This window comes from Arvicola amphibius, chromosome 3, assembly GCF_903992535.2.
Source record: "Arvicola amphibius chromosome 3, mArvAmp1.2, whole genome shotgun sequence".
Classification (NCBI taxonomy): Eukaryota; Metazoa; Chordata; class Mammalia; order Rodentia; family Cricetidae; genus Arvicola; species Arvicola amphibius.
The window spans coordinates 75,153,683-75,297,861 of record NC_052049.1 but is presented as its reverse complement, the minus strand read 5'-3'; the positions used below and the strand labels follow the sequence as shown (position 1 = coordinate 75,297,861).

At 39.2% G+C, this 144,179-nt stretch overlaps 1 protein-coding gene and 2 pseudogenes across 1 annotated transcript; 1 reads left to right on the top strand and 2 right to left on the bottom strand.

The window, feature by feature from the left end:
• The first annotated feature begins 48,296 nt into the window (after nucleotides 1-48,296).
• On the top strand, nucleotides 48,297-49,114 carry LOC119810584 (annotated as a pseudogene).
• An 11,005-nt stretch (nucleotides 49,115-60,119) lies between these two features.
• LOC119809251 lies at nucleotides 60,120-75,509 on the bottom strand (annotated as a pseudogene).
• Nucleotides 75,510-95,779: 20,270 nt separating this feature from the next.
• On the bottom strand, nucleotides 95,780-104,713 carry LOC119809530 (caspase-1-like). The gene is made up of 10 exons (XM_038322390.1): nucleotides 104,576-104,713; nucleotides 103,708-103,974; nucleotides 103,377-103,439; nucleotides 101,777-101,889; nucleotides 100,957-101,130; nucleotides 100,319-100,553; nucleotides 99,665-99,805; nucleotides 97,346-97,455; nucleotides 96,796-96,899; nucleotides 95,780-95,878 (listed from the first exon to the last, which is right to left on the bottom strand). Exons 1-9 carry the CDS (start codon nucleotides 104,580-104,582, stop codon nucleotides 96,801-96,803), a joined length of 1,209 nt encoding a protein of 402 aa, XP_038178318.1. The 5' UTR covers nucleotides 104,583-104,713; the 3' UTR covers nucleotides 95,780-95,878; nucleotides 96,796-96,800.
• Between the last annotated feature and the right edge of the window lie 39,466 nt (nucleotides 104,714-144,179).

The following is a 144,179-nucleotide window of genomic DNA, read 5'->3' as shown; positions in this document are numbered from 1 at the left end:
TTGCCTGGTAACCCACACCTTGTGGTGCTACACGGATTACTAAATATGGGTTAAAGGAAGATGTGAGAATTAACCAATAAGAGGCTACAGATAATGGGCCAGGCAGTGTTTAAAAGAATACAGTTTCCGTGTAATTATTTTGGGTAAAGCTAGCCAGGTGGCGGGACACAGCCCTCCATTCCTTCTACAGATTGGCGCTCCAACGTGGTGACTAAATCCACTTAAAAATCTGAGAGGGCTTTAAATAAAGGAGAGAAAGAGGTAAACACAACTTTTTGCTGTTTGCCTGGACGTGCCGTAGAGAGATTTCCTGTTTCGGCAATAACGGCAGAGAAAAAGCTGAGTCATTTTAAAACACGGCTTCCTGCTCTGTGCCGCCAGCGCGAACTCTGGCCTTAAAGCATTTCAGTGGCTTTTATGGGCCTGGATATTTGTGTTCCCGCTTGGGATAGGAAGGAGAGTGCACTGAGACCGGGCCAATGGCTCAGAGCTCTCCACCTGCACCTGGGCAGATGGTGGAATCAGGCTTAGGCAGGCAGAAGAACATGGCGGATTCCTGCCGCCATACAGAGAGATATTTTCAGACTGTGCAGTGCTCTGCGTGTCAGATTTGGCTATAACTTGGATGAAAAGAGTTTCTGTGCTGCACACTCAGTCTCAGAATTAAAGTGCTAAGTGTGGCTCCAATGTGGACTGCTGTGTGCCTGGAACTCTGTGCGGCTCAGGGGCACCAAATGATTGAGGCAGGAGCGGCTCTGGCTCTGCTCCGCCATGCTGAATTGTGCTAATCTCAGGCAGGATCTATTGTAATTACCATGATAACAGTGCAGTAAGGTTTAGACTTGGCTGGAAACAGGCGGTACCGTATTACCTCTACGTGGCACAACTTAAGTTTTTAAGAAGTGCTTAACCTTTTAAGAAGTGCTCCTGGATAGCAAAAAAATTACAGATTCACAGTAGGAAAGATTCAGGCATAGAAGGCCTTTAAATGGCTCACAATGTTGGATAAATATACGTAGGCTTGAGAGAGAAAAAAAATAAATATATAGAGAATAAAGTTAATGCCTTAAAAAGGGGGTAAAGTCTTTAAAGAGACAGAATAAAGTAAGTGATAGAGTAAAAATAAGCCACGTAAAAATGGAAAATTCACAAAGAGTCTGGATGATGTATTTTATTGTGTTTTCTTTGAAATTTTTGACTGTAAAGGAGCTAAGTACAGAGAGACATTTCATTATATGGGCTGCCAGGCTAGACCAGAATGGACATCTTAGTGGTATGACTTCAGAATTTGGATCTAAGAACATGAAGCTTTGGAAAAGAGTTTCTTCTTTTGTTTTCACAGAGGACGAGACTCTGTGGATTGCTTCTATCCCAATATGGTATGATAGACCACGCCCTCCTGAAAGGTTGCTGTGGACACCCTCAAAAAATTACTCCACTCAACTGCCGACTGAGATGAACCTAGCAGACAGGTTATACCATGAAAGACCTAAATAACAACGCCCCCATTCAGCAGGAAGCAGTTTGGAGAGAAATAACTGCGCACATTTTCCCAAATATTATTTATAAATGTTCTTTTACATTTAAAGGGGGATATGATATAGATATGAATAATTTGCATTGGTATGGATTTTAAGTTCAATTTGTTATATGTATATATATTTCTGATCTTCATTAAGCTATTATGATTGTGTAGTTCATTTTAAAATGTAATGTATAATTAGGAAATATAGGTTGTTAATGGATAATCATTGATAATAGTTAAGCTTGTAGTCATGTTATTAGATTTTCTAGATATGTAGAGATATATTTCAGTTAGATAGACATTCTTCATATCTTTCAAAGACTGCAGAATATGGCATTTAATGTTTTAATAACTTAGGGTTTTCATGACAATGAGACATGTCTGCTCCTGGCAGCACCAATCTACTTCAAGATGAAGATGGGCATCAAAGAGGCTCCTTATGGAGTTTGTTAGCCATTTGGGCAAGAAACTGCTCTTGGCTGGACTGTTGCATAAACTGGACACAAAGAACCCGCAGAGAGAGGACTGCTGAACTTGCCTAAAGGTGAGATGGTCTTTCGGGGTTCCTGACTCATGAAAGAGTCTGCGAGACATTCTGCAAGACACAGCAGAAAGTGACTGGACTGTCTTTGGAATTTCCTGCTTCATGGAAATGTCTACTGGACACTATGGGCCTGAAGGCCGAAGATTGATGCCCCAACAGTACAAACGAACTTTGGGTGACTGTCCAGGCAGCGAATTGTCTCTGTCATTTCTAGAGTTTGAAAGTTGCATATTTCTTGTTTACTTAGGTAATATTATATCCTTCTGGAGTCTTTGATGGAGTTGGAGAATAAATAGATAGTTATAGCTTTCCTTAGTTATGATAAAAGATAAAATAGATTTAAATATTGTAACTGTAATACTTGCTTGATAACTCTTTTGTTACATGTAACTTTACTATGTTAAAGTTAAATCCTTTCTTTTTTGTTTAAACAGAAAAGGGGGAAATGATGGAAGAGTGTCTATGTGTTATTTTCATTATTAATAAAGATACTGCCTTGGCCCTTTAAGAGACAGAAAATTAGGTAGGCGGAGTAGACAGAACAGAATTGTGGGAACAAGGAAGTAGAATTGGGGAGACGCTTCAGGCAGTCACCATGATTCTCCTTTCTGAGATGGACGCAGGTTAAGATCTTGCCTGGTAACCCACACCTCGTGGTGCTACACGGATTACTAAATATGGGTTAAAGGAAGATGTGAGAATTAACCAATAAGAGGCTACAGATAATGGGCCAGGCAGTGTTTAAAAGAATACAGTTTCCGTGTAATTATTTTGGGTAAAGCTAGCCAGGTGGCGGGACACAGCCCTCCATTCCTTCTACAATGTGTCTATTTATTGCAAAAATATTTAAAATCTATGTATTAGAATGCAACACAATAACACCATTAAATGCCTTGTCTTTATTTTGCTAAGGCTTCCTCCTATGCCCAAGGCAGAAAAGTAGGTGTTGCCACTCTGTGACGTCATTACAATTTCCTGTTTAAACATATTCTATGCAGCAACTTTCTGAAGCCTCAGATTGTTCTTTAATGACACATTTTGTGGATCCTTGCTATATTTACTGTTCTATAATTCACTTTTCTAATATTCACTGATCTGTAGTATAACCTTATGCATCATAATAGTAACAATGAAGGTGACACAGAATAGACTTTAAGTTGTAATAAAAATAGACAAAACATCGTGACAGTTACACATGAAAATGATTTCCATGGTTATTCCTCACAGTGTAAGTTTCACAAATAATTGACCTCTGAGGTGTAAATACATGAAATGAAGTGTTCAAGATAGCTGGATGTTCTTGCTTTGGGTTTCTTAAAATAGTGACTCAGGCCTATATAGTTTCCATAATCATAACTCCCTGAAATCTATTCAAATGGCTACATGTATTTTCTAACAAGAAAGAATTGTCAGATTACAGAGACAAAAAGATTTCAAGAATTATATTCTCAAGTAGTTATAACATATTTGTAAACAATGATTAGCATGAACATTACCTAAGATGATTTAATTTAACTCCATACTAGGAAAATAAGGAAAAGTGGGGAGCCTTTATTTGATTAAAAGAAAACATTCCCACTAAATTACTTTGTTTATTCCAGGAAACTCTTATCTTCAGAAGACAATAAGAAAATCTTTTTTTTTTCATTTAAGTCCATTTTCTCTAATTTTTCTTCATGGATGTTGGGATTACTATATTTATTTTATTCTACAGTTTCATATATAAAATGATGGATGTAGTCATTTCTGTCATTTATGTTTCCTTTTCTCCTATCTCTTCCTCTGCTATTATACTCAACTTTTTTTTGGTGATAGTGTTTGTGGGTTTCCCATTTTTTTTTTTTTTTTTTTTTTTTTTTAGGAGCAGTCATGTCCTTTATTTTTTTCATTCAAGGGGCACAGCATCTTATATATGACATAATTCTTGTATTGTGAGATAGGTATCAAATGTGATTTAATTATAAATTATTCCAACATTTAGAGACTCTCAAGGTGTTCTCTGAACACCATAGGTGTGTGGTTTTTTGTTGTTGTTGTTGTTTCCAGTTTATTTATTTTTTATTAAAAATTGCCATCTCCTCCCCTCCTCCTCCCCCTTCCCTCCCCTCCCCTCCACCCATACCCCCACTCCCTCCCTCTCCAGGCCAAAGAGCCATCAGGGTTATCTACACTATGTTGAGTCCAAGGTCCTCCCAGCTCCCTCAGGTCCAGGAAGGTGAGCAACCAAACTGACAAGGCTCACACAGAGCCCGTCCATGTCGTAGAGACCAAGCCCATCGCCATTGTCCTTGGCTCCTCGGTCAGCCTCCACCATCAGCCACTTTCAGAGAGTCCAGTTTGGTCGCATGTTCCATCAGTCCCATTCCAAGTGGACTTGGTGGTCTCCCATTAGTTCTGTCCTGCCGTCTCAGTGGGTGAACGCATCCCTCACGGTTCTGACTTTCTTTCTCATGATCTCTCTCCTTCTGATCCTCATCAGAACTTTGGGAGCTCAGTCCGGTGCGCCAATGTGGGGCTCTGTCTCTATCTCCATCCTTCGCCAGGTGAAGGTTAAGGCTCACAGTGAGTCCGTCCATGCTGTAGAGTTCATTTTCATTGCCTTTGTCCTTGGTTTCTCAGTCCTCCTTCACCGTCAGCCACATTCAGAGAATCCAGTTTGGTCCCCTGTTCCATCAGTTCCATTCCAATTGGACTTGGTGGTCTCCCGTTAGATCTGTCCCACCTTCTCAATGGGTGTAAGCACTCCTCACGGTCCTGACTTCCTTGCTCATGATCTATCTCCTTTTGCTCCTCATCAGGACCTTGGGAGCTCAGTCTGGTGCTCCTATGTGGGGCTCTGTCATTTTCTCCATCCAATGCCAGGTGAAGGTTCTATGATGATATGCAAGATATTCATTAGTATGGCAATAGGATCTGGACATTTCTGGCACCCTCTCCTCAGCTGCCCAAGGACCTAGCTGGGGGCGTCTTCCTGGACACCTGGGAACAACTCTAGAGTCAATCTCAGCCAACCCTAGAATGGCTCCCTTAATTAAGATATATAATTCCTTGTTCCCATATCCACCATTCCTATATCCCAACCATCCTATTCCCCCAAGCTCTTCCCATCCTCCACTTCACACTTTTCTCGCCCCATACCCCCTCCCCCATCCCACCCCACCCCTATGTTCCCATTTTTTGTCCGGCAATCTTGTCTACTTCCAGTATCCAGGAGGATAACTATATGTTTTTCTTTGGGTTCACCTTCTTATATAGCTTCTCTAGGATTTTTACGAATTATAGGCTCGATGTCCTTTATTTATGGCTAGAACCCAATTATGAGTGAGTACATCCCATGTTCATGTTTTTGGGTCTGGGTTACCTCACTCAGGATGGTGTTTTCTATTTCCCTCCATTTGCATGCAAAATTCAAGATGTCATTGTTTTTTACCGCCGAGTAGTACTCTAATATGTATATATTCCACACTTTCTTCATCCATTCTTCCACTGAAGGGCATCTAGGTTGTTTCCAGGTTCTGGCTATTACAAATAATGCGGCTATAAACATAGTTGAACAAATGCTTTTGTAATAGGATTGGGCATCTCTTGGGTAAATTCCCAATAGTGGGATTGCTGGGTCCTGGGGTAGGTGGATCCCACATTTCCTGAGAAACCTCCACACTGCTTTCCAAAGCGGTTGCACAAGTTTGCATTCCCACCAGCAATGGATGAGTGTACCCCTTACTCCACATCCTCTCCAGCAAAGGCTATCATTGGTGTTTTTGATTTTAGCCATTCTGACAGGTGTAAGAAGGTATCTTAATGTTGTTTTGATTTGCATTTCCCTGATTGCTAAGGAGGTTGAGCATGCCCTTAAGTGTCTTTTAGCCATTCGAACTTCTTCTGTTGAGAATTCTCTGTTCAGTTCAGTGCCCCATTTTTTAATTGGGTTAATTAGCATTTTAAAGTCTAGTCTCTTGAGTTCCTTATATATTTTGGAGATCAGACCTTTGTCTGTTGTGGGGTTGGTGAAGATCTTTTCCCAGTCAGTAGGCTGCCTTTTTATCTTAGTGACAGTGTCCTTTCCTTTACAGAAGCTGCTCAGCATCAGGAGGTCCCATTTATTCAATGTTGATCTTAATGTCTGTGCTGCTGGGGCTATACGTAGGAAACGGTCTCCTGTGCCCAAATGTTGTAGAGTACTTCCCACTTTCTCCTCTAACAGGTTCAGTGTGTTCAGATTGATATTGAGGTCTTTAATCCATTTGGACTTGAGTTTTCTGCATGGTGATAGACACGGATCTACTTTCATTCTTCTACAGGTTGACATCCAGTTATGCCAGCACCATTTGTTGAAGATGCTTTCTTTCTTCCATTGTGTGCTTTTAGCTCCTTTATCAAAAATCAGGTGTTCATAGGTTTGTGGATTAAGATCTGAGTCTTCTATTCGATTCCATTGGTCAACTTCTCTATTTTTATGCCAATACCAAGCTGCTTTCAATACTGTAGCTCTGTAATAGAGTTTGAAGTCAGGGATGGTAATGCCTCCAGAAGTTCCTTTATTGTATAAGATTGTTTTGGCTATCCTCGGTTTCTTGTTCTTCCATATAAAGTTGATTATTGTCCTCTCAAGATCTGTGAAGAATTTTGATGGGATCTTTAAGGGGATTGCATTAAATCTATAGATTGCCTTTGGTAGTGTTGCTATTTTTACTATGTTGATTCTCCCAATCCAACAGCAAGGGAGATCCTTTCATTTTCTGGTATCCTCTTCAATTTCTTTCTTCAAAGACTTAAAGTTCTTGTCAAATAGGTCTTTCACTTCCTTGGTTAGAGTTACCCCAAGATATTTTATGCTATTTGTGGCTATCGTGAAAGGTGAAGCTTCTCTGGTTTCTTTCTCTGCTTCCTTATCCTTTGTATATAGGAGGGCGACTGATTATTTGGAGTTGATCTTGTATCCTGCCACGATACTAAAGGAGTTTATCAGCTGTAGGAGTTCTTTGGTGGAGTTTTTTGGGTCGCTTATGTACACTATCATATCATCTGCAAATAATGAAAGTTTAACTTCTTGCTTTCCAATTCGAATCCCCTTGATCCCCTTGTTTTGTCTTATTGCTATTGCTAGAACTTCAAGTACTATATTGAAGAGATAAGGAGAGAGTGGACAGCCTTGTAAATTCCTGAATTTAGTGGGATGGCCTTGAGTTTCTCTCCATTTAATTTGATGTTAGCTGTCGGCTTGCTGTAAATAGCCTTTATTATATTTAGGAATGACCCCTGTATCCCTAATCTCTCCAAGACCTTTCTCATAAAGTGTTGCTGAATTTTGTCAAATGCTTTTTCTGCATCTAATGAGATGATCATATGGTTTTTATCCTTCAGTTTATTTATATGATGGATTACATTGATAGATTTTCGTATGTTGAACCAGCCCTGCATCTCTGGGATGAAGCCTACTTGATCATAGTGGATAATTTTTCTTATGTGTTCTTGGATTCTTTTTGCCAGTATTTTATTGAGAATTTTTGCATCGATGTTCATGAGTGAGATTGGCCTGTAATTCTCTTTCTTGGTTAAGTCTTTGTGTGGTTTAGTTATCAGGGTAATTGTAGCTTCATAAAAGGAATTTGGCAATGACTGTTCTGTTTCTATATTATGAAATACCTTAAGGAGTATAGGTATTAGGTCTTCTTGGAAGTTCTGGTAGAATTCTGCATTGAACCCATCAGGTCCTGGGCTCTTTTTGGTAGGAAGGTTTCTGATAACAGTTTCCAATCCTCGCGACTAACAGGACTATTTAGAGCATTTACTTGGTCCTGGTTTAACTTTGGTACATGGTACTTATCTAAAAAAGTGTCCATTTCTTTTACATTTTCCAATTTTGTGGCATACAGGCTTTTGTAGTAAGATCTAATGATTCTTTGAATTTTCTCTGTGTCTATGGTTATGTCCCCTTTTTCATTTCTGATCTTATTAATTTGTGTGTTCTCTCTCTGCCGTTTGATTAGTTTGGCTATGGGTTTGTCAATCTTGTTGATTTTCTCCAAGAACCAGCTTCTTGTTTCATTGATTCTTTGGATTGTTTTCTGTGTTTCTATTTTGTTGATTTCTGCCCTCAGTTTGATAATTTCCAGTCTTTTACTCCTCCTAGGTGAGTCTGCTTCTTTCTTTTCTAAAGCTTTCAGGTGTACTGTTAAGTCTCCAATGTGTGCTTTCTCCGTTTTTTTTAAGTTGGCACTTAGTGCTATGAATTTTCCTCTTAGCACTGCTTTCATAGTGTCCCATAAGTTTGATTATGTTGTGTCTTTATTTTCATTAAGTTCAAGAAAGACTTTAATTTCTTTCTTTATTTCTTCCTTGACCCAGCTGTGGTTCAGTAGTTGACTGTTCAGTTTCCATGAGTTTGTAGGCTTTCTGGGGTAGCATTGTTGTTGAATTCTAATTTTAATCCATGGTGATCCGATAAGATGCAGGTGGTTACTAATATGTTTTTGTAACTGTGGAAGTTTGCTTTGTTACTGAGTATGTGGTCAATTTTCGAAAAGGTTCCATGAGCCGCAGAGAAGAAGGTATATTCTTTCCTGTTTGGGTGGAATGTTCTATAGATGTCTGTTAAGTCCATTTGGTTCATTACCTCTATTAAGTTTCTTAATTCTCTGTTAGGTTTCTGTCGAATTGACCTGTCCATTGTTGAAAGAGGAGTGTTGAAGTCTCCCACTATCAGTGTGTTTGGTTTGATGGCTGTCTTGAGTTCTAGTAATATTTCTTTTATATAAGTGGGTGCTTTTGTATTAGGGGCATAGATATTCAGGATTGAGACTTGATTCTGATAGATTTTTTCTGTAATGAGTATAAAGTGTCCCTTTCCATCTCTTCTGATTGATTTTAGTTTGAAGTCAACTTTGTTAGAAATTAGTATGGCCACACCAGCTTGTTTCTTAGGTCCATTTGCTTGATAAACCTTTTCCCAACCCTTTACTCTGAGTAGATTTCTGTCTTTGTGGTTGAGGTATGTTTCTTGTAAACAGCAGATGTTGGATCCTGTTTTCATATCTAATCTCTTAGCCTGTGCCTTTTTATAGGTGAATTGAGTCTATTGATAGTAAGTGATATTAATGACCAGTAGATGTTAACTCTGGTTGTCATTTTTATTTGGTTGTGTTTCCTTTCTTTGCTATGTTCTGGTGAAGGGTCGCTAGATGTCTGAGATATTTTGGGCAATGCTGGACTCCTTTTTTTTGTCAATTTCCTTCTATTACTTGCTGTAAGGCTGGATTTGTGGCTATGTATTTTTTAAATTTGTTTTTATCCTGGAATATTTTGCTTTCTCCATTTATAGTGAATTAAAGCTTGGCTGGGTATAGTAATCTGGGCTTGCATCCATGGTCTCTTAGTTTCTGCAAAACATCTATCCAGGACCTTCTGGCTTTCATGGTTTCCATAGAGAAGTCAGGTGTTAGTCTGATAGGTTTTCCTTTATATGTTACTTGACCTTTTTCCTTTGCAGCTCTTAATATTCTTTCTTTATTCTGTATGTTTTGTGTTTTGATTATAATATGGCGAGGGGATGTTTTTTTTTGATCCAGTCTATTTGGTGTTCTGTAAGCTTCTTGAACCTTAATAGGAATATCTTCTTTTTTTAGGTTTGGGAAGTTTTCTTCTATAATTTTATTAAATATATTTTCTGAACCATTGAGCTGTATTTCTTCTCCTTCTTCTATGCCTATTATTCTTAGGTGTGGTCTTTTTATTGTGTCCCAGATTTCCTGAATGTTTTGTGATGAGGATTTGTTGGATTTGCTGTTTTCTTTGATCAGTGCATTTATTTTCTCTATGGTATCTTCAGAATCTGAGATTCTTTCTTCTATCTCTTGTATTCTGTTGGTTATGCTTGTTTCTGTAGTCTCTGTTCGTTTACATAGATTTTCCAAATCCAGCTGGCCCTCGGGTTGTGTTTTCTTCCTTGCCTCCATTTCAGTTTTCATGTCTTGCACTGTTTCCATTATCTGTTTGATTGTTTTTTCTTGGTTTCCTAGGATATCATTTACGGATTTACTCAATTCTTCAAACTTTTTGTTATTCTTCTCGTCCATTTCCTTAAGGGAGTTTTTCACCTCCTGTTTAAGGGACTCTATTACTTTCATAAAGTCAAGTTTTTCTACTTCTTCTTGATTAGTGTGTTCAAGTCCTCCTGTTATAAGTTCGCTGGGTTCTGGTGCTTTCATGTTGTTTTTCAAATTGTTGGAGGAATTCTTGCATTGGCGCCTGCCCATTTGTTCCTCTGAATAATCCCCTTTGGGTCTTCTTTTAGAAGTTCAATTCACCCCAATGAATTCAATTCACTCACCCCAATGAATGATGGATCCTCTGGCAGATTGTCAGGTCTCCTTGCAGGCCAAACAGCTCACTGACAAAGGGCCTACCTTGCCGCAGGCAGTCTAATGAAGGAGGGGACCTCCCAAAGGCCTGGGTGCACTCAATTCCAGGTCCCCAGCGCCCAAACAGGCTGAGCTGTGGGATTTTGTGGCCCCAAAGATGGGAGGATGAGGGGGGGATTCTGGGTGCAAGCTGGGAGGGGACAGGAAGAGAGAGGCAGTATCGGGGAGAATAACCCCTGCAGGAAGAGCAGGAAGTGTGCGGGTTGGGGGGAGAGTTGGGGAATGTCGGTGGTCCCTCTCCGGGGAGCTGCCGTGGTTCGGGCACTCACTCCTCACTCACCCCAAAGAATGATGGATCCTCTGGCAGACTGTCAGGTCCCCTTGCAGACCAAGCAGCTCTCTGACAAAGGCCTACCTTGCCGCAGGCAGACTAATGTAGGAGGGGACCTCCCACTGGCCTGGGTGCACTCAATTCCAGGTTCCCAGTGCCCAAACAGGCTGAGCTGTGGGATTTTGTGGCCCCAAAGATGGGAGGATGAGGCGGGGGGATGGGGAGAGGATTCTGTGTGCAAGCTGGGAAGGGACAGGAAGAGAGAGGCAGTATCCGGGGAGAATAACCCCCGCAGGAAGAGCGGGTTTCCCATTTTGAGTTGTGCTAGTGGAGGTTTGTCAGATGTCTGTGTTACTATGGGTGTTGATGGGTGTTATTATGGCTTCCTTGGGTTGTGGTTTTCCTTCTAATACTTTCTGTAAGGCTGGGTTTGTGGCTAAGTATTGTTTAAACCTGTTTTTGTCCTGGAATATTTTGTTTTCTCCATCGATGGTGAATGCAAGCTTTGCTGCCTATGTTTACTCTCTCTGTTTCCTACCTGTTCACATTAACATGAATTATGAGTTATAATAATTATTTTAGTAGACTCAAGTTTTGCTATTAAACCAAAAGATTTAATTCAGGTGTTGGAAAAAAACACCTGAATTAAAAAAATGGCAAAAAAAAGCCCAGAAAAGGACAATGCAGATTAGAGGTAGAAACAATCAAACAACTCTCAAGGTGGGAAACCAAGTTTCGGTCATTAACAACTGCACTTCTGGCAAGTTGCCAGGCTTGGTCTACCTTACCACCCACCTACCATTAAAACTGGATGTGCTTTGCTATGCAGAATGCTTGAATTATACTGAGGGTGGGAGCAACAATGTTGGAAGGATGTCTGCAATACAAAGGGGTCTAAATCAAGGACAGTAAAATTCTTACTCTTGAATTTGTGTGTTGTCTTTTACTGTCAGTAATAAAGGCAAAGCTGTACATTTAACAAAAAAATAAGGAAAAGCCTCTTCTGTGTGGGTTAGAAACTTTTAGTGTTTCTGGAGGAATGCCTTTAGGCAAGTGTGTCTTCTGTTTTATGCCACAAGTAGGGGCAATGTGAAAATTGGCACATTCTCTAAATTAGGCTGCATGGTTGGCTCACCCAATCCCAGGTGTTAGAAGGATGTCAGATCTTTTGGAAGATGAAAGTCAATATTCAAGCAATAGATCATCAGGAACTACCTTCATCTACTGTGCAATCATAGACAAGTAACCTGGAGCAGAATATATAAATCATAAACAGTAACACTATCTATGTTAGTAGCTAATTAGAAAATTAAATTAATTCAGTGTTGTTAATCATTAGTCTAGCATTGTCTTATATCAATACTAGTTAAGTAATAGCAGATAGAACAGATTAAATTAACTTGCTTCTCATCGCTAGGAAAGTTACTTTCTTGTCATGTGGGTATTAAATATCAATAAGTTGTGATAGTAGGTAGATTTGTAATTTCATTTAAATATCATAGAGCCTGGCAGTGGTGGCGTACACCTTTAATCGCAGCACTCAGGAGGCAGAGGCAGGCGGATCTCTGAGTTCGAGGCCAGCCTGGTCTACAAGAGCTAGTTCCAGGACAGGCTCTAGAAACTACAGGGAAACCCTGTCTCGAAAAACCAAAAATAAATAAATAAATAAATAAATAAATGAATGAATGAATGAATGAATAAATAAATAAATATCATAGGTACTTCTTAGGTAATTATGTTTCAGAGCATAAGTTTAGAAACAAATACATTCTTATCTCTTATCTTGATTATTAGATAAGTTGAGAAACCATGTCAGATGAGGTGGTAGAGTTTTCAATGTCTTCCACATCTTTTTTCTTTTTCTAGAAGAAATATACTAGGCAATTTGTCTAGCATCATTGAAGAAGCAAACTAAAAAGAATGGAAGACTATTAACTAACTGTAATCTATTAACTTAATTTTTGTTAACTCAGAATTATCATTTGGAGGAACTCACAAAGTTGAATGGGCCATTATGGTTATCAACTCCAACATCTGTGTTTGCCTTTGAAGAGCTTTGTGAAACCTTACTTAATCCTCCTTTCCTTTTCACTTTGCAAATGAGAGTCTCAAATGGATACTCAAGTCCACTAAATCTCAAGCTTCCAGATGCTGTGACCCTTTAATATAGTTCTTTATGTTCTGGTGTGTAGGCCCATATTTCTGTATAGTGTGGCAGCCAGGTGCCTGAAGACATAGGCCCCATCCGAGAGGGTCACGTAGCTCTGCAGACAAACTGCCTCTGCCTCACAATGGTCAGGATGTTTGGTGCTCCTTTCCTTTGTAATTTGGAGGATATCTTATAGAGATGGTAATTCAGGCTTACGTGACAGCTAGCATATAGGTAGATGCAGACTTGACAAAAAGGCCATTCACCTGGTTGCCTAGGAGACAACCTAATGTATTTTCCCGCTCAGTTTATGTGTTGGTATAAAAGTTGGTTGAAAAATAAATGCGGGAGATCATCAGGAGAAAAGACCCTGAGATGCCCTTCAATGATGACCGTGTAAATTGTGTCTGGTTATTCCTTGTGTCTCCATACCAGTCCAGTTAGGGAAGATGATTTTCTGTGTTGGAGCAACATGGTTTTCAACACTGGTGAAATTACTTTTGTTGCTACTTTATAACTATAATTTGCTACCATTATGAATCAAAATGTAAATATCTTTCTTTTCTGATGGTCCTAGGCAACCCCTGTGAAAGGGTCATTTGATCTGCAAAGGGTTATGACACAGGTTGAAAACTGCCTGCACTTGCCCCCATTTACTTGCCTTAAGAGTATCAATGCAAGCCGGGCGGTGGTGGCGCACGCCTTTAATCCCAGCACTCGGGAGGCAGAGGCAGGCGGATCTCTGTGAGTTCGAGACCAGCCTGGTCTACAAGAGCTAGTACCAGGCCAGGCTCCAAAGCCACAGAGAAACCCTGTCTCAAAAAAACAAAAAAACAAAACAACAACAACAACAAAAAAAGAGTATCAATGCAAAGAGCCCTGTGGATAAGCTCTACATGGTGCATGGTCCTCTTGCTTAGTTCAGTCCAGGCATTCCATGATAATCAAGATAAGAGGTATCTTGAAATCATTTCAAAGTGAAGTTTCTTCAACTTAAAATAACTATGCATTTAAAGTAGACACGACTCATCTTGACCTCTGATTTCCATTGTTTATTAATCAGGTAGTCATAAACTTTGCTCAATCCTATAATGATCTTAGCAATGCTGTATCTCTTTATAGTCAATGTGTATTCTGAAAAACTGCACTATATTGAAGTTTTGGTTCACATTTGATGTGGAATGGTGGCAGAGAAAAAATAGTAGCTAGACATATAATACATTTTATCTCCAAATAAATGACAAAAATTTAGTTCAGTGTAGTTAGAATAACAGAACACACCAGACGTCTACATAAGACAGGATGTAGCCAGAGGAAATGTGGTGTCCCAGATAGTGCAAATGGCATCTTTGTCCTGAGGTAAACAGGCAACATGCTGTTACATTTCAGAATACAAGATCACAGTCTGGCCTGCTTTTCAGCACTTCCCTACATTGTATTTTTGCTGTTCTATGATGCCATGACATGACTTCTCAAAGGAAGAGTGCTCATTCTGACAGCTGCTACCATACAAAGAGTGAGAGATTATGGGTATGCATGGACAAGAAGTGGTAAATTAAAACTGGTAGTTTTAATCATTGAGTGTGATATATTTTTACACAGTCTAAAATTAAAATGTGCGTGTGCAACAAAATTCCTAATAGTGACAATACACAGGTCTTGTCTCTAATGGGTATATAAACATTCCTGGAAGTGGCCTCTAGTCTGCTATAAAATGTGACAATTGCATGCCTAATAATTTACTGACAGTTGAAATGATGAAACAGAGCACACATATGCCCATAAATGTTATCCACAGGATCCCAAATGAATTGGCCTTTAATTTCCTCCACATATGTAAAAGGGTTCAGTTTATGGTATTCATTTTTCTTGTTTACATGCAGTTTAAACAGATCAATTTGTGGTGTTAAGTGCTACCACTTGAGACAACTTTATTAATAGCAATTAAGAAATGGATGAAACGAAAGAATTAAACATGAACATGCTGATATTTGCATAACCTTGGAGTACTTTGTGAAACACAGATTCAGACAGCTAAATTGCATTGCTATAGTGTTTTTGGAATAACATTTAAATTTTATCATCTACATCACCAAGGGACATTTATTTGTTTGCTTTAATTGACAGATAAAAATCACATGCATTCATCATCTTTCTATCATACAGTACATTGGTTTGAAACAAATATACACAGAGAGGATCAACTGAGCTTAAGCATGGCCTCACATTGTTTTTTATGAGCACTACCAATATTTTTTGTTTTGGTCAGGTTCACAAACAAACTAATGCTAAGAATAAACATCAGTGCTATCATATATTGGTCTCCTGGATTTATTCCTTCTGTCTGACTGAAGAGTTTTATCCTTTGATGGAGACCTCCCTAATACCTTCCTGTTCTTGGATGATTATTCTTCTACTCATGAGTTCAGTATCTTTACATTCTGTCTTAAGGAAGTTTATGACATATTTGATTTACAGAACTGACTCATATCAATTATTTGTGTTTTCTAATTATAAAGCTGTTTTCTCTATCTGTAAAAATGATCAATAAATACTGACAAAGGATGACATGAAACTGTGAAACAGAAATACAAGCCATACATGTGACTACAATGATAGTTGTTGAACATATTTCTACATATTCATTAACTGTAAATGAACTCAAGTGAAAACAATGGAACCTCAGATTAACCACAGATCATCATTAAGTATAGAATTTATCTTGAGGCAAGTTGAGGATTAAGCCAAGGATTTAAGCAAATTAAGGGGACATCTACCACTTTGAGACTCTATTACTCCGATTTTTTTAATTTTGTCTTATTACTTAATAGTTGATTTTCCCCAGTTAAAACTTTAATGGTTTTCAATAACTTAATTTTTTTACAAAAAGTCATTTTGATAAAATCACATATCACAACACAGTAATTTTGAATTCATTGGTATATCTCTTTAACTTGTATGCCATTGACATTTGTGTAATATTTTGTCATCCATAATGTTCCCATATACCTTATTTACTTCTTCCTTCAAGTCTGTGCAGTCCTCTGTGGAAGAATTCTGTCTAAGTTTACACTTAGGAAACTGAAACTTAATGTTTCAATACAGCTCAACATTAGTTTTATTCAAGTCATCTCGTTAGACAATGTGTGAAGTATCATGAAAACTAAAGGCGAATAAGAAATGGCATTCTCTCTTCTGTTTTTGTCATAGTTTTGTGGCAGAGAAAGGCATATAAGAAAGTGCATAGGGTTATCCCTGAATGGTCCTCAAGTTTTAAACAAGTTAGGAGAGAAGCTACTTTCCTTTGATTGATAGCAGAATATACAGAGTAGATAAAAATGGGATAATAATGTTATTACCTGGGAGAAAAAAGTAAGACAGCATTTTAAAAAGATTTAGTGGAAATTGTGTAATACCCTCCTTAGAGACCTTTCTTTGAGATGTGTGCTTATATAAAAAGAAATTAACTTGATTCCAAGATATTACAGAATTTTAGTGAATAAACAAAGTGATTGCATGAAGTTATGGACATCCTTCAAGGTAAACACTTCACATAAATACAATGAAGATGAGGCACAGGGTTTCTGCAAAATAATAGAGTATTCATCCCATCTTTTATTTCAAAGATTGGGGCTGTCTTGCTTTTTGCAGTAAAACTTAAGAATAAAAAATAGCATAGATATTTGAAATTCTTTTTGATGTTTTGTATATGTGTGAAATGCAGCATAATCATAGTCACCACACATTCTTCAAACATTTTCTTATACTTAACTGACCCATTGCACTTTCCAGTAGTCTACATGCTTGCATAATTTTTCTCTGTGCAGATCATGCAGAGGTAGACATAGCTCGTGTATGTTCATGATTGCAAGAACCAAACCATAGTCAGAAAGCAGCTTGTCACTGATCTCCTGTTTTTCATCTTGACATTAAATTTTATGTGTTTTCATGTGCATATCTACCATTAAACTCCAAGTAAGTTTTTTACAAATGTCTAGTATACCTCTGTGAATAGATGGAAGTAATATTACAGCAGTCTGATTATTATCACATGCATATTTGCAAAAAGGCTAAGCACGAAATGTTAAAGCTTTACAATCTAAAATACTAAAATGGTATAAAATTTGAGATAGGAAAATTATCTGGCTGAGTTTTATGCAAGTAGGAATGACTAATTCAGGATAATAAGAATAAAATTCAGAAATTTACATTGGAAGTCACAGTATTTTTACAGTTCTAAGTTCCATTTAAATAATTCCACAAAGTCTTCATATCACTAGAAGATTTTAATGGTGCAAGTGGGTTGATTTGACCTCCCTTCCTACTTCTGGTCACTGTGATGAATCCAGAGGAAGAAGAAATTTGATTGACAGGCACTTCCAGTCACAGCCCATTGAAAAAAAGTCAAAACAGAAACTTAGGGCAGGAACCTGAAGCAGAAACCATGGAGGAATATTTGTTCTAGTCCACTTTCAGGCTTGATCTTATCTCACCCAGGACTACCCTCCCATATTAGGAATTGCTTAAAGTGGACTCCCGTAGATCCAGTAACAGTCCAGCCAGTCCCCGCACACAAGTGCTGTCTGACCTTGGCCACTTCAGGATAGAGTTTCTCTTCTCAGTTGGTTCTAGGCTATGGTGACAGTTAAGGCTGACTAGGACAGGGCCTTTACCATTGGTTTTGTGTTGTTAAAAAAATAAATAAGTAGATACTCATGAGTATCAAGATTTCTTATTTTTTTTCCAAAAAGTTATGCACAAGTTAACAGGAATCATTACCCATATCCGTTTATCATTAGACAACAGTGTAACTAAAATTAGGCTTATAAAGCAAAACACAAAATCTTGTGCAAAGTGCTTATCTAATTTCCTTATAAATCATGTTCTGGATTTAGTTTTCAAATGTGTATTTTAATTGAAAGTTAATAAAAACTACTCTATTTTTGCTTGTTTCTTCGCTTCTAAGTTTCTAAAGAATAAAACTGAATACTATAGATAACCTTCAGGTGACTCTTAAGAGAACAAAGTTGAGTACTGTAGATGACTTTCATGTGGTTCCAGCTAACTAGATGGTGAGAATCACTGAGATGGAAAATCCCTCATGTTGGCTTTCCAGCAGCTGTGCAGCCTTAGGGATTAGCAGTTTTAATTCAATCAGATACCATTGTTTCATTGCATAAATTTGAGGAACAAAAGAGAAATGGATACAAAATAGTGAGGCCTTGAAAAGATGAGGCAAGTTTAAAATTCTGCAATTAGTATCAGAATCAGCATTTACTCCATACTTGATAAAAATGCCCTGTTCAAAAAACTGTGGTGTGCAGTTCATATACAAATATAGAAAATAACACTGTCTGAAAACGAAATAAAAAATATCCAAACAGTCTGGGAAGTTAATTGCTGTATTCAAAGGGTATCTTCTACTTTACCTTTAAAGCACATCCTGCCCTAGTTTTCTATTGCTGTCCCGAAGATGAGCAAATGTGTGTAGTGAAGCACAGGTCAAGACCCAAGTCACCAACTTGAGGGCAGGTGCAGATCCTTCACATCACATCACAGTGAGGGAAGTGTGAGATGGACATTACAGAACTACGACTATTTAAACACTGAGATATACCTTTATAAGAAAAGAAAATAATTTATAATTTCTCATTTTTAAGGATTCAGGAACAAGTAAGTTATAATATCTGCTTTCTTATGTCTTATAATTCCCTTTTCAGTATCTCACCTAGCATATTAGTGCTTTATACCTGTATTTAGTAAAATTCTTTTTGAATACTACATCCATTTAACCCTAGATTAGCCATTTAATATCATTATCAAAGAGCAGTGTATGACTTGAGGGTTAATAATTAAATAAGATAAAAATAAGGGAACTTTGTTTGATAACTTTGACTTCCTGGTTAAGTAAGGATTGTTCGCTGATCTAAAGCAATGACAATGACAGTTGGTGAATTTATTGTTATGTAATACTGTAGAAAGACATGAATATGTCTATTTATATTTCTGACATAGCTCACTCATAACATCAAGGACTAGGGGAAGGAGAAACTATCTTATATAATTTCTCGATAGACAAAGGATTCACTTTTAGTGTGATACAAATATCCTGATTTACTGAAGTAGGAAGTGATGGTGGTTGTTCAAATTGTGACTTGATTAAAAACAATTGAATTTTAAATATAACAAAGAGATCTTGACATTATATTTAATGTAACATACCCGAGAACACTCATCAATGTGGTTCTAGGTCATGGGTGGAAGGCAGAGCTTTTACACCCCATGGACAGTAGTGACAAGGTAGAACTTCTAGCAGTAGTGTGTTGTGTGAGAGGGCCCGCTTTTCATCCCAGCCACCCAGCTAGCTTACACCCGAAATAATCACACAAAAACTGTATTCATTTAAACACTGCCTGGCCCATTATTTCTAGCCTCTTATTGGCTAACTCTCACATCTTGATTTAATGCATTTCTAATAATCTGTATGTCAACACATTTTGGAAGTTTCTCAATTGCACTTCCTGTTTACCCAATTAATATTGTTTCCCTTCTCAGATCTTTGATGGGTTGAAGATTAGATAGTTGTAGTTAACTTCCTCATGATTTAGCCAAGCTTAATTTCAATGTAAGATTTAGACTCCTTGAAATACAATGTTTGGTAAAACCTTTGTTATGCATTCCTTGCTTAATATTGTTTATTATTTGTAGTTTTATATTTGGAATCTGTTCCTATTGTATATAGTTGTATTGGGTTTGGATAAATCTTCTTTAGACAAAAGGGGGAGATGATGGCGAAGCTCTGTTAATGAATCACACTTAGCTAAGGCGTGGCTACCTGGAACTGAGGAAGAAAAACTGAGAGGGACCAGTTGCATGCTCTCTGTGGGTGATTCCCACTGGACACAGAGGAAGTTGGCCTCCCCATTCTTGTGTCTTGAGTTTCCCATTATAACCATTAAAAATATAATTGTTATTCTTAAGATGGCCTGGTTATTTCCCATATCGAGCTCATTTGCAACAGTAGTGACTGCTAGTACTTCTAAGTTCTTATCAATTTGTAGTACTCCTTTCTCATAGCTGGTCCTTAATATTACCATTACTTAATTCCCCAGTCAAGTATGTGTGGACTTTGGGAGTCTTTGCTCAAATAGTGTTTGAATCAATTTATTTATGTTGGAATGTGTTTCTGGGTAGAAAATTAGAAACTTCAAAATTTAAGGAACCATTGCTGCATGGGCTCTATTTCTTGGCTTCTTCCTTATTTTTTGACATGAGAATGAGCTATATCAGCTTACTTTTGTTTTAGTACAGTTTAATAATCATTGTATAGTGTTACTTGTGTATTTTGTCTATAATAGTTTCATTTTTTAAAAATAACCTTTACCTCTCTGACAAGATACAACAGCAGCAACAATAACAACAAAACAGCCTGGGGATGTCAAAATTCTGATTATAACCACTAAATAAATTAGTATCTTGGGTTAAGAAAAATAATTATTATAACTGAGTGATTGCTTCCACAAAAGAGTAAACTATCATGTATATGCCTGTGTGCTTGTGGCTGTATATGTACACTTGTGTGCAGGTGGTCTTGGAGGCCAAAAGAGAACATCAAATTTCCTAGAGTTGAAGACACAAGTCGTTGTGAGTCACCTGATGTGGGTGCTAGAATTAAACTCAGGTCCTCTACAGAATCAGCACACTCTTACTCTTGAACTATCTTTACAACCTGTCAATTTGCTTTTCTTAGTGTCTACGATTATCATTGAAACTCATCCTATTTTTAATTTCTTCTTATATTTAAAATAAACGTGTCTATATTATATTGTGACTTATTTATATTTGTCTTTAATAGTATAATGTTTTCAAGCATTTAAATACCACAAATCATTTCAGTTTATTCTATGTATAGGATTCAATACAACTTTTTCTTCATCATAAAATTTATAATCCTTAATTTTCAAATTTTATCATTTCCACGTTTACTTTTTATGGACAGCAGAGTATGAGGTGTCGATTTAGGGGAAGTGAAATATATTCATCTCCATGTTTATTTAAGCCTGTAATTAGAGTTGTTTAATTGTAAGCTAAGGTGTCAGAGATGTCTGGGCAAAGGAACAGACAGCTTTGACTAAAACTATGGCTCTGTTGTCCTTGCAGGGCAACCAGAAAGAAGTACAGCAACAGGGGCCTCCTGCCCTTTTCCTGTCCTCATGCTCATTGCGTGAGGAGCAAAGAAATCTGTCTAATTTGGGAGCTTGCAACATATTGCATTTAATTAGTTTGACCTTTTTCTCACCTCTTTTCAAAGTGGCATAGTCTTAAGCATGTATTCATTGTCTCCTTCCTAGTGAAATATTTTTTTCTGCAGTAGGATTATTGATTACAGCTGAAAGGGCATGCCATTCTGGACAGAAACGTTATTTTCAGGAAAAGGTATTTAGAAATATTATTTAGAAACTGATTTTATAAGCCATAAAACATGTTTTCACTTCTGTTTTCTTCTAAATAGAGTGTGACATTATAATTGGCTAAGAGGCCAATAATAACTGTGGCAAGGAGACCATAGTTATTAGCCATACACTGTAAGAGCAGTGACTGTATGTGATGTAAACTCATCAGGTAGATAGAGTACGTGGCAGTAGATAAACAGCAGCTAAAGGTCTCTAATTGGACTAATTTGTTTTGAGATTTCTCTCTCTCTCTCTCTCTCTCTCTCTCTCTCTCTCTCTCTCTCGGTCTCTTTCTGTGTGTGTGTGTGTGTGTGTGTGTGTGTGTGTGTGTGTGTGCGCACGCACGCGTGCGTGAAGTATGCCACGTGTGTGGTGGTGTTCAGGGAGATCAGAAGAAAGCACCGGATTCCATAGTGCTGGAAATAGTTCTCGTTCCCCTGGGAGAGAAGAATGTGCTTTGACTCCCCAGCCCCTACTTTAGCACCACAGAACTAGATTTGAGTTTTGAATTTGATCAGAAGTAAATTCAAGCTAAAGGACACAAAATCTTTCTGCTTTCTTTTCTCCCTTCCCTCCACCCTTCCTTTCTTCTTTTCCACTCACCCTCTACCTGTCTTTCTTTCTACTGTTTTGTCTCAGTGGTGGTTGTCTGAGATCATGAGTGTTTTGTTAATTTCTGATTCAGGTTAAAAAGTAAAATTGAGATAATGATTAAGGCTCCATTATGTTCTAAAAGAAATGAGAAATTAAAGTACTTCTGAATCTTTGATGAGGTTTTGTACTTCTCATGTCCATAATAATGTGTCTTAAATTCTTTCAAAGGCCGTGACTCCAATCATGTCATTTTTTAAATAGCCTGGGTAAAAGCACCAACCTGCCACCAGCTCCCTCACAGTGCAGTGCTGGCTCACAGGCTAGCTAGTGATTCAAACCCAAATGATATTCGAAGTTCTGCATTTTGCTTTTGAAAATTAATTCTGGTGATATAGTGTCAAGAAAATCTGGTGTTCAAGTATATTTGAAGAGAAGTAGGTAGATCTCTCAGGTCAGTGCTCTTAAATTCTTCCAGAAGTCGTGATCAATATTGAACACCTTAAAAACATTCAGGAATCCATGTGTCTCTAATGACCTCTTTCTAGTATTTTCATGTTAGGTTGAGCTCCAGTCATAAAAAGGCACTCAAATTCTTACCTGTAAATTTGTATATAGATAGCCTAATCTTCAGTATATTTAGTGATGTAGATCCATCTATATCTGTCTGTCTGTCTCTTATCTATCATATGCCTTTCTATCTACCATCTCTCTATCATCTATCTATGTATATCTGTTTTTTACAGGATATATATTTATATATCCATATTTACACACACACTAATATATATATATATATATATTATATATTATATATATATATATATTACAGAACAAATCCATCAGCTGGTGGTAATTTTTTCCATTTCATAACTATTTTATGCATACCACTTCTGTTTTGTGTGCTTTTAAAGGTGCTGTGCCTATGGCAGAAAGCATCAGAATCTTTAATTGAACACATTGTGTTAGGGGAGAGCAGACAGTAAATCAGGTATTTAAATATGAGTTTATAAATTATGACATGTGTAGTGGCATTTCAAATATATTTTAATCAATAAAGTCTTCCTGAAGATCTAAGAGTAAATCAGTCCCATTGGTCAGCCTTACAGACCAGGTTATGGTAACACACACCTTTAATCCCAGCATCCATAATGACATGCACCTTTAATCCCAATAGATACACTAGTTGCCATAGAAACTGGATGGTACATGCTTTTAATCCCAGTGGTGCATGCTTTTAATCTCAGCCTTATAGAGGAATATAAGACAGTCTCATTCTGAGATTCCTAGAAGCAGAATAGCCATTTCAGACTGAGCTTAAGGTAAGAGCCAGTGGCAGGTTGCTTTGCTTTCAGGTCTTTAGGTTGAACTGCAATTTCTCTTTTTGAGTTTTTTAATTAATCATGCTTCAGACATGTGTTTTGAAAAAGAAAAAAAAATAAACCTATTGTCTCCCTGCTAGATAATGCCAGGTCATACAGTTCATACTGGTACTAAGAAGGAAGCAGCTGAGTTAATCTAGAGAGCCTCAACACAGAACACAGCATGTGAGAAGGCTCTTGGTTTAGAAATCACCTGACTAAGCATGAATACAATGTATAAAGTGAATTAGAAAAATTAGAAGGTGCTATTATGGCCTCCCAGCCTGTTATTGGATAAACAAATTGAGGTAAGTGTGAACACAGGTGTGTAAGAAGGGATTAAGCTATTTAGTCATCTTAGTTAGTGTGCTAACCTTCTCCATTTCTTGCTATTCTAAGATGATATCACCTGACACTCAGTGAAGAAAGGTCCAGAAATTTGATATCCTGGATTTGTAGTTTCAGCACACACCTTATATTTTGTTCAAATAGGGAGGAGAGTCAGGAAGTAACATAAGTGTTTTTTTTAATCTGCTCAAATTCCCTGGTGCCAAGCACCTAAAGCCTTAAATGTTCCCTGTTGATAGAGTTACTAGCAACTTTTCCCATCTCTATGTGCCCTTTGCCCTGTTTTCTGAGCTAGAACACCTAACACCCCACAGCTACAGGGAGAAAGTCAGTCTTTTGTTCTAATATTTGGTTTTCAACCCTGCTTTGTGGCCTAGAGTTTCTAAACCCTTGGAGATTTCCTGATTCATTGAAGAACTGTTTGTTCTGGTGAGGTTTCTGTTAATGAAACAACCATAAACATGCAAACGTCAGTCCTCATTCTGTAAGGAAGGAAAATAGAACTGGCTGTGGAAATTATTACAGTTGATTCCTATGTTATCGTTCATGTAGTCCTAATACAATCTCTTAACTACAGGTCTGGAGGAGCTGATGGGGTTAGTCATGATTTGCAAGTGCTGGGTAGTATAAGTCCATTCTTAGGGCAGAATTGCTGGTGCTCAGGACACTTCCAAACATGGTCTGCTCCAGCTTTCCCTTTGAATATTCGCCCACATCCTTTATTCTTATTCTGGTGTTTTTCAGTATTTCCTTTAGTTCTGTGATGGCTCTAGCACATTAACTGAACATAAGGAGGTAGAAGGAAAGGATAAGACTGAAGAAACTCGGGAGGCATAGGAAGGGGAAAGGGATGTGGATGAACCCTCTTACCAGCTGAAAACCAAGGATAGCAGCACAGTTAGCATGTACTATCAGAGTTGCAAACGTTTCCCTTAAGAATTGTGGGAGCCTTCTCAGCTTGGTTCATCACCTTCCTGGACCTGGGGGGAGTTGGGAGGACCTTGGTCTTAACATAGAGTAGGGAACCCTGATGGCTCCTTGGCCTGGAGAGGGAGGGAGAGGGGTATGGGTGGAGGGGAGGAGAGGGAAATCTTTAAATATCAAAAAATAAACCATGAAAAAAGAAAAAAAAAGAATGTAGGAACAGCATAAAGGTGGCTTCATGTCTGAATGTCTTTCATCTTACAGAAGTACTCACTGCTCTCCCTGATGTTTTCTGGTAATCTCACAGAGATCCTTAACTTTGTCCATAGTGGGGACACTTAAACTTCCTGCACCTAGTATGTCTGAGATCCAGAGTCCACTTTATCAATTGTAATCCTGCCCCATGTGCCTCAGGTTCCACCTGTGGTGTCATAGAACTCCCTCAACTCTTTGAAGTTAATAATTTCAAAACTCCCCAAACTCTCTGTGTAACAATAGTAAAGGAAATGAACTGCAGTTTTTTGAGAAGCCCATACCCATTGTCTTTCTGAATACCACTGTTTCTCTTAACCTCCTGCCAAAAATCTGTATTAAAATGTCTTGTAATACATCTCAACTCTGTTTCTTAGTGGATCATACTATGATTCTCTCAGTGAAGACAAGAGTCTGCCTTGACTTGAGCTGAGGTCATTCAAAGGTTAAGCATGCTGCAAGGCAGCAGTGTAGAACTATGCTTCTCATACCAATGCTGCCACAGTGCACTAAAATTTATGATTGTTTTCTGGAGAAAGTGTCAGTGTTATAGGAATTAACCCTTAATCTGTGAGTGCTGACATAGAATTTAATTCAATTCAGAAACCCAGCTGGTGTCTCTCAAATTACCTGTGTGTGGGAAAGTAGACAACTATTGCGATCAGCAAATGCTGAGCAGGAAATGAGTAGAAAGTACATTGGCCTGTTCTATGTCTCAGAATGTCAGAACTCTCATTTAGATTGTTTGATAATTTTATACATGTGTATAACAGTTTTGGTCAAATTCACCACTTTCCCCCCAAATCCTCCAATTTCCCTCTCATTATTTTTTCATCCGAACTTCATTTACTCTGCGTTTGAAACACATAAAATAGGTTCTATGTTATCAGTATACACATTGGCATAAGGTCGTCACATGAGCATGGGCAACCTATCAGGGCTGGATATGTGAAAAAAAAACTTATACATCCATTCCTCTAGCAGTCATCAATTGTTCATAGCACCTCTGCTTGAGGGAAGGGATTCAGAATGTCTTCCTAATCCATGCTGGGATTTTGGCTGCCTCAATTGTGTGTGGTCTTGTGTATGCATTCACACATATGTAAGCTCTTATGTGCCATGGCTTTTCCATGTCTTAAAACACAAATTTTCACAAGATCATCACCATCTCTGGCCCTAGCACCCATTCTTCCTCCTCTTCTGTGGCGATCACCATTTAGAAGTGAGCACCTAAAGTCTCTGTTTTGTTACATGTTGACCACTTGTGAATATCTATAAATTTCCAGCTACTGAAAAAAAATACTTTGTTGATGAGGATTGGGCAGCAATTTCTATGGGTATGAAAATAAGTAGTTAAGGAACGGTTTAATTCTATGTCCATTTGCTGGTATAAAACTAGTAGGTTCTCCTCTTGGGACTATGACCTACCTAGCCATGAATAACTCTGATTTTTAGGGTACAAATAATTAAAAATTGGAATTTTGTTTTCTTAGATCTGTCACGTTGGTCTAAAGACTGTAATTTAAGTTCAATATTGAACAGTCCTGAGAGTAGCGAGCTATAAAATTACGAACAAGGCAGACAGAGAAAAGAGAGGTGTGGAAATGTGTTCTGTGACTTTCCAGTAACGTAGCCAGTCTTCCTTTATCCTCAGAACTCTGAAACCCATCCTTTGCCAACAGCGTTTTTCCTATTTTCATTCAGAAACTTGTGTTCCCACAACTTTCCCCATTTCTTTTTTTTTCTCCAAATCTTGCAATCCAGGACATGCTGCATTGACTTGATACTTGTGAAAGCTACCCTTTGCCCAAGGCTTGGATAACTCTGTTAAAAGCTTCTTCAGTTGGAAACTTCTTTTCATCATCCAGAGATTAAATTTGAATTTCTTTCCAAATTATTTAAATACAAACTCACCAGTTGCAAGTATATTGCACTTTATTAAAAGAATACATGGGGAGGAGGAGGGGAGGGAGGGGGGAGGAGGAGGGAAGGAGATGGAAATTTTTAAATATAAAAAAAATAAACCATGAAAAAAAAAAAGAATACATAGTTGAATCTCATTAAGGAATATACATTTGTACTTTTACTTTGTCTTGAAATACAAAGTAATGGCCTTGGCATTATCATATTGAGAATATTGTGGCTTCTTTTCAAGTCTCCCTTTAAGACTAAATGCTACTACAGTTAACTGAGAAGTTGTGGGGGTGTTGCCTCTGAGCTGTGCAAACACTAATTGGAAAGCTAGCTCAGAAACCAAGGATCAGAAATATGTCCACAGTATACCAAAATGTCCAAATCCCATAGCTCATTAAATTGAATAAAATGCTGAGAAAAAAAGATTTAAGGGAGGTGAGTCAATGTTTTTGAGAGGGAGTGTTTAGGAAAGAAACCCCAATTCTAGAATTTATCACACTAACAAATGCTTCTTCATTTTTGACTTATCAGCCTTCACATACAGAATGATCACAGTTAAGTGCTGAAAAGAAGAGACCTGGAACCATCCACGTTCTAGCACAAATGACAGTTTTATTAGGTGGAGCAGAGCAGTGTGTACAGAGAGGCACTGTACTCTGCAAAATGGTTAATTCATTTGTCCAGAAGCTTTGGACATTATTTGCATTTCTTGGGTAGAGCATATGCTTTACCAATGTTGTAGCATGTCAGTTTAGGTAATGCATTTTTCAGTCATCCATTCTTCTTCTCTTTTCCACTCCTCCCTTTACCTGGGATTCCTGATCCCTTCTCTAGTAGATAGAGCTAAGCCTATGTAGTGTTACATGTGTTTATGGTGGACCATTTGGAATTGGGTAATTTATCAAATGGCTCATCCCTGAAGAAAGTTCATTCTTCATCTCTCAGTAACCATGACTTAATTGTTCTTTTGTGCTAATACAATATACTCATGTATGAAATTCTAAAAAATTAAATAGAGAAGTGGTGTCATCACAATGTGGATCTATTCATTGCTTTTGTCATTAAGGAGTATATTTTGTCCTATAATACTTTGTTTATGTACTTTCAGCTTCTAACTAGTTTCTAATTTATAACCAATCTTAATTCTTTAATAAATTATGTGAATGCAGTTGATGTCATACACATTAATTATTAGTTCATCATATATAGACAAACTATAGTATAAATTATTTAAATATAATTATTTCTTAAAAAACTGTTCTGATTCTTTTGTAACAGAACAATATATTTTCAACAGTATAGCAAATGTCCATTTCAAAATGCTATTAGTTAGCCTATTTAATTTTATTAGTGTCATAATCAATAGATTTATGTTTCCTAGTCCCAAAATTACCCTGACCAAAAGTAAGGTTTAGAGGCACTTTTCAACTATCCATATTAGTCAACAGTGTGCTGTTTATGCTGGCATATGGGCTGTAGAGGATTGAATAAAGCTTAAGAAGTTGTTAAAATTATTAGTTAAATTAGTTAATTTAAAGATCTAAGAAGAAGAAGCATTACTTTTTCATCTCTCCTTCCATATATTTGTCTCTATGATAGCAATAAGAATGAAACAGGAGTAACTTGGAAAATAGAAGCATTTATAAAAAACTAAAGTTATATTTTTTAGTACTAGTGATATCCCATTGAAAATTAGTTAAATATTGTGGTTAGTTTTAGAAGACATATTCATTCGTAATAGAGAATTCATAATAAATCACCACACAAATTATTTTAAAGATCAGGAAATTGATTTATTTGATACAAGAAGATACTGCAGAAAAATGAGAGGAATTGATAAACCTGTATTATAAGCATATATATGTGTATATAAAATATATGCATTATTTTAGATTTTTATCAACTCAACATAACTAAACTATAGAAAATAGTCTCAGCATTCATGACTTTATAAAGCCATGGATTAGTTTTAGTCATACATGGCATTTTTCATGAAATTTGGAAGACAAAAATGGAACAATGTCTATGCTGTTCTTAAAGAAAGTTGGTAAAGGGCTTGATCCACTTTACAGAGTAAGTTGCTACCATTCACCTGGTTGATTTGGGGGATCATGAGTATCACAGCTTTTTCATGCACAACAGATTCTCTTTTCTGGATTTTCTATTTCTGTGTAAAATTCATAATTAGGTTCTAGGTGAGTTTAGTGTTAACATCTCTCTCTGTATCTCCTGATAACCAAAGTTGGAAGCTGCAAAAGTCTGAAAAAAATATTACTGTTTAGTGCTACCTCCCAACTGGTTTTTGCAGGTTGCAATTTATTTAAGCTTTCTTCGTATCAAGCCTACTTTCATTCACATCTTTCTCACTCTGAAATCTTTGAGGTCTAGATGGACACAGAATTATTAGCCTTCCACACAGTATTTGGCTAAGGCCCACGTGAGTCTCCCTCTCTGATCAATTTCAGAATAAGACAGATTATGAGCACCTTGACTTTTGATTTGGTTTGTCCTGCTCATCTGGCAAGACCAGACTTGGCTGAGGTGGGATTTGTTTGTTTTGGGATGCCAAGCATTCAATTTCCACAACCCTGTTGGGGCTGAAAGCTATTTTAGCAGACATGCTGTAATAGACTTAGGCAACTTGGTTGGGCATAGACTTTAAAATAGGCACTTGTATTTCAAAGCCAGATCTGCTGTCTCCCCTGGGGTGCCTCTTACAAAAATCTTTTTAAATTGAACCTGTCCTATACATCGAATTTCTGTATGCACTAAGATTTGGCCTCAAACGTCCTCCAGAACCTTAAAATTTTTTGCCACCATAAAGACAAATGGACAGAGCTTACATTTTTTTGGGCTCTGTGCTCTGGCCCCTCCCTCAGTAGCCAGTATCTCACAATGCCCTGCAGCCAGAGGCACTGGCCCCTCCCCCACTCCCTCCAGCCCACACTACCCAACCCTCTCCTGTGGAGCAACATTCTTCACATTCTTCTCCTTCTCTGTCTACACCCACCCTTGGTTCAAGGTCAACTTTCACCTCATCCACCTTCCCCCTCCCATCCCCCTTCTACTTCCTCTCCCTACCCTCAGACCCCCTCTGCCCACTGGGATAGCCCCTCCCAATCCTCCCCATATTCCCTTTTCTCTCAGATAGAAAAGTGGCTAGGTTCCTTTTCTACTAATCCTTCTGCTTACCCATTTTATTTCTCATTCAGCAGCAGATATTAAGAAAGATTTAAGAAAGGTTGAAGAGGGTCCCCAAAGCCCTATATGGGAATTGGTGAAAATGGCCTTTAAAGTTTTAATGCCCTAGAAGCTGAATCTTCTTTACAGACAAAGCTATAACAATCTACAGGCCCAGGCCTTAGCAGCTGCCCTAAGGCCGCAGGAAGGGGGACAAGGGAAGCCAACCCCAAGGCTCTACCCAGGTAGAGCCCAACCTAAGTCAACCTCACAGGCAAACTGTTTCAAGTGTGGCTTAAATGGTCACGTGGCGTGCTATTGCACTATGCCTCCTCCAAGGTTATACCCTATCTGCCAGCAACCTAGACACTGGAAATCACAATGCCCCTGTGCAGACTTGTCTTCGATGCCACACCACAGAGGTCCAGCCTCACCAACATCAGCAAGTGAAACTGCCAGCCTTCGAACTTCTCAGCCTTGCAGAGAATTGACACTGCCCAGACTTGGTTTATCCCATAACCTTGTCCAAGCCTAAGGTAAAGCTGAAAGTAATGGGTAAGTCCATTATTTTGATTCTCACTCAGGCCTTATGTTCCCCTCACCAATTTCAGTTATGCGGGTAGACCGTACCCATTCCTCCCCACTTAAAACTTTGCCACTGCCCTGCATTCTTGTAGGACATTTTTTTCTCTCATTCTTTCTTAGCAATACCTGTTTGCCCAGCACCTTTACTGGGTGGAGCTATCTTTAGCCACTTCCCCAAAGTTTTATTCTACTTCTTAGAGCTCCTTTGGACCCCACCCATCTCCAAGACTCTATTTTACAGTTTCACTCCTCCTGCCAGACGTGTGCCCAGGCCAACCCACAAGCTATACCAGCTTCACAGACACCAACCGGGAGTTCATATGCCTATTCATAAAAAAACAAAAACAAAAACTTTGTTATCTCTTAACAATTGTGGACACTTTTACAGGATGGATACAAGTGCTTTGAGTCTCCAGGGAAACAGCAGATGTGGTGGCTCAGGTACTCCTGAACCACATCATTTTTCGGATTGGTGTCCCACAAACCATTCAGACAGACAATGGGCCAGCCTTCACTTCCAGGGTCATGGAGCTCGTACCAGAAGCTCTCAACATCTGAAAATTCCACACTCCCTATCATACACAATACTCGGGAAAGGTGGAGAGGGCCAATGGACTCATCAAACAACAACTAACCAAGCTTTCCAGTGAACTCAAGTTATCTTGGCCCTCTCTTCTCCCCATTGCCCTTACTCACCCCAGGGTCACCCCATGTTCCCCTATGGCCCTGAGCCTTTTTGAGTTGCTTTACGGCAGGCCCTTTCTCCTTACTCATCACCTCCCAGTTCAAACTCCTTCACTGGCAGTACCTACCCTGCCTCTCTCTCTCTCTCTCTCTTTTTTTTTTTTCCATTTGGGCATTTATTTTTTATTTTTTTTTCTCATGGTTTATTTTTTTTTTATATTTAAAAATTTCCATCTCCTTCCCTCCTCCTACCCCCTCCCTCCCCTCCTCCTCCCCCTTCCCTCCCCTCCTTCTCCCCCTTCCCTTCCCTCCCTCCACCCATATCTCCCCACCCTCCCTCTCAAGGCCAAGGAGCCATCAGGGTTCCCCACTCTATGCTAAGTCCAAGGTCCTCCCAACTCGCCCCAGGTCCAGGAAGGTGATCGACCTGATGGATCATGCTACCAAATCCGTCTCTCTGAATGTGGCCAACAGCGGGGGCTGACTGAGAAGCAAAGGACATTGGCGCTGGGCTCTGATTCTTCTGCATGGACGGGCTTTGTGAGAGCCTTCTCAGCTTGGTCGATCACCTTCCTGCCTCTCTCTTTTAAGGTCCCTTCTCCATTCAAATGCTGACAGTTGTCATTCTGCCACCACACAAGTGGACCCTAATGTCCCTAATCCTGCCCCACTCTCCCCAAAAGATAGAGTACTCCTCAAACAGTTAACTCCTAGGTCTCTTGAACCTCAATGGACAGGACCCCACCTGGTAATCCTCATCACACCCTTGGCTGCCAAGCTCTTGGGACACCTATGCTAGTACCATCTCTCCATACTCAAGCGGGCACCTACTCAGGACACTTGGTCTGTCCAGCAGACAGGACCTTCCACCCTCTGGTTTTCCAGGATGCCACAATAAAGGGCCTACCTTTTCCTCATTCTGGCACACTCATCTTTGGTAATAACAGTATTTTCTTGCTAGACACCTGCCTTCTCACCTCCCCCAAGGAACAGATGCCTGACATCTCTGGGATGACAGTACATGGGATGCCTTTCCAGCCACACCTCTCATTGAGCTTGGACCCACCAATACCTAACTCTCCCCTTCCCCATGTCACCCTATACCCACAGGAAGTAGCATTGAGTCAATGCCCCTTTTCCCTAGAGAGCCTATCATTTCAATTTTCTGTCATCCCTATATCCAAAGATTCTGGAATGTTAAGTTGGGAGTGTAAACCTCAGCCCCTCGCATTTATCCTTGTCCCCAGGCTTAAGAGTTGTTTTGGTCTGGACTCCAAACACCAGCATGCCAGGTCATGATCCCTCCCTGGGGGAGTCAGGACTATACTCATAGGGTACTTAAGTGAACTCCCAAAAGAGAAACATGTGGTTTCTTTTTCTTCCTCCTGGTAGTCAAGTTCCCAGCCTTCTGGTTCCCCCTCAGGGCCACTCAATCATTCAGGAATCCCATTAAATCTGGATATTTCCTAATTTGGCTTGTTTTGATTTGGCTTGGTTGGGATTTTGTGTCAACAGAGAGCTCTCATTAGGAAAAATTCCTAACAGTAGCATGTACTATACATGCATAAGTATAGGATTTACTGCCCCTTGGCTACTAGATTCAGTTTCAGTTCCCCACTCATGCAGAGGACTGCAGATCTGTGAATCTCCATTCTGAGCTAGTCTGGGACTATTTTATTATAAGTTGCAACACAGTAGCATCCACATAGAACCTAAGTCCACACCCACCAGGACTGATACAGAAGGTCTACTGCCTTCTCCCACCTCCATGCATGTGGCTTGATCCTACCCACCTACTAAGCAGGGGTTTTTTGCTTTGTTTGCTTTTTTTTTTTTTTTTTTCAGAAAACCCTCTGCAGATGATCTAACCATTTGGTGCTACGCCCACGGCTGTCACGCCTGTGTAGCAGAAAAATGCCGCTATGGTGAAACGACGCTGAAGGGTTGGGGTCTACGCTCCCAGGAGCTGAGCCCCAGGCGGTTCCCTGGCAATCAGCCACAGTCATGATTCCGGATCAGCAAACTCGCCTTCGCTAGCCCTGGTGCTGTATTGAGCTTTCTGTTCCTTCTTTGTTTCTGTGTAGTTCTTTTATCTTGCCAGCAGATCAAGAAGTTCCAGGACATTACAAATAATAATAATCAAACTACTGAGGCGTATTGGACTCTGGCTCGCTCTCTCGGAAAATTTATGGATACCCTAAAACAAAAGGAGCTCATGATAGGAGAGGCTAGCCAGAATGAGAAACCCCGGGTGCATTTTAGATAAGAGAGAAAGGCAGGATTCTTGACATTAAGAAACCAATTATTCACTATCGGAGCAAGCCTTGGGAGTAAAACCCTAAAGAATGGTGTTTTGGGTTACCATGAGAACAGATATGATTTAGAGCTATGAGAAAGCAGTTGGTTAATGGTGTGAGATGGATTTCAAAGAAGAGCTCTGCCCACTTGGCCCTAACCACAAGACATACTGGAAACAATCAATTGTCTGTAATCAATTTTTCTCATGTAAAGCTTTTGATTATTGCCTGTAATCATTCTTCTCATGTTAAGCTTTTTGTTTGCCAACTTCCTTCTGTAATCCTATAAGACTGATGCTTGAACTTCAGTAAATTTGCAGCAGCATATTCAACTTTATTTAGTGTGTCTGTCTGTCATTTCCTCGCCGATTCCTGATTTCTCCTAGCCTTCACCCCTGTTCTCCCGCTGTCGGTGGTCTCCACGAGGGGCGGTCCATGGCAATTTGGCATGCAACTGCATACCATTTGGTTTGCCCACCACATGGCAACTTGATAATTTCCTGATTGCTCACTGCTTAGTTTGTTCCACCTACTACTCTGGGAGCACAGTCTTTTCTACTTTTTGTTCCCAGCTTGCAACAAGCTCTGGGTTCTTTGAAATTCTAACCAACTAAAACCTTCTCCAAATATGGAATTGACTGAATTACTATTGATTTGTTAGCATATTTGTTAGTATTTAAGCTACTGCTACTGGGGAACCACATCAGTACTGTGTGCAGCAGCCAGTCTTGTCTTCCTGACATAGGCCTGCAACTATGACACCTGCTGGCCAATATAGATTATTATGCCTGAAACAAGCTCTACCAGGAGCAGAAGCCAGAAGCAAATCTAGTCCAGGAAGCCAACCCAGTTCCGGGACACTGGCGAACCAGAATTGAACGAGGGATCTGACTCAGAGTCAAAGATCTCCACCGGAACTGGAGTGGGACTGAACCAGCTACCTAGAACAGAGAGCAAACAAGCTCCATGGGGAGCAAAAGCCAGGAGCAAATCCAACCCCAAAAGCCCACCCAGTCCTGGGACACTGGAGGATCAGGATTGAGTCAATGACCAGATCCAGAATCAGCTATCTCCACCAGAACAGGTACAGGGGAGTAACTGATGAGTGAGTGATCCAGAGCCAGAGACCACTGAGGGTCTGGATGTGAATCTGTGACCTTCAAGGGAGTAGACCTAAGCCAGGACCCTGGTGGGTCTGGCCTCCCAAAATCTAGGACTCAGCAAGGGCCTCTGCCAGTCTGGGTGTGAGTAAACCTGGGACCTCCAAAGGAATAGGGTGGAACCAGAGATCTCAGAGGGGCCAGACATGAGTCTGGGTCCTCAGAGAGAGTAGGCCTGAGCCAGGACCTCTGTGGGTACAGGAATTGGTCTGGGTCATCAAAGGGAATAGGCAGGAACCTGGAACCTCTGCAGGTCTGAGCGTGAGTCTTGGACCTCTGAGAAAGTAAGCAGCTTCTCTTACTTCCTGAATGCACCCAAGCCTGGAACCTCTGAGGCAGTAGACTGGAGCCAGAAATTATGAGAAGACAATCATGAACCACAGAACAGCAGAATACAAGAGATGGAACAGAGAATCTCAAGCTCTGAAGATAAAATAGAGGAAAAGACTTATCAGTTAAAGAAAATATTTAGTCTAACAAGAACTTAACCAAAAATATCCAGGAAATATGGAACAACATAAAAAGTCCAAATCTAAGAATAAGGTATAGAAGAAGGAGAAGTTCAACTCAAAAGTACAGAAAATATATTTAACACAATCACAGAAGAAAAATTTTCCAAAATAAGAAAAGATATGCCTATGAGGATACAAGAAGCTTACAGAACACCAAATAGACTGGATCCAAATAAAAAGTCCTCTTACCATATAATAATCAAAACACTAAACATACAGAGTAAAGAAAGAATATTAAGAGCTTCAAAGGAAAAAAAGCCAAGTAACATATAAAGGTAGACCTATCAGAATTACACCTGACTTCTCATTGGAGACAGTGAAAGCCATAAGATTGAGCTCAAGCGTTATGCAGACATTAAGAGACCATGGATGCCAGCCCAGACTACTATACCCAGCAAAACTATCAATCACCACAGAAGGACAAAACGAGATATTCAATGACAAATCTAGATTTCACCAATACCTAGCCACAAACCCAGCCCTACTCAAAATGCTAGAATGAAAACTGCAACCCAAGAAAGGTGGCTACACCAACAAAAACACAGATAATTGATGGTCTCATAGCAGCAAATCCCAAAGAAGGGAAAATACACAAATTAACATTGCCAACAATGAAAACTAAATTAACAGGTGATAGCAATCACTGATCATTAATATCCCTTAATGTAAATGGACTCAACTCACCTATAAAAAGGTGCAGGATAAGACTATATATGAAAACAGAATCCATTCTTCTTCTGCATACAAGAAACACATCTCAACCTCAGAGACAAACATTGTCTCAGAGTAAAGGGTTGAGAAAAATCAGTCAAAAGAGACTAAGAAGGCCATTTCATATTAGTAACAGGAAAAAAATCCATCAAGAGGAAATTTCAATACTGAACACCTATATGTTAAAAAAAAACTTCTAAAGCATAAATCATACATTAAACACCACACACTAATAGTGGGAAACTCTCCCCTATCACCACTAGACAGGGCAATTAGACAAAAATGAACAGAGAAATAAGAGAACTAACAGATGTTATAACTCAAATGGACTTAACAGACATCTATAGACTATTCCATCCAAATGGAAAAGAATATACCTTCTTCTCAGCACCTCATGGAACCTTCTCAAAAATTGACCACATACTCAGTAACAAAACAAACCTCAACAAATACAAAATAATTGGAATAACCCAATGTACCTTATCAGATCACCATGCTATAAGACTAGAAGTCAACAGCAATACTAATTGTAGAAAGCACATAAACACATGGAAATTAAACAGTGCTTACCTGAATCATCAATTGGTCAAGGAAGAAATAAAAGGAGAAATTAAAGACTTCCTAAAATTCAATGAAAATGACCATGCAACATACCCAAATTTATGGGACACAATGAAAGTAGTGTTAAGAGGAAGGTTCATAGCACTAAACGCATACATAAAGAAGCTGGAAAAATCCCACACTAGTGAATTAACAGAACATTTGATAACTTTAGAACAAAAAAAGCAAACTCACCTAAGAGAACTAGATGGCAGGAAATAATCAAAGTGAGAGCTGAAATCAACAACAAATAGAAACAAAGAAAACAATACAAACAATCAAATGACAAAGAGTTGGTTCTTTGAAAAAGTCAACAAAATAGACAAAACTTTATCCAAACTAACCAAAAGGGAGAGACAGAATATCCAAATTAACAAAATCAGAAATGAAAAAGGGACATAACAACAGACACGGAGGAAATACAGAAAATTATCAGGTCATATTTCTAAATCTTGTACTCCACAAAATTGGAAAACTTAAAGGAAATGGAAAGGTTTCTGGATAAATATCACTTACCAAAAAATATAAGGAAGTTAAACAGTCCTATAACTCCTGAAGAAATAGAAACAGCCATCAAAAGTTTCTCAACCAAAGAAAGCTCAGGACCAGATAGTTCCAGCTCAGAATCCTACAAGACTTTCACAGAAGAACTAATACCTATACTACTCAAATTATTCCACACAAGAGAAACAGAAGGAACATTGCCATACAGTTTTTATGAGGCTACAATTACACTGATACCCAAACCACAGAAAGATAGAAAGAGGATTACAGACCAATCTCACTCATGGACATTGATGCAAAAATAAGAAATAACATACTGACAAATTGAATCCAAGAACACATCAGAACAATCATCCACCATGATCAAGTTGGCTTCATCCCAGAGATGCAGGGATGGTTCAACATATGAAAATCTGTCGACATAATCCACCATATAAACAAGCTGAAAAATAAAAACCATATAATCATATCATTAGATACTGTAAAAGCTTTTGACAAAATACAATATCCCTTCATAATAAAGGTCTTGGAGAGAGCAGGGATACAAGGAACATACCTATACATAATAAAGGCAACATACAGCAAGCCAACAGACAACATCAAACTAAATGGAGATAAACTCCCAGCAATTGCACTAAAATCAAGAACAAGACAGGTTGTCCACTCTCTCCATATCTATTCAATATATTTGTTAAGGTCCTAGCTAGAGCAATAAGACACCAAAAGGAGATCAAGGGGATAGAAATTGGAAAAGAAGACGTCAAACTCTCTATTTGCTGATAATATGATAATTTACATAAGCGATCCCAAAATTTCTACCAAGGAACTTTTACAACTGATAAACAATTTCAGTAATGTAGCAGGATACAAGATTACCTAAAAAAAAAAAAAAATCCTGTACACAGATGATAAAAGGCTGGGGAAGAAATCAGAGAATCAACACCCTTCACAATAGCCACAGATAGCATATAATATCTTGGAGTAACTATAACCAAACAAATGGAAGACTTGTATGACAAGAACTTTAAATCTTTGAAGAAAGAAATTGAAGAAGACACCAGAAAGTGGAAAGATCTCCCATACTCCTGGGTAGGCAGAATGAACATAGTAAAAATGGCAATCTTACCCAAAACAATCTACAAATTTCAGTGCAATGCCCAGCAAAATCCCAGCAAAAATTTTTAAAGACCTCGGAAGAATGGTACTCAACTTCATATGGAAAAGCAAAAAACCCAAGATAGCCAAAACAATCCTGTACAATAAAAGAACTTCTGAAGGCATCACAATCCCTGACTTCAAACTCTACTATAGAGCTACGATACTGAAAACAGCCTGGTATTGGCAAAAGAACAGACAGGAGGACCAATAGAACTGAATAGAAGACCCAGATATCAATTCACACACCTTCAAACACATGATTTTTGACAAAGAATCAAAAAATATCAAATGGAAAAAAGCATATTTAACAAGTGGTGCTGGCACAACTGGATAGCAACATATAAAAAAATGAAAATACATATCTATCACCATGCACAAAACTCAAGTTCAAATGGATCAATCACCTCAACATAAAGCCAGCTGAAGGTGTGTGGTTGATCGGCAGTTATGATTCACCAGACAAGCTTTAATATATATAATTCAGTTTTAATAAAGGAAAGGAAAGGGAATTTACAAATCCAAGGTTCCAGTGAGGAACGCAGGAAAACAAAGAGCAGGTAGGCCGCAGGCCCGCAAGATTTTATAAGTCAATATTAGCCTAAGGGGGGCATGCCTAAGAGGTTCACACCTAAGAGGGACATGCCTTTAGACCAAGGGGGACATGCCTTACAAAACAAGGTTTTTGGCTAGGCTTCCCCTTCATCTCCCCCTTTTGTCTAAATAAGACAGAACCAAACCAAATACAACTATATTCAATAGGAACAAATAATAAATATAAAATTACAAACAATATTAAGAAGAAACATATAACAAAAGTTTTACTAAACATTCTATTTCAAGGAGTCTAAATAATGTAGAGGGTAACTACAATTTCTAATCTTCAACCCCATCAAAGATCTGAGAAGGGAAGTAATATTACTTAAGCAACCAGAAAGTACAAACAAGAAACTTCCAAAATGTGCAACAAATGACAGAGACAACTAACTACCTGGGCAGTCACACAAAGTTTCGTTTTGCAATGTTGAGGCAACCAACTTTGGCTAAGGCCTAACACAACTGACATAACATTTTTCAAAGGCAAGGAACTTTTTGTAGAACTGTCCTACCCTGTCTTGGCAAGATAAGACAATCCTGTTTTTATCCATTTACGGATACTCTGAAACTCTGTCAGTGGTCGAGGTATGGGCTTTTTCTTTGCCTAAAGGCCACTTCTGCCAAGAAGAAGACAAGCTCCCAGTGGAGTGTCTTTGGTGCTCAACATTCTCTCGGGAGTAGAGTGGTGTTGCCAGGAGTGATTGTGTCTCATAAGTACCAAACTCTAGGTTAGATTAAAGGCCATGTTCTACAGCTTTTCAAAGAGGTCGGAGATTATACTATCTATACTAAATATAATTTCTATGTATCTAAAAAACCTGGAAAACAACTGTGCAATAAATGAGGACAATATCCCCAAACGTAAACAATGTCATTATACAAATAATATCAGAGGTAGAAATGTACATTGCAATATGATAAATATCTCAATATAACAATTGTTTTAAACAGAGGTAGAAGCATACTCTCATACAATAGAGGTAGAAGCATACTCGCATACAATGTTCAATATACAAGAATCAACACCAATGCAATTTTCTAATAACAATAATTCACAAATACCAATCATCCCATCAAACCAGGTAATTACCCCCCCCCTTTTTTTTCATAAACACCCCTGAGTCCATATAATACCTCCCCCATCCCCTCAACCCTATACCAACTACTAAATAATGTCCCTAAACCAGAGGGCAAACTCTGTTGGGAGAGGGGGCGTCGTCCTCTAAGATTGCTTCTAGCTGACATGGGGGCGACGTTCTTCTCAGGGGTTTCCATGAAAGCAAATGATGGTAAAATTCCCAGAATAACATTTGGTCGAGGAAATTGTAACTAGCCTCTGAGTGTTTTGAGGAGGTCCGGCCAGAGTGTTGTCAAAATTGTACACCATTTGAAACTGTCTTGTGTAGTTGGTACCAAAAAAAAAAACAAAAAACAAAAAAAGGTCTAATTTTAGCGCTATTAAAAACATGACGTCATAGTAACCAGGTGAAATTGATGTTGTGGGGCCCCATCTTCATCCTGGAAACTTCAAAGATTACTGAAGGAAAATTTGTTGTTTGTTACAGGAAAGGTAAACATTATCTACAAAGACATATACAGACATATATATTCGATGGAAGGTATAATAAAGACAGACAGATATGAGGAAAGGCAAAGAAAGTTTATCAAGTATCATCATCATCATCATCATTATCATTATTATTATTATTATTATTATTACTATTACTATTATTATTCTGTCCCATTTCATGGCTCCTGACCTGAGACAGAAACTCTGAGATATCTCTTATAAACAGGCTTGGAATTGAAGAAGGACTGAGCCATAGTCCAACTCCAAAACCAGCTCTATATACATATAAATAAAAGCACTATATATATGTAAAAAATGTTTTATACTTACTAAACATATTCGGGCTCTGTGTTGATCCATATTAGGTTGTAACTAGTGTCCATGCATCAGTATTTAAATATCCAGGGTCCCTTAAGTTCTTTGAAGATGAATGGTTTCCTGTGGAGATAAGAAAAGAAACCAGCCCCCAACCTATATGCTTTTCTTACCATCAGTATGATCATCATCCTTGTGAATGAATTATTTTTCTTTTCCAAGGGGCTTCTTCTCTTCAAACCGAACCTTTATTAATTTTGACAGTATCCACAATTTTTCCTCTCCTGTGGAGACAAGAGCAAAACCCCTTCCCCAACGCAGCACATCTCCTGGCTTCCATTGCGAGGTCAGCACATCCTTGAAATAAACTGGTTGATTTAATTCAGCAGACTTTTCCATTATCCAATGTCTTTCTGCAGCCTTTGTCCCCTTCTCATTAGCGTTGAGAAAATTCAAATTCAAAGTTAATAAAGCACTATGTAACCTATTTCTAGGGGTATTTTCCACCCCTTTCTGTTTGTTTAACATATCCTTTATAGTTCTATTTGATCTTTCTATGACTGCTTGACCTGTAGGATTGTATGGTATACCTGTAACATGCTTAATATTGTAATATGCAAAAAACTGTTTCATTTTCCTAGAGACATAAGCTGGACCATTATCTGTCTTTATTTGTGTAGGTATACCCATGATGGCCATAACTTCTAATAAGTGAGTGATTACTGAATCAGCTTTTTCTGAGCTTAAAGCAGTTGCCCATTGAAAACCTGAATAAGTGTCAATGGTGTGGTGTACATATTTCAATTTGCCAAATTCTGCAAAGTGAAGCACATCCATCTGCCAGATTTCATTCCTTTGAGTGCCCTTTGGATTAGCCCCTGCAGGCAGTGGTGTTTGCTTATAAAAAGAGCAAGTAGGGCATTTCTTTACAATTTCCTTAGCTTGTTGCCATGTAATAGAAAACTCTTTCTTCAAGCCTTTGCTATTGACATGATGTTTTTTTATGAAATTCAGAGGCCTGCAGCACACTACCAATCAACAATTGATCAATTTCTGCATTACCTTTTGCTAGAGGACCTGGCAGATCCGTATGGGATCTGATGTGTGTTATATACATAGGGCAAAGCCTGTTCCTGATCATGTCTTGTACCTGGATAAACAATGAGGTTAGTTCTGTATCATCAGGTATAAATTCAGCAGTTTCAATATATAAGATTACTCTTTCTGCAAATTGTGAATCAGTAACTATATTAAGCGGTTCTTTAAAATCCCTTACCACCATAAGAATGACATATAATTCTGCCTTCTGGACAGAATCATAAGGGCTTTGTTCCACCTTACTCAAATCTTCTGATTTGTAACCTGCTTTCCCTGATTTATTAGCATCAGTATAAAATGTATGTGCTCCAGTTATTGGAGCATCACAGATGATTCGAGGGAGAATCCAAGAAGTTCTCTTTATAAAGTTAAGACTCTTGCTTTTCGGATAGTTGTTATTGATTTCTCCCAAAAAATTAGCACAAGCTCTTTGCCATGGTTCGTTATCTTCCCACAACTTTTTTAGTTCATCAGCAGTGAAAGGCACTATAATTTCTGCTGGGTCTATGCCTGCTAGTTGACGAAGTCTCAATTTGCCTTTTATAATTAATTCAGAGACTTTTTCCACATAAGTTTTTATTTTCTTACTTGGTTTATGTGGTAAAAAGATCCATTCTAAGATAATATCATCTCTCTGCATTAAAATTCCTGTAGGAGAAATTTTGGAAGGCAATATGACGAGAATACAACTGAGCTCTGGATTCACCCTGTCCACATGTGTCTCTTGTAATTTCTCCTCAATCATTCTCAGCTCCTTTTCTGCTTCAGCTGTTAATTCTCTGGGACTGTTTAAGTCTTTTTCACCATCCAAGGTTTCATTTAAATGAATTATCATATCAGGTGTTATGCCAACAGCTGGTCGTAAGCTGGAAATGTCTCCTAACAACCTTTGAAAGTCATTGAGAGTCCGTAACCGATCTCTCCTAATTTGTGCTTTTTGTGTCTTAATTTTTTGCAAACCTATTTTATAACCTAGATAATTAACAGAATCTCCTCTCTGAATTTTTTCAGGAGCAATCTGCAATCCCCATTTAGGTAAAAGTATTTTTACTTCTTCAAACAGTCTTTCTAAAGTAGCCATGTTTGAATCAGATAACAGAATATCATCCATGTAATGATAAATTATAGACTTGGGAAATTGCTTGCGTATTATCTGCAATGGTTGATTTACAAAATATTGGCACAGGGTGGGAGAGTTCAACATGCCCTGTGGGAGGACGGTCCACTGGTATCTCCTTGTAGGTTGAGAGTTATTATAAGTAGGCACTGTGAAGGCAAACTTTTCTCTGTCTTTTTCTTGTAAAGGTATAGTGAAGAAACAATCCTTTAAATCAATAACTATGAGAGGCCATCCTTTTGGTAATAAAGATGGCAGAGGAATTCCAGATTGCAGAGAGCCCATAGGTTGAATAACCTTATTGATAGCCCTGAGATCTGTCACCATTCTCCACTTACCAGATTTTTTCTTAACAACAAATACAGGAGAATTCCAAGGGCTGGTAGATTCTTCTATATGTCGAGCATCTAATTGCTCTTGTACCAGCTGTTCTAAAGCCTGCAACTTTTCCTCAGCTAATGGCCATTGCTTTGTCCATATTGGTTTCTCAGTCAACCATTTTAGAGGCAGTGCTGTTCGTATCTCTGAAGGGCCATCAATTGCTTTGCATTCTTGTACAGCCCGAACAGCCGGTTTCCGCCTTCTGTAATATCTTTTAATATTTCCCTCGGTGATATAGGCTCTAGAAGCAGCAGGAATGTTAATTTGGGTATTCCATTGCTGTAATAGGTCACGGCCCCATAAATTCACTGCAATATTGGCTACATATGGCCTTAATTTTCCTATTTGTCCTTCTGGCCCTATGCATTCAACCCATCTCGTGCTCTGCCTTACTTGAGATAGGGTTCCAATTCCCAGGAACTGAACATTTACATCCTGAAGAGGCCAATACGGATGCCAAGATTCTGGAGTAATGATACTTAGACATCCGCACCTGTGTCCAGTAGGCCAGTAATAAAAACGCCATTTACACACACTCTTAACTTTGGTCTTTGTTCATTTATAAAAGTCTGCCAAAATACACGTAACTCATCTTTCAGGCAATTTTTGCTTTTAACAGCAGGCATGGGGCTTTCTAATTTTCTTGACGAGGCATGTTCTCGGCAGTAACGGGAAATGACTGGACCACATTCACCATGGGGGCCTGCGAGAGGCCCCCCATTGAGTTTCCCAGTGGCAACAGGTTGCCTTGTCTATCTCTTGTTGACCTGCACTCATTTGTCCAGTGTCTGCCTTTTCCACATCTCCTACATGTACCTGAAGGCTGAGTCCTCCTACGTCTGTTATTTCTAGAAGAGGCATTATTATTATTATTATTGTTGTTGTTATTATTATTATTATTATTATTATTATTATTATTTCTGAAAATCCATTGTCTGCAATTCCTTTTAATATGTCCCATCTTGCCACAATTCAAACATTTGGTAACTTGATGCCTCCTTTTTGCATTAGAAATTGCTTCTTCTACCCATGCTTCAGTGCCATAGTCAAATGATTCAACATTCATTGTATGCAATACCCATTTGTCCAAGGGCGCTGACCTCATCTTTAAAGGCCCCAGGATCCTTTTACACTCCACATTGGCATTCTCATAAGCCAAAGACTCAATTATTATACGTCTTGCTTCTGGGTCAGATATCCCTATCTGTACAGCTTTAGTTAGCCTTTGTAAAAAATCACTAAAGGGTTCTCTCTGACCCTGTTTAACTCTGATATATGATTCCAGTCTCTGTCCTGGGTCTTGAACCCTGTCCCAAGCCTTTAAGGCTGCTGTAGTACATATGGATAAGGTGTGTTCATCATAATTAGCTTGTTCCAGAGGATCGGAGAAAAGTCCTTCACGTAGAATTTGATCTAGGGAGATCTCAATTCCCTTTGCTCTTTCCTGCTGTTCTAAAAGTTTAGCCTCTTGTCTGAACATGCATTTCCAATTTAATTGTGACCCACTCTCTAGAACAGCTGATACTAATTGTACCCAATCATGGGGCATTGCCTTATTGCTTATAGACCAAGTTTTGAGCATCTCTCTAACAAAGGACGAATGTAGCCCAAAGTTCATAATGGCTTGTTTAATTTCTTTGAGATCATTCATATGGACGGGTTCCCATGTATATTCCTTGATGACCTTAGGGTTTTTGGAACCAGTCACCTTTTCTGACGTTATTATTGGAAAGGCAGGTAGAACTTTATGGAGATTATCCCGAGAGTTTTACTCATTGACGGAGTTAAATTTCGCCTTTCTACCGTTTGCTCCTGTTCATCATAGTCTATAATTTCCTCAATCTTTTCTAATCTGCTTACTATTGCCTTCTGTAAGGCCTGGATCTCCTGTCCAGAATTATGCTCCAAGGCCTTCATGGAGGATTCCAAAACATGAAGTTTGTCCAGTAGAGTTAGTATCTCATCCTTGGATAGAATTTTCATGGCATGAATTGTGCCTTCTTGTATTGACAATCTGTCAGCCAATCTGTCATATCCTTTAGACAAAGTCCGATTTTCACATTCAGCAGTTTTAATTCCCTCTGATAATGTTTCAGACAGGGACTGAAGTTTACGATCCAAATCAGCTGTTCTCTCCTCCGCAGCAATGAATCTCTCCTTAATATCAGACTGTAGTTTTTCTAAATTTTGCTCATTTGATAGAGTCATATCAGACAAAGCCCTTTTCCCTTCCTTGAGACCTTCAAACTCTTTCTTGGTGTCAGTCTGAATTGTTTTTGCAAATACCTCAACCGACTTAAAGTTGTCACTCAAAACAGTTGTGCCCTTTCTTAAGCATTCAACCTCTGTCCTAAGAATCCTGGTTTCATTCTGTAAGGACTTTATTATTTTTCTATTTTCAAACCATGTAAGGGAGAAACCAAATATGAGAAAAATTGCAAGCCCTATAAACATCCAAGTTATGGGGATATCATATGTATCCTGCAATATTTCTACCATAGTATAATTAAATAGACTGCAGAAGCTTTCAACGGTGATATGGTCAGACATTTTTTTTTTTTAATCAAAAGAGATTTTACCTGTAATGACTGTTCCCTGCCAGTAGGTGGCAAGGGCAGTAACTGCTCGGCCAAACCGAGTCTGCAGTACCGGCGGAGCTGGAATGCTGGGACTCCGGCAGTAACTGCTAGTCTCCGGCAGGTCAGGGCCCAGGCCGAATTCAGCCGGGACTGGTGCTGCCTGAGGGGTTAGCGAGCTCGGACTGAGTCACCCGCACATGTCCTTTGCTCAGTACAAGCGGGGCTGGGACAGGCTAGTCTGGGAAACTGCTCTGAAGCAATCAAGAGCCCAAGGCTGAATCCCTGCCACGCAGTGCGGGAACTGGAGCTAAAGGCTCCCAAATGCCCGAGTTGGACGCCAAATGAAGGTGCGTGGTTGATCGGCAGTTATGATTCACCAGACAAGCTTTAATATATATAATTCAGTTTTAATAAAGGAAAGGAAAGGGAACTTACAAATCCAAGGTTCCAGCGAGGAGGGCAGGAAAACAAAGAGCAGCCAGGCTGCAGGCCCGCAAGATTTTATAAGTCAATATTAGCCTAAGGGGGACACGCCTAAGAGGGACACGCCTAAGAGGGACACGCCTTTAGACCAAGGGGGACATGCCTTACAAAACAAGGTTTTTGGCTAGGCTTCCCCTTCAGCCAGCAAAACCAAACCTTATAAAAGAAAAAGTGGGAAAAATACTTGAACACATTAGCACTGGAGACTACTTCCTGAATATAACCCAGTAGCACAGACACTGAGAGAAACAATTAATAAATGGGACCTCCTGAAACTGAAAAGCTTCTGTAAAGCAAAGGAGATGGTCAACAAGACAAGAAGACAGCCTACAGAATGGGAATAGATCTTCACTGACCCCACATCAAATAGAAGTCTGATCTCCAAAATATACAAAGAAATCAAGAAATTGTTCACAAAAGAACACATAATCCAACAAAAGAGTTGAGTACGGACCTAAACAGAGAACTGTGAACAGAGGAATCTAAGATGGCTGGAAGACACTTAAAGAAATGTTCAACATCCTTAGTCATCAAAGAAATGCAAATCAAAACAACTCTGAGATTCCATCTTATACCTGTTAGAATGATCAAAATCAAAAACACTGATGACAACATATGCTGGAAAGGTTGTGGGGAAAGTGGAACACCTCTGCATTGCTGGTGGGAATGCAAGCTGGTACAACCCCTTTGCATCAGTGTGGCAATTTCTCAGAAAATTAGGAAACAACCTTCCTCAAAACACAATAATACCACTTTTGGGTATATATCCAAAGGATGCTTAATCATGCCACATGGATATGTGCTCAATTATGTTCATAGCAGCTTTGTTTGTCATAGCTAGAATCTGTAAACAAGCTAAATGCCCATTGACTAAGAAATGGATAAGGAAAATGTGGTACATTTACACAATAGAGTACTACACAGCAGAAAAAAATAATGACAGCTTGAATTTTTCAGGAAAATGGATGGAGCTAGAAAACATTATTATGAGTGAAGTAATCCAGACACAGAAAGACAATTATCATATGTACTCATTCATAGGTGGTTTTTAAACATAAAGCCAAGAAACCCAGCCTACAAACCACAATCCCAGAGAACTTAGATAACAATGAGGACACTAAGAGTGACTTACATAGATCTAATCTATATGGGAAATAGAATGTAGAAAAATACAAGATCTCCTGAGTTAATTAGGAGCATGGGGACCTTGGGGGGAGGGTTGAAATGGGGAGGGGAGAAGCAGAGAGGGGAGCAGAGAAAAATGTAAAGCTCAATTAAAATCAATAAAAAATTATTATACCTACAACAATTTACTGAAAACTTTTAAGGGAGATAATTTAATTTGATTAAGAAATAAATAAATCAATTTGCAAATTGTATCATGGCAGACAATATCACCACCCAGAGATTTAATAACCTTTTTGTTTTTATTATGAATGGAATATTGTATGGCTTATATGGGGCTCCTAGTATATCCATTTTTATGATCATGGAACTTAACCTTGTTCTTCATATTTTATCCTTAAAAAAATGGTTTGATAACAGAGTCAAGTATGAGATACTTTTAGAAATGATACAGTCTTTATAGAGTAATAATGAAAGTATTTATACCATTGTAAATGAAATATTAGCTGAAAATATTAATTCCATTGAAAAGCATAATTTTAATTTGACAGACAAAATTCAATCCATGTCAATGGGTTATGAAACCTTATAAAATGGTACTGGGAGATTATCTGAAAGGATACTGTTGAAATTGACAATAAAAATCTGTTAAAAATTATGAAAAGTTAGTAGATACGAGTTTCTCTCTGGGAAGGCAATTTGCACACTATCCAAATAATACTCAAGGATCCAAAGTTATCATTAATGGAAAAATTTAATATCTCAGAATCACATGTGTGGAAAGAAAACCAGAAAGTATTTAATTCAGTGAAATCATTAGAAATATTCACATGTGAATTCATGTGGAGGTCAGAGTGAAAGCAGGTGTGAGTGGGTGCAACAGAAGGAATCATGGCTGCCAAAGTGTTTGAGTCCATCAGAATGTTCGGCCTGGCTTTAGCAGTGGCAGGAGGCGTGGTGAACTCTGCCTTGTATAATGTGGATGCTGGGCACAGATCTGACATCTTTGAACGATTCCGTGGAGTACAGGACATCGTGGTAGGGGAAGGGACTCACTTTCTCATCCCTTGGGTACAGAAATCAGTTATATTTGACTGCCACTCACGACTACGGAATGTACCAGTCATCACTGGTAGCAAAGATTTGCAGAACGTCAACATCATACTACCGATCCTCTTCCGGCCGGTGGCCAGCCAGCTCCCTTGTATCTATACCAGCATCGGTGAGGACTATGATGAGTGGGTGCTGCCTTCCATCACCACAGAGATCCTAAAGTCGGTGGTGGCTCGCTTTGATGCTGGAGAATTAATCACCCAGTGAGAGCTGGTCTCTAGGCAGGTGAGTTCTGACCTCAAAGAAAGAGCAGCAACATTTGGGATCATCCTGGGTGACATGTCCTTGACACATCTGACCTTCAAGAAGGAATTCCCAGAAGCAGTGAAAGCCAAACGGGTAGCTCAGCAGGAAGCAGAGAGAGCCATATTTGTGGTAGAAGGCTGAGCATCAGAAGAAGGCAGCCATCATCTCTGCTGAGGCCAACTCCAAGGCATCTGAGCTGATGCCAACTCCCTGGCTAGGGCAGGTGATGGCCTGATTGAGCTGTGGAAGCTGGAAGCTGCTGAGAACATTGCTTACCAGCTCTCTCTCACTCTCAGAACATCACCTACCTGCCAGCAGGGCAGTCGGTACTCCTTCAGCTTCCCCAGTGAGGCCCCTGCTTTCACCTTCTCAGGCCAACCAGGTCATGGCCTCAATCATTCTGAATACACTTTCCTTCTACCTCACCCCACAAATCACTGTAAAATTCCATGATTGGCTTAACATGAAGGAAATAAAAGCAGAACACTTCAGATCAAATGAAAATTTTGTTGTTCCACTTTTTTACCCACTTTCATATCCAGAGTTGCCAAGTCCTTATACAGATTGGCTTTCTGACTTTGGAGCCTGCCAGCCTCCCACCCCAGGCACTGACAGTTGGCAGAAGACAGGCAGGGCAGTGTGTAATGGATAGGCACACAGCTGGTGCCCTGGGTAGACCTATAGACATATATTAAAGATCTGAGGACAGTGGCACACACAGTTGAACCAGAAAGGCAAGCCCTCAATTTTTTCAGCCGTTGGAACCTGCACAGACACAGCTAGGGAGGGCCAGAGTGATGGACGAGGGTCATCTGTCTATGTGTTACTTTCATTGGTTAATAAAGAAACTGCCTTGGCCCTTTAATAGGACAGAAAATTAGGCAGGCGGAGTAAACAGAACAGAATGCTGGGAAGAAGGGAAGTGAATCAGATGCCATAGCTCTCCTCTCTGAGATACACGCAAGCTAGAATTTTTCCTGGTAAGCCACCACCTCGTGGTGCTACACACATTAATAGAAATGAGTTAATCAAGATGTGAGAGTTAGCCAATAAGAGGCTTGAGCTAATGGGCCAGGCAGTGTTTAAAAGAATACAATTTGTGTGTTGATATTTCGGGGCATATGCTAGCCAGGCGGCTGGGAGCCAGGCTGCAGGAAGTGGCCCGCAGCTCCTTCTACATCAGAGGAAGTGGTCTATTTTAACCATAAGGCCCAGTCCCTCTAACTGACCAGTGGAAGCAGGTGTGTGTGAACAGGGCATGGAGTGAGGAATCTACCAAGCAAGGTGGGTAGGCCTAGTTCTGCTGCTTCCATCAGAGCCCTAACACCAGGATGGACTTGGAGTAGCACAAGAGGCCTGGACTGAGATGTGAGTCCTGCTGAAGACTTTTTTTCACTCCCCCAATTAGTCCTCTCAAATACCCAATGGGATTCCAGCTTGAAGGATTGCATCTTATCAGGGCTGAGCACACCTGCCAAAGACATGAGAATTTGCCTTCTACTCCCTCTAAACAATTGCCCTTCCTTCCCAAGAACTGCAGGACCGGGGCTCCGAAGGAAGCAATCAAGGGAAGAAAACACAATGTAAGCTGCTGTCAATAAATGACACCCAGACCTTCTAGCTTCAAAATAAATAAATAATAAATAAATAAATAAATAGAATATTCACAGGTCAGGAGAGTCAGACTTTACAAAAGACAGTGAAAGAAAATGATTAAAAATTTGAATTGATTGAGGAAAGTATCAGAACGATATACAAGGAAAGGAGGTACAAGCCAAGTACTTAGCTTCACTAGTACCTCTTCAAGTCAGAGATTGCTTACCAAGAGATTTAGCTACTTATTCCATTATTACCCCTGAAAAGCCACAAATACTCAGTACCCAAATGGATACAAAGGATGTAAATGGAAACCTATAGGTATAAAAACACTAAAAGAAATTAAGAAATAAGTAGTATCTGATGGTAAGCATTCACCATTTTTAAGGAGATGGTACAGTCATGGGCTTCAAGCACTAAGCCTACTTCACATGATTGGCTTTAATTAGTTTCAGCAGTCTTTGAAGATGGGCCACAGTTATGGTGGAAGTGTTGTTTGAGAGAGAAGGCTAAAGGATTATAATGCAAGGAAGGGTCAAAGGATTTGAGGCTTCCCAATATCAAATTCTTGGCAGGGATCATTATGCTGATCCCCAGAGTCAAGCTATTTATGATGAACACATCTTGTCCCTAAGCCATACTGCTGCCTTAAATGCTTAGAACAGGATTCAAGAACCATGATGAAGAAATGAATCATATATTAAAGTTAAACAAGAACCAAGAGAACACCAGTGACTTTTTACAAAGATTAACTAAAGCTATACAAATAGGGGTAACAGACTAAGAAGCTAAACAAGTACCTATTGAATCTCTGGCTTTTTGAAAATGCCAACTTAGAATGCAATGGTGTATTTGAGTCTTTAAAGGTCAGATCAGCACAAATGGATGAATGGATCCTGCATACAGTAAATGTTGAGGCATTTGACTATAAAGTTGAGGCTTGGGTATAAAGAAACAATTTCCAAAGATGAGGAGATCAAAAATGTTAAATGTTTTCATTGTGGTAGAATAGGACATCCAAGAAAAGATTGCAGACAAGGTATTACTAGAAATAATATCTTTTCTGGGAATGGCAAAAATAGAAGGTCTCAATATTCTGGATTATGTAGAAGATGTGGCAAAGGCTGATATCAGACCAATGAAAGTAGATCATGAAATGATCTTCAATGAAAGTAAATCTACAAGAGACCAACAAGGCCACCGATTAACACTGAGAAACTCCTTGAGGGGCCTTTCACAGGCCTCCAGGTCAAACATGGTCCAGTTATTCCAAGTCACTGTGGAGGGCATATCTCCCCAGGATAATTAAAAAATTCAATGTCTGTTGTAAAAAAAATACTGTTCTGATGGATAGAATAAACATGGAGGATAAGTAAAATTTACAACAGAAAATAGGAAATGTATATTTTGGCAGACTTCTATAAATGATCAAAGACCAAAGCTGAGAATACAAATAAATAACTTTGTAATTGAAGAATTACTGGACAAGGGGGCAGATGAGACTATTATTACTCCAGAATCTTGGCATGCAAATTGGCCTCTTCTGGAGGCAGATGTTCAATTTCTAGGAATTGAAACCCTATTTCAAGTAAAACAAAGCATGAGAGGGGTTAAATGCATAGGGTCAGAAAGACAGAGAGAAAAGCTGAGGCTATATGTGGCATCTATAGCAGTGAATCTATGTGGTTATGATCTGCTGTAAAAATTGAAAACCTAAATTAATATTCCTGCAGTCTAAAAAGTGGAACATAAACTAACTAATGTTTCTGGGAAGGATCCCATAGAAATAACATAACCTCTATGACAGCTGGAAGTAATTCTAGAAGATGAAGGACTCTCTCCCACCAAAGTTTGTCCTCAGGGTTAGGGACATTTATTTGGCATTGATTATAAGATGTATAAGGTTGGCGATTAGGGTGAAAATTAAGTAGGCTCAGGTATCTCTTTTGCAATGAAAAAAGAATTGGATGAGATATTAAGTAGATTACTGTGAGCTTACTCACACCAGTAATAATAGTGAGTAATAATGAGAATACTTGTGAGCTATTATTTTATAGACAATTTACATTGGTATAAATTCTTGTATATTGATAAAAATTTAAATTATGTTTGTCATATTGAATATGCTTCTATTTCTGTGTATAATATTTGTGCACCTATGTAAAGGTATTTTGTCATATTCTATGCACACATGTTTCTACCTCATCTTAAGTTATTTTGTATAATGATGTAATTTTAGGATATATTTATCATATTACACTATACATTTCACCTCTGATCCAGATACTTATATATTGTTTACATTTTGAGTTCATTATCTTAATTTGCTGCATAGTTATTTAAAGATTGTTTAATATTTTAATATGAAACCTTACTCTCTACCTTATGTAGGTATTAAGAATTATAGGTCAATAGTCATACATGCTTGTCATAATTATAGTTAGACTAAACAGGTTCTTTAGATGTAAAGAAATTTATTCATGCACCTTTTTCATCCTCCCATGTTTGGGGCCATAAAGTCCCATCGCTCAGCCTGTTTGGGCGCTGGGACCAGGTATTGAGTGCACCCAGGGGGGTGGGAGGTCCATTGTTTCAATAGTCTGCCTGCATCAAGGTAGGCCCTTTGTCAGTGAGCTGCCTGGCCAGCAAGGAGACCTGATTATCTACCAGAAGATCCATCATTCATTGGGGTGAGTGAGTGCCTGAACTGCCACAGCTGCCCAGAGACAGACCACAGATATTCTTCAACCCCCTACACTTCCTGATCTTCCTGCAGGGGCTATTCTCCCCAGACACTGCCTACCTCTTCCTCTCCCATCCCAGCTTGAACCCAGAACCCCCCCCCTTCATCCTCCCTTCTTCGGGTACATAAAATCCCACAGCTCAGCCTGTTTGGGTGGTAGGACCAGGTATTGAGTGCAACCCGGCGGGTGGGAGGTTCTTTGTTTCAATAGCCTGCCTGCAGCAAGTTAGGCCATTTGCCTGTGAGCTGCCTTGCCAGCAAAGAGAATTGAATTTGTAAAAGAAGACCCATAGGGGATTAGTCAGAGGAAGAGATGGGCAGGCGCCAATGCAAGAATTCCTCCAACAATTTGAAAAACAATATGAAAGCACCAGAACCCAGTGAACTTACAACAGGAGAACTTGAACACACTAATCAAGAAGAAGTAGAAAAACTTGACTTTATGAAAGTAATAGAGTCCCTTAAACAGGAGGTGAAACACTCTCTTAAAGAAATGGATGAGAAGAATAACAAAAAGTTTGAAGAACTGAGTAAATCCTTAAATGATATCCTAGGAAACCAAGAAAAAAATAATCAAATAGATAATGGAAACAGTGCAAGACTGAAGCTTACAGAACACCAAATAGACTGGATCAAAAAAAAAAAATCCCCTCTCCATATTATAATCAAAACACAAAACATACAGAATAAAGAAAGAATATTAAGAGCTGCAAAGGAAAAAGGTCAAGTAACTTATAAAGGAAAACCTATCAGACTAACACCTGACTTCTCTATGGAAACCATGAAAGACAGAAGGTCCTGGTTAGAAGTACTGCAGAAACTGAGAGACCATGGATGCAAGTGCAGACTATTATACACAGCCAAGCTTTCGTTCACTATAAATGGAGAAAACAAAATTTTCCAGGATAAAAACAAATTTAAACAATATGTAGTCACAAATCCAGCCTTACAGAAAGTAATAAAAGGAAAATCACAAACCAAGGAGTCCAACAATGCCCAAAATAACTCAGACATCTAGCAACCCTTCACCAACACATCTCAAAGAAGGGAGACACACAATCTCTACTACCAAAAAAAATGATAACCGGAGTTAAAAACCTCTGGTCATTAATATCACTTAATATCAATGGACTCAATTCAACTATAAAAAGGCACAGGCTAAGAGATTGGATACAAAAACAGGATCCAAATTTCTGCTGTTTACAAGAAACACACCTCAACCACAAAGACAGACATCTACTCAGAGTAAAGGGATGGGAAAAGGTTTATCAAGCAAATGGACCTAAGAAACAAGCTGGTGTGGCCATACTAATTTCTAACAAAGTTGACTTCAAACTAAAATCCATCAGAAGAGATGGAAAGGGACATTTTATACTCATAACAGGAAAAATCCATCAGAATGAAGTCTCAATAATGAATATCTATGCCCCTAATATAAAGGCACCCACTTATGTAAAAGAAATATTACTAAAACTCAAGGCATTCATCAAACCACACACACTAATAGTAGGAAACTTCAAGCAATGGACAGGTTAATCAGACAGTAACCTAACAGAGAATTAAGAGACTTAATGGAGGTAATAAACCAAATGGACTTAACAGACATCTATAGAACATTCCACACAAATAGGAAAGAAAATATCTTCTCTGTGGCTCATGGAACCTTTTTGAAAACTGACCACATACTCGGTAACAAAGCAAACTTCCACAGTTACAAAAAAATATTAGTAACCACCTGTGACTTATCAGATCACCATGGATTAAAATTAGAAATCAACAACAATGCTACCCCCAGAAAGCCTACAAACTCATGAAAACTGAACAGTCAACTACTGAACCACACCTGGGTCAAGGAAGAAATAAAAAAAAGAAATTAAAGTCTTTCTTGAATTTAATGAAAATAAAGACACAACATACTCAAATGTATGGGACACATAGAAAGCAGTGCTAAGAGGAAAGTTCATAACACTAAGTGCCCACTTAAAAAATGGAGAAAGACACATTGGAGACTTAACAGCACACCTGAAAGTTCTGGAAAAAAAGAAGCAGACTCACCTAGGAGGAGTAGAAGACTAGAAATAATCAAACTCAAGGCAGAAATCAACGAAGTAGAAACACAGAAAACAATCCAAAGTATCAATCAAACAAATCCAAGAAACATAAAGCTGGTTCTTGGAAAAAATCAATAAGATTGACAAACCCCTAGCAAAACTCATCAAACGGCAGAGAGAAAACAAGCAAATTAATAAGATCAGAAATGAAAAGGGGGACATAACCACAGGCACAGAGGAAATTCAGAGAATCACTAGATCTTAATACAAAACCTGTATGCCACAAAATTGAAAAATGTAAAAGAAATGGACAATATTTTAGATAAGTACCACATTCCAAAGTTAAACCAGGACCAGGTGAAAAATTTAAATAGTCCCGTTAATTGAGGAATTAGATACTGTTATCAAAAAACTCCTTACCAAAAAAAAAAAAAAAAAAAAAAAAGCCCAGGACCAGATGGTTTCAATTTAGAATAGTACCAGAACTTCTAAGAAGACCTAATACCTATACTCCTTAAGGTATTTCACAATATAGAATCAGAAGAGTCATTGACAAATTCCTTTTATGAAGCTACAGTTACCCTGATACCTAAACCACACGAAGACTCAACCAAGAAAGAGAATTACAGGTCGATTTCACTCATGAACATCGACGCAAAAATTCTCAATAAAATACTGGCAAGCCAAATCCAAGAACACATTAGAAAAATTATCCACTACGATCAAGTAGGCTTCATCCCAGAGGTGCAGGGCTGTTTCTACATATGAAAATCTATCAATGTAATCCATCATATAAATGAACTGAAGGAAAAAAAGCATATGGTCATCTCATTAGATGCTGAAAAAGCATTTGACAAAATTCAGCACCCCTTTATGATAAAGGTATTGGAGAGATTAGGGATAAAAGGGTCATTCCTAAATATAATAAAGTCTATTTACAGCAAGCCGACAGCTAACATCAAATTAAATGGAAAGAAACTCAAGGCCATCCCACTAAATTCAGGAACATGACAAGGCTGTCTACTCTCTCCTTATCTCTTCAATATAGTGCATGAAGTTCTAGCAATAGCAATAAGACTATTCAAATTGGAAAATTCAAATTGGAAAGGAAGAAGTTAAACTTTCGTTATTTGCAGATGATATGAGAGTGTACATAAGCGACCCCAAAATCTCCACAAAAGAACTCCCACAGCTGATAAACTCCTTTAGTAACATGGCAGGATACAAGATCAACTCCAAAAAATCAGCTGTTCTCCTATACACAATGAATAAGGAAGCAGAGAAGAAAATCAGAGAAGCATCACCTTTCACAATAGCCACAAATAGCATAAAATATCTTGGGGTAACTCTAACCAAGGAAGGGAAAGTTCTATTTGAGAAGAATTTTAGGTCTTTGAAGAAAGAAATTGAAGAGGATACCAGAATATGGAAGGATCTCTCTTGCTCGTGGATTGGGAGGATCAACATAGTAAAAATGGCAATTCTACCAAAAGCAATCTATAGATTCAATGCAATCCCTATCAAGGTCCCATCAAATTCTTCACAGATCTTGAGAGGACAATAATCAACTTTATATGGAAAAACAAGAAACCCAGGATAACCAAAACAATCTTATACAATAAAGGAACTTCTGGAGGCATTACCGTCCCTGACTTCAAACTCTATTACAGAGCTACAGTATTGAAAACAGCTTGGTACTGGCATCAAAACAGAGTTGACCAATTGAATCGAATAGAAGAGCAGGATCTTAACCCACAAACCTAAGAACACCTGATTTTCGATAAAGGAGCTAAAAGTACACAATGGAAGAAAGAAAGCATCTTCAACAAATGGTGCTTGCATAACTGGATGTCAACCTGTAGAGGAATGAAAGTAGATCCATATTTATCACCATGCACAAAACTCAAGTCCAAATGGATTAAAGACCTCAATATCAGTCTTACCACACTGAACCTTATAGAGGAGAAAGTGGGAAGTATTCTACAACATACGGGCACAGGAGACTGCTTCCTTTATAACCCTAGTAGCACAGATATTAAGGGCAGCATTGACTAAATGGGACCTCCTGAAGCTGAGCAGCTTCTGTAAAGCAAAAGACACTGTCACTAAGACCAAAAGGCCTCTTACTGACTGGGAAAAGATCTTCACCAACCCCACAACCGACAAAGGTCTGATCTCCAAAATATATAAGGAACTCAAGAGACTAGACTTTAAAATGCTAATTAACCCAATTAAAAAATGGGGCACTGAACTGAACAGAGAATTCTCAACAGAAGAAGTTCAAATGGCTAAAAGATACTTAAGGTCATGCTCAACCTCCTTAGCTATCAGGGAAATGCAAATTAAAACAACTTTGAGATACCATCTTATACCTGTCAGATTGGCTAAAATCAAAAACACCAATGATAGCCTATCCTGGAGAGGTTGTGGAGTAAGTGGTATACTCATCCATTGCTGGTGGGAATGCAAACTTGTGCAACCACTTCAGAAAGCAGTGTGGCAGTTTCTCAGGAAATTCACGATCAACCTACCTCTGGACCCAGCAATTCCACTCTTGGGAGTATACCCAAGAGATGCCCTATCATATTACAAAAACTTTTGTTCACCTATGTTCATAGCAGCATTATTTGTAATAGCCAGAACCTGGAAACAACCTAGATGCCCTTCAATGGAAGAATGGATGAAGGAAGTGTGGAATATATAGATATTAGAGTACTACTCAGTGGGGCAAAAAACAATGACAACTTGAATTTTGCATGCAAATGGTTGGAAATAAAAAACACCATCCTGAGTGAGGTAACCCAGGCCCAAAAAAGATGAACATGGGATGTACTCACTCATAATCAGTTTCTAGCCATAAATAAAGGAGATCGAGCCTATAATTCGTGATTTTAGAGAAGCTAAATAAGGTAAACCCAAAGAAAAAGATATAGTTATCCTCCTGGGTATTCGAAGTAGACAAGATTGCTGGGCAAGAATTGGTAACTTGGGGGTGGGGTGGGATGGGGGTAAGGAGATATGGGGAGAGAAAAATGTAAAGGGGAGGACGGGGAGTACTTCGGGGAATGGGAGGGTTGGGATATAGGAAGGGTGGATATGGGAACAGAGAAGTATATATCTTTATTAAGGGAGCCATTTTAGGGTTGGCCAGAGACTTGGTTCTAGAGTGGTTCCCAGGTGTCCAGGGAGATAACCCCAGCTGAGGAGAGGGAGCCGGAAATGGCCAGATCCTATAGCCATACTGATGAATATCTTGCATATCACCATAGAACCTTCATCTGGCGATGGATGGAGATAGAGACAGAGCCCCACATTGGAGCACCGGACTGAGCTCCCAAAGTCCAAATGAGGAGCAAAAGGAGGGAGATCATGAACAAGGAAGTCAGGGCCACGAGGGGTGCACCCACCCACCAAGATGGTGGGGCTGATCTAATCGGAGCTCACCAAGGCCACCTGGACTGTGACTGAAAAAGCATGGGATGAAACCGGACTCCCTGAACATGGCGGACAATGAAGGCTGCTGAGAATCCAAGGACAATGGCAGTGGATTTTGGTCCTACTACATATATTGGCTTTGGGGGTCCTTGCCTATTTGGATGCTCACCTTCATAGATCTGGATGGAGTGGGGAGGACCTTGGACTTCTCACAGGGCAAGGAACCTTTACTGCTCTTTGGACAGAAGAGGGAGCAGAAGTGGAGGGGGGAGGGGGATGTAAATGGGAAGTGGGGAGGAAGCAGAAATTTTTAATAATAAAACAATATATAAAAAAGAAATTTATTCTTCATAGGTAGGTAATCTTCAACCACTTAACTTAATCATTCAACTCTTTATTAATGGTTTCACCCCAAGCTTTGCCATGGCCATCTCAAATTTTCTCACGAATTCCATTTCACCCCTTTAAGACAGTCATATTTTAATTTCTCAACACTGTAACTTGTAAAATATTGGAAATTGTTTGTACTACATGCTTCCATATAAATTTCTTCTAAATATAATTTTTCATGGTATGAAACAAGCTAATACAATATTAGGAAAAATAAAATATCCTTTTAAATAAATTCACCATAATCATGTTTTTGGATACTGTATAACTTCCACATTGCCTATTTTTTCCAATCAAATCAACTAAGACAATGAGACATATTGATTGCACTACTCTTTCCTGGAGCTAATGACATCCTCAGCTCACATTGTCATCATCTCTGGGTGGATGTTCTGTAATAACAATCAGACCTTTCTTGCAGTATCCATTCTCACTGCACTACTTTTCGTTCATTTCAGAGTTAGAGATGCATCATTTCATTATTTAAATCTCACCAAAATTATTTCCATGAAAGATCATCTAAGATCTCCTCTTATCTGACCACTGCCTCCACCTCCATCTCCAGCCTGCCTCTTGATTCTGTGTTTATGAAACCTTGTCTTTTGTGCCAAACTTGTCTAAATCCCAGGTCCTCCATAAACTATTTATACCATGTAAAATACCCACTCTCTGTCCCAGGAGATGGACAGGAGGTTTTCCTGTGAGCCAAATCTTCTTGTAGAGCCCCCAATGAAAGGGACTATCATTGTTACTGTTCACATGTTCTTCCTCTCCCAGTTAACATCTGCCTTGCAAGCTTGCCTTAGCTCAAAGTCCCTGTCTACATGTGCTTTTGTCATGGAACATGTGCTTTTCACTAGCCCAATTTGAGCACAAAATTTTGAATATAAAATCTTAATGAAATAACTTTGTCTACTAGACTTTATTTTCAACACTAAATAATCTTTTAGTGTTGTTTTTAGACATGTGTAGTTTTTAGTTTATTTTGTTGGTCAAAGGGTAGAATTTTTCTTTTTAATAAAATATCATTAAAATTGTAATACAAAAACAAATAAAAGTGTGCCTTATCTAGCTGTGGGTGACCACTGTTTTTGTAGCCTTTATTTTCTGATCTACACTTGTAGAGTCCTTTAAACTCCCTCAGTTCACATATGGCCATGTATCAGGAGCAGATACATCACCATACTTTATTAGGAAGGTCACATGTCTTGGTTCACTGCAAACATCTGCATATCAACATTGCCAAATGATTCCTACACATATTAGACCTTATAATCATGTAATATTAATGCAAGGAACCATGACTTGTGCAAACTTGTTATCTCAAGATGCCTTGCTCCCTAAATCCTGTTGTAATGACTGTTTGGAAAAATAAATGTTTGGCTACACTGACTGTCAGCTTCTGGGAATGTTCTGCTTCCGATCTATACGTTACCTTTATTATAGTTTCCCTGTCCTAGACCCATTGGTCAGTTGCTGGCTATGTTAATGTGAAGGCAGACATTTCAGAATTAACGTATTTCCATAAATTAGATTAAAATAATAGGCTATGACTTACTATAGCATGTGCTGTGAGCCTAGCAGTTTTTATTCATCTGGGTTGGGGAAATCAGAGAATATTGTGGATTAATGTGTCAGTGATATATTTTAAAAACAAGTCAAAGTGAAATATCATTCACTTTTTATATTGAAAGTATCTGAATTTTGGATTCCTTAAACAGACTGTTTACATTGAAAGTTTCTAAACAAATCTAATTATGGAAATCAAAATACTATAAATCTCTCCACCACTGAAAACATCCCAATAATTAGACACAGAAATTCCACTGAAAGTATGTTAGCTCAGCCAAGCATGCTGTATAAAAATATTACTAACACATTCGGAACATCTGAAGTCACTTACATGGGGTAGAAGATTTGAAAGCACGAAATTCTTCTCCATGTGGTCCTTTGTTATTCTGTTCTTCCATTTACAGCTTGGCAGACTCTCCTCATTCTGCATTCTGCAGTGGCTATCCTTTTGCTTGTGAATACCCAAACAATTCCATTATATTCTAGCAAAGAATGCACTTCTTAAATGAAACTTGCACACACATGTGCACACATGCACATTCCACAGAATTAAGTATATCTGTTGTCATTATCTTCTTATTTGTTATATTGCTTGATGATTTTATTGAAAATGTTAATATTTATGTGCACATTGTTGTATATGTGTGTGGTACATGTACATATATGAGTGCAAGTTACCCATGTCAATGTGAACACCCAGAGTCCAAAAGATGGCAATTGTTTAGCTCTATCACTCTTCAGCTTCTTCTTTCTTACTCACTGAGTCATCTCCCCAGCCCCCAGAATATATTACTACTAGAAAAACTCCCGCTAGAAAAACATGTCCACTAGAAAATGACTGGGGACATTTTTTATTACTCTAGGCTACTTGTTGCTCCTTTAAAACATAGGTTTATAAGGTAGTTTCTTTTGTACTGAACACCACAATTAATACTAAAATGTTCCCTTTATTTATCTTCTAGAGAATGACATGTCCACACCAGACTCATAAAGAAAGTTCAGAACCACACCCTGGAGCCTGAAACAGACTCACTGCCCCCATGTCTGTATGAAGAGGAATTTGGGTTTGTTTCTCAGACTGCTGCAGTTATAGTTGTAGAAAATTATGAAGATGGTGTCATCATGAAGGACGTCTGGCTTTTTGTTTCTGTGTTTCACCCCATAGATTCCTTCCAAGATGCCATGGGAACATAAACACCAGTGAATGTGCTGTCAGAGGACTGGTGGTATGGACAGCCAGCAAACTCCATTAGCTCTGTCTCAATTTCTGAAAAGAATCTAGAGTCACTATCAATGTATTTCATGTAGTGTTTATTTTAGAATAACAGGAAGTTCACAGAAAATAAATAACTTCTATAAATGAGTGCTTTTTGCAGCGTATAGTTGCAAGAAAAATAATACATATATATTTAGTAATATTTCATTGGTATTTTAATAAGTAAAGCTTGCCTGAAGAACAGAGACTCAAGCAGTCACACTAGCCAGTATTACAGACCACGGAGTGGTGGCACACACCTTTAATCCCAGTAACCACATTAGTTAGCCATAGAGTCTGGGAGGTACATGCCTTTAATCCCAGCACTAGAGAAGAATATAAAATGAAAGAAGGCAGGTCTCAACTCAGTCTCATTCTGAATATTTGTGGATGCAGGTTCACCAGTCAGTAGGAGGGTAGAGGTAATAGTTAGGGACTGGCTGCTTTGCTTTTCTAATCTTCAGGCTAAATCCCAATACCTATCTCTGAAGTTTTATTATTTGTGCTACAACTGACATCTAACATGGGCCTCAATCTATGGCCTGATAGTAAGAGCCTTGTTCACTTAATTTCATCAACTTTGAAATTAGTGAGTTTTTTTCTGTTTTATACAGTTTTATAGCACTTACAGTTTAAAAGAGAATCTTGAATTTTAAAACCTCTGAGAGATGGAATATTATCAAAATCAGCTCTGTTACTTTAGTCAGACAGGGAAAGAACCAGCACAGGACCAAGTTAGACCCTCTGAATCTGGCTGATACTTGTAAGGCTGAGGCAGACTACAGGGTGACTGGTAATGACATGAGGATTTATCCCTACTGCTGTATACTGCCTTTTTCAAACCCATTCTCTTTGGATGGATAACTTTGCTTAGCCTAGAATATAGTAGGAAGGGCCTTGGACTTTCCTCAAAGCAATGTGCCTTACCTTCTCTGAGGAGTGGATGATGGTCGGGTTGGCGGATGGCAGGGGGAGTGGAAAGAATGGAAGGAGGGTAGGAAGAAGGAACTGATAGGCATGTAAAATAAAAAGTAGTTTGTTTTTAAAATAAAATAAAACAATTATGTTTGAGAGGAAAGACGGAAGGCTTATGATGATAAAAATTGAAATATTAATCTCCTGATATAAACAATAATCATATTTTGCATTTTTAACCCAAATTCACCCAAGTTGCTTCAGACAGAACTGAGACCAAAAGAGTTTGTATAACTCTCAATAATTAAACGTTTTTTTTTTCTGACATTGATAATGTCTCATGTGTTTACTCTTACCTCTCTCAGGGCGCAAATTGCATGTGGGGCGGGCGCTGAATCAATCAAAAGCCCAACGCCTTGTGGCTGGTGTTGGGGTCCGGAGATAAAGGCTCCCAAAGCCCCAAGTTGGACATCAAATGACGGGGCGTGGTCAGTCGGCAATTAGAATTAACCAAACTAGCTTTATTATAAAATACTCAGCTTTACAAAGGAGAAAATGGGAGAGAAACTTACAGAGCCAGAGTTCCAACAAAATACAGAAAACAAAGAGAACAAAAACAAATGCACCACGGATGTTTTTAAAGGTATTTGGGGGCCCGGGAGGGGGCATGTCCCTCAAACAAGGGGATTGGTTAGCTCCCCCATCAGACCAGCAGGTAATAGAGACACTCTCACTGGCACTTAAGAAAGATCTCCTGTCTTGTTGAAATAATGTTGTACAAGCATCCCATGAATATTCTGAGACTTTGTTTTGTAGACAGTAGAAACCCAGGAGATCCTGTTTTAGAACAGATGTAATTCCTATACTCTGACAAGTTTGTTCTTGTTACTATCAAGGTGAAGTGGAAAATAGCTGAGGGAAGATTGCCCTGTTCTTTGGGATCATTATCTGAGCTGTTAGGTTTTCCTTTGGCACCAATGAGTATCCAAGGTTTTGAAGCTCTTGCATGTTTAAAATGTCAATCTCAGCATTGTCTCAATTCAAAAGGGAGTCAAACTTTTGGTTGCAGATGATGAGAGCCAAGTGTGTTTAACCTTCATTTTTTTGTCACTGGATTCTGCCCTCAACAGACACAGGATGATTTGACCAAGGACCATACTCATGCCGCCAAAATCTAAGCAAACCTAACAATAAATAGTTATAGTAAACAGAATGTTGCTGACAAAAGTTATGATCAACTGATGAAATGGTAGATCTTGAGACTGAAAGCATATATGGTACCTTAGTATGGTATTATTTTTGGCTAGTGATATGGCTTGAATTATATGTTGGGATGGGTTTGAGATCATATTCTGAGATGAGATTTAAAAAGGGGGAATCTAAGATGAGCATCACTTGATTAAGTCCAATGTCCTTTGACTGACCTGAAGGCATCTGCTATAAGAACTAGAATGAGTCTTCATGGTCTAAATGGGGTAGCTCTTGTCCCCTGCTTCCAAAGCTCATCACCTCTTTTGCCTTCTGTCGCCACCTTACGGAACTGATCATGAGGACAAAGCTTCAGTGCATCATGGGCTTTTGTGCTCTGGATTCCCCTGAGGAGCTAAAAGAGAAAGCAGAAGCAAAGAATGGAACTGACCCTCTGTCATACACATGTGCTGGCCACTTGGGCATTGTTCTGGAGTACTCAACTACTGTTTCTCAAAAGCTGTAATAGACAGAAGACAACATTTAATTTTCCTCCTTATTCTTTCTGTTTATCATTGAATCTGTCAATTTTGTGTTTTTCTACTATTTACCACTTTGGCTAGTCTTTCAGAGTCAACATATTAGAATTATATGAACTTAGTGATCTAAACTTTGTAAGGAAGTTTGCTTTCATTTTCAGTTGATATTAACATTTTCTACCTTGTATTACCCTTCAGGCCATTCTGGTGACAGGAAGCCTATATTAGTCTAAGGTGTTCTTTAAAATTCTAAGTATTACAAAATATGCACCCACCCATCCAGAACATGTGGACAACATTTAATACCTTCTCCCATAAAAATTTCATGAATTCCTCCATGTTTTTATGTTTATTGCTTGTAAACTTAAAAAGAGAAAGAAGCCTTTTATCTTTATATTCCCAAAATCTAGCACCCTGTCTGGCAGGAAAAAAAGGAAAAGCACTTCATTGCCAATGACTGGATATCTTCAATTTCATGAAGATATTTGTTCTTATTTCTTTGATTTCCCAAAGGGTAGTGAGCCTTCTGGTCTCTATGAGAAACAAGTCACCCATTTATTTGTGTCTTTATTCATCTCCTTGTTTTTTCTCATACTACAAGAGAAGGTACACCTTCATAAGGCCACTGCCTCTCTTTATGATTTGAATTCCACAACTTCTCACTCACCCACAAAAATTATACTGGGATATTTATTTAGCATTTTGTGTTTCACTCTCAAACTTCTTGCCATCTCTCTTCTTGGTCTTTCATAATATGTTTGGCTCTACCAACAGATGTTAATTTTACCACAGAAAGGGATATAAAAGAGAAGTTGAAAGTACGAAAAGAAGATGATTATATTCAAAGATGTTAAATAGAACACAAAGGTAAAAGAAAGGTTTAAAAGGTTAAAGTAAGTATGCCTGTGAAATAGAATGGAAAGGAAGGAAAGGAAAGGAAAGGACAGAGGAAGGTGAGAAGTTGAAGATTGAAATTTTTCCTTAAACCTTTAGGCTGAAGCCACATTTTTTACATTTTAGCACAAAGAAAGAACCATATTCTCAGTCACAATATATCTCTCATTTTCTGATTTTGGTGATTTATGGTATGCAAGCTGAAATGAAACAAACAGCTTACATACAAAGCATTTGTTAATATGTTAATATTTACACATGACTGAAAGCACATTTCAGTGACAAGTGTTTGACTCAGATGACTGGGCTGAGCAGCGGGTCTACAACTTGGATTTTCAGGATATGACAATTCTTAATGAAAGCAGTTTTGTGAGAAACACCCAAACACCAAATACACACACACACACACACACACACACACACACACACACACAGTCTGTTACAACAAACTCCTTTTCCACTGAGAACAGTCTCTAGGCAGTATACTTCAGATTCTAAATTTACACATTTACTCATTTCCCTCCTAGTTTCCTACTTCATAATCAGCTTACAGTCTTCTAAATCAACTTGTGACATGGCCAGTTCATTCCTGTCTCGGGGCTTCTACCTGGCTTCCTGTTTCGCCAACACTTTTGTCAATTCCCTTATACCTTTAAGTTATATACTAGTATATCTTCTCAGTGGGTGAATTGGCTCAACATCTGAGCATATATCCTTCTTACATGATTATTGTATATAATCACTACTGAAATATAAACTCAATGGTAAGGGAATCATGATTTTGATCAATTTTTCTACTGCTATACAACCAAATATTGAGAACAGCAATTCAAATTTCATTTAATATACAGCATAGGCTTACAAACATAAAAAAATCACAAATGTTTATGCCTTAGTTTCTCAAGAACTTGAAGATAAAACATACACACAACACTATCATCCTCTTTCTAGGAAAGTATAATTTCTTAATGAACCCCAATAGTTTTTCAGCCTCTTTGATGACACAAAGAATGAGTCATACCTTGTTAGATAGTTACATATATGTACATATATGTATATATAATATGTAACTTTTAAACACTATACTCACATGCTTAACCACTCTTTTTTGTGCTAGCAGTTTCTGAAATCTTTGGTGTTTTATGAATATAAAGACTATTATTAACATCATTTAAAAACATGGCTATCAAGGCACATGTCAGTGACACTAAGAGCCTTGTGTATTACTTCCATGACTATGATCTTAGTCCTATAAACCAATAAGGTTTTAAATCCACTTTATCACAAATAGCATCAGCATACACCTTGGAATTGACATTACCTGTCAGTATTGGATGCAATGCAGGGGCCACTCCAGCATTTTCCTCCATTTTTATACTTTCCTTTTCTGGATTCTGAAGAGAAGTAAAGAACAAGGATTGAGAGACTTTCTAGTGGTGTATAGGGAAGAAAAAACCCAAAGTTTCTGAGCCACAGTGAAATGGTTTCTATTGTAATGCAGGTGATAAGCAAGACCCCATGAAACAGTAAGTTTGTAGCAGCTGCCCTTTAGAAGAGAGATGAACATTTCCTCTGATAAAGTTTGTACTTTATCTTTAATTTTATTTTTCAGAGACTAGATAAAAAGGAGTATCAGTGCTATGTTCCAAAGACTTTTCCTATTTATTATGTTTTTTCTTAAATTCCATGTAGTTATACAATACATTTTGACCATGCCCATCCATCACTACTGTGAGACCAAAACAGGAAATATACTTTGTAGGTAAGAGTTCTATTTGCAGACAAGGTAGTTAAAGAATAAACTAAGGTTTCTATTTGTAATTAAGAATAAGTTCCTGCTTCTAGGTCTGATGTAAGCTGCAAATCATGTTTTCTCAACCTACACTAGACCGGTTAATCCCACTCACATGACTGTGTATCCTTGTTCATCCCTTTTCATGGTCTAACAATATAAACTAGCCAATTATCTCTCCTTTATTCTTTTATAAGGGAGATGATTCAAGAGACAAACTGGGTGTGCACTCTCAAATTGCAACTTAGGGTAAAGCAGCTCTTGGCCAGACCTACATACTCCCCTCTTGTGGAAGGCCATTTGTTCATTCCTAAACTAACCCATCTCCACTAATCTGTGTATTTGCATGTAGCTGTAGCTTACTAGCAAGGTTCTGGTGCATCTGTCTCCTGCAAGCAGCTACATGGCTTTTTTCTGACTCTGCCTACTCTCTCTCTCTCTCTCTCTATATATATATATATATATATATATATATATATATATATATATATATATTTATTCTGTTAAGTCACTGGCTGAAAGAAGCTCTTTATTAACCAGTGGCAACAAAACATATTCACAGCATATATCACCTCCCACATACCTCCCTTTTTCTGTCTAAATAAAAGGGAAGGTTTTAACTTCAATATTACAAGATTATATATAACAAAACAGGTATCAACCAAGAATTACAGTTATGTATTTATAGCTACTTTATCTTTTATTATAATTAAGGAAAACTATAATTATAACTATCTATTCTTCAACTCCATCAAAGACTCCAGGATATAATATTACCTAAGTAATATTACTTAGGAAGTGCATTTTAAGCAAATTCCAAAACTTTAGAATTAACAGAGACACCTTGCTCCCTGGACACTCACCAAAGTTTTTCTGCAACGTTGCAGTCACCTATCTTTAGCCTACTGGATCATAGTATCTGGAAAACTTATCAATGAAGCAGGATATTTCAAAGACAGTTCCACCTATATTCACATTTTGTTAGTCTCTTTCTTCTGTGTCCTGCAGAATGTCTGGCAGACTCTTTCATGAAGCTGAAACCCCAAAGGCCTGTCACGCCGTCTTTAAGCAATTTCAGCAGTCATTTTCCTAAGAGTCCTGCATGTCCAGTTCATACAATATACCATCAAGCAGTCCAGGCAAGAGCAATTTCTTGCCCAAATGGCTAACAAGCCCCATAAAGAACCAGTTTGATGAAGGCAGCCTCACTGGGGAGATGGCTCAGTGGTTAGGAGCACTCGCTGCTTTTCTTGAGGTCCTGAGGCCAAGTTTCAGAGCCCACTTGGCTGCTCACAACTATCTATAACTTTAGTCTCATGGAATCTTACTCTTTCTGTGAGGTTACCCCTAAATAAACTTTGTTATACTCTTAAAAAAAAAAGAACCAGTTTGATGCCCATGTTCCTCTTGAAGTAGATTAGTATTTCCAGGAGCAGATGTGTCTCATTGTCATGAAAAGTACTAACTTCTTAAAATATATTATATGTCATATTCTGTATGTTTTTGAAAGGTTTGAAAAATAACTATCCATCTGAAATATATCTCTGTACATCTAGAAAACCTAACTAAGATGACTAGAAGCTTAACTATTATAGATGATTATCTATTAACCTGTATTTCTTAACTATACATTACATTTTTAAATGAACTGCACAAACATAATACCTAAACCAAGAGCAAAAATATATACATACATATATATGTATAACAAAATTGTTCTTAAATTTGTATGAATAGACCAAGATCCATACCAATGCAAAGTATTCATCTCTATAGCATATCCCCCTTTAAATATTTGTAAACAAACACTTATAAACAATATTTGGAAATTCGGATGTAGTTTTCTCTAAACTGCTTCCTGCTTTTTGTTGGGCAAAATATTTTTGGCAACATTTATGGCAACATTTAGAGTGGTCTTGGTCCATCAAGCCTCATTAGTCTGGAAGGAGTCCAACAGGTTCTCATCTTCTGTGGAAACAAAAGTAGAACCCCTTTTCCAAAGTAACATATCCTTAGACCCAAATTTTGAAGTCAAGATACCTTTAAAGTATATATGTTGGTTTAGCTTGGCAGCCCATACTATGAAATGTCTCTCTGTACTTAGCTTCTTCACAGTCAAAATATTCAAAGTAAACACAATAATATACATAATCTAGACTGTATATATTTCATTTTATGTGGCTTATTTGTTTTTACTTTATTAATTTATGAATATCTGTACTCTGTTTCTTTAAAGACTTTTATTTTTAATACCATTTACTTCCTTTTTATAACTGTCTATATTCTTTTTGCTCTCTCTCCCAAGCCTATGTAAATTTATCCAATACTGTGACCCATTTAGAGTTCCAATTCTGCATATATCTGTCTTTTTTGAATATCTGTAATTATTTTCTGACTAGGAGCACTTTTTTTTTTCTAAATGCTAAGAGAAAGTGGAAGGAACCAACTCCATCCTGCCTGCTTGCTCCACCGAGTCCAATGAGGTGGAGGTCCATTCACCACCTCTGCAAACCGTGCCCAAAGTTTCATTTTCAGGCAAACAGCAGGTCTACATTGCCTTTAAGCAAGGTGTAGCACTCTTTTCAAAAAACCCATCTAAATGTTCCATAGCTGGTCCTCCTGAAAGAGTCAGAGTTTTTGTGCAACTAGTACAAACCAGGAAGCCTTCTTAAAGGAGTTTCATAGTTTTTGCTACTACCACTGAGTCAGGAAGCCTTCTCTTAAAAGAAGCATGCCGCTGCTTGCTTTTAGGAAACAGAGACCACCTGAGAAGTTGTTGCTACCAAAAAGCTGTGCTATACTCTGTTTTTTTTTTTTTTTTTTTTTTTTTTTTTTTTTTTTTTTTTTTTTTTTTTTGTGTGTGTGTGTGTGTGTGTGTGTGTGTATGTGTGTCTAGAATTCCTTTTCAAGGTCTCTTGGGCTTTTTTATGTGGATGTAGCCTGCCCACATTGGCATGCCATTATGTTGATGGAGAATATATGTTTGTTTCCCAGCCCCCAGACTCCTGAAATAACCACACGGAAACTACATTATTTGTAATACTGTTTGACCAATAGCTTAAGCAAATTTTTAGCTTGCTCTTCTATCCTAAACTAACACATCTCCATGAATCTGTGCATCACCATGTGGCTGTGGTTAACCAGCAAGCTTCCTGTGTCTGTCTCCTGTTAGTGGCTACATGTTTTCTTTTTTTTCTCTTGAGATCTTTCAGCCTGGCTTACTCTGTTAAGCCATTGACTGAAAGCAGCTTCTTTATTAAACAATGGCAATAAAACTTATTCACAGCATATATCAATTCCCACATCACACCTCAAAATCCAGCTTGCTTAAATTAGACACTCATGGATTTGGTTTTTCCTCCTCTTGATTCTCAGGTTTAATCACCTTTTTCCCTGCTTCTCATTTTCCCATTTCTCACCTCTTCAGTGTGTCATGTCCTGTTTTTGCTTTTTATATTGTGTTATTATTAACCCTTGTGTTCAAGTAACACTCGTGATTTGTTCCTGGGTGTATGGCCATTCACTGGCTGTGAAAACTAGTGGCCGTGTTCTTAGTGTCAAGTTACTCTCCCTCCCTTGGCAATTATCTATTGCTATCATTTCTAAGAATGAAAACTGTAAGGCCACAGTTCCTGGGTCTTTACTGGAGTGTAAAATTTGAGATCAAATGGTTTATATGGTGCTCTGGGGGCATGGGGCAGTTACCTGCTAGACTAGATGATGTAGATATTTTCTGAGATTCATCAACATCACCAGAATAAAATTATGAAACAATATGAACAGCAGATTTTGAAAGGATGTAACTAAATTTCTAGGCACTCTCACAAAACTGGCAAGTAAACTACCATGTTGCTCTCTGAAACATGGAGGTTCAGTCTCTTTCCATGTTTCACATTTTTTCATGAGATTCAAGCCTCTTCCAAATGTAACAATGGAGCACAGCTTCTACATAGAAAGAAGTTTTCTCATCCATCATTATTATATAAATAAAAAAGGATTTAACCAAAATCTGTAACCAGAATTTTTCTGTAATAGAATTTATTTTTCCAAAAAAGATACTTGACTATATTAAAGAAAACCTTCATACAACAAAAATAATACAGAAGAAAGGTAAAAAATTTAAGACATACATTTTCTATATCACTTGCTGGGGAAGGATCTGTGGACATTCAGACCAAACACCACTTGCCAACTTGTGCTAAGTATACTGGAACACATAAACACTGGGCTTCTACTCTTCAGTGATTGACAATGCTGTCCCACAAAAACAGAAAACCTGAGATTTGAAGGCGACAACTACATATGCCAAATTTATAATATTTGCCTTTTTTGAAGATAAATTAATATTCCACTAAACATCAAAATCAGTTTTTTTTGTTTTGCTTTATTTTTTCTCAGTAGAAATTAAGGTAAAGATTTCTTCTCTGGAAATAAGCCCCAGCAAAAAGTGTAGAGAGAGTTCTCCCCTCTCTGTTTATATCTAAGAATAAATCTAACTCTCTATATGTGACCAGAATCTTAGATCACTATAAATGTTATCTCCAAAGTCAACATGACTTAATACTTTCTGAGCATCTGCCATCTGTCAAATGTCATTTCTTACATGATCAATGTGTATTCATAAATAAAACATACAAAGAAGCTTGCCTTAAAAAGACCATGTTTTAGAAAGTGAAGCAGCAATGAAATGAATTTGTAAATCTCATGGGGGTAAATAATGGTGTAAATGTTAAACCAAAAATAAAATATGCAGGAGTAGAAAAGTAGTTGGGGTGAATTAGAGCCTTTTTAATTTGTTAAACACGCAGATATGCAACAGCCTGGGAGATATAGGTAGGTTATATTTCCCTTACAAACAGGAGAAATAAAGATAGAAGGCTTATGAGCAGTAGAAAAAGAATGAGTTGATGTAACCATGATCACTTAAACTCAGCTGATTCTTGGAATTGACAATGTGGCCTGCAAATATTTTGCCTGCCATTTCTGTTTTCTCAAAGATGTTCTCAACCAGCTTTTCAGCATTGTTCAGAAGTAAGCTCACACCTTCATCTCTTCTAAGTAATTCATCTCCATTTAACACATTCCTCTCTACCAAGTCATCAAAAACCTCATCCAGAATTTCTTTGGCCAAACCCTTGGTCTTTTAAATTGGATATCTTTCATATATCCTCTTTCCTGAAGATGGAGTCTTAAAAGAAATCCCACACTAGCTCAGAATTGAGTACAATAGAGGGTTATTTATTTAGAGGTAGACTCACAAATCACAGTCCTCTTCTCAAATGGTGAACAGCAACTGAAACTCGCAGCCAGAAGAGAGGCCAGATGCATGCTTTATATTGGCATATATAGTATGAGGCCACACCCAAGTAGGTGAGTAACTTAAAGGCTACTGGCTGTAGGAATTCCTTCAGCTCTTGCCTGTAAAAATTATAAAATTTAATCATGGAAAGAAATTTAGATATCTGTTCCTACATCAGTAGCTTTCAAATTTTAATGCACATAACTAAATAAAAATACTCCCTGAATGGAATTCTTGGAAATTCTGCTTAATACATGAGGATGAGACCCATGTGTATGTGTGTGTATGTGTGTGTATGTGTGTGTATGTGTGTGTATGTGTGTGTGTGTTTTAATTATTTCTTTTTTTATTTTTTGAGATGACTGAATTGTCTAAGAAGCACACAAAAATCTCTCTTGTCCAACACTCTGATTGTCTAAGAACCATGCAAATATTTTTCTTGCCCAAGACTCTTCAAGTTTATAAAAGAGGAAACAGGTTGAGAAGAGTAACAAATCCATTAAGCAATTTAATAATAACTATCTGATATATCACTCATGATACTTCCACTCATGTTTCTTAATAACTTCAAATGACATCATATTCCATTTATGATATAGGAAACTGTGAGTTTATTATAGCTATATTGTCATTCATTATATTTGTATTCCCAGAGATGTAGACTTCTCTGTATGGAGATGGAGAAATTAATCTAATTGGCTTGCATGCTGTTGAGAGCAGTTTAAACACTGAGCAGAATGATGGAGAACATGCAAGCTGTTGTTTAATTGTACAGTTTCTCACTGACACAATGGAACACCCATAGAATTGGGGAGAGCCTCACATCGTTGAAACAAAAGGCAAGCCTTAAACCCACAGGAAAATACTGAAATGGTATGTCTGGATCATTACATTTCCCTTTCTTCCCAGCAATTGTAAAATAATAAGTTGGGGATTTTGAGTGCTTGATACCCTTGCCACAACCTGTGCAGCCAAAGCCCCTCCACTTCCAGACTAGAACAATTCTGTTCCTACTAAGTCTCTTCGTACCATTATTTCTTCTCTCCAAAATCCATTGTAACTCCCTCAGTATAACCATAAACAAAGAAAGGACTCACCATGGCTGTGCAGGTTTCCTGCCCATAAAAAGCAATGAAAATGAAAGCAACTTCAGAAACAGTCTGACTTTCCTTTCCAGATATGTACCAATGGTGCTGTTCCCCTGGGAAATTCCAGCATGGCAAATTTTCTTGCTCTTTGACCAGAAAGTCAACCAGAGATCTACTTTGATATGCAATGCTTCTCCTTGACACAACAAAGTTTTCTGATAACAAATATATTCACACACAAATACATTCTGAGTCCAGTCTGTGTTTTAGCTATTCTTTTTATTTTAAAATTTTTACTCATTTTACATAGGAACCACATTTCCCCCACTCTTGCCTCCTCCTGCTTCGCCCAAGTCCCCTGAGCCCCCATCCACTCCTCAGAGAGAGTAAGGCCTCCCATGGCAATTCAACAAAGCTTGGCATATCAAGTTGAAGCAAAACCAAGTCCTTCCCTCCTGCATCAAGCCTGAGCAAGGTATTACACCATAGTGAATGGGCTAAAAAAAGCCAATTCATTCACTAAGTATAAATCCCACTGCCAGAGGCCTCACAAACAGACTAGGACACATAACTGTCACCCACATTCAGAGGGTCTAGTTTGGTCCCCTGCAGGCTTTCCAACTGTCAGTCCATGAGCTCTCACTATCTCAGGTCAGACGTCTATATGGGTTTCCCCACAATGATTGTGAAGCCCCCTCCACTTGTTCATATAATCCTTTCTCCCTATCTTCAACTGAACTCCAAGAGCTCAGGCTAGTGTGTAACTGTGGATCTCTGCATCTGCTTCCATCAGTTACTTGGTTCTACAATGGGCATAAGGATAATCATCGATCTGACTACAGGAGAAGGCTTGTTCAGGCACCTCTCCACTATTGCTTAAGATCTTAGCTAGGGTCATTCTTGTGGATTCCTGGTAATTTCTCTAGTGCCAGGTTTCACGTTAACTCCATAGTGGCTCCCTCTATCTTTCTCTTTCATTGTTCTCCCTCTCTATCCCTTTACCAACTGAACAAACTCATTCCCTAAAGTTCTCAACCCGCATACCCTTCCATTTCCCCTGACAGCTTACAGAGGTACTTATCTAATTCCCCTTCCTAGGGCCATCCATGTATGTCTCTTTTAGGGTTTCCTTGTTACATAGCTTCTCTAGCACTCTTGGTTGTTGCCTGGTTATCCTTTGCTTTACATGTAACATTCACTTATGAGTGAGAACATACCATGTTTGTCTTTCTGGGTCTGGGTTAACTCACTCAGGATGATTTTTTTTTCTAGTTCCATCCATTTGCCTGCAAATTCCATGGTATCACTGTCTTTTTACCCACTGAGTAATGCTCCATTGTGCAAATGTACCACATATTCCTTATCGATTTTTGGTTGAGGGACATCTAAATTGTTTCCATGTTCTGACTTTAATGAATAGTGGTGCTATGAACGTATTTGAGCAAGGGTTTTTGTGGTAGGACTGAACATCCTTTGGATATATGCCCAAGAGTATTACTGCTGTGGAAGTAACTTTTCTAGGTAATATACATGCTTGCCAAGGTTGATATAATGTATCTGCTCTTTCTGTATTGCATATTCCACCTGCTTCAGTGCCTGTCTAGCAGTGTATGTATGATGTCTTACTGAGGGGCTCAAGCACCTCTGTAGACAGCTTTAAATAGTCCCATAGTCACTGAATATCTCCCAAATGAAAATCTGAAAATCATTTAAAGTCTATAAAATGTTTGTATTCCAAGCTCCAGGAGTTCTCACTAAGAGACAGGCATCAATTTGCAATTTCACAGACTCCTAGTTGGGGGCTATAGCTGTGCTCTCCACTGATTGGACATCCTGCAGGACTGAACTTGGTGGTCTCCTTGATCTGGACAGGACTGAGACCTGTCCTTAGTCCACTCTCTGTGCATTAGTGGTCCTGCGGGAGGCCAGCAGTAGCAGCAGCTGGCAAACTTAGATTCAGCAATGCTCCCAGGTACCTTACCTGTCATTGCAGGGGATCTGGGACCACAGCTTTCACAGGCTTGGCTGGCCCGAGTTCAGGTGGGTGGAGCCAAACCATTTTCACCATCCTCGTTTTTCCTTTCCAAATCCTATTTCAATTTCCATTTTCCTGATTCCCTTTTAATCAAAAATGAAGAGAATTCCTGCATCCTCTCCTCTGCTAAAAGATATTGATTTAACTATTCAGGCTTGTTGGGCTCATGCATCCTACAGTCTCTGGCCATTCCCTGCTGACCTGCTCTGGTTTCTGTCTTTGGGAGGCAAGGCCCTCCAAACTTTTCCTTTCCTCTGTGTTTCCTGCTCTGTGGTGCCGCACTGGTCAGACTCAGACAAGTTGGCAGGAAGGGTGATGACCAAGGGAGCAGGGCACCCAGTATTTCAGCAGCTCTGGCTAACAGCTATTGATGGACCTTGCACCTCATGCTCCCTTTATTCCTCTACCTACTCAGCAGCTGCATCATCTGTGGCTCCAAGTCCACAATGTCTGCAGCTTGGTATAAACAAGAGCATAGACTGGGCCATACCTTGGTGTCTCCGAATCCTGGAGAAGTCCAAAAACATGGGTGGTTGAGCCACCAGCATGGGGGAGGGAGCAGAATATTTACAATATCTACAAACTTAAAAAATATCTGCATTTGTTTCTGCTCTACCTTAGCTCCACTGGCTATCAAAATATACCCAAGTAATGTACAGGCAGTTCTCGTCAAGAGATTCTGTCCTCCCTGGTTCCAGCAATCGTTAAGTCCCAAAGAAATCACACAGAGGTCTACATTAATCATAAACTGAATGGTACATTAGCTCAGGCTTCTTATTAACTCTTTTTTTTCATTCTCATGGTTTATTTTTTTTATATTTAAAAATTTCCATCTCCTTCCCTCCTCCTCCCCCTCCCTCCGCTCCTCCTCCCCCTTCCCGCCCCTCCTTCTCCCCCTTCCCTCCCCTTCCCTCCACCCATACCTCACCTCCCTCCCTCTCAAGGCCAAGGAAGCCATCAGGGTTCCCACTCTATGCTAAGTCCAAGGTCCTCCCAACTCCCCCCAGGTCCAGGAAGGTGATCGACCAAGCTGAGAAGGCTCCCACAGAGCCCGTCCATGCAGAAGAATCAGAGCCCAGCACCAATGCCCTTTGCTTCTCAGTCAGCCCCCGCTGTTGGCCACATTCAGAGAGACGGGTTTGGTCGCATGATCCATCAGTCCCATTCCAACTGGAGTTGGTGATCTCCCTTTAGTTTTGTCCCACCGTCTCCATGAGTGAACGCACCCCTCACGTTCCTGACTTTCTCCCTTCATGTTCTCGCTCCTTCTGCTCCTCATCAGGACCTTGGGAGCTCAGTCCAGTGCTCCAATGTGGGGCTCAGTCACCTTCCCCATCTGTCGCCAGCTGGAGGTTCCCTCACGGTCCTGACTTCTTTCTCATGTTCTCTCTCCTTCTGCTCCTCATCAGGACCTTGGGAGCTCAGTCCGGTGCTCCAATGTGGGGCTCTGTCATTTTCTTCATCTATCGTCAGGTGGAGGTTCTATGGTGATATGCAAGAAATTCATCAGTATGGCTATAGGAACTGGCCTTTTCAGGCTCCCTCTCCTCAGCTGCCCAAGGAACTAACTGGGGGCGTCTCCCTGGAAACCTGGGAACCCCTCTAGGGTCAAGTCTCTTGACAACCCTCAGGTTAGCTCCTTAAATTAAGATATATGCTTCCCTGCTCCCATATCCACCCTTCCTATATCCCAAGCATCCCATTCCTCAAGCTCCCCCCATTCTCCCCTTCACATTTTTCTCTCCCCATCTTCCCTTGGCCCAGTCTTGCGCCAACCCTCAAGTTCCCAATTTTGCCTGGCGATCGTGTCTACTTCCAATATCCAGGAGGATTACTATATCTTTTTTTGGGAGTTCACCTTCTTATTATCTTCTCAAGGATCCCAAATTGTATAGGCTCAATGTCCTTTAATTATGGCTAGAACCGATTATGAGTGAGTACATCCATGTTCATCTTTTTGGGTCTGGGTTACCTCACTCAGAATAGTGTTTTCTATTTCCATCCATTTGCCTGCAAAATTCAAGATGTCATTGTTTTTACCGCTGAGTAGTATTCTTAGCATGTATAGATTCCACAGTTTCTTTCATCCATTCTTCCACTGAAGGGCATCTAGGGTTGTTTCCAGGATCTGGCTATTACAAATAATGCTGCTATGAACATAGATGAGCATATGCTTTTGTTGTATGATTGGGCATCTCTTGGGTAGATTCCCAATAGTGGAATTGCTGGGTCCTGGGGTAGGTTGATCCCGAATTTCCTGAGAAACCGCCACACTGCTTTCCAAAGTGGTTGCACAAGTGTGCATTCCCACCAGCAATGGATGAGTGTACCCCTTACCCCACAACCTCTCCAGCAAAGGTTATTATTGGTGTTTTGGATTTTAGCCAATCTGACAGGTGTAAGATGATATCTCAAAGTTGTTTTGATTTGCATTTCCCTGATAGCTAGGGAGGTTGAGCATGACCTTAAGTGTCTTTTGGCCATTCGAACTTCTTCTGTTGAGAATTCTCTGTTCAGTTCAGCGCCCCATTTTTAATTGGGTTAATTGGCATTTTACCGTCTAGTCTCTTGAGTTCCTTATATATTTTAGAGATCAGACCTTTGTCAGTTGCAGGGTTGGTGAAGATCTTTTCCCAGTCAGTAGGCTGCCTTTGTGTCTTAGTGACAATGTCCTTTGCTTTACAGAAGCTGCTCAACTTCAGGAGGTCCCATTTATTCAATGTTGCCCTTAATGTCTGTGCAGCTGGGGTTATGCGCAGGAAACGGTTCCCTGTGCCCATTTGTTGTAGAGTACTTCCCACTTTCTCCTCTATCAAGCTCAATGTGTTCAGATTAATATTGAGGTCTTTTATCCATTTGGACTTGAGTTTTGTGCATGGTGATAGATATGGATCTACTTTCATTCTTCTACAGGTTGACATCCAGTTATGCCAGCACCATTTGTTGAAGATGCCTTCTTTCTTCCATTGTGTACTTTTAGCTCCTTTATCAGATCAGGTGTTCGTAGGTTTGTGGTTTAAGATCCGGGTCTTCTATACGATTCCATTGGTCAACTTCTCTGTTTTTATGCCAATACCAAGCTGTTTTCAATACTGTAGCTTGTAATAGAGTTTGAAGTCAGGGATGGTAATGCCTCCAGAAGTACCTTTATTGTATAAGATTTTTTTGGCTATCCTGGGTTTCTTGTTTTTCCATATAAAGTTGATTATTGTCCTCTCAATCTCTGTGAAGAATTTTAATGGGACCTTGATTGGGATTGCATTGAATCTATAGATTGCTTTGGTAGAATTGCCATTTTTACTATGTTGATCCTCCCAATCCACGAGCAGGGGAGATCCTTCCATTTTCTGGTATCCTCTTCAATTTCTTTCTTCAAAGACTTAAAGTTCTTGTCAATAAATCCTTCACTTCCTTGGTTAGAGGTACTCCCAGATATCTTATGCTATTTGTGGCTATTGTGAAAGGTGATACTTCTCTGATTTCCCTCTCTGCTTCCTTATCCTTTGTGTATAGGAGGGCGACTGATTTTTTGGAGTTGATCTTGTAATCCTGCCACGTTACTGAAGGAGTTTATCAGCTGTAGGAGTTCTTTGGTGGAGTTTTTGGGGTCGCTTATGTATACTATCATATCATCTGCAAATAATGAAAGTTTAACTTCTTCCTTTCCAAATTGAATCCCCTTGATTCCCTTATGTTGCTTATTGCTATTGCTAGAACTTCAAGCACTATATTGAAGAGATAAGGAGAGAGTGGACAGCCTTGTCGTGTTCCTGAATTTAGTGGGATAGCCTTGAGTTTCTCTCCGTTTAATTTGATGTTAGCTGTCGGCTTGCTGTAAATAGCTTTTATTATATTTAGGAATGACCCTTGTATCCCTAATCTCTCCAAAACTTTTATCATAAAAGGGTGCTGAATTTTGTCAAATGCTTTTTCAGCATCTAATGAGATGACCATATGGTTTTTTTCCTTCAGTTTATTTATATGATGGATTACATTGATAGATGTTCGTATGTTGAACCAGCCCTGCATCTCTGGGATGAAGCCTACTTGATCGTAATGGATAATTTTTCTAATGTGTTCTTGGATTCGGTTTGCCAGTATTTTATTGAGAATTTTTGCGTCAATGTTCATGAGTGAGATTGGCCTGTAATTCTCTTTCTTGGTTGAGTCTTTGTGTGGTTTAGGTATCAGGGTAACTGTAGCTTCATAGAAGGAATTTGGCAGTGACTCTTGTGTTTCTATATTATGAAATACCTTAAGGAGTATAGGTATTAGGTCTTCTTGGAAGTTCTGGTAGAATTCCGCATTGAAACCATCTGGTCCTGGGCTCTTTTTGGTAGGGAGGTTTCTGATAACAGTTTCTAATTCTTCGCGACTGACAGGACGATTTAGAGCATTTACCTGGTTCTGGTTTAACATTGGTATATGGTATTTATCTAAAAAACTGTCCATTTCTTTTACATTTTCCAATTTTGTGGCATACAGGCTTTTGTAGTAAGATCTAATGATTCTCTGAATTTCCTCTGTGTCTGTGGTTATGTCCCCCTTTTCATTTCTGATCTTAGTAATTTGCGTGTTCTCCCTCTGCCATTTGATTAGTTTGGCTAAGGGTTTGTCAATCTTGTTGATTTTCTCCAAGAACCAGCTTCTTGTTTCATTGATTCTTTGGATTGTTTTCTGTGTTTCTATTTTGTTGATTTCTGCCCTCCGTTTGATTATTTCCAGTCTTCTACTCCTCCTAGGTGAGTCTGCTTCTTTTTTTTCCAGAGCTTTCAGGTGTGCTGTTAAGTCACCAATGAGTGCTTTCTTCGTTTTCTTTAGGTGGGCACTTAGAGCTATGAACTTTCCTCTTAGCACTGCCTTCATTGTGTCCCATAGGTTTGAGTATGTTGTGTCTTTGTTTTCATTAAATTCAAGAAAGACTTTAATTTCTTTCTTTATTTCTTCCTTGACCCAGGTGTGGGTCAGTAGTTGACTGTTCAGTTTCCATGAGTTTGTGGGCTTTCTGGGGGTAGCATTGTTGTTGAATTCTAATTTTAATCCATGGTGATCCGATAAGACACAGGTGGTTACTAATATTTTTTTGTAACTGTGGAAGTTTGCTTTGTTACCAAGTATATGGTCAATTTTCGAAAAGGTTCCATGAGCCGCAGAGAAGAAGGTATATTCTTTCCTATTTGGGTGGAATGTTCTATAGATGTCTGTTAAGTCCATTTGGTTCATTACCTCCATTAAGTCTTTCAATTCTCTGTTAGGTTTCTGTCTGATTGACCTGTCCATTGGTGAGAGAGGAGTGTTGAAGTCTCCAACTATTAGTGTGTGTGGTTTGATGGCTGCCTTGAGTTCTAGAAGTGTTTCTTTTACATAAGTGGGAGCTTTTATATTAGGGGCATAGATATTCAGGATTGAGACTTCATTCTGATGGATTTTTCCTGTTATGAGTATAAAGTGTCCCTTTCCATCTCTTCTGATTGATTTTAGTTTGAAGTCAACTTTGTTGGAAATTAGTATGGCCACACCCGCTTGTTTCTTAGGGCCATTTGCTTGATAAACCTTTTCCCAACCCTTTACTCTGAGTAGGTGTCTGTCTTTGTGGTTGAGGTGTGTTTCTTGTAAACAGCAAAATGTTGGATTCTGTTTTCGTATCCAGTCTCTTAGCCTGTGCCTTTTTATAGGTGAATTGAGTCCATTGATATTAAGTGATATTAATGACCAGTGGTTGTTAACTTCAGTCATTTTTAGTAGTAGAGTTTGTGTGTTTCCCTTCTTCTAGTTGTGCTGGTGAAGGGTCGCTAGATGCCTGAGTTATTGTGGGCGTTGTTGGACTCCTTGGTTTGTGATTTTCCTTCTATTACTTTCTGCAAGGCTGGATTTGTGGCTGCGTATTGTTTAAATCTGTTTTTGTCCTGGAATATCTTGTTTTCTCCATCAATGGTGAATGCAAGCTTTGCTGGGTATAGTAGTCTAGGCTTGCATCCATGTTCCCTTAGTGTCTGTAGCACATCTATCCAAGCTCTTCTGGCTTTCATGGTTTCCATTGAGAAATCAGGTGTAATTCTGATAGGTTTCCCTTTGTATGTCATTGACCTTTTTCCTTTGCAGCTCTTAATATCTGTTCTTTATTCTGTATGTTTTGTGTTTTGATTATTATATGGCGTGGGGATGCTTTCTTTTGATCCAGTCTATTTGGTGTTCTGTAGGCTTCTTGTACCTTCATAGGAACATCCTTATTTAGGTTGGGGAAGTTTTCTTCTATAATTTTGTTGAATATGTTTTCTGGGCCTTTGAGTTGTAATTCTTCTCCTTCTTCTACCCCAATTATTCTTAGGTTTGGTCTTTTCATGGTGTCCCAGATTTCCTGAATGTTTTGTGTTAAGAATTTGTTAGATTTGTTTAGTTCTTTAATCTGTGAGTTTATTTCCTCTATAGTATCTTCAGAGTCCGAGATTCTTTCTTCCATCTCTTGTATTCGGTTGGAAATACTTGTCTCTGAAGTTTCTGTTCGTTTACTCAGAGTTTCCATTTCCAGTCGTCCCTCAGATTGTGTTTTCTTCAATACCTCCATTTCATTTATCAGGTCTTGTACTGTTTCCCGTACCTGTTTGATTGCTTTTTCTTGTTTTTCTTGTTTTTCTTGGGTATCTTTGAGAGATTTATTTATTTCGTCTACCTTTTTGTTTGTCAACTCCATTTCTTTATGGCAGTTTTTTACCTCCTGTTTAAGGTCCTCTATTATTTTCATAAAGTACTGTTTAAGGTCGGATTCTTCTATATCTTCTGGGGTAGGGTGTTCAATTCTTGTTGTTTCGGGATGTCTGGATTGTGGTGATGTCATGTTGCCTTTCATGTTGTTGGAGGAGCTCCTGCATTGGCGCCTGCCCATCATTTCCTTCAAAAGGAGCCTGGTGGCGTTTGGTGTCCTAGACCAATCTTTGCTGTGACTGAAACTGGTTGGATCTCCCCTGTGTCAGAGGAGGACCTATTCCTTGCGTCACAATCTGAAGAAGCCCGCACTCCCTTGCAGGAATCCCCAGACCTTCCTGGAGGCCAGAGTCTGATTCCTCTGGGTGGATGGCCTTAGAACAGGAGCAGGACACCAGTTCAGGTGGAACTGAACTGGTGGAATACCACACAGCGAACCTGGCAGCACAATCTGAAGGAGCCCGCACCCCTCCGCAGGAATCCTCAGACCTGCCTGGAGGCCAGAGTCTGACCCCTTTGGGTGGATGGCCTTAGAACTGGAGCAGGACACCTGAGAACACTAGGGAAAGCTTGGGAGACACAGGGATGGGAGAAACAGACACAAGCCTGCAGAGGGACGTGGGGGTAGGGGGGTCTGTGCTCTCTTCCAGGGCAGGTTGCCCCAGGGTCCGCATTCACTCACCAGTTCAGATGGAATGTCAGTGCACAGGATCAGGGATTCCAGGCAGCCCAGGGTCGCAGCCCAGAAAAAGGGCCAAGGTGGGGGCAGGGCGGGATGGAATACCACACAGCGAACCTGGCAGCACAATCTGAAGGAGCCCGCACCCCTCCGCAGGAATCCTCAGACCTGCCTGGAGGCCAGAGTCTGACCCCTTTGGGTGGATGGCCTTAGAAACTAGAGCAGGACACCTGAGAACAACTAAGAAAATATCACTGGTGCTTACTGTGTTGAGAGGTCAGCGAGGTATGAAAGTGCATCTCCAGAAGTCGTCATCAGGACTGCAGTGTCCCAAAGAATGATGGATCCTCTGGCAGACTGTCAGGTCCCCCTTACAGGCCAAGCAGCTCTCAGACAAAGGCCTACCTTGCCCCAGGCAGGCCAATGAGGAGGGGACCCCCACCGGCCTGGGTTCACTCAATTCCAGGTCCCCAGAGCCCAAACAGGCTGAGCTGTGGGATTTTGTGGCCCCAAAGACGGGAGGATGAGGCAGGGGGGAGGGGGGGAGGATTCTGGTGCAAGCTGGGAAGGGACAGGAAGAGAGAGGCAGTATCCTGGGAGAATAACCCCTGCCGGAAGAGCAGGAAGTGTGCTGGTGGCAGGGGGAGTTGTGGAGTGTCTGTGGTCCCTCTCCGGGCAGCTGCCGCGGTTCGGGCACTCACTCCTCACTCACCCCAAAGAATGATGGATCCTCTGGCAGATTGTCAGGTCCCCTTGCAGGCCAAGCAGCTCTCAGACAAAGGCCTACCTTGCCCGGGCAGTCAAATGAAGAGGGACCTCCCACTGGCCTGGGTTGCACACACTTCCAAGTTCCCCCGAGCCCAAACAGGCTGAGCTGTGGATTTTGTGGCCCCAAAGACGGGAGGGGGGGGGGGGGGATGATTGCAGGGTGGGAGGGGGGGAGATTCTGGGTGCCTCTTATTATACTCTTATAACTTACATTAGCCATTATTCTTATCTGTGTTAGCCTATGGCTTCAGTCACCTTTTTCAGAGGCATAGTCACATCTTGCTTCTTACAGATGTCATCCGGACAGGACTGGCAGAGGCTGGACTTTTTCACTCTTCCAGAATTCTCCTGTTCTCATTGACCCACCTCTTCCTTTCTGTCTGGTTGTCCCGCCTATACTTCCTGCCTGGCTACTGGTCAATCAGCATTTATTTAAACATAATTGACAGAATACATAGTTTTCCCACACCAGATAATAGCCAGAAAGTGGAAACAACCAAAATATCCCTCCACCCAAGAATAGATAAGGAAAATATGTTACATTTGCACAATGAAGCATTACTCAGTAGTTAACAAAATGAAATCACAAATTTACAGGCAAATGAATGGAACAAGACATCCTGAATGAGGTAACTCAGGCCCAGAAAAAAAAAAAAAAAACATGATCTATACACACGTGTAAGTGGATATTAGCTGTTAAGTAAATGATAATCATGCCACAATCTATTGATCCAGAGAGGCTAAGTAACTAAAAGAACCCTAGGGTGATGAACAGATTCTCACAGGAAGGAAAAATAGAGTTGATTTTCCAGGTGAACTCATGGCATGTGGGAATGGAACTGGGGAACCAACCCAGCCAGAAAACCTTCAACCTACAGATGTACTGGGGCAGTGATGATACATAAATTGTGAGACTGACCAACCAATGATTGGTCTAGTTTGAGGCCTATGCCCAGAGGGAGAACCCACTCCACACACTTCTTGGATGATGAGGAACTGGAGATTACATAGCCCAGAGACTTAGGGTAAAACCAAACACAACTGGCAAAACAAAACAAAGAAGACAAAAACAATGAAATGATTCCTAGTATTCTACTATTCTCATCTATTGGTGCCTAGACCAATCATCATCAGAGAGCTGATGATGGACACACAAGCAGAGACCCACAGCCAAAAAAAAAATAGGTGGAGACAGGAGATCTCCACTGGGTCAGCCCCTTTGGAGCTTATAGAACCTTACAGAAGAGGGAGGAAAGTAGTTGTGGAAGCAAGAGGGGAGGGAGGGACACCAGGAGAACACTGTCCATAGAACCAACTAAGCACAGAAGAAAGGAGGGGACAAGAGTCATGAGAAATGACAGCAAGTCTGGCTTTCTGATCAAGTTGACAATTATTCCTCAGGTGTTGTTACATAGCAAACAGGCAAGGGGGAGAGGAGGATGTCAGGTCTGCTGGAATGCCATTGTTGTAACTGGACTGTCAGGCCTGGAGACATCCCTAGCTGATAAGGAAATACTGAGGGTCTGTGACTATTAACTAACAAAGAAAATGCTATGCTGGAAGCAAAGACCTGTATTCTGAGACCTGTATTTTGCAATCTTAAGTTCACAAGTTAAGATATTCACCTTTGCAGGGCAAGTTCCGGACCTAGGAAATTAACCTAGTGAGACCTGCAATCCCAGGCTTTAGAAGCAATTAGCATTTCCTGATAAAGCTAAGGCCGTCTTCAACCTGAATTCCAGCATCCTACCTCTCCCCCCTGCCTGTTTGCTATTTAACAGCACCTGAGGAATAATAAAGTGGCAGCTTGTTCAGAAAGCCAGACTTGCTGTCATTTTTCATGTCTCTTGTCCCCTCCATTCTTCTTCCTCCTCCAGGTTTATCAGGAACTCCCATTCATGTCCTGCTGGCCTGGACAGAGATTGAAATAGCAATTGGGATGCCTGCATGAGTTTGTACTAGGTCCTCTGCATATATATTATATTTATCAGCTTGATGTTTTGGGAGCACTCCTAACAGCATGTCTCTGACTCTTTTGCCAGCTTTGTGACCCTTTTCCTCCTATAGGGTAGCCTATCCCAACTTTGATATGAATCTCTGTCTTGGTCTTATTGTAATTTGGTGTGTCATGTTTGGTTGATGTCTTTGGGAGGCCTGCTTTTTTCTTGGGGGAGATGTGAGGGAAGAGCAGATTTGGGGGAAATGGGAGGTGGTGGTGGTAAGCCAGGAGGAGATTAAGGTGGGAAAGTTGGGTGTATTGTATGAGAAAAGAATAAATAAAATTTTTAAGAAGACATGAGATTATAGGTGTTTTGGGGTATGCTAAGGAAGTAAACCTTTATATATTACTGGTGACAGTATAAATTAGTATAGTCACTAGATAAAAATAACTCATGGAGATTTGTTAGAAATAATATAGAACTACCTTGGACAAATCAAACTCACTCCTGGTTATATCCTATGTACGATGTAAGGATACTGAGAGATTATTTTAACTTTAATACTTATTGCAGTATTGTTTGCATCAGCTAAGATATAGAATCAGTATAAGTATCTGTGGACAGATGAGTACGTAAGGAAAAGGATATATATGGTGCTTTTAGCATTTGTAAAACTAGGAATTTTAAATGTAATTCTGACATTTGTAAATATATGGATGAAACTGTAAAACATTGTATTAAATAAATAAACCAAGTCATTCACTAAAAGCTAAAATACAATACATCCTACTTCTCTGTGGAATCTAAAATGCTGCATCCTAGAAGAGAATAGAGAGGTGTGGTGGGGAGTAGCTCAGAGAGATGCTTTAGAAAGGAAGCCACCATTTCCTAATTGGGAGAAGTAAATTCCACAGCTTCTCTGGAAAACGGTGGCTACAGTTAATAATTATGTATCATGTTGTTGCAAAGTTTTCAGAGACTTTATATATTTATCACCACAAAACAAAAGATCAGAAGTAATGCGTATATTAATTAATCCTACTTACGTCTTGAACAGTATACACATATTTTAAAACATTTTGTATAATAAGCATATATGTTATTTTCCAATTACATAAGCACATGAATTATTACTTAAAAACAAAATGATCTTGCACCAAAGATCATTCTTGTAAGCCACATATGCTTAGTGCACCAATTATAAACTTTAAATAATAAGTAATTTTTGACTTAATAGATTCAGCTTACACCTGGATCCCAATATTGAGAGAGCTGCATAGTAAATAATCAAAGCACTATCTCTTTTCCATAACCCACAATCTCATTATATTGAATTTAAAAATTGATATGGCTCATTTTTAATCATCCTTCTTTGAACATTTACAAATAAATATCTCACCTACAATATAGAAAGCAGCAAAGCCTGGTATCAGTATATGTATTTGGTTTGTTTAGGTCTTATTTTGCACCAAAATCTATTTTTAATATATCTGCTAAATATTCACAGAATCGATCCATTCTTCTTAATTTCTTTTGCTTTGCATCTACAATAAAATTTGTCTATTCACAATTACTCTGTGGACTTTGAAATATCTTATCTCGATCATTCTGCAGGGGTTTCTCCCCGCGCCTTCTGCCCTTCTCTTCCTACCCCATCCAGCGTCCCTAAAGCACCACTCAACTCCTTGGGGGCCACAAAACCACCCTGCTTGGCCTGTACGTGGGCTGGGAGTCATTGGTGAGGGGGGAGTTCCTTTATCTCACTCAGCTTGCTGCTGGCAAGCTGGGCCTTTGTCTGAGATACCTGCACAGCAAGGAGCCATTAGCCTGAAACAGAAGACCCAGTGGAGGGTGAGTGTGTCTCTGCAGACATTTCTTGACCTCCGAATCTTTCTGGTCATTCTGCAGGGGTTTCTCCCCGCGCCTTCTGCCCTTCTCTTCCTACCCCATCCCAGCGTCCCTAAAGCACCTCTCCACTCCTTAGGGTCTACAAAACCACTCTGCTTGGCCCTTATCTGGGCCGGGAGTCAGTGGTAAGGGGAGGAGTTCCTTTATCTCACTCAGCTTGCTGCTGGCAAGCTGGGCTTTTGTCTGAGATACCTGCACAGCAAGGAGCCATTAGCCTGAAACAGAAGAAGCAGTGGAGGGAAAGGGGTGAGAGGCTGCCCTCCAGGCAAGTCTGAGGATTCTGGCAAGGGAGTTCCACCTCCTTCAGATTGTGCTGCAAGGTTTGCTGTGGGATACTCCATCCCACCCTGCCCCTACCTTTGCCCTTTTGTCCCTGCAGTGTCCCTCGGCTATCAGGAATCCCTGATTCAGTGCTGTGGAGTTCCATCTGGACGGGTGAGTGTGTGCTATCTTGGGGCGACCTGTCCTGGAAAAGAGCACATCCCCCCTCCCCCAGCGCCTGGTGCAGGGGTGTCTTTGGTACACACTTCGCTACCTCTCCCAAGCCTACCCTAGTTTATACAAGTGTCCTGCCCCTGTACCAAGGCCACCCACACAGAGGTGAGATAGGCTGACCTCTAGGCAGGTCTGAGGATTCTGGCAAGGGAGTGCTGGCTCCTTCAGACTGTGCTGCAAGGAATAGCTTCTGCTCCAGCACTGAGGAAAGCCACCCAGATTCAGTCACAGCAAAGACTGGACAGAGACAACAAGTCTATCCTAGCTCCATTTGAAGGAAGAGATGGGCAGGTGCCAATGCAAGAACTACTCCAACAACCCGAAAGGCAACATGACATCACCAGAATCCAGGCATCCCGAAACAACAAGAATTGTACACCCTACTCCAGAGGAAATAGAAGAAATCGACCTTAAACAGTACTTTATGAAAATAATAGAGGACCTTAAACAGGAGGAAAAAAACTGCCATAAAGAAATGGAGATGACAAACAAAAAAGTACACGAAATAAATAAATCTCTCAAAGATAACTAGAAAAACAAGAAAAAGCAATTAAACAGGTAAGTGAAACAGTACAAGACCTGAAAAATGAAATGGAGGTAATGAAGAAAACACAATCCGAGGGAAGACTGGAAATGAAAATTCTGAGTAAACGAACAGAAACTACAGAGAAAAGTATTACCAACAGAAAACAGACATGGAAGAAAGAATCTTGGACTCTAAAGATACTATAGAGGAAATAAACTCACAGATTAAAAAACAAATTAAAACCAACAAATTCTTAACACAAAACATCCAGGAAATCTGGGACACCATGAAAAGACCAAACCTAAGAATAATTGGAGTGGAAGAAAGAGAAGAATTACAACTCAAAGGCCCAGAAAATATATTCAACAAAATTATAGAAGAAAATTTCCCCAACCTAAAGAAAGATATTGCTATGAAGGTACAAGAAGCCTATAGAACACCAAATAGACTGGATCAAAAGAAAGCATCCCCATGCCATATAATAATCAAAACACAAAACATACAGAATAAAGAACAGATATTAAGAGCTGCAAAGGAAAAAGGTCAAGTAACGTATAAAGGGAAACCTATCAGAATTACACCTGACTTCTCACTGGAAACCATGAAAACCATGGATAGATGTGCTATAGACACTAAGGGAACATGCATGCAAGCCCAGACTACTATATCCAGCAAAGCTTGCATTCACCATCGATGGAGAAAACAAGATATTTCAGGACAAAAACAGATTTAAACAATACATAGCCACAAATCCAGCCTTGCAGAAAGTAATAGAAGGAAAATCACAAACCAAGGAGTCCAACAACGCCCACAATAACTCAGGCATCTAGCGACCCTTCACCAGCACAACTGGAAGGAAGCACACAAACTCTACTACAAAAATAATGTCCAGAGTTAATAACCACTGGTCATTAATATCACTTAATATCAATGGACTCAATTCACCTATAAAAAGGCACAGGCTAAGAGATTATATATGAAAACAGGATCCAACATTCTGCTGTTACAAGAAACACACCTCAACCACAAAGACAGACACCTACTCAGAGTAAAGGGTTGAGAAAAGGTTTATCAAGCAAATGGACCTAAGAAACAAGCGGGTGTGGACATATTAATTTCTAACAAAGTTGACTTCAAACTAAAATCAATCAGAAGAGATGGAAAGGGTAATTTAATACTCATAACAGGAAAAATCCTTCAGAATGAAGTCTCAATCCTGAATATCTATGCCCCTAATATAAAAGCACCCACTTATGTAAAAGAAACATTACTAGAACTTAAGGCATTCATCAAACCACACACACTAATAGTAGGAAACTATAAGCAATGGACAGGTCAATCAGACAGTAACCTAACAGAGAATTAAGAGACTTAATGGAGGTAATAAACCAAATGGACTTAACAGACATCTATAGAACATTCCACACAAATAGGAAAGAAAATACCTTCTTCTCTGCGGCTCATGGAACCTTTTTGAAAATTGACCACATACTCGGTACCAAAGCAAACTTCCACAGTTACAAAAAATATTAGTAACCACCTCTGTCCTGTCAGATCACCATGGATTAAAATTAGAATTTAACAACAGTGCTACCCGCAGAAAGCATACAAACTCATGGAAACTGAAGACTCAACTACTGAACAACACCTGGGTCAAGGAAGAAATAAAGAAAGAAATTAAATTCTTTCTTGAATTTAATGAAAACAAGACACAACCATACTCAAACCTATGGGACACAATGAAGGCAGTGCTAAGAGGAAAGTTCATAGCACAAGTGCCTCTTAAAGAAAATGGAGAAAGCACTCATTGGAGACTTACAGCACACCTGAAATCTCTAGAGAAAAAGAAGGCAGATTCACCAAGGAGGCGTAGAAGACTAGAAATAATCAAACTGAGGGCAGAAGAAATCAACAAAATGGAAACACAGAAAACAATCCAAAGTATCAATGAAACAAAAAGCTGGTTCTTGGAGAAAATCAACATGATTGACAAACCCCTAGCTAAACTAATCAAATGGCAGAGAGAACACGCAAATTAATAAGATCAGAAATGATAAGGGGGACATAACCACAGACACAGAGGAAATTCAGAGAATCATTAGATCTTACTACAAAAGCCTGTATGCCACAAAATTGGCAAATGTAAAAGAAATGGACACTTTTTTAGATAAGTACCGTATACCAAAGGTAAACCAGGACCAGGTGAACATTCTAAATACTCCAGTTAGTCACAAAGAAATAGAAACTGTTATCAAAAACATCCTTACCAAAAAGAGCCCAGGACCAGTTGGTTTCAATGCAGAATTCTACCAGAACTTCCAAGAAGACCTAATACCTATACTCCTTAAGGTATTTCATAATATAGAAACACAAGAGTCATTGACAAATTCCTGTTATGAAGCTACAGTTACCCTGATACCTAAACCACACAAAGACTCAATCAAGAAAGAGAATTACAGGCCAATCTCACTCATGAACATCGAAACAAAAATTCTCAATAAAATACTGGCAAACAGATTCCAAGAACACATTAGAAAAATTATCCACTATGATCAAGTAGGCTTCATCCCAGAGATGCAGGGCTGGTTCAACATACGAAAATCTATCAATGTAATCCATCATATAAATAAACTGAAGGAAAAAAACCATATGATCATTTCATTAGATGCTGAAAAAGCATTCGACAAAATTCAACACCCCTTTATGATAAAGGTCTTGGAGAGATTAGGGATACAAGGGTCATTCCTAAATATAATAAAGGCTATTTACAGCAAGCCAACAGCTAACATCAAACTAAATGGAGAGAAATTCAAGGCCATCCCAATAAATTCAGGAATGCGACAAGGCTGTCTACTCTCTCCTTATCTCTTCAATATAGTACTTGAAGTCCTAGCAATAGCAATAAGACAACATAAGGGGATCAAGAGGATTCGATTTGGAAAGGAAGAAGTTAAACTTTCATTATTTGCAGATGATATGATAGTGTACATAAGCGACCCGAAAAACTCCACCAAAGAACTCCTATGGCTGATAAACTCCTTTAGTATCGTGACAGGATACAAGATCAACTCCAAAAAATCAGTTGCCCTCCTATACACAAAGGATAAGGAATCAGAGAAGGAAATCAGAGAAGTATCACCTTTCACAATAGCCACAAATAGCATAAAATGTCTTGGGCTAACTCTAACCAAGGAAGTGAAGGAATTATTTTACAAGAATTTTAAGTCTTTGAAGAACGAAATTGAAGACGATACATGAAAATGGAAGGATCTCCCTTGCTCTTGGATTGGGAGGATCAACATAGTAAAAATGGCAATTCTACCAAAAGCAATCTATAGTTTCAATGCAATCCCCATAAAAATCCCAACAAAATTCTTCACAGATCTTGAGAGGACAATAATCAACTTTATATGGAAGAACAAGAATCCCAGGATAGCCAAAACAATCTTATACAATAAAGGAACTTCTGGAGGCATTACCATCCCTGACTTCAACTCTATTACAGAGCTACAGTATTGAAAACAGCTTGGTATTGGCATAAAAACAGACAAGTCAACCAATGGAATCGAATAGAAGTCCCGGATCTTAACCCACAAATCTATGAACACCCGATTTTTGATAAAGGAGCCAAAAGTACACCATGGAAGAAAGAATGCATCTTCAACAAATGGTGCTGGCATAACTGGATGTCAACCTGTAGAAGAATGAAAGTAGATCCCTATCTATCACCATGCACAAAACTCAAGTCCAAATGGAATAAAGACCTCAATATTCATCAGAACACACTGAGCCTGATAGCAGAGAAAGTGGGAAGTACTCTACAACATATGGGTACAGGAGACCGTTTTCTACGTATAACCCCAGCAGCACAGACATTAAGGGCAACATTGAATAAATGGGACCTCCTGAAGCTCAGCAGCTTCTGTAAAGCTAAGGACACTATCACTAAAACACAAAGGCAGCCTACTGCCTGGGAAAAGATCTTCAACAACCCTGCAACTGACAAAGGTCTGATCTCTAAAATATATAAGGAACTCAAGAGACTAGACTTTAAAATGCTAATTAACCCATTTAAAAAATGTGGCTCTGAACTGAACAAAAAATTTTCAAAAGAAGTTCAAATGGCCAAAGGACATTTAAGTTCATGCTCAACCTCCTTAGCTATCAGGGAAATGCAAATCAAAACAACTTTGAGATACCATCTTACACCTGTCAGATTGGCTAAAATCAAAAACACCAATGATAGCCTTTGCTGGAGAGGTTGTGGGGTAAGGGCTACACTCATCCATTGCTGGTGGGAATGCACACTTGTGCAACCACTTTGGAGAACAGTGTGACGGTTTCTCAGGAAATTCGGGATCAACCTACCCCAGGACCCAGCAATTCCACTCTTGGGAATTTACCCAAGAGATGCCCAATGATACTACAAAAGCATTTGTTCAACTATGTTCATAGCAGCATTATTTGTAATAGCCAGAACCTGGAAACAACCTAGATGCCCTTCAGTGGAAGAATGGATGAAGACAGTGTGGAATATATACATATTAGAATACTACTCAGCGATAAAAAAACGACATCTTGAATTTGGCAGGCAAATAGATAGAAATAGAAAACATTATTCTAAGTGAGGTAACCCAGACCCTAAAAGATGAACATGGGATGTACTCACTCATTATCGGTTTCTAGCCATAATTAAAGGACATTGAGCCTATAATTCCTGATCCTTGAGAAGACAATAAGAAGATGAACCCAAATAAAAACATACAGTTATCCTCCTGGATGTTGGAAGTAGATAATATTACCGGGCATAAATTGGGAACTTGGTGGTGGGCTGGGATGGGGGTAAGGGGAGATGGGGAGAGAAAAGCGTGAAGGGGAGGATGGGGAGAGCTTGGGGGAATGGTATGCTTGGGATATAGGAAGGGTGACATGGGAGCAGGGAAGCATATATCCCTTAATTAAGGGAGCCATTTGAGGGTTGTCAAGAGACTTGGTTCTAGAGGGGTTCCCAAGTGTCCAGGGAGATGCCCCTAGCTAGTTCCTTGGGCAGCTGAGGAGAGGGAGCCGAAAAAGGCCAGATCCTATAACCATACTCATGAATATCTTGCATATCACCATAGTACCTTCACCTGGCGATGGATGGAGATAGAGACAGAGCCCCACATTGGAGCACCGGACTGAGCTCCCAAGGTCCTGATGAGGAGCAGAAGGAGAGAGAACATGAGAAAGAAAGTCAGAACCGTGAGGGATGCGTTCACCCACTGATACGGAGGGACAGAACTAACGGGAGATCACCAAGTCCAGTTGGAATGAGACTGATGGAACATCCGACCAAACCGGACTCTCTGAATGTGGCTGACAGTTGTGGCTGACCGAGAAGCCAAGGACAATGGCGATGGGCTTGGTCTCTACGACAAGGACGGGCTCTGTGGGAGCCTTGTTAGTTTGGTTTTTCACCTTCCTGGACCTGGAGGGATTTGGGAGGACCTTGGACTCAACTTAGTGTAGGGAACCCTGATGGCTCTTTGGTCTGGAGAGGGAGGGTGTGGGGGTATGGGTGGAGGGGAGGGGAGGGAAGGTGGAAGAGGAGGGGAGGAGATGGAAATTTTTAATAAAAAAATAATACATGAAAAAAATATGTTATTTTTTTCATTAATTCTTCACAGTTTACTGAGTACCCTAATATCTCAATTTAAAACAGATTCTCATTATTCAGCCTCATTTTCTGTTATAGTTTCTATCTTGCTCACTGATTTTGGAACATCCCATTCTCTTGTATTCCTCTTGGGGATAAAAACAAACAGATAAACAATAAAAATATAAATAAAATATTGTTCTGCAGACTCCACCCTTTGAGAGGTTTTCACTTTGTATCTTTTTTCCATTCTCCATGACCCAGTAACTAATGGCCAGTTCTGATTCTTTCTCTGACTTATCAGTATCTCTACTTCTGCTCTCTAAAGCTAAAGCCCTAAGTCAGTGAAATTAAGCAGTCTCATTTCCAGTGGAGAACTGATCAATTTTCTTGTTTTCTTTTAAATGCGTTAATCATGAAGGTGTATGCATTCCTAAAGCTTTATTTAGTCTTTTATTAGACACAGTTGAGAGCAGCCCTTTTGCCCTTTCTGAATGCATTTCACTAATTGTACAAGACTGTCTTAATGTATAAGTTTTTGCTGAGTGACTAATTACCACTTTTCATGGTATCCTCTGGACAAAGACTGTTCCTTGCTAATAGAAGCAATCTCAGGCATTGATCACATGATCTCAGCAAAAATGTTTCAGAGGGCTTGGCAAGAGAATGGGCAAAAGAATAAGGTTGTGGTGTGATCAACTTGGAGGCTACATAGGGTGAGTCAGAAAGGGTCATGCACCCTTCTCACAGCTCTTACTACCTCTTACCAGGGCTGTTGAATAAGGGTTAAAGTGATACCACAACCGACCACCTGTTTAGTGACATTTGTGTCTTCTAATTGTCCCATATTTTTTAGGCATGCTGATTGGTTATCTAATCCGTGAGAATGTGAAATTTTAAGGTTCTGAGCTGATTCAATATTTTCCTTGAAGCTTTTAAGTATAACACCACATAGAAATTGTTGGGTTCTGGTCAAAGCTTCAGCGGTAGTAAGCACTTAATTTTGAGATGTCATTTATCATTTTGATTGTGACTATTCCAGTTCTCTTATCTACACTCCTTCTGCTGAGATCTAAATTTGTGCAATTCAGATACCTGTGGTGAAGATATAAATTTTTATGAATGTGTAGAAAAAGACAAACAAATGGACATCTTAAAATAAATAATGGTTCCCAGCCAGTTAAGCCTGAAGAACCAAGTCTAAGAACTCTGTTGATACTCTGGTTACTGAGGGATTCTGGTAGATTGGCAGTTAAATGTTTGCAGTTGTGTCTCCACTAAGGTATCTACCAGGCTACGGTGGAGAGTCCCTTCCCATGGCTATTACTGATGATCCTAGTTAAACTAGGTGAGTTTCAAAAGCAAGACACATGGGTCTGTGAAAGGAAATTGTAGAGAGGAGAGTAATTATAGGGATAGAAGGATACTAAATAGGGTATGAGTTATAGTAATCAAAATGCACTTTAAAAGACTAAATTCAATAAAAAATACATATTTCTCTTATTGTGTTCTGAGCATTTACTCAAATAAAGGAAAAGCCAATCACAACAGCAATAACAACAGGATAGCCTTTCAGTTTTGTTTGAGATTTATTGTGTCATTTAGAGAAATGTTGCTTCTGATTGACATGATTCCCCGAGGAGGTACAGAATGATGGAAATCTTGGTTCCTATGGGAAAGGGAAATTACACAAACATAAGTATTCTGTTGAGGCATGTGCAGATTCTAATATAACCATATAATTCTGACATATACACTCACAACAGAGAAAAGCCTAAGGATTGTTTAAGTGCTGTTCTACTGAGATAAAATCTGCACATATAGAATACAGGCTTCTCAAAATTTGGGTCCACAATAACCCACCCTGAGAAAGGACCATACAAATCTGGGAATGCTAAGAAAGAACAGCATACTTTATAGAGAACTGAAAACATGGCATCCTTTTAGTGTTTCCCTGCTCTCCCCAAAATAATGACAGACCTAGAAACCTGGATGAGGATCAGTTATGGTACTCTTCAGTTGTCTTTACACAAACTTTCCATACTGTACACTGATGTGGGATTCCCCTCTGTATGCTGTGAATATGTATTATTACCATTGTTAATAAAGTAGCTGCTTTGGCCTGTGGCAGGGAAGAATATAGCAAGGTGGGAAGTCCAAGCAAAGATAGAAGAGGAAAGAAGGTGGAGCCAGGCAGACCCCACGCAACTGCTAAAAGAGAAAGTTACCAGAACCTTACCAGTAAGCCACATCCATGTAGTGATACACAGATTAATAGAAATGGGTTCAATTAAGATGCAAGAGCTAGCTAGGAATACACCTAAGACATTGGTCAAACAGTGTTGTAATTAATATATTTCCTGTGTGATTATTCAGGTCTGGGTGGCCGGAAAATGACAGGACAGTATCCATTTACAGTATATACACACACACACACACACACATACACACACAGAAGAGGGGAAAGAGAGAGGGAGAGGAGAGGAGAGGAGAGGAGAGGAGAGGAGAGGAGAGGAGAGAGGAGAGGAGAGAGGAGAGGAGAGGAGAGGAGAGGGAGAATTTTACAAAGACAGTGGTACAGCATACTTATTTTAAAGTCCTGGGAAGAGGTAGAAACGTTTTGTCAAAGTCACCCTTTCAGAGGTGGGCATCTGTAAACTAAATTCTGGTTGTTCAAATGAAAATCGAACCTAAAAGAGAAAGGGAGATTTATAGCCATTATTTTCAGAGACTAAAATCTTGACTTGAGATGGAAAAAAAACTACATTGACTATCATGACAAGAAACAATAACTCAAGGCATTTGTAAGAATCACAGCTATCAGAATAGTCTCCCAGATGAGTTTTAAGTGCTTTTGCTGGAACTAAATAATATAATGGATACAGGGGTATTAAATTCTCTTCCATTTTCTACTAGGACAGGATAGGGGTTAATATAAATGATTATTTCTTAGGGTTTGTGAGCATAAAACAGTGGTACCATGTAGAGATTGTTGACCAATCAAAAGAAATAATAATAGTAATACAAAACTCTTTGGAAAGGATGACATTATTACAAGACAAATATGGCCAGAGCTTTCCTACTGGCAGCAACCCAAGACCACAGAAGTAGAGTTGAAAAAGCATTCGAGTCCTACCTTTCTGAAAATATCCTCCAAGTCACAAGAGCAAGCATATTCTTTCATGTATTTGATGAGTTCCATAATGAAAATAGAGCCCTTGTCAGGGTGTCTCCAAGAAACATTATCTGTGAATAACATATATTCAAAAATCTTATGACAGACCTTACTCTGAATACAGCCCTCCATAGCCTTTCCACTCTAACTGGACACTTTATATAGTATCCATATTGTATCCTATAAACTGTCTGCCATTTTTCAATTTATATATATGAAATTCAATGAATACCTCTTATCTCTTCCTCAAGGTGGTTGCTATACACCATACAGATTTTAAAATGGTGAAGCTCCTGATATCAAGGAAGTGAAAACTAATGCTGAGGCAGGCCCTGGAGTAAGGGAGTGATAAGTTTTGGAGAATAAGTAGCTGAGTATTTTTCTCTAAGATGTTCTGTAATGGGTCTGATTCAAGACTGTTGTACATTTTAAAATGTGATGTTCTTAATTAGAAGTTTTCAGTAATTATTTTTACCAAAAAGAGATATTTGAGCAATAAATATACCACAAATATATGAGCTAGGTAAAGGAAATGAGTGAGGAGTAGAAACAGGTATCTTTGCAAGTAGTTTGATAGTGAAGAGAGTAAAAGGCCAGATTCTTTCCATAATAGTCCAATTAAGACCAGATTCTTTTCCCAATAGCCCTACAATGTGATTGGGGTTTACACTGGTAAATTTCATCTAAGTATGGTAACTTGTGTACAAAATTTTTATAGTCTGAACCATTTACAAAGAATCGTGAAGACAGCAAAAGAAAGAGATACAGAAACCAGCATGTCAGATGGCAAGAATGGAAAGGCTTGAAGAGACTCTATAACTACAGAGGATGTATGGTGCAAAATGAGCAGAAATGATATAAATGAACAGTTAAATCTAATAATAAAGTTGACTGTGTTCTTAAGCTGGAAACTTATGGGAGTTTTGCTATGGTATTTTAAAATTAAATACACTTGTTCTTTGGCAATTTCTTCGATATATAAAAAGCATCTGATTTGTTTATGTCTTGCTCTCTCATTATTTCCCTCCCACCCATAAATCAGTACCTCCCTCTTATATGTCTCTTTCCCATCATTTTGAATCATTTTGTGATTTTAATGATTCACTGCCTCTATTAGGTCTGTCTGCATAACAAATGGTATAATACAATGCAATGGGGTATCAGTGGTTTACTACTTGGTATGTTTCCAAAGATGATTCTCCATCTGCCTGTATTTATAAGTAACCAATCATTCAGCAAGGCCCTATGATCCCACAATCTATTAATATTCATGATTTTTATCATTAGAAAATGATGTAGTGAGATATACATTGGGCTTGGTCCACCCAGTGTAGGAGTGGACTATATCTGGAGGTTATGACCATAGTCAATAATATAATCTGTAATCCATTTGATCAGAGGCAGAGCCTTCAGGGTATAGTTTAGTAAAAGAATGTAGGCTTCTAGAAATGCAAAATTCAGGAAATGAAAGGCTCGCTCAAATGAGTTTTATTTAAGTCTTAACATAATAAGTAATGAGTAGGATTAGAAATTAAAACCTTGATAATAAGAAAACTTAATGCTAGATTTTTTAGGAATAGTTCAATATTTCACACATATCATCTTATTCAGTCCTTGCTATAATGGCAGTATATTTGCAAATATTGGTGAGATATTCAAAGAAATCTCAGCAAGATGAAACAAACAGACTTAATATAAGTTCATACAAATGGAACTGTCAGGATGTAGCATATATTGGAATTTTTTATGAATATCTGCTTTCATGTATAAAACCCTCTCACATTAAGACTACTTAGCCTCCAATATGTAGGGTAGCTGGTCTGTGTGCTATCAAGAGGGTGTCCTGTGCCCACCCTCCCAACTATTCATACCAACATTGGAATTTCAGGTGCTTGAGCAGCTTGGACTTTGAGGATTTGAGATCCTGTGCTGTTTTCCTGTCTCCATGCCTCAGTCATCAAGATTCTGGAAATACTTGATGCTGGTGCACACTGGTGTCTTGACTAAGCCCAATCATATGAACCTTTCAGATTCTAATGAACCTTAGGGTTCATATTCATCTGTTTATTTTTCTGTTATCCTTCGTAGTTCTAGGAAAAAAATATGCACCATGGAAGAGATTACTAATTCAGCAAACATTGTATGTATATTTTGTCTGTGTGAGGGGGGTTGAATATGAACTTTTTAAGTGGGCATTAAATGTCTTATGCAATACTAAATATGGTGTTCCTCTTTCTAACAGTAAACCCGACAAAGTTCATATGCATAAAAAATCTTTACGTGGTGTTGAAGAGCAGAAAGTGATAAAATCCTTTTCTATGTGGGCGCTCTTAATGCCGTCATCTTCCAAATCCACATCCACTAAGAATTTCTTTCCAGTGTCTCCTACTGAATCTTTTACCAACACCAATCCTCGGTTCTCTGGAAAGACAAAATTGGTTTTATGTTACTAACAATTTTCAAGGGAATTATTGTTTCCTTAAAATTTTATTAAAACTCTATTTGTAAAATTATTAGTCTCTCTCTCTCTCTCTCTCTCTCTCTATATATATATATATATATATATATGTATGAATACATACACAGGCATATATATATGTGAGTGTGAATATATATGTAAATATATACATATGTATACAATATTTGTTATAGGTCATGTTTCTATCATTCTTTTCTCTTTTAGTTTTTAAATAGATTCTAATAACACCCAAATATCAATATGTATGTATGATTGCTGATGTGATATTCTCTAGTGGAAAAGGAAGCAAGTATCTACCAATTTGAAATACAATCTACAAAGTGCATAATTAACTGAGTAATAAAATAGATGTATGATATTTAGGCATCACACACAAAAAACTGGCAAGTGCCATCTGTATATAAATGACAAAGTCCGACTGTGAGCATCCTGTTATTTAAACAATTAGCACTCACCCCCACGGCAGGCCTGAATGATGATAACTTTGGGTTTGTCTTTCAGGCTTGGACACATCAACGTGTTCATCATTCCAAAAATAGTATCTAGTTTTAAAATATCTGCTTCTTTATCAGAGTGTGATTTCCCACATATTCCTTCCTTGATACCGTGGGACATGAGTACAAGGAAAGTACTGTCAGAAGTTTTGTGCTCAGGGCGGTCAGCAAATTCCTTCACTGCATTAATCATTGCCTGAAAGAAAGCAGAGCAGTGATGTTCAATGAACTACCATTATACTGTGGGATTTCATTGCAAACAGTCAAGGGGGTTCCTGAGTAATTCCATGAAAACAGTGACATGGAAAAGAAACTTTCTAATTCTCAATTTTATGGAAATCGAACTATAAAGATTATAGGACGTCATCCTGAGATCATTGAACTGGTTGAAATATTTTCCAATTGGATTTTACAGGAGACTTTGGCTAAAGCATTTTAGTGTTGGCAGGCATATGTAATATTTAGTGGCTCCTCACAAAAAGACATCATCATTACAAACTAGCAAGAGTGTACATTTTCTGACACTGTACCATGTTTTCTGGCATTATCTAGGATTATGAAAAACATGAATATTGTTTCCATATTTTGAGAAATCTTACCAGAGCTGTGAGATTTTCCTTCTCCTTCACAGTATATCCCAGACCCTGCAGCAGCAACCTCATTTCTCTGAGATCCACTTCAGCTCCTTCCCTTCTAGGAAGATGGTCAAACTCTATGTTGCAGATTATGAGAGCAAGACGTGTACGAGTGGACCTATCCATTATTGGATAAATCTGAAGGAAGGGCAGATTCAATGAACAACTTTGTTTAATTCAATGTCTATTTTATATGCTTATGATAGTTTACAATTCCCTCTGCTTAATCCTTTCAAGAAATCAACCTTGTGATGAAAAGATTATGGATAAAAATGGAATGAGTCTTAATTCAAGAGCACTAAGAGAATTTATGAATACACAGGTAGTTTCTAAGCATCTACTCCTAATTTTGAAAATGAAATTTTGAAAAACAAAGCTAGGCATCCATAATTATAAAACTAATTCCTCTGATTTCTTATTGATTCTAGATATAATATTGATGCGTATCAGACTATGCTTCTTAACCTCTAAAATGGGTCATTTTGAAGGTTAACAGCTTTTTTTAATATAAGGTGTACAGAGTAATACTCGACTCACAGTAAGCATCTAATGTTAGGCACTGATTTTGCTGTTGCTATTATTGTATCCCAAGGAATTGGGCCAGATTTGTAAAACTTCAAATAAACCTGAGATTCTTGGACATAGAGAACTTTTATGTAAGGCAGAGTGACTCATCAAGTCTGGGAAACACTGCAATGAACATAGCTGTGGCAAAGAATCACCACCCTTTAGAATGGCATCAGTATTCCTCAGCTTGCTCTATCCCAGATTCTGGGCACAGCACCTCTGGAGAATTTTCTTCCCAAATCTTTTGAGCTCTTTCTGAGGAGCATAACTTGAGGTTCCCACTTGGTCCCAGAAATGTGTCACCTTTTTTCTTCTGTTCTTCCTTTATTTCTGTAAGAGACAAAAAAAAAATGCCAATATAGATTGAAGCCTGGTGGTCTTGCTTCAAGTCTCTTCTAGCCTTATCTACATGTGAAGACAGGTGAGTAAAACCCTGGGGTCATTTCCACACTGTAGAATGAGATACATACTCCTATTAATGGACACATTGCAAGCCAGAGATCTCCAGTAGTGTGATCTGCAATCTATCCTTGGATTAGTATTTTGTTAAATATTTTAGATAAAAACTAAGAAAAGCATGAAGTATTGAAACATTTATCATTTATTTTAGAAAATATTTGAAGCTAAGAATGAAATTGTAGATAGAGGACAGTAATACAGGAAAGATGTATTATTTAATCCCACTGAAAATTATAAAATATATGTTTACCTATTTTTTTTAACTTATGCACAATAGTAGGCATCACTTGAAGTACTTTTTAAAAATGACCCTCAGAGTTCTATAGTTGCATTCACACTGCACCACAAAGTTGCCCTTGTTACCAGCAATCCAGAATATAGTCTGTCTGAATGTAGCCAATAGAAGGTACAAATGTGTTTGGTTTGTGACACATCTGAGCTGAGTTCTCTCTCATTGAGAATGTCTTATATAATCTTCATGAATAAAGAACAACCTTCTATTATGGAAGAACCACTATGAATATTGGCTTTCTTACTGAATTTCTTGTTATCTAAATAAGGGTTATTATTACAATACCTAAGATGGTGGTAGCTTTATTTCAGCGACAAAAATAGTTTAAAATAAATATTCATATAATATTTAATCATTTAAGTACATTTCAAAAAAGTATCATTTGCCGGGCTTACTATTCTTGAAGATTTTTCTAGAGCAATGTCAAGAGTACAATTGACATATGGTAGCTATTTCTATAACGATAAAAAATTATAGCTGACATAGATAACTGTAGAGAGAGTAATGATTGTCAACTACTGCAGACTACAAATTACAGGTGTGTAATAAAGTGGCAGAGGCCTTGAGAGGGGAACTCATTAAAACTTAGCCACACACTAAAAGAGGTAGGGAAAAAAAACGAAATACTGAGCATGCACTTTAATATTCACATTTTAACAACTGCTCATGATGACAACTATAGCTAAGAAAGGGAAAACTGAAAAGGATTAGGAGAGGACTGTAAAAGTTTACCTTTGGAGGTGTTTAGAGATATAAGTCCAGAGGAGATAGGAATATGTGCACTAGGCACTTGAATAAGGTTTAGTACCCAACTATGCAGTTAAGACTTGAGATACAAAGTCAGAAAATTTTACTATAAATATGGGTGGTGAAGCCATGAGAACTGCTTTGCATGAGCAAGGTATGTAGAGAACAGGATGAAGAATATCATATAATCGATGCTTGGGAGTTAGTTATTAACTAGTTATCAGTTAGTCAAATGCCTTCAACCTAGGTTTATCCCATAAAGAATATAGCCAAAAGCATTTGTGTTTAAAGGGTGTTGTTTCTTTCTGAACATGTATACCTGAGGAAGAAGGATGTCCTCCCTGGATATCATCTGCACTAATGGTATTTGCAGCTGGTGTACCTGAAGAGAAATAAAGGAAATTAATTCATCATTACAAGGTAATACTTGGTTATACAGCAAGTTTGGGGCCAATGGCAGATACACGAGACCAGGAAGAAAAAATAGGAGTAACAGAGATAAGAGACATATAAGGGTCACTGACACAAAAATGAAACTCTGCTGTCTGAAGTGAGGGAGTTACATTCAAACCACATAGGAAATATGTGACCCAGACAATGGTTATAAAAAGATATTGACTTTCAACGTATTTTGAAATGAAGGCTCTTACCTGTTCGAAGCTCCAGAACTCCTGCCAGATAGACATCTTCATTACAAATGTAAGTGAGTAGAATTTGGCTTGCCTGGGGACCTTTCCTGGTGACAGAATCACACAGGTCCCGTGCTTTGTCCATAACAGTGGCATTTACAAGTTTTACTCTCTCCATCTCTTCCTGGTTCAGGACTTTCTTCTCGAAAAGTTCATCCAGCAAGCCATTTATTGTCCCTTCACCCACTGAATTGATGAACTGCTTCCTCTTTGCTCTGAGGATCTTGTCTGTTTAAGGCACAAACATTTCTCAAGTCAAGAAAACAACCACATACTCCTTTCCTGTTAAAAACTACTTGGCCTCTTCCAGAACTAAAAAGTAAAATGTCCATTTCACATACAACTCTTACCCTTTCTTTTTGCTATCTCTGCCCTCTATTTTTCCTCAACATTACACAAGAGCATAGGAGGAGACACAAGTAACAAGTTACTGTCTTTCTGTTAGAACTCAAAAAGCATAAACCTCATCCTGCTTCCACATGTTCTCAAATCAGATTAATAAAACAAAGAAAAGGCAATACAACATACTCCGTTGCAGCCTGTATCTCAGTCCCTCATTAGGCTGCCTCTGTCAGACTAGGGCCATGTAATAGTTAAGATTATAATGTGACTGCAGAAACAAGTGCAACAGCATTTTCTTCTGGCCCTGGCCTTCACTGTCTTTGGCTTTAAGGATCTTCTGTGCCGATTTCGTCCACACAATCTTTCCCTTCTCAAGATTCAGCTCACTTAAAAATCCACAGAAGCTAATGACAGCTTCCAGAAAAACGACCCTTTTTCAAAATGACTTATTCACAACTTATCCCCTTTATGAACAGAGACAACTCACCAGCCATGGCGTTTCTCTCCTAGCATGTGCAGCTACTGAAACTGAAAGTTGCATTCCACCAGGGCGTGTATGCAGATTGCGAAATAACCGCTCTTCCTGTGTTGCTCATGCTTCTTTCCCTCATTAACTTATCCTTCTGGAGCTCAGACATGTCAAGTAGTAAACCTGGGAAATGACCTTTGCACAACATTTGTAAAGGCTCCTGGCAGGAAGGGAGAATGTCCTAATCTTTAACAAAACAATGAGCTGGGACAAAGCAACAGTGGGGGAGGGAGGTTAGAAAGGGAAGATCTGAGGCATCCACAGGGGATGAGAACAGGGTGAAAGGAAGGAAAGCTCCCACAGGTGTTTCTGCTGCAGCTCAGTATGAGATTGGGAGACTGGAGCTGGAAAATAGAGGGAAGACTAGACCTGCAGGCAGGCAGCTTAGCTGAGAGGCCCAAGAGCTCTGAGGATTAGTATGGGTGCCTACTGGAGCTGGGGCTGGAATGAAGCCAGGAATGGAGGAAGGAAGGTTGGAAGGGGAAGGTCTGTGGAGTCCATGGGAAATGTGGGGAGGGAAGTGGTACAGAGAAGGGAGGCTGCAACTGGAGTTCCTTTGCAGAGACAGGCAGGGGCTACCGGGCACCGAATGTGGTGGGGAGGAGAGGGTGATGAATGTCTTCAGTGCAATTGACTGTTTCCTGGCCTACTAGCCTGATGTGTTCACAGAGAATGCTTACTTGTGTTGGGGGCTGGGATAAAGGAAGCTTCGGGGAGAAGACCTTTGTGATCTGTTACAGATGAGGACAGAGGAAAAGTAGAAGGCAGCAGGTTTTCTGGTTCAGGGCTGGGGATGAGTCTGGGGCTTGGATCAAAAAGCAAGGAGCAGGGCTTGTGTTGTCATAAAAATCACAGCTCTCATCTTAAAAGTAAAGAGATATTTTATCCTGAAGCCATTTTTTGAGCCTAGGAGCGCAGGTATTTCTAGGTTCCCCAAATTCAAAGCTCCAACATGGAAGCAGTTTCATGACGTTTTTCTAGTTGTAGGGAACCAAAAAGGTCCTAAATCCAGGCAAGTTTACATCACGTTGGTGAGTACAGCAGACATACTGTCATGGGGAAAGATTTTCTCTAGTCCTAAAATCTTCCCCAGTGACGACCTTAGCTCTCTGTGATGGTGAAATCTCATGATTTACTGAGTTAATAGCTTCTAAGAAGTTTTTATTTATTTTTACTACATGTTAGTTCAGATACAGAGTGGGGCAAGGAAAGGCTGTTCAGAAGACCAAAATTAGCACAAAATAAAGTTATTAGCCTCTGATCCTACAAAGTTCCAATCTTTCCACAGTACAGAATTCCAATTTGTCCATCAGTCTCTGCAGACACAGAGGTTTCTTCCCTGAGATTTTTCTCCACATTCATATAGTTTCTTTTTGTGAATTTTCCTTTATACTTGCAACTAGATGATTTCCTTCTTGGCTTCTTGTGTTTCTTTTTTGTTTGTTTGTTTTTGTTTCATTTTTTTTTCTGTGATGTACATAGTTAAGGAATATACACTTCTTTTAAAATCTTTAAAGGAGAAAGGAATGTTTTCAGTTAAGCTTATTGCTTCCCTATTATTAGCCATAACTGCAACCATATAATAGAAACTTTAACAGAGACATACATACTTCCTATTCACATTAGAAACTACACTATAGTGAAGAAGAGAGAAATCTGGAAGATAAACTTCATTGAGTTCTTTTGTGGAGAAAACAATGGAAATTTAGAATATAGGCATCCAGAATCAAGTGGTAACTAGAAGGTTGGTTTTAAAAATGCTGCAAGATCCCCAGCGGGCCCGCAGAGCAGCTAGTCCCAGGCAGAGACGGCTGCCAGACCCCAGAGCAGTTGCTGGTCCCAGCAAGGTGAGTGGCTGGGCATGCTGGTCACATTATATGGGCAGGTATGAGCAGGCTGTGGGTAGAGGGAAGGCACATAGGCAGACACATTGTATAGAATAGAATTGGATATTTATTACTTAGAGGAGAGAGAAAGAAAGAAAGGAAGAGGAGAGAGACAGAGAATGGCTCAAGAGAGAGAGAGAGAGACACACACACACGTGCACGCACCAAGAGGAGACAGTGAGAGTATCTAAAATGGCGGGAGGAGGGCAGGGATCACCGGGAGTGGGCATGGCTTGCCTCTTAAAGAGACAAAAACCATAACATTCCCAGCTCTTTTTTTATAATAAAAAGCAGGAGATTAGACACCACAGTTTGACGACCATGGAGGACCCAAAAAAGAGTAGCTCTGGGTGCCAACCAAGTAAGTTCTCTGTCATTTTTAGTCAGTAACTCAAGTAAAATCTTATCCTTCTCGAGGTTCTCTGATACAGTTTGATAGCTGAGAGGTTCAGATCAAATTTCTCTCTTATGCTACCTTCCATAGTCTTAAAAAATACTTTTCTTGCCGGGTGGTGGTGGCGCACGCCTTTAATCCCAGCACTCGGGTCGCTAAAGGTTGCACTTGACATTTGCTGTTTAGTGCAGGGCCTGCCAAGCTCCAGAAGACCCTGTGGGCTAAGAAATCTGTAGGAAGACAGGCCAACCTTGACCTTAGCAGCTAGGCTGTCGATTCCAGTGATTCTGTCCATGTCTGGAGGTCTTTAGTTTAGGTGAAAGGCAGTTTTTCCCAATGGTCAACACTCGGCAGTTGAAGCGAACTGCAGAAGGATGTTGTTCTGTGCCCATTTGTCTTCTGTCTTCTTTGGAGGAAACAGAGTGCTGCTGCTGGGAGCCAACCTGTCTCATTTTGTTATGGAAAGTTTTTTAATAATTAGATATTTTAAATATCACATTCCCCAGATCTCTGAGCAGTTGAGGGCTGTTTATAGATATAGCTGCAGTATAGAATCTGCCTGGAAGGTTGGGTCTGAGCCTGACTATATTGGCTCTTAACAGGTAAGATTTATACTTGTAAAAAGACAGAAAGAAAAAATTGCTTGCAATAAAGGTTAATGGCAGAACTGTCAATGGTAGAGAACAGCTTAATATATTTTAAATGAGGGTTGGACTAAATATAAGGCATTTTTGTAAGAGACTTAAAAGTACATACCATTTTAAAACTTATGTTTTAAACTTATGATTTTGTAGTCTGAAATGAGATGTAATGAACAATTATTATACATAGAAAGAGTGAACAGGAATTGGGCAACGTGGATGCTTTTGATGGGTCCTATCAAAGGCATGACACTGTGCAAAACACATGTAACAGAGTTAACAAGAGGATTTTAGTGAAAACTGGGAGACAAGACAGGGTATACGTAAGTAAAAATGGGAGAGCTTGGTCACCTGAAAAATGAGAGAGCTTGGTCACCTGACCAGGCTCTCAGCCAAGATGGTGGTAAGGTCACCCATGTAAAGTTAACACTGGGGATCCTGGCAGGTAATACTTCAGTAAAGATGGCAGAACTTGGTCACCTGACCTGGCCCTCAGTTACGATGGTGATAAAGTCACCTGACCCCAGTCCACATGGTGGCAGTCACATGTATGAAAAAGTCACAATTGTTGAGCTGTAAGGATTTTAAGCTTAGTGAGAGGGACCTAAAGGCATGATCTGCCTTGTTGCTGAACCACCGTGCCATACTATAAGCTGCAGACGGGGGTGCAAAAGGCTGGAACCGAAAAAAAACTGTACCATGACATGGCTGGAATTGAAAAAGTCGGTTGGAATTTAAAAAAGCTGGGGAGTTGGTTGCTATCCAGAGCCAAAATCATGAAATCCTGTGAAACAGCGGCACCCAAGGCCAGAACGTCTTGTGGAAATAGGCAGGATGCAAATCAGCGTGAACACTCAGGATTCATGGAGGAGGACCGTGACTGCAAGTGGAGTGTTATGGCCTAGTTGGATCTGGTCGGGTGACCCAGAAACCAGAAAGGCTGGGGCTGCTCTGAGCGGTGGTTATGATGAGAGAAGAGAAAAGGGATAGAGAAGAAATGAAAAAAAGATAAAGAAGCTGGGGAACCCCCGGTCCCCAGTCGAATGCACTGTATGGGGAGTGTGCAGTGCTAACACATGGGTGGAATGACATCTGGGGTTAATCCAAACACCATTCCAATAAAGGAAAGCAACCATAGCAGAACAGGGAGACTCACTGATTGAAGCCGGGAAGCTGGTGGTGAGAGTGGAAAAAGAACCCGATTCAGGATATCTGAGTCACATAGCACCAATTTTAAAAACGCTGTAAGATCCCTGGCGGGCCTGCAGAGCAGCTAGTCTCAGGCAGAGATGGCTGCTGGACCCCAGAGTGGTTGCTGGTCCCAGCGAGGCAAGTGGCTGGGCTGGCTGGTCCCGCCACGTGGGCGGGTGTGAGCAGGTAAAAGGAAGGCAATAGGCAGACACATTGTACAGAATAGAGTTGGATATTTATTACTTAGAGAAGAGAGAAAAAAAGAAAAGTGGAGGAGAGAAACAGAGAAAGGCCCGAGAGAGAGAGAAAGAGAGAGAGAGAGAGAGAGAGAGAGAGAGAGAGAGAGAGAGAGAGAGAGAGAGAGAGAGAGAGAGAGAGAGAGAGATGTGTACGTGCCAAGAGGGGACAGTGAGAGTATCTTAGATGGCAGGAGGAGGGCAGGGGACACAGGGAGTGGGTGTGGCTTGCCTCTTAAAGAGATGAAAAACATAACCATTGGTAGATTTTGGTACATACTTGAGAAAGGAAACAATGTGCCACAGCTTGGATTTTGACTTGGGGTGTTGTATTGCCTAGTTTTATGTCAACTTGACAAAAGCTAGAATCATTAGAGACAATAAAACTTTAATTGAGAAAATGTCTCCATATGTTTTTGCTGTATGAAAGCCTGTGGGGCCTTTTCTTTATCAGTGCTCATTATGGGATGACTCAGCCACTTGTGAGTGGTGTCATCCTGGGCTGGTGGTCCTGGGTTCAACAAGAAATAAATTGAACAGGCCATGAGGAGAAAGCCAGTAAGCAGTATACCCCATTACTTCTTCATCAGCTCCTGCATCCACATTCCAATCCTGTTTGAATTTTTGTTCTCTATTCCCTCAGTGATAGATTGGTACCTGGAAGTGTAAGCTTAAAAAAAAGCTGTATCTCCCCAAGTTGTTTGGTAATGGTGCTTGATCATATCAATAAAACTTTAAGACAAGTGTCAACAGAGAAAGAGACATTCTACATGAATAAAAAACATGTATGTATAATTTTGCATATATAGTGTTGCCCTCAGTAAAATTGGTAAAACATAGGAGAAGTTTTGGAGGATGATGACAGCTTTAGCTTTGGGCATATCCAGTTTAATGTGATTTAAAATACAGGAGTCAACTAAGAGAAGCTTACAAAGCCACAAAAGTGCTTTACATCTGAGAAATTGATGAAAGGTGATGCACCCTGCAGATGAGAATACTCAACATACAAATACAGTGAACAGTTCAGAGAATTTTTCTTTATCTTCTTCTTTCAATTGCTGTTATTATTGATTGACATGGTCACATTATGCATCTCTAGTTGGCCTGGAACTCACATGCAGAGCACACTGGTATCAAACCAACAGGGATCTGCCTGCCTCTGCCTTCCAAACAGAATATTAAGATTAAGTTGCATGTTACCATACCCAACTCAGAGAATATTTATGAGTGGGCTTTAGAAATGGAACATCAATCTCAGCTTCACTAGCTGGTCAGAAGGCAAGCGGTTTGTGGGCAAGCTACTTCATCCCCACGTGAGATCCTGTAAATTACAAGTCACATTTCATCCCTAAGCCAACCCATCCCCCTGTGACCTCAGTGACTCCCTGAGACACAGACACCACCTGTACAGATTGGACCTAGAGATGAGTGAATGACCTTCCAGGTGGACAGACCAGCCTCTAGGTCCTAAGCCCTGGGCAAACTCTGTACCCCTCCCCTGCCTATCACAGCCACACTAGCTTGTCAGCAGACAAAGGTCCTGTGAGTAGGTTGCTCCTCCACCACCCCTATATGACCCTATATTCTACGAATACCACACTGTCCCCCAAGCCTACCTATCCCACATGATCTCAGCAGCTCCTTTATACACAGACACCCCTGCACTGATTGGACCAAGAGGCACAGACACTGTCTGCACTGATTGGAGGAAGAGATGGGTAAATACCAGTTCAAGAACTCATTCAAAAACCTCAATAAAAAGATGGTCGTGCCAGAACCTAGTGGTTCTACAACAGGAATACCTGAACATACACATGTAGAAAAAACAAAAGAAAATGACCTTTTAAATAACTATAAAAAAGAACATCCTGAGTGAGGTAAACCAGACTCAAATACAACACAGTATGTACTCACTCACAAGTAAATACTAGATGTAAAGCAAAGGATAACCATCACTCACAAGTAAATACTAGATGTAAAACAAAGGATAACCATACTATAATCCACAGCTCCGGAGAAGCTGGGAAACAAGGAGGATCCTAAGAGGGACATAAATAGATTTCCCTCATAATAAATAGAAATAGATAAATAGAAATAGATGGGATCTCCTGGGCAAACTGGGGGCAAAGAGGTATGGTAGAGGGGAAGGGATAAGGAGTGAGAACTTGAGGGAATGGGAAGGTTGAGTTTAGGGAGGAACAGAGAGGGAGAACAATGAAGGAGATATCTTGATAGAAGGAGCAATTATGGAATTAGGGAGAAGCCTGGTGCCAGAGAATCTCCCGGGAATCCGCAAGGATGACCCCAACTAAGACTCCTAGCAATAGCAGAGAAGGCCTCATTTGGCCTTCCCCTGTAGTCTGATCGGAGAATACAACCACTGTTATCCTAGAACCTTCATCCAGAAACTGGTGGAACCATATGCAAAGATCTACAGCCAAGCACCAGGTCAAGCTATGGGAATTCAGTCAAACAGAGGGAGGAGGGATTGATTATATGAGCAAGGGAGCTCAAGATCAAGAAGGGGAAATCTAAGAAGATAGCTGAACCAAGCTTGTGGAAACTCATAAACACTAGACTGACAGCTGTGGAGCTGCATGGAACTGAATTTGGCCCACTGTATGTTGGAAATAGTTGTGTAGCTTGATCTACCTGAGGGGCCTTTGTCAATGGGTCCAGGATCTGTCCCTGATGCATGAGCTAGCTTTTTGGAGCACATTCCCTAAGGTTGGATACCTTCCTCAGCCTTTATGCTGGGGAAGGGATTTGGTCCTGCTTCAACTTAATGTGCCTGGTTTGGTTGACTCTGCATGGAAGCCTTTATCCTTTCTGAAGAGTGAATGTAGTAATAAGTTGGGGCAAGGGGAGATGAAGGAGTAGTGGTGGGAGAGAAAACTGTGTTTGGAATGTAAAAGGAAATTAATTTTTAAAGGAAAAATAAAAGAAAGTACCACCAGAAGAAAAGCAACCAAGCAGAACAAGCTATTGGGACAAACAAATAAGTCACTCTTTCCATGGCCTCTGTATCAGCCCCTGCCTCCAGCATCCAATCCTACTTGAGGTCCTCCCCTCTAAGCCCTTGAGAATAAAATGTTATATGAAACAATGAGTAAAATAAACCATTTCATCTTCTCTCCCCCCAAAGAATAACTTAATCCAGCATAAATGCAACATCTTCATGAATCTATAAGTAATACCAAAAAAGACAAACTTCAAAGGTTGTACTTGCTTTAAAAACAAGTAAACAAACAACAAAAGATCAACACATTAATTTACTAGAGTGAGGCAGGCACCTGTGGTTAGGAGGTTTAGGTATAATTATAACTTCTAAAATAATAGATGAGATAGCAATGGCACTTATTAAAACAGCCACTGAACAATATTCCAGATCCTGTGTTAAGAGAACTCTTCAACACACACTGAATACTGGCAGAAAACTCTCATTTCCTAGGATAGATAGATAGATAGATAGATAGATAGATAGATAGATAGGTAGATAGATAGATAGATGTGACTATCTGGAAGCAGTGACATTATCCACTACTGTCCTGATGTAAAATATGTATGATGGAACTGAAGAGATGACTCAGTATTAAATAACACTTGTTGCTCTTGCAGAAGATGAGGGTTCAGTCCCGAGCATCCACCTGGAAGCTCACAAATACCTGCAACTTTATTTCCAGAGTATTCAAAGCCATCTGTTGGCCTTTGCAGGTACAGACACGTATATAATGCACATGTATATGTGCAGAGAAAACATTAATATTTATTAAAAATTAATCGAGCTTAAAATGGATATGTATGTAACAGTTCAAAATGGACTACTACTATAAAAATATTTTCAACATGGAGTCATTTACCTTGGATATCAGCAGTCTAAGGGAGAATATAGGAAACAGAATTGAAAAGAAAAAAGGGATGGAACATCTCTTTGCTTGGTGACAGTCTTACAAATGTTCACTGTGGAAAAAGGAAATCAAGCCACCTTGCTTGCTACAATTATAGCATGCAAAGTTTATCATGAGGCCCTACCAAAACTGTGAGATCACTCTGCTTATTTTGCTTAAAGTAGATATGTCAGTCTTTTACTCTGATTTTTTTCTTTACAAGATAGGGTTTCTCTATAGCTTTGGAGCCTGTTGTGGAACTAGCTCTTGTAGACAAGGGTGGCATCGAATTCCCAGAGATCTGCCTACCTCTGCCTCCCAAGTGCTGTGATTGAAGATGTGTGTCATCACCGCCTGACCTTAAATTCTGTTTTTAGAAGCAGTTAATATGTCTCTTTTCTCTCCAAACCCAGACAATTATGAAATTCAATACAATTTAAAAAATAGAAAGCAAATATTTGGGGCAGTAATTAATACTCTCCAACTCTGGAGGTTGTTGGATAGGATACTGAATTTTGACAAATAATAAAGGCTCTCTCACAGCTAGTCTCAGAAGAATGAGCAATAAATAGTACTCAAGATTTCAGTGTCTGAACATGAGGTTGGATGTGAGGAAGAAGAGCATCCTGATGAGAGAAGACAGTAGTTGATGCAAACATTTCATTGGAGTTTTAAAATGGGGGAGCTTATACATTCTATTAGAAGCCTGGCTGTCTAGATAACCTTGTGTTAACTTGACAGGACTTGAAACCCCATAGGAGAACTTGGTGTGTCTTCAAAGGTGTTTACAAATCAGTTTAGTCCAGAAAAGAAGATATGCCCTTTCAGGGCAATGGTGGAACCTTCATGTGCATGGGATGCCAAGAGAAATAGGGTTATAACAAACTGAGTATGAGAATTTAAGATTTCCTGCTTTCTGACTGGGAATTTGATATGACCAGAATTTTCTTACATCTTTTATCTTTTCTCATGGTGATTGTACCTTCTGTTAGAAAAAATATTTTTTTTTTTGTCTTAAGTTGTTCTTTTAGGTGTTTGGCATAATATTGATAAAAGTAACAAATTTGGTAACTAAGTAGCAGCAGAGAAGCACCATTTTGGGACATGTTAAAAAGCTATGAATGAATGAAGCTGTTCTGTTTGAAAAAAGAAAAGAATTTCTTTTGGAAGGTTCTAGCCACAAGTGGTGGCTCTAGAATAGTTATCTAAGAGAGATTTCCTGATTGAGGATTTGGTGAGACAAAATTCAGAAGCTGAGACAATCATTTTAAACTGCTCTGTCTTAAATTGTTAGATTTGATTTACATTATACATATATTGACTAGCATTAACTAAGAGTTTCTGGGCTTTAGGGATCAAATCATGTTGGGTGGCAGAGGTCAGCAGCTCCTGCTTTGAGCTTCGCCTTCCAGAGGCTGCCATTACTACCAGAACTGGAGAGTGGCTGTTACCCAGTGCACATGCTGGGGACCGCAAGGCCCTCCTGTGCTTTAATAACTTTTCTGAACATGAGGCCCCTCAAGATTGAATCTTCATTGAAATTATCTGTAGTTAACATGCTTGCGCCATGTGTACTGGATTATTTATAAGTTTCATAGTATTCATGATCTTAAATGAAATTTAGTTGTAATCTCTGCAACAGGGGTTCTAATGCAGATTTCCTAGATTTTCTTATACTCAATCTCATGATGCTGTATCTCTATTGAAATCAGTAACAATGTACATAATAAATTCACTTTTTAAAAAAATTCAGCTGCTATCAAGCATTCTGTTAGGCCTTTACAAGTACCTTTAATTCTTTGAAGGATGACATGCAGACATGCTGTTAATTTCATTTTCCATATGGACAAATTATAGTCAAGAAACTTCAGGTGGCCACATATCCTATGACTGTCCTGCCTTGACCCTAGGCAGTACTCTTGATCCCTGAAGTGATATCAGACCATCCTCAAACTGTGCCCTCCCAAAGAATTCATGTCATTATTAAACCCTCCAACATAGACAAAAGTACAAAATCACTGTCAGTGGTCAGATATTCTTCTGTGGAGAAAAATATTGAAAATACTCAATATCATATTTAGCTTCAGCCTACAGTGATTTTATACTGTGACTTATAGTGGTAGTTTGAATGTAACTGAACCTCATAAGCTTCTAGGAAGGGCCACTATGAGGAGGTGTGTAGTAGAAGGAGGAGCAGGCTGCATCCCCCTGCCCGGCTAGCTTAACCACGAAATAACCACACAGAAATTGTATTAATTAAATTACTGATGGCCCATAAGCTCTAGCCTTTTTTTTTTTTTTTTTTTTGGTTTTTCGAGACAGGGTTTCCCTGTAGTTTCTAGAGCCTGTCCTGGAACTAGCTCTTGTAGACCAGGCTGGCCTCGAACTCAGAGATCCGCCTGCCTCTGCCTCCCGAGTGCTGGGATTAAAGGCGTGTGCCACCACCGCCCGGCCAAGCTCTAGCCTCTTATTGGCCAGCACTTACATCTTGATTCAACCCATTTCTAACAATATGTATGTCACCACGAGGTCGTGGCTTACCTGGAAAGATTCAGCATGTCTGACCTGGCAGCTTCATGATGGCTCTCTCTCTTTCTGCTGCTTTCATCCTCCCAGAATACAGTTCTGTCTTCTCCACCTATCTAAGTTTTGCCCTATCAGGCCAAGCAGTTTTCTTTATTGATTATCCAATGAAAGCAACACAAATACAGAATGACCTCCTACACGAGAGGTGTACCATTGTTGAAGTCCATATAGCCTCATGAAGGAAATGTGTCACTGTAGGGTGGGTTTTCCTGTTTCACATACACTCAAGTCATGCTCAATGTTCAGTTCACTTCCTGGTGCATGTGGCTCAAGACATAGAACTCTCAGTTCCTTCTCCAGCTCCGTGACTGCCTTCATAGTTCCATGTTTCCCACCATGGTGATAATGGACTAAACCTCTGAAACTATAAGCCACTCAAATGTTTTCCTTTATAAAATTTTCTGTGGTAGTGGTGTCTCTTCACAGCAATTGAAACCCGAAATAAGACATTTATGGTGAGCAAACTCAAGAGAATAAGAAACACATTTATTTCAGCTACATAAAGAGCTCATCAAAAGTACACTAACTGAAAACTCCAGTAAATTAATTGGTCTTCATTCCTGGTACCCATCCTTTACTACATTCTATGCTGGAAATTTTAGAAATTGACAGCAGTTAATGAATCAGAACCTGTCCTGTGCCTTCTAGAGTATTTTTCTTGAAAATATATCACTATGTAGGCAAGTTGAAGTTAGCCTAAGCAGAAAGATGGCCAATTTCCTCCTGGAATTGCCTCAGAGCCTCTGTAAGTGACCATATTGTAGTGGTTTTGCCTATCTTCATCCCCCCAGAACACCAGTCACGCCTTCCCACTTGAAGTTGAAAGGCAATGTCAGTACATTCTGAAACAAGTTTTGATGAACGTCTGCTTCTGAAAATGGAGTCCTCAGGTCTACTCTATTACATTCCAATTAAACTAGATTTGTGAACTTTAAATAAATAGTTACCATAGACTCAGATCAGAAATATTATATCAAAGTGTCTTTGTGGTGTGTACATGTGTGTAACTTGCAAAGATGCAGTGTTACTAAAATTTCAGAATGAAGACTTCATTTGTTTTCCATGACTAAAAAGCATGGAAAAAAGCTCATACTGCCTGAAAGCATAAAAGTAAACAGCTGGTATTTTTTTCCTCTTTTTATTGTTTATACTGCACTATACTCCATTCCTCTCCCTTCCTCCTGTCTCCCCTTCTACCCTCTCCCATGTGATGCCCACACTCCCAATTTACTCAGTTTCATGTCTTTAATCCCAGGACTCAGGAGGTATAGGCATGTGGATCTCTGTAAGTTCAAGGCCAGCCTGGTCTACAAAGTAAATTCCAGGACAGCCAAGGCTACATAGAGAAAAGATACCTTGAAAAAACTACCACAAAACAAAATGGGTGATGGTAGCACACGCCTTTAATCCCAGCATTTAGGAAGCAGAGCTAGGCAGATCTCTGTGATTTCAAGGCCAGTCTGGTCTACAGAATCAGTTGGTATATCTTAAGGATTGTAATGGAACCCTGAATAAAAAAAAAAGAGAGAATTTAGAAGTCTAACAATTTGACAACCTCTCATGGCCTTCTCTGATACTGCTTCATCTTGAATGGAGTGATAATGCAAAACAGAAGAAAATACATTAAAAAAGGAATTTATTCAAAACAGAGAACCAATTATGACATGAGTCTGTGAGAGGATTTTTCCATCTCAGAACTCATACTCTGGAAGCAGCTCTTTGAGATGACTGTAGTACATCAGATCTCATCTTCATTCTGCAGAGGAAGCAAAGGGTTATAGGGAACTATCAGATAATATGATCTAAAGGTTTCCTTATAGAAAGGCAAATTCATAATAGGTAGATCTCAGAGAGTGTCTATAGATTGACACTATGAAAAGATACCATTACACACATACACATACACACAATCATAAGTGCAAACAGTTAATTAGAAATAATATAACTGTCACAATATTATTTGCACAATCAATTTATTCTGTGAAAATTTCATTATCAATACATATTCTGAAATGTACATAACATGGTATTTAGAAAAATGGACAAAGTTTTCCACCGTTTCTGTAAAGGACTTAATCTTCTGTTTCAGAACCTTTCACAGACTTCACTGTTGACTGGTTGCTGCTGTATAGCAGACATGACCAGGACATTGAGCCCTTCATTTTCTTAGGCACAATTACTGAACATAAGTACATCCCAGATTCTTTGCCTATGCGCACTGAAGTCAGCTTTGGCTATTCTAATTTTTTTCTTTTCAGATATTACACTATTCAGAGAGAGAGGGACAGAGGACAGAGATGGGGAGAGAGAGTCAGAAAGAGAGGGACACACACACATAGACGAGAGAGAGAGAGAGAGAGAGAGAGAGAGAGAGAGAGAGAGAGAGAGAGAGAGAGAGAGAGAGAGAGAGATCTGTACTATAAGTTCTGTTACTCTAGAGAACCCTGACCTAAATAGAAAGAAAGGTTCTGGCAGCAAGGAGGTTCTACCAGTGAGTGTGGTAGGAGGATCAGATCAGGAAACAAGGGAATATATGAAGGGTTAACCTCAACAAACATGGAAGTAAAAAGCTATATGGAAACTTATGACCTTGCAGCCTAAGTAACAATTCTTAAAAGGGCAAACAGAAAACCTATACATAAAAGGATGGGGGTTTGACATAGGAATATTTCAGGTTAAAATTTTCAGTGTGTATCAGGCAGGTGAGATGGTAGAAAGGAGAAAATAAGTGACAGATTAATCAAAACTAGGGAGGTATAATGGAGCCTTGTAAAATCCCATTAACTTGTCAGCTAATTAAACATATATTTTTAAATGAGCTTGAACAAATATACCCTCTGTGGTTGGTCAGTGATGCTCCCAGAAGTCATCACTATTATATGGAAATCTCAGTGCCAGAAATGGCTTACCATCCTACTACCTATTGATTAGCGAGGCCCCAGAGGCATCCAAAACAACAAAAACTATTGCTATTACTCTTGAATGCTATTTCATCTAGATCGTAAGACCTTGTTGCTGATGACACCACACACTTTGGCAGTAAGAAATAGAGAACTGAATCTTAAACTTATGGAAAACCCCTTGCTTTCCAGATTTCCTAGTATTGTAATTGTTATGCATGCCAATGGAAAGGAAAAGCTATCAATAGACCCAGGTAGCACTGGACTTTGTGTATTTCAATACTGACTTATCTGGCAAGATGTGTCCACTGGTGAAATGATGACAGTGGCATGACTGGTGGGGATAACTACTCCTTCTTAATTGGATCTGAGGCCACAGGAGGTATTTTATGCCTGATACTGTAACCCCCGTCAGAGTGCAGTGAGATCATAGGTCCTGAGCAGCAGGGTAGATTTAACGTTGTTTTGTTAAATGATTATGGTGTCAAATTTTCTTCTAAAATGTTATATTTATATACACCAATTATGAGAGGATATCAACCCTGGTCTAAGTAGCTTACTCTTTCTTCTCCCCAACAGTGGGTTGTGGTTAACTCAAGAACATGGAAGTGTTGTTTAAAGTGTTGAGAATACATAACTGAGAGTCGTCAGTAATAGATGGGGCATGCATACCTCCCCACACAAATACACGGGCACTCTAAAACTAAGGAAACATCACAGAAGTGATGTGGGTATAATGTAAGAGCTGGAGTATGGGATAAAGGCTCTTTGTTGCAAACACAAACTCACAGAAGCTATGGTTACTCACAGAAGTTGAAGCCAGCTAAAATTCTTAGCAAGACTGAAGGTAACTTCTCAGAGAAAATTATATGTAGGAGACACCAACACAGAGATGCTATCTTACAGTTGGCAGGATGGAAGCAAAATACAGTACAGATAAGAGCCATGCCAAGATTCCTTCTTGGGATTCAGGCACATGGAATCCATGGGAATATAGTAAAGAGGAAACAATATAATAAAAATTATCACTATAATACTAAAACCAGTGTTTTACCCATTTCACTGGCCAATATAAGACGTAATCCCAGCACTTGGGAGGCAGAGGCAGGCAGATGGCTGTGAGTTTGCCAGCCTCATCTATAAGAGCTAGTGCCAGGACAGGCTCTAAAACTACAGTGAAACCCTGTCTCAAACAAACAAACAAACAAATAAACAAACAAAAACAAAAAAAACTGAAAAAAGACTTTGCTTATCTGATAGTTCAAGAAAATGGATGAATTTATCAGGTACCTTAGGCCTGGGATGAAATTTCAGAGACAAGTAAATCCTCTGGTAGGAAGTGGAAAGTTAGAGATGATTTGGCAGGACAGAATGAGTTATATCAGCACATAAATCAGGTTTGGAAAATGCTAAAACAAAAACATGGGAAGCTGCCAATAGAGGGGGTATCTCTGTGTCACTTGGAGACAAATGTATAGAATAACATGGAGCTAAAGTCTATAGAAACTAACTAGATAAAACACCAAATTCGGTTTCGGTGAATGTTAGGAAGGAATTAAGTCCTGAGTAACAATTCACCATAGGCGTGTCATAGGAGGGAAATGGGGTGCAGTGTTCCCTACTAGACTCCACTATAGGGAAACAATGTTTCCAGTGGTGGGAATCACTCAGCTATTTCTCTAACATTGTGGCCAGGGGCAATTGCACATGAGGACCATGAACTTTGACTAATGCAATTTAAGTTCCACATTAAATTACAGATTTAATGGTATTCTATCAATGCTAAAATTGTATGGGGTTTGGGTATATGCTGATCTAGCTGTCCCTAAATTCACGGTGAACCCCAGTAGTATCAGAGACAATGAACATCATTTGATAAAAATTAATATAAATAAAAACAAGTTAAATGGATTAAGCATAGTTTAGATGTGGGGATTTCCTCCTAGTGTGCTAAGTACTACTTTCTTCTTGGAGGTAGAAATTGTTTGCTGAGCACCAAAGATGCTTTATACAAAAACATCAGCTATGGTGGAAATAGAATGCCAAGGAAGTATATATAGGAGCACTGCAAGGAAGTAGTACACAGGTACATCAAAGAAAGCAAGGCATCACAAGAGCTAGACAAAGGTATAGCCCATAACTGGGCACACAGGAATAGCAAAAACAGGAGGGGGAGGGCTTTAACCCAGAGGTGGTGGAATCCAAATGAAATGAATACAAGTATAAACCCAAATTGGTAGGTATCAGTGTAGCTCAAAGTAAGAAGGCACTATTCTATCTTGGCCATAGGCTAAATAAAGCAGTTAAATTAGCCCTATCCAGTTTATGAATAGTAAAGAGATGCACAAGCATTCCATGAGAACACCCTAGGGGAAAGAAGTGAGACAACTCAGGGATAAATATTTTGGATTAAAAATAGCAACTAAATATGTTAGTCTTCCCCATTCATGTAACTGTACTCAATGTTTTTCTTTTGATTAAAAAAGTTCAATAAAAGTGAGAAGATTTTTTTCATACTGCCTAATCCTTTCTAACATATTAGCTTGCCAAGAACAATTGTCACTTATATGGAATAGATCTCATATCTTAGAGATTCATAACCACTAGAAAAACTCCAATGATTATTTCTGAGGCAAAATGGCCTAACACTTAGTTTTAGACAGACAAGTTGATCATCCCTCGACAGTGCAGGAAGTAGGGTTGGTAGAGGAGATAAAATGAGATAGAAGGAAGGGGTAGAGTAGTATGCAACATTTTTCTCCCAATCAAAACATCCATCTTTTACAAAAGCTCCTTACAACTCAGAAAACCCTAAATTGACACTTGTTAAAACTTAGAACATTCTAAAATAGGGCTCCTTAATATTCAAGAAACAAACAACTCAGAAACCTCAGGAAGTTCCTAAAATTGACCAGGTTCAATAGGCACTCCCCATATTCAAGCCTGTAGAAGCAGTGAGATCAGCTGAGGAAAAGATACAGTCAAGATGCCTGCCCAGACTAGCAGAGGTGCCTAGCAGAGATGTTCTGTGATCTATCAAGCTGTGTACTTAATATGTAGAGTTCAATATGGTGTGGGCATTTAGTGATGCAATGGTCTCTGAGCTATTCCTCTTCATGTAAGAAGCTTACCAAAAGTCCTATAAATGACCCTAATGACTCATGGTATCAAGAAAGTGGGATTGGGTGTTCCTTTACTTTTTTAAAATCATCATTTCTCCATGTGGGCTGAGAAGATATTTGTTTATCTTTCCCCAGGAAGAATGTCAGTCAACACAATAGTACCTCTCCAGCTGTGTCATCCACAATACACATGATGTTCCTCTTACACCTTGACTATTTCACACCTGATGCCCTCCTTGATACATGTCCACTCTCCTGCCATTGCTATTATCATTGCCATTGCAATTGAGGCTTCATTTTTTTGAATGGTGTTTGCTTTTCTCCAGAAGAAATCTTAGCTTCCCATAGTATGCCAAGCCTCAACTGCTTTCCACAAACCCTTCAGTCCTTCAGTATCAGTTCTGTGGTGCAGGAGAATTGTCTGTATTCTGTCAATCATGTTTTGAATAAATGCTGATTGGCCAGGCAGGAAGTATAGGTGGGTCAACCAGATAGGAAGTAGAGGCAGGGTGATGAGAATAGGAGTATTTTGGGAAGAAGGAAGCTCTTCCTCCAGTCCTGCCCAGACCACAGAAGAAGCAAGATGTAATCTACCTGTCTGAGAAAGGTACTGAGCCATGTGGCGACTGTAGATAAGAACAATGGGTTAATATAAGCTACAAGAGTTAACAAGAAGCCTGAGCTAATGGGCTAATCAGTTTTATAACTTATGGAGATTTCTGTGTGATTTTCTTTGGGGCTTGCCAGCTGTGGGGTATTGGGTGGGACAGAAACCCCAACAAGCAGGCCTCTCATGTTACAGTTCTGTAAATGACTCTTATAATATCAAGATGTGTTCCAAATTTGAGATATAGCCTGGCACCTAAGACCACAAATGTCTGAACTTCTGTGCTGATCCTAAGGAACTATTTTTCTATTATCTCAAAAGAATCCCAGAAGGGTTCAGGTCAGTGGTGCTGACTGGAACCAATCAAAGTTGTTGTTGTTGTTGTTGTTTTATCTGAATCCTGAACAGTGGATACAGATTCTTGACCATAATATCATCACATGCTCCCATGAATGGCTGGTGCCTAGTTACTAATAAATCCATTGCCCCTCCCTGAAACCCCAAGAGCTATGCATTCAGAATTTTCATTTCTCTCGATTCTCCTTTTCCAAATGTCCTCTATAATGGGTTATTTAGTTTTTCCCATGTACCTAATGGCTTTTCCAGGCCAAAGATCCAAAGACTCCACATTACTTCCCTCATATTCTTAAGGTGATCACAAGAACTTTCCTTCAGTATCACTTGATTTCTGTTCTAGTTTTATTCCTTCTGCTGAAAAAAAAAACTTTCCAGAAATCTATAGAGGGGAAAATGGATTTATTTAGCATACACTTCAGTTTTCAGTTCTTTACTGAAGAAATGTCAAGAACAGAGAATAAACACAACACTTTCTTGCCTGCATGCAGTCAGGTACTGTTCTCTCTCTTATACTGTTCTTAAACTGCCTATGGAATGGTACCACCCAAGGGTACTGCATCAGCTTGTACTCCTCTATAGCCTACTGGATAATACATAATATTCTTTCAGGTAATCAAGATCAGATCTAATTGAGAGAGATTAACAAGAACATAAAATAATAAAAATGTTAACATTGACAAAAAGAATTAAATATAGTGGGTGTTATGGTTTTGGTCCCTGTCCCTTTAAGAGACAAGCCACGCCCATTCCCTCCCCATCCGCTGAGGCAGGCTGATCTTCAGCTTCCGGCCTGAGCTTGCTCTCTTTTCCATCTTCCTCTTAGAGAGGTAGCTTCGCTTCTCCCTCTCTCCCCACTTCTCAGCTTCTACCCTCTCTCCTCTTCCTCTCTCTCTCTCTCTCTCTCTCTCTCTCTCTCTCTCTCTTTCTCTCTCTCTCTCTCCTTCTCCCTTCCCCCTTCATAACCCCCCTGAATAAATATTAAACCTCATTCTGTAAGTCATGTCTACCCATGTCTCTGTCTTCTGCCTACCTGCCATGTGTCTCCCTGTTTGGCCTGATAGGTCAGAACATAGGTGCGTGGAGTAGACAAAACAGAATGCTGGGAAGAAGAGAAGTGAGGCCGATGCCTCAGGCAGTCACCATGACTCTCCTCTCCCAGATGGATGCAGGCTAGAATCTTTCCGGTAAGCCACCACCTCATGGTACCATATACATTACTAAATATGGGTTAATGGAGATGTGAGAGTTAGCCAGTAAGAGGCTGAAGCTAATGGGCCAAGCAGTGTTTAAATGAATACAGTCTGTGTGTTGTTATTTCGGGGCATAAGCTAGCTGGTGGCCGGGAGCTGGGCGGTGGGACACGGCCTGCAGCTCTCACTACAGAATGGTGCCCAACGTGGATAACTGCATCCACGGAAAGCCTGGGAAAGCTTGGGAGAGAATAAAGCATGTTGTCTTGGTAACAGCAATTTCTCAGGTCTTCTCTGCTTGCTAGAGGCAAGCAAGCGCTCTCATCTAAGAGAGGCTTCCTGACTCAGCTTTAGCTGTATAATCCTGCAGCTCTTTGAGGTCCTGCCACAAAACACTTAAACAATGTTGATGAAAAGCTGAATGCATGCTTTTTGGTTTTTAGCCATAGGAGAAAAAAAGCTGTGCCATTTCAAAATGCCGGCTTTCTGGGCCATCCTGCCAGGGCAAATTCTGACTCTTTCAGGCAGAAAGTCCGACTGAGTGTGGTCTGTGAGCAGAATGTTGCAGCTTGCTTGCTGGCAGGGACCTTGAAACACCACAGAGTTGTGGCAATAAATGGCTCCAGCAGTACATCTGCCATGAGGCTGGAAAGCTAAGGAATGGGCTGGATTTAGCCATCAAAGCCACGGATTTAATCCTCTCCTTAAAGACTCATGTAGTCAGAAAAAGAGAGATATACAGTAAAGAGAGATTAAAACATCTCTAAATGGTTTACAGTTTGTTTAAAATATATGTATGCTAAAGGTTAAAGTTCTTAAAGTAAAAAAAAATAGTGTAGTTGGGTATGGTAGTACACACCTTTAATGGCAACACGTGGGGGGCAGAGGTAGATTGACCTCTGTGACTTCAGGGTGTGTCAGAACACACCTTTAATCCCAATGCCTGGGAGGCAGAGACAGATGTATCTCTGAGAGTTCAAGGACAGCCTGATCTACAGGGTTATTCCAGGACAAAGATATAAAGAGAACCTGTCTCAAAAAATAAAAGTAAAAATAAATGAAATAGAGGTTAAAATAAAGCCACAAAAAGATGGAAAATACACAGAGAATCTTGATGCTGTATACTATTATGATCTCTTCAAATTGTTTGAATGCTGAGGAAGGAGCAACAGCTGCTAAAAGGTATTTGTTTATAAATGCTGCTGAACTAATCCAACATAGATATTTTGAAAATACCTTGACTTCAGAATTTGGATCTAAGGATATGATACTTTGGAAAAGAGATTCTTCTTTTGTTTTCACAGAGGATGAAACCCTGTGGATTGCTTCTATCCCAGTATGGTATGATAGAACATGCCCTCCTGAAAGACTGATGTGAACACCTTCAAAAAATTACTTCACTCAACTGCTGACTGAGATGTACCTAGCACATAGGTTATATACCATTAAAGGCCTAATTAACAGCACCCCAATACAGCAGGAAGAAGTTTGGAGAGAAATAACTACATTCATATTCCCAGATAATGTTTATAAATGTTCTTTTACACTTAAAGGGGGGGATATGATATAGGTATGAATAATTTGCATTGGTATAAATCTTGGTTTATTGATATAAATTTAAGGTCAATCTTGTTGTATGTATATGTATTTCTGCTCTTGATTAAGGTATTGTGATTGTGTAGTTCATTTTAAAATGTAATGTATACTTAGGAAATATAGGTTGTTAATGGATAATCATCAATTATAGTCAAGTTTGTAGTCATGGCAGTTAGATTTTCTAGATGTGCATAGATATATTTCAGATAGGCATTCTTCATATCTTTCAAAGATTACAGAATATGGCATTTTTAATGTTTTAATAACTTAGGGCTGTTCAGGACAATGAGACATGTCTGCTCCTGGCAGCACCAGCTACTTCGAGAGGAAGATGGGCATTGAAGAGGCTCCTTATGGAGTTAGTTAGCCATTTGGGCAAGAAACTGTTCTTGCCTGGACTGTTGCATAAACTGGACACAAAGAACCCGCAGAGAGAGGACTGCTAAACTTACCTAAAGGTGAGATGATCTTTCAGGGTTCCTGACTCATGAAAGTGTCTGCAAGACATTCTGTAGGATACATCAGATAGTGACTAAACTGCCTTTGAAATTTCCTGCTTCATGGAAATGTCTGCTGGATACTATGGGCCTATAGGCTGAAAATGGATGCCCCAATGGTACAGAGGAACTTTGGGTGACTGTCCAAGCAGTGAGATGTCTCTGTCATTTCTAGAGTTTTGGAAGTTGCTTATTTCTTGTTTACTTAAGTAATATTATATCCTTCTAGAGTCTTTGATGGAGTTGAAGAATAAATAGACATTTATAGTTTTCCATTGCTATCATAAAGATAAAATAGATATAAATATTGTAACTGTAATTCTTGCTTGATAACTATTTTGTTATATGTAATTTTACTATGTTAAAGTTAAAGCCTTCCTATTTGTTTAAACAGAAAAAGGGGAAACGATGTAGGAGTGTTTCTATCTATCTGTTGTTTCATTGGTTAATTAATAAAGAAACTGCTTGGCCTGATAGGTCAGAACATAGGTGGGTGGAGTAGACAGAACAGAATGCTGGAAAGAAGGGAAGTGAGGCAGATGCCTCAGGCAGTCACCATGACTCTCCTCTCCCAGATGGATGCAAGCTAGAATCTTTTCAGTAAGCCACCACCTCATGGTGCTATACACATTACTAAATATGGGTTAATCAAGATGTGAGAGTTAGCCAGTAAGAGGCTGAAGCTAATGGGCCAAGCAGTGTTTAAATGAATACAGTCTGTGTGTTGTTATTTCGGGGCATAAGCTAGCTGGTGGCCAGAGCTGGGCGGTAGGACGCGGCCTGCAGCTCTCACTACAATCAGCTGAGTTGCCCTACAGATACTATCGTAGTCTTTGTGATTCTTTCTTATCTCTGCTCTTTCTAGCTAACATTTCTAATTGTCACGGCCAAACCCTGGAATGTATGAACCCATCACGGCAAGAAACACAGCAAAGGTCACCCCCAAAAGACAGCCATAACAGTGCTTATTACATTTATATAATCCTTCAAACATCTGTAAGATAGCAAAATGTGAGAGAATCACCATCATAGAAGAAATGCTACATGTTTTCCCTGGATGCAGAAGTGATTACATGTGTTAATTTCTAAGGGTGAGAGAGGAATCGACACTAAAGAGACTGGACTGGTAGTCATGACACAAAAGGAAATAACATAAGTCTCATACACAACAAAGAGTGTGATGTAAATTCACACTCTAAGTCTGAGAGAAATCATTATTCATGTTGCATATCTTTGTTTTTTCTGGCCTTTAGTGCCTAATTAAACATGAAGACATTGCAGCCTAGGCCTCTTCTTCTGAGTTCTATGGAACAATCATCAAAATACTGAGGTCTGCTCTGCTCAGTACCTGAAGAAATAGAAGTATGGTAAAAGGGTGGGTCTCTGTGGAAAACCTGCAACAATATGTTTCAGTAGAACTCTAACAAATGCTCTTCATTGCTCATAATTTAGGAAGGTAGTTTCTGTAAGTTTCACAATATTTTAGATATTCTCTGTAACTACTGATTTCTTTCCTTTTTTTCTTTTTCTTTTTCTCTTTTTTCTTTTCTTCTTTTTTTCTTTCTGTCTCCAAAAGTTTCTGCATTCCTGGAACTTGTAGTGTGGATCTGACTGGTCTTGCACTCACAGATATCCACCAATGTCTGCCTAATGACTGCTGGAATAAAAGGCTTGTAACACCCATACTCAGCAATGCTAATACTTTTATTTTAGCAGACTAAGTATCATTTACCTCTAAGTATTACATGATCTTCCAGCTCTTCTGTTATATGGTTTATTTGCACATGCAGATCAAGGAGATCTAACCATTAAATGTATAGGCAACTACTTCCGTGGGAATGAAACAAAGAATGCCCAAACAAAGTGATCTTTTTTTTTCGTTTTCTTTTTTTTTCTCATCTTTTTTATTAAAGATTTCCATCTCCTCCCCTCCTCCTCCCCTTTCCCTCCCCTCACTTCCACCCATACCCCCACTCCACCCCTCTCCAAGACAAAGAGCCATCAGGGTTCCCTTCACAATGTTAAGTCCAAGGTCCTCCCAGGTCCCCCTAAGTCCAGGAAAGTGAGCATCCAAACTGACAAGGCTCACAGTGAGCCAGTCCATGCTGTAGAGTTCATGCTCATTGCCGTTGTCCTTGGTTTCTCAGTCCTCCTCCACCGTCAGCCACATTCATAGAGTCCAGTTTGGTCCCCTGTTCCATCAGTCCCATTCCAACTGGACTTGGTCTCCCGTTAGATCTGTCCCACAGTCTCAATGGGTAAATGCACTCCTCACGGTCCTGACTTCCTTGCTCATGATCTCCCTCCTTTTGCTCCTCATCAGGACCTTGGGAGCTCAGTCCGGTGCTCCTATGTGGGGCTCTGTCATTTTCTCCATCCAATGCCAGGTGAAGATTCTATGGTGATATGCAAGATATTCATGAGTATGGCAATAGGATCTGGACATTTCTGGCACCCTCTCCTCAGCTGCCCAAGGACCTAGCTGGGGACGTCTTCCTGGACACCTGGGACACCCTCTAGAGTCAAGTCTCTGCCAACCCTAGAATGGCTCCCTTAACTAAGATATATAATTCCTTTTTCTCATATCCACCCTTCCTATATCCCAACCATCCTATTCCCCCAAGCTCTTCCCATCCTCCACTTCACACATTTCTCTCCCCATCCCCCATCCCCCCATCCCACCCCACCCCCATGTTCCCATTTTTTTGTCTGGCAATCTTGTCTACTTCCAGTATCCAGGAGGATAACTGGATGTTTTTCTTTGGGTTCACCTTCTTATATAGCTTTTCTAGGATTTTTTTTTTTTTTTTTTTTTTTTTTTTTTTTTTTTTTTACGAATTATAGGCTCGATGTCCTTTATTTATGGCTAGAAACCAATTATGAGTGAGTACATCCCATGTTCATCTTTTTGGGCCTGGGTTACCTCACTCAGGATGGTGTTTTCTATTTCCATCCATTTGCATGCAAAATTCAAGATGTCATTGTTTTTTACTGCCGAGTAGTACTCTAATATGTATATATTCCACATTTTCTTCATCCATTCTTCCACTGAAGGGCATCTAGGTTGTTTCCAGGTTCTGGCTATTACAAATAATGCTGCTATAAACATAGTTGAACAAATGCTTTTGTAATATGATTGGGCATCTCTTGGGTAAATTCCCAACAGTGGGATTGCTGGGTCCTGGGGTAGGTTGATCCCAAATTTCCTGAGAAACCTCCACACTGCTTTCCAAAGCAGTTGCACAAGTTTGCATTCCCACCAGAAATGGATGAGTATACCCCTTACCCCACATCCTCTCCAGCAAAGGCTATCATTGATGTTTTTTATTTTAGCTATTCTGACAGGTGTAAGATGGTATCTCAACGTTGTTTTGATTTGCATTTCCCTGATTGCTAAGGAGGTTGAGCATGCCCTTAAGTGTCTTTTGGCCATTCGAACTTCTTCTGTTGAGAATTCTCTGTTCAGTTCAGTGCCCCATTTTTTAATTGGGTTAATTAGCATTTTAAAGTCTAGTCTCTTGAGTTCCTTATACATTTTGGAGATCAGACCTTTGTCTGTTGCGGGGTTGGTGAAGATCTTTTCCCAGTCAGTAGGCTGCCTTTTTGTCTTAGTGACAGTGTCCTTTGCTTTACAGAAGCTGCTCAGCTGCAGGAGGTCCCATTTATTCAATGTTGCCCTTAATGTCTATGCTGCTGGGGCTATACGTAGGAAATGGTCTCCTGTGCCCAAATGTTGTGGAGTACTTCCCACTTTCTGCTCTAACAGGTTCAGGGTGTTCAGATTGATATTGAGGTCTTTAATCCATTTGGACTTGAGTTTTATGCATGGTGATAGACACGAATCTACTTTCATTCTTCTACAGATTGACATCCAGTTATGCCAGCACCATTTGTTGAAGATGCTTTCTTTCTTTCATTGTGTGCTTTTAGCTCCTTTATCAAAAATTAGGTGTTCATAGGTTTGTGGGTTAAGATCTGGTTCTTCTATTCAATTCCATTGGTCGACTTCTCTATTTTTATGCCAATACCAAGCTGTTTTCAATACTGTAGCTCTGTAATAGAGTTTGAAGTCAGGGATGGTAATGCCTCTAGAAGTTCTTTTATTGTATAAGATTGTTTTGGCTATCCTGGGATTCTTGTTCTTCCATATAAAGTTGATTATTGTCCTCTCAAGATCTGTGAAGAATTTTGATGGGATCTTTAAGGGGATTGCATTAAATCTATAGATTGCCTTTGGTAGTATTGCCATTTTTACTATGTTGATCCTCCCAATCCAAGAGCACGGAAGATCCTTCCATTTTCTGTTATCCTCTTCAATTTCTTTCTTAAAAGACTTAAAGTTCTTGTCAAATAGAACTTTCACTTCCTTGGTTAGAGTTACCCCAAGATATTTTATGCTATTTGTGGCTATCGTGAAAGGTGAAGCTTCTCTGATTTCATTCTCTGCTTCCTTATCCTTTGTATATAGGAGGGCAACTGATTATTTGGAGTTGATCTTGTATCCTGCCACGATACTAAAGGAGTTTATCAGCTGTAGGAGTTCTTTGGTGGAGTTTTTCGGGTCGCTTATGTACACTATCATATCATCTGCAAATAACGAAAGTTTAACTTCTTCCTTTCTAATTCGAATCGCCTTGATCCCCTTGTTTTGTCTTATTGCTATTGCTAGAACTCAAGCACTATATTAAAGAGATAAGGAGAGAGTGGACAGCCTTGTCGCATTCCTGAATTTAGTGGGATGGCCTTGAGTTTCTCTCCATTTAATTTGATGTTAGCTGTCGGCTTGCTGTAAATAGCCTTTATTATATTTAGGAATGACCCCTGTATCCCTATTCTCTCCAAGACCTTTATCATAAAGGGGTGCTGAATTTTGTCAAATGCTTTTTCTGCATGTAATGAGATGATCATACGGTTTTTATCCTTCAGTTTATTTATATGATGGATTACATTGATAGATTTTCGTATGTTGAACCAGCCCTGCATCTCTGGGATGAAGCCTACTTGATCATAGTGGATAATTTTTCTAATGTGTTCTTGGATTCTTTTTGCCAGTATTTTATTGAGAATTTTTGCTTCGATGTTCATGAGTGAGATTGGCCTGTAATTCTCTTTCTTGGTTGAGTCTTTGTGTGGTTTAGGTATCAGGGTAATTGTAGCTTCATAAAAGGAATTTGGCAATGACTGTTCTGTTTCTATATTATGAAATACCTTAAGGAGTATAGGTATTAGGTCTTCTTGGAAGTTCTGGTAGAATTCTGCATTGAACCCATCAGGTCCTGGGCTTTTTTTGGTAGGGAGGTTTCTGATAACAGTTTCAAATTCTTCACGACTAACAGGACTCTTTAGAGCATTTACCTGGTCCTGGTTTAACTTTGGTATATGGTACTTATCTAAAAAAGTGTCCATTTCTTTTACATTTTCCAATTTTGTGGCATACAGGCTTTTGTAGTAAGATCTAATGATTCTCTGAATTTCCTCTGTGTCTGTGGTTATGTCCCCCTTTTCATTTCTAATCTTATTAATTTGTGTGTTCTCTCTCTGCCGTTTGATTAGTTTTGTTAGGGGTTTGTCAATCTTGTTGATTTTCTCCAAGAACCAGCTTCTTGTTTCATTGATTCTTTGGATTGTTTTCTGTGTTTCTATTTTGTTGATTTCTGCCCTCAGTTTGATAATTTCCAGTCTTCTACTCCTCCTAGGTGAGTCTGCTTCTTTCTTTTCTAAAGCTTTCAGGTATGCTGTTAAGTCTCCAATGTGTGCTGTCTCCGTTTTTTTTTTTTAAGTGGACACTTAGTGCTATGAACTTTCTTCTTAGCACTGCTTTCATAGTGTCCCATAAGTTTGAGTATGTTGTGTCTTTATTTTCATTAAATTCAAGAAAGACTTTAATTTCTTTCTTTATTTCTTCCTTGACCCAGGTGTGGTTCAGTAGTTGACTGTTCAGTTTCCATGAGTTTGTAGGCTTTCTGGGGGTAGCATTGTTGTTGAATTCTAATTTTAATCCATGGTGATCCGATAAGATGCAGGTGGTTACTAATATGTTTATGTAACTGTGGAAGTTTGCTTTGTTACTGAGTATGTGGTCAATTTTCAAAAAGGTTCCATGAGCCGCAGAGAAGAAGGTATATTCTTTCCTGTTTGGGTGAAATGTTCTATAGATGTCTGTTAAGTCCATTTTGTTCATTACCTCTATTAAGTCTCTTAATTCTCTGTTAGGTTTCCGTAGAATTGATCTGACCATTGGTGAAAGAGGAGTGTGGAAGTCTCCCACTATCAGTGTGTTTGGTTTGATGGCTGCCTTGAGTTCTAGTAATGTTTCTTTTATATAAGTGGGTGCTTTTGTATTAGGGGCATAGATATTCAGGATTGAGACTTCATTCTGATAGATTTTTCCTGTAATGAGTATAAAGTGTCCCTTTCCATCTCTTCTGATTGATTTTAGTTTGAAGTCAACTTTGTTAGAAATTAGTATGTCCACACCCGCTTGTTTCTTAGGTCCATTTGCTTGATAAACCTTTTCCCAACCCTTTCCTCTGAGTAGATGTCTGTCTTTGTGGTTGAGGTGTGTTTCTTGTAAAGAGCAGAATGTTGGATCCTGTTTTCGTATCTAATCTCTTAGCCTGTGCCTTTTTATAGGTGAATTGATTCCATTGATATTAATGACCAGTGGATGTTATCTCCGGTTGTCATTTTTTATTTGGTAGTAGACATTGTGTGTTTCTTTTCTTTGAGATGTGCTGGTGAAGGGTCACTAGATGTCTGAGTTATTTTGGGCAATGCTGGACTCCTTTGTTTGTGAATTTCCTTCTATTACTTTCTGTAAGGCTGGATTTGTGGCTATGTATTGTTTAAATTTTTTTTTATCCTGGAATATTTTGTTTTCTCCATTTATAGTGAATGAAAGCTTGGTTGGGTATAGTAATCTGGGCTTGCATCCATGGTCTCTTAGTTTCTGCAAAACATCTATCCAGGACCTTCTGTCTTTCATGGTTTTCATAGAGAAGTCAGGTGTTAGTCTGATAGGTTTACCTTTATATGTTACTTGAACTTTTTCCTTTGCAGCTCTTAATATTCTTTCTTTATTCTGTATGTTTTGTGTTTTGATTATAATATGGCAAGGGGATTTTTTTTTTTTTGATCCAGTCTATTTGGTGTTCTGTAAGCTTCTTGAACCTTAATAGGAATATCTTTCTTTAGGTTTGGGAAGTTTTCTTCTATAATTTTATTAAATATATTTTCTGGACCATTGAGCTGTAATTCTTCTCCTTCTTCTATGCCTATTATTCTTAGGTTTGGTCTTTTTCATTGTGTCCCAGATTTCCTGAATGTTTTGTGATGAGAATTTGTTGGATTTGCTGTTTTCTTTGATCAGTGCGTTTATTTTCTCTATGGTATCTTCAGAATCTGAGATTCTTTCTTCTATCTCTTATATTCTGTTGATTATGCTTGTTTCTGTAGTCTCTGTTCTTTTACATAGATTTTCCGTATCCAGCTGGCCCTTGGGTTGTGTTTTCTTCCTTGCCTCCATTTCAGTTTTCAAGTCTTGCACTGTTTCCATTATCTGTTTGATTGTTTTTTCTTTGTTTCCTAGGATATCATTTACAGATTTACTCAATTCTTCAAACTTTTTGTTATTCTTCTCGTCCATTTCCTTAAGGGAGTTTTTCACCTCCTGTTTAAGGGACTCTATTACTTTCATAAAGTCAAGTTTTTCTACTTCTTCTTGATTAGTGTGTTCAAGTCCTCCTGTTATAAGTTCACTGGGTTCTGGTGCTTTCATGTTGTTTTTCAAATTGTTGGAGGAATTCTTGCATTGGCGCCTGCCCATTTGTTCCTCTGAATAATCCCCTTTGGGTCTTCTTTTAGAAGTTCAATTCACCCCAATGAATTCAATTCACTCACCCCAATGAATGATGGATCCTCTGGCAAACTGTCAGGACTCCTTGCATGCCAAGCAGCTCGCTGACAAAGGGCCTACCTTGCTGCAGGCAGGCTAATGAAGGAGGGGACCTCCCACGGGCCTGGGTGCACTCAATTCCAGGTCCCAGGCGCCCAAACAGGCTGAGCTGTGGGATTTTGTGGACCCAAAGACGGGAGGATGAAGCAGCGGGGGGGGGGGGGGGGGGTTCTGGGTGCCAGCTGGGAAGGGACAGGAAGAGAGAGGCAGTATCCGTGGAGAATAACCCCTGCAGGAAGAGCAGGAAGTGTGTGTGTGTGGGGGGGTGGTTGGGGAATGTTGGTGGTCCCTCTCCCGGCAGTTGCCGTGGTTCAGGCACTCACTCACCCCAATGAACGATGGATCTTCTGGTAGACAGTCAGGTTTCCTTGCAGGCCAAGCAGCTCAGTGACAAAGGGCCTACCTTGCTGCAGGCAGGCTATTGAAGCAGGGGACCTCCCACCGGCCTGGGTTCACTCAATTCCTGGTCCAGGTGCCCAAACAGGTTGGGCTGTGGGATTTTGTGGCCCCAAAGATGGGAGGATGAAACGGGCGGGGAGATTCTGGGTGCAAGCTGGGAAGGGACAGGAAGAGAGAGCCAAAGTGATCTTTTTTATAAGTGACGTAATCGAGTGCCTATAAGGAAGTGTGGCCATATAGTCAATAAGTTCTTTACTCATCCTTATACATTCATAAAGCAGATTGTCTATGATGCTCACTATTCATTAAATACTTAAATGACAGTTGCATCATTGGCATATTTTTCTTTCTATGCAACTCTTTTTCACTCTTCTACTACCCTCTCATCCATAGCCAGGTCTTTGAAAACAGGTATAACATGCTACTAGTCAGTCACAAGATCACCTGTGCATTTCCAAGTTGTTCAGTCACCTGCCAGCAAGATAGATGCTATAAGAATCCAAGGTCCTAGAAATCACTGGAAACACTGATTTTCACCAAGTTGCAAGTGCTATTATATATCTGGGGAAAAAACACTCATAACAACAGGAAACTGGCAAATTTGCTGTGACCTCTGCACTAAAACAAGACAACAATCACATGAGAAGAGTCCAGGGAGGAAGATGACCTTTGACTTGTCCCTAAAGCTACAGAAAATTCCAAACACCATTCTTCTAAAATAGCACCCCAGAAAGTTTGACATTCACTGGTCTCTGGTGGTTGCTTTGATCACACAACACTGGAATTAACAGGAGCTTATTAAAAAGGAGGATTCTTAGGCTTCACCCGTCCCTGCTCCATGTGATTGACACTGTCATAAGATGACTACAGTGTTTGTTTGTGTACTCCACATTAAAAAGACTGTTCTGAATGTTTCTTTTCACTAATACCATTTAAAATGTGATTATGCAGTATGATAACTATTGCTAATTTGACCAAATCTAGAATCAACTCAAAGATGCCCTCTGAGCAAATGAAAGATTGTCTTGATTATGTTAGCTGAAAGGCAAAGATCTATTTAATTGTGTATGGGACCATTCCCTTCCTAAACAAAGCAAGCGTAGAAAGGAACTGAGTGCCAGGATGTATATATTCATTGTTCTCTGCTTCCTGATTGTAGATATGATATGCCTTATTGGTTTGCTTTGCCTTCTCTGCCATGATGAACTGTGAACGTGAACCAGCTCCCTTATGTTGCTTTTGTCACAGCATTTGACCACAACGATAGGAAAATAACCTAAGATATACATAAACACAAGAGAATCTTCTGGGCCAGGCACAAAGAATGGAAACTGAACTCATATCTTGAAAATTTCCAGTTACTTAATTTGGGTTTGACTGAAATAGAGCTTGTACCTCAAGCAAACTCTTCAATTACCAAAGCCTTGCCTCCCCATTTGCCTAGCTCCTTATGGATGATGATGCTTTCTCTTAGAAAACACCAAATCACAAGCTCTCATTTGTTTTATGAATTATGGAAATGCAGCAAGAAATATACTGGTAAGGCTAACAAAATTGCTTCTATTACATTAAGACATGTTTATTGCTTCCTTTAGAAATGAAGGAGTAGAGTTTTATCACAAGTTCCTTTACACCATTCCCGGAAGCAACAGTAGCTTACTGGAGTGTCTAGCACGTCTTTTTTGAGCAGCAATGCTATTTCTGTGAGGGTGATGACCTACAGCCAGTGGACTGATGACATAAAATTAATGCCAATATTAGGTCACTTAATAATTTTCATTCTAATTTTGGACTATAACTAGTAAGTATGCTAGGAATAAAAGTATAATATATATGTTTTCTGAATGTAATATCAGATATTGATAAACAAATTGTTTACTAGAATCAATGTATATTTATATTTTGATTGTATAAATTTACTGAACAAAGTATCATAATTTTTTATGAGTATAGTGTCAAAGAAGAAATCTTAACCTTTGTCATTTCGTAAACCTTAAAAAACTGTTCTATTAACACACTTTTTATGTGATAAATACATAAAATACAATTTATTATCACAAATACTGTACAATATGTCCTGATAAACTGACATAAACATTTCTATCCCCTTATCATTAATTTCTAAGGTTTAAATATTAGAGGTCATGGCTTATAATTACTCATAAAATATTTATAATTTATTGTAGTATATAATCACCTCATTATGCCTCAGAATAGTAGAACTCATTCTGGTTTTGTGTCTATTTCCCAGTCCAACTTGCTGAACAAATATGTTTACTTAAGTCATACGAGTTTGAATAAGCTATACACACACACACACACACAAACACACACACACACACACACACAGAGAGAGAGAGAGAGAGAGAGAGAGAGAGAGGAAGCATTACAAATTCAGTAACAGCAGCTGAGTGTGGAAGTGTATGCTTGCAGTTCCAAAACATTGGCGGTAGAGGCAAGATAGGATACACATTTGGCACTTCAGGACAGATAGAGTTACAAAGCAATGCCCTGTCTCTAAAATGCAAAAACTATAATAAAACCTCCTTTCCTGGCCATGCCCCTTATGTTGGTGTACTCCAAAAAGGTGGAACTACCTGGGAAAGAGCCGCATTGTCAGCTGCCTTAGAAGTTACCATTTGACCGTTTAGTGTGAACTTCATTCACAGCAGCTTACATTTGCTGGGTGGGATGAGGTGGAATGGGTTGGAGTGGAATGGGGTAGGGACTACACACAGCCATTTTAAGTCCGGTTATCAGACCAGTGCTCAGTCTTCTGTTTCTGGCCGAGCTCTGGCTTCAATTCAATTTAAATTCAAATTCAATTTAAAGTGGTGGGACTCACCATTTTGGCCAGCGAACCTTTGTAAATAAATGTTGGAAGTCTGCATATTTGTACCAGCCAAAACCTGGAGCCGTCGACCCGACAGAGTAACCACAACCCAAAAGAGACACACCCTCTACCCTCTCTTCTGCCTTAACTGCCTCAGCCTTCCCAGCTTTGGTGATATCTAAAGATCATTCTGTTGAGGAAGTCGCTGAACCGGCAGGTTTGTAGTTGCAAGAAGATGGAGGAGGCTTCTGTGCTGCTGCAGGATGTTAAAGCTTGAAAGCTTGAACTACAGGGTTTTTTTTTTTTTTCTTTCTTTTTTTTTTTTTTTTTTTTTTTTTTTTATGTCCCTGGGTAAAAGAGCCAGCAAGGCAGAATGAGGAACTGACCACATATCTGCTTCAGGAACTTCAGAAACAACCCAGGGATTTATCTGCTTAGTGTTAGAAAATTGAATATTTTGCAATTTCCTCCTGGTGGGACTGTGGGGCATTTCTGCATTTTGAATCAAAGAGCTTTCAGGAAGTTAGATGAGTGGCATGGCCCTTGGCATAAGCTGCTTCCTTCAAAAGTAAGTCTAACCTTCCCATGCCCAAGATGATGAACACAGACCCTCACAGATTCTTGAAAGGCCTAGACATCCAAAGAGCCCTCCAAGTACCAACCAAGAAGATTCATCATAGAATCTTGAAGAATTCAGTGCTAAACCTGAGATTCATGCTGAAACTGTGCCTTATGCAGACAATGCCTGGCCAGAAACCACAAACTCCAGGAAAGGAAGTGCAGGTGGCTGCAGTCACCCGACAGCCAAACCAGAAAAGGGGTTGGCCCAGAAGGCAGAGAACAAGAAAGGAAAGAAATCTGTTGGTGACAAGAAGCTAAAAGAGTCTTGGGATAGATGGTGAGGGGCTTAGCTACCAAGAAACCAGCAACTGAGAAGAGAACAGCAGAGAAGAAATCTACTGCAAAAGAAAAGTCTGACACAAAACCTATTAAAAGTGGCTCATTCCAATTACAGGGCCTCGAAAGAGTCCTGTATTGTTATTGTTATTTTTCCTCACTACCTCCCCAGGTCGGGAGTGGGTAATTTACGAGCAGGGAAGTATATATCTTAATTATGGGAGCCATTTTAGGGTTGGTAAGAGTCTGGACTCTAGACGGGTTCCCAGGTGTCTAAAGAGATATCCCCAGCTTGTTTATTGGGCAGCAGAGGAAAGGGTGCCTGAACTGGCCTTGTCCTATAGCCACACTGATGATTATCTTCCATATTACCATAGAACCTTCATCTGGTGATGGATGGAGATAGAGACAGAGCCCCACATTGGAGCACTGGACTGAGCTCCCAAGGTCCTAATGAGGAGCAGAAGGAGGGAGAACATGAGCAAGAAAGTCAGGACCGTGAGGGGTGCGTTCACCCACTGAGATGGTGGGACAGATCTAATGGGAGATCACCAAGACCAGATGGAATGGGACTGATAGAACATGCGATCAAACCGGACTCGTTGTATGTGGCTGACGGTGGAGGCTGACTGAGAAGCCAAGAACAATGGCGATGGGCTTTGATTCTAAGGCATGGACAGGCTCTGTGTGAGTTTGGATGCTCACCTTCCTGGACCTGGGGGGAGTTGGGAAGGACCTTGGACTTCTCATAGTGTAGGGAACCCTGACTGCTCTTTGGCCTGGAGAAAGAGGGAGTGGGGGTATGGGTGGAGGGAAGGGGAGGGGAGTAGGAGGAGGGGAGCAGATGGAAATTTTTAGTAAAAAAATGAAAAAAACCTATTAAAAGCTGTTTTATTACATAGAGCAAGTAGAGACAGCCTACTTGAATAAAACATAATAGATGCAGTGAGAAACAAAATAAATGAATAAAACATTGCAAAATAGTCAATAATTATGAAACTATAATTAAATATGTGCAAATGTTATGAATATTTTCCAAGAGAAAGCAGCCAACGTTTCTAAAAAAACCTCTATTAACTGTCAAAGAAATGCAAATAAAAACCACAAAGCTTTAAGTGACCAATTAGAATAGCTATTATCAGAATGCCAAAAAATACTGCTGATAAAAACATAGAGAAAAAAGAAAGCCTTTGTGACTGGTCCAGGTAAAAAACCAATAGCCTTTGTTAAGAATAGTGTTGTTTCTATAAAACATACAAATAATTCAATGTACACATTTGATAGGTTCTGTCCACAGAGTTTTGACAACACAGACAACATACCGTGGGTCTGACTCACATTTCAAATTCCTTTCTGTGTATTGTGAAAAGATTTGATTATGGCAGCAGTTGGAGTACTGCCAAAATAAGAGACAGCCAAGACTGTCTTCTGATAATTTGTATTAATCACTTAGGAATATTTCTACATTCAGTTAAGCAAAGACCCATTTTCTTTATACTTGGTCATCTACTGAGTCAAAGTGGGATGATTTTCCTTGATGGATGGCCAGTTAATCACATGGACATTCATGAAGAAATAACCCCTGGAAAGTAATATCCTTTCAATTGTAGAAATTATTCTTATACAAAGTTTACTTTTTTTCTGATACTAGGAGATCTCGGGAAGAAAGTATCTTATTAGTATACAGTTTATCACAAAATGCTCCTTCTAATCTAAGTTTGCAGAATGTCTAGTAATACCATATTTAATTGCCTTTGAAATGGTAGAAATATCTTGTTAGAAGTGATATTTCAATCATTAGTCTATACACTGATAGTTGTCTAATTTATTCTTTTTTTTCTTATCCCACACCCTTAAATTATTCTTGTTCTTGAAAATAAAATATGTGTTTTTGAGGAAATACTTAATTTGATTGAAAGACAGTGCACCATGTACTAAAGTGAAATTAACAAGTTGAAAATGTTTCTTGATGTAATACAATCCTGTTGCACAAGGACATGTAATTATATTGAAACTCAACTCCTGGTATGTGTAATTTCTTACAATGAGATTTTTATTCACCAAAATTATTTTATTGGTGCAGAAGAATTGTTTGTATTTTGTCAATCATGTTTTAAATAAATGCTGATTGGCCAGGCAGAAAGTATAGGTGGGTCAACCAGACAGGAAGTAGAGGCGCGATGATGAGAACAGGAGTATTCTGGGAAGAAGGAAGCTCCCTCTGCATTCCTGCCCAGATCACTGAGAAGCAAGATGTGAGCAGCCCTGCTGAAAAAGCTACCGAGCTATGTGGCTGACATAGATAAGAATAATGGGTTAATATAAGCTACAAAAGCTAATTAAAAGACTGAGCTAATGGGCCAATCAGTTTTATAACTTATGGAGATCTCTTTGTGATTTTTTGGGGGGGCTTGTCAGCTGTGGAAAACTGGGCAGGACATAAACCCTAATAAGCCAGTCCTCATGTTGCATATTATTACCTAAATTTCTACATAACCCTACTCTGTACCCCATGACATGACTTTATTCTTACCTCAATCTCTTCTATTTAGCATTTTGTGTATATGACAGAATCCTCTAATATTAAATATGTAAGAGTCTCTTCAATGAAGTTAGGCTCTATATTTATTTGATTTCCAGATTATAGTAGCTTTACTTTAATTATAAATGATAAGCATATTCATATAATGTTTATCTCCTTAAATATTCCTTACACGAAATAAAACTAAGAATGTTTTCAGAATTGATGGAATACATTAGAGAATCATGTTTGTTTTTGATGGCATGTGGCATGTGAACACACCTTGTTAAGTACATTCCATTTAAGAAAAGGAAGAAAATAAGATTCCACATGTAATAGAAGATAGGCAAGATAAAGGATCAGCCTACTGTTTCTGGGCTGATACACACAGAATGCTACATCAGTTTTCATCAAATCCTTGAGAATAAAATTTTGCTTTAGGCAACTATGTGCTAAAGCAGAAAATGGAAATACCTTAAATTCTTGAGTCACATTTTGGAAAAGAGCTATTTTCTTTATGGAAGTGTCCTTCTTATGGTTGCCATATGTAATAAACATATATCACCTATATTTATGTAAAAATATATTTTGATTTGTTTATTTATAATACATAGCATTTTAAAGATGCTTCTATCTTCAATGTATAAGTTAATAATTTATTGATGAAGAGCAATTTTAAAGAGGGTATATGTGACCAGGAACCTCTGTTTGTTTGGTTTTTTCATTCTAGAATCTCCAGGCAACAAAAAATTTTTAAATTAGACAGATGTACAATAAGTACTTTTGTTTCAAATAGATAGATTACCACTTCTACTGGATTTTTCTCTCAATCATGCATTCAGCTATTATTTATTTGATGACCACTTATGAAGCAGACATTCTGAAGCATTGGGCTGTAGCAAATTGGAAGTAGGACAGATCTCATCCATCACAGAAGCACTGATTTAGGGAGGAGGAGCAATAGATCTAGAAAATAAAAACATAATGAATTGTGGAGCTAGAACAATGGTTCATTGATTAAAAGCAATCGCCACTCTTTTTTTAAACCAAAATTATTGTTTTATATTTTTATTCTTTACATATGTTACACCCTGATTACATTTTCCTTTCCCTCCACTCTTCCCAGTCCCCCTGATCTTCTCTCCCCCTGCTAGATCCACTCCACCTCCATTCTTTCCCCATCAAGAAAAGAGCAGGTCTCTCAGGAAAATAAATCAAATATGACATATAAATTACAACAAGACTGGGCACAACCATATCAAGGCTGGACAAGGTGGCCCAGTAGGAGGAAAAGGGTCCCAAGCACAGTGTCAGAGATAACTGCCATTCTCACTTTTAGTAGTTTAGGGGTCCCACAAAAATTCCAAGCTATAAGCCGGGCGGTGGTGGCGCACGCCTTTAATCCCAGCACTCAGGAGGCAGAGGCAGGCAGATCTCTGTGAGTTCGAGACCAGCTTGGTCTACAAGAGCTAGTTCCAGGACAGGCTCCAAAGCCAAAGCCACAGAGAAACCCTGTCTCGAAAAACCAAAAAAAAAAAAAAAAATCCAAGCTATAGCAACCATAAGGTGAATACAGAAGACCTAGCTCAGACCTATGCAGGGTCTGTGATTGTCTCTTCAGTCTCTGCAAGTCCCTACAAGGCTTGCTTAGTTGATCTTGTGTGTCTTATCTTCTGGTGCCTAAAATCCTTCCTCCCCCTCTTCTTCAGGTTCCTGTGGCTTGCCTAGTGTTGGTTGTGGGTCTCTGAATTTGCTCCCATCAGTTGCACGATGATGCCTCTCTGATGATAATTGGTCTAAGCACTGATCTATGAATGTAGCAAAATGTCATTAGAAAACATTTCATTGACTTTTTAAATTGACTTTTTCAATTGACTTTTTCACCAGTCAAATTTGGTTCTATCCTGGTCTTTGGTCTGCCCAGCCTCTGGTTCCTGGCTATCCATGCAGTATCAGGTGTGAGCTTCCTCTCATGATGTGGGTCTCAAGTTGGACCAGTTGTTTGTTAAGCACTCCCACAAGTTCTGAGTCACCTTTACCCAAGCATAATTTGCAGGCCGGACATATTGTAGGTCAAAGATTTTGTGACTGGACTGATGTTCCAGTCTCACAAAGGGGAGCCTTGACTGGTTATAGAAGAGGGCCAGTTCTGATTCTGTCCCCCATTACTATGAGACTTCACTAGGGTTGTGCTCATAGATTCCAGGGAGTTTCCTCTGCACTAAGTTTCTACATCACCCCTCCCCAAATGCCCACCCAGTTCTAGTCATCACTCTCAGTATTTGCTCCTTCCATCCTTGGACCCCTCTACCAGCCTGCACCCTCCTGTTCCTATCCACACTAGCTCCCAGTCCACTCACAAATATTTATTGTGATTCTGTTTTCCAGGGATATTCATGCCTCCTCCCTTGAGACCTCTCTGGGTCTGTGGATTGTAGCATGATTATCTTTAACTTAACAACTAATATGTACTTACAATTAAGTACATTCATGTTTGCCTTTCTGGGTCTGGGTTACCTCATTAAGGATAATATTTTTCTAGTTCATTAATTTGCCTGCCAATTTCATGATGTTATTGTTTTTAGTAGCTGAGTAATTCCCCGATTGTGTAACACACCATGTTTTCTCTATCCATTCTTTGGTTGAGGGACATCTAGGTTGTTTATAGTTTCTGGCTATTATGAATAAAGCTGCTACAAACATAGTAGAGCAAGTGTCTTTGTGGTATGATTGAGTATCCTTTGGGTATACAGCCAAGAGTGGTGTAGCTGGGTCTTGAGGTAGATTAATTCCCAGTTTTCTAAGAAACCACCATACTGATTTCCAAACATGCTGTATAAGTTTTCACTCCCACCAGCAGTGGATGAGTGTTCACTTGACTCCATACCCTTTCCAACATAATGACTCATCAGTATTTTTGATCTTATCCACTTTGATTGAAGTAAGATGGAATCTCAGAGTCTTTGATTTGCATTTTCCTGATGGCTAAGGATGTTGAACTTTTCTTTAAGTCTTTCTCAGATGTTTGAGATTCCTTTGTTTATATCTTTACCCCATTTTTCCATTGAATTATTTTTTATTAAGGTCTAGTTTCTTGAGTTACTTATATATTTTGGATATTAGCCCTCTTTCAGATATGGAGTTGGAAATATTTTCCCTTTCTGTATGCTGAATTTTGTCTTTTTGGCAGTTTTGCTTTACAGAGCATTACTCATGTTCTGTTCAGGGAGTTGTCTCCTGTGCCTATGAGTTCAAGGGCATTCCACATTTTCTTTTCTATTAGGTTCAGGGCATCTGGTATTATGTTGAGGTCTTTGATCCACTTGGACTTGAGTTTTGTGCAGGATTATGTATATATATATATATATATATATATATATATATATATGAATCTATTTGCATTCTTCTACATGCTGATATACAGCTACACAAGCACCATTTGGTGAAGATGCTTTCTTTTTTTCTATTGTGTATTTCTGGCTTCTTTATCAAAAATCAGATGACCATAAGTGTGTGGATTTACTTCTGGGTTTTTGATCTGGTCCCACTGATCAACTTGTCTGTTTTGAATGACAGTACCATGCTTTTTTTTTTCTCTGTAGTACAGATTAAAATTGGGGATGGTGTTTGTTTTTTTTATTGTACAGGTTTGTTTTAGCCATCTTGGGTTTTTTCTTCTTCCATATGAAATTAAGTATTGTCCTTTCTAGGTCTATAGAGAATTCTGTTGGAATTTTAATGGGAATTGCAATGAATCTATAGATACCTTTTGATAGCATGACCATTTATAATATTTTAATCCTATGAATCCATGAGCATGGGAGATGTTTCCATCATCTGACATCTTCTTCAAAGACTTAAATTTTTT

Coding starts and splice junctions, on each gene's coding strand:
- LOC119809530 (XM_038322390.1), bottom strand. Junction 101,131..101,776: donor GGGAAGAAAATTCTCCAGAG/GTGCTGTGCCCA, acceptor CCCTTCCTTCAG/ATTTATCCAATAATGGATAG. Junction 99,806..100,318: donor CATTCAGGCCTGCCGTGGGG/GTGAGTGCTAAT, acceptor TTGTCTTTCCAG/AGAACCGAGGATTGGTGTTG.